Consider the following 144,179-nt stretch of genomic DNA (forward strand, 5'->3'; position numbering starts at 1 on the left):
TAAAAATGGATCATGACCATCTCAAAGCCACAGTGCCCACTCTAAAGGTGCCATCAGCTGGCCTCCAGATTGCAGTTGCATGAATGCCGTCAGCTTCAACTTAAACTCAAGCAGTGCTAGTGGTATAGGAGGCAAGTGAAACTGAAAGCAAAGAACTTAAAGGTCCAGTATACCTTTGGGAGCAATGATTTTAAAACAATTTCAAGATCTCACATTTGATGCATATGTGTAGGTCTGTTGTATCACAAAACATCCTACCATATAAAATTTTTGCAATAAAGCCTAAAATATAAGAAGATATCTGTATTTTTCTTAATAAACCATAACTGTAGACAGTGTGGTCTGGAAACATTTTTATTACAACTATTGTTTACATTTTGTGTATTTAACAATGCTTAACCCTATTTTAACTGGGCTATCTGAGACCAAGTTTTTACTGGGGGGGGGGGGGGGGTCAATTTGACCCCCCCTTCAGATCTCAACCACCGATCGTGCGATCGCCGAAAAATTTTGCCTGAAGAAAGAGCTGGATGTCAACTATACGATTACATGGTCATACTAAAGAAAAATATTGGCTTTCTATTTTTAAATTAATTATGCAAATTTACGCATGAAATCATATTTTCACACAAAACTCCATTAAAATGACTGAAGGATCCGTAAATTTTTGTGTCAGAGTTCCTCAAGAGACAGTTTTTTTTTCTTGTAAAAAAATAGCAAAATCAAAATCAATTTCTTTTTATTCTTATTGTTTTTTTAATTTCTTATGTATTTTGTTGTTTTTTCGACCTTTTGTTTTCTATTGTTTTTTGCCAAAATTTGTTGCAGGCACTTTTTCAAGCTTATCTACATTAGAATTGATTAATTTCAATGGTTAAAAGTGGAAATAATCCAATTTATATCAATGTAACAAAAAAACACAATTTGCATTGGATTTGCACACGATATCATGAATTTGAGCCGTTTTTGGGTTGACATGCATATGCAAAACATAACGTACCTTCAGAACAGTGTACCCGGACGTCGCAAATTTGGTCTCAAAATATGCGGGAGACTTAAACGAAAAAAGTCATGAAACAAAGCGGCAAAATCTTTGCACGTTGCCGAATCGTGGCGCGAAATGTCAAGGGGGGGGGGGTCAATTTGACCCCCCCCCCCCCAAGCTGGAATAGGGTTAACGTCGATAATAAGGATTCAAATTTTTACAGTAGTTGTTTCTATCCCTATTTTAAAGTACTAATGTTCATCTGCAAATGGTAAATTATGCCTTAAAAGGACATGTTCACCTTCAAAAGAGAGTGGAGTCGAGTAAATTCAGAAAGATCAGACATGGACATTGTTAAAACTGCTGTCAGACTATTCTAAATTCTTACAACTTCATTCTGTTATCAAATAGTGCCTAGAATTGCTCGTATTTCATGCAAATGTGTGCAGTGATCATCGACTGAAGGGTTGAAGAGCCAAGTTTTGCCTGTTTTTTCATCAGAATTTATCATTTTAACCCGAAAAGGGCAGCGGATGGAATCTGCTCCCATTTTTGTCCCCGCCGAACGAGTTCGAGCAGGGGACTATGAAACGGGCTCCGTACGTGTGTGTGTCCGTGTGTCCGTCCGTCCGTGTGTCCGTCCGTGTGTCCGTGTGTGCGTCCGTGTGTGATCAAAATCTTCAATTTGCTACTTCTCTGTCATTTATGAGCCAATTTTGATTCTGTTTGCTTTATATGATAGCACTACATGGGAGCTTTGAAACGTCTGCACAGAATTTCAGTCGTGACGTTTGACCTTGACCTTTGACCTATATTGTACATTTTGCTACAAAATGCTACTCCTTCGCCATTTCTAACCCGATTTCGATTCCGTTTGCTTTATGTGATGGCACTAGGTGAGGGCTTCAAAACTTCTACACAGAATTTTGACCTTTGACTTCTTTGACCTTTGACCTTGATTTCTGACCTGTATTGTACATTTTGCTACAAAATGCTACTCCTTCGCCATTTCTAACCCGATTTCGATTCCGTTTGCTTTATGTGATGGCACTAGGTGAGGGCTTCAAAACTTCTACACAGAATTTTGACCTTTGACTTCTTTGACCTTTGACCTTGATTTTTTGACCTATATTGTACATTTTGCTACAAAATGCTACTCCTTCGCCATTTCTAACCCGATTTCGATTCCGTTTGCTTTATGTGATGGCACTAGGTGAGGGCTTCAAAACTTCTACACAGAATTTTGACCTTTGACTTCTTTGACCTTTGACCTTGATTTTTGACCTGTATTGTACATTTTGCTACAAAATGCTACTCCTTCGCCATTTCTAACCCGATTTCGATTCCGTTTGCTTTATGTGATGGCACTAGGTGAGGGCTTCAAAACTTCTACACAGAATTTTGACCTTTGACTTCTTTGACCTTTGACCTTGATTTTTTGACCTATATTGTACATTTTGCTACAAAATGCTACTCCTTCGCCATTTCTAACCCGATTTCGATTCCGTTTGCTTTATGTGATGGCACTAGGTGAGGGCTTCAAAACTTCTACACAGAATTTTGACCTTTGACTTCTTTGACCTTTGACCTTGATTTTTGACCTATATTGTACATTTTGCTACGAAATGCTACTCCTTCGCCATTTTTAACCCGATTTCGATTCCGTTTGCTTTATATGATGGCACTAGTTGAGGGCTTCAAAACTTCTACACAGAATTTTGACCTTTGACTTCTTTGACCTTTGACCTTGATTTTTGACCTATATTGTACATTTTGCTACAGAATGCTACTCCTTCGCCATTTCTAACCCGATTTCGATTCCGTTTGCTTTATGTGATAGCACTAGGTGAGGGCTTCAAAACTTCTACACAGAATTTTGACCTTTGTCTTCTTTGACCTTTGACCTTGATTTTTTACCTATATTGTACATTGGCTACAAAATGCTACTCCTTCGCCATTTCTAACCCAATTTCGATTCCATTTGCTTTATGTGATGGCACTAGGTGAGGGCTTCAAAACTTCTACACAGAATTTTGACCTTTGACTTCTTTGACCTTTGACCTTGATTTTTTACCTATATTGCACATTTTGTTACAAAATGCTACTTCCGGCGGGGACATATGTTACGCACCGCGTAATTTCTACTTTTCCTTGTTTGCACCATAATTCTGCAATGCGAGAAGGCGTCTTCATGAGACTTCTTGACCTTTCTCCCCCGAAGTCTCGCTCAACTTTGAGAACAAACTGAATTTACAACATCCACACATACCGTTGCGAAGCCATACCGAATTTTGTAACTGTATGTCACGCCAAAACGGGCACAATTTTGTGATTTTGTGTACATTCCCTATGACAACAATGCTCTGTTCTGAAACTCGTGAAAACCTGTCTATTCTTATTATTTATCACTTTGATTGATTTCATACTAATTATGGTAGAAAAGTGGTCACTGACAATTTCCATTGAAAAAACAAAAATTGAAAACAAGGAAATAAGTAATAAAATCCAAAATCAGTAAATATAGAAGAGTTGAAATGACTTACGATGTACAATTGTTACACAAACCAAAAAGGTAGACTCTCAATTCTTTTAAGTGTTTCACAGGCTAAAATAAGATCTTAAGGGCTTAATTTGCATAAATAATTAAAATTAGAAATTGATAATTTCAAACAAAAAAATTAAGTCACAATCTTGTAGATTATGATGTGGGTGTCCAGCATGCCAAATTTTGTCATGATCGCACTGCTGATAGCTTAGATCTCGTGGGGGAGGGGGGTGGAATGTGGATTTAGCATAGGCAAAGAAGTCCAGCCTGATTAAGGTTAAGGTAAATATTTCTCCCTTGCAGACTACTCACAACCCTTGAAGGTGGGTCTAATTGTAAGTTTGTTGAGTTCAGAGCCTATGTGAGTTAAAGTCTAGTGTTATTGTGATTATTGGCTTGTTGATAAAATTTGGTTTTCTCCAACCACATTTGTTGCCATGTTCAAACCATTTCATGGGGTTGCACATGTGATGCAACTCTTTATACAAAAATTACATCCAGTGCATGAAAATATTTAAAGTGATGAATTATTCTTCTTACATAGGGTGTATAGTCTAAGTAGATGTTGAAAATCATTTGATGTAACACACACATTTTATGTAGGCACTGTAATTTTGAAACCATTTTAGTTAGTCTTTAAATTTCAAGCAATCATGATATCAGCAATGAACTGGCGGTGACTGAAGATACATCTTCCTCCGTGTAAGGGTGTGTACGTCAACATTCTCATAAGTCAAAATTTTCTCACTTCCTGCATATGTCGACTTGTGCAAGGTCTACTGTATTTAATTTCTGAGTGCCAAGGAAACATAAACTCCGATGACACTGAGAGACTGAGGAAAGACAGTCAGCTAAACATGAATTTCCCATCTGTTATCTCATGCTAACTCTTATCTGTACTCAAGGGAAAGTCTAGGTTATTTGCATAATTCTTGGAAACAAATCAAACTTGTTGAATATTCAATGTATTCAACTTCTCTGAAACTTCTCCAAACTTCTCTCTTATACATTGAACTCTTAAATTTGGCTCATGATCTATTGCAATAAATAACTGCACACATTCATGTAAATGATACCACACATCATCTGCTCTACAACAATGTACGTATAATAAGCTAATTGGACTGACATGTTAAAAAAATGTAACTTGCAGAAAACTTGGTTACTCAAAGTATTGAACTGGTACTCCTGCTAAGTACATAAACACATCATTACGCATGCCATTTTCCCTGTAAACTACACATTAATATGGGGTTAAGTAGGTCTGCACAATAACCCATTTAGACAGGTCAGACAAGTAGGTACCCAGTTTTTCCACTTTTTACTTGTCCATTTCTAACAAAGTTACTGGTCAGGGACCGTCGGACCAGTGCCAGTGTGCAGCATTGAGATACGACAATACCTTCTTAAAAGGCATTTCTTGTTTAGTATCCAACTACATAATCTCATTACTTGGTGGTTCCCTAGTATAACATGACCTTATTGTCAAAAAGGGCGGTTGAAAATAGAACATCTTGGTATTCAGATTTCCAATTTAGGCAGCAATGTTTAAATTGATATAAATTCCCACAGCCTAACCCTGAGTTGACTGTGTTTCCTTTTTGAGGCATTCATGAGCAATGTTCTAATAATGGTGTTCACAGTTCAACGCACACCGACAAACAGTATGTAAGACTAGTGGTTAGTACCACAGAGAGCTGACACTTTGTTTGACATTGTCAGAATTTTCTCTCCTCTTTGCTGTTGTTTGGGCCGCTTCTCCCTTCTTGGCCAGTTTCCGCCTCTCTGCCGACTTCTGCTTCTTCTGCATGTTGCGCTTGACCTTTGCCCTCACCATAGATGGGTCGATTGTGGAGGTGGTTGAGGTGTGTGAGCTTACGCTGTCACTGTTCCGACAGCGGATGTTCCGAGAGTGCGAGTTTACATGAGACATACTTGCCTCACTCCTGTGCGGTCGGTAGTTCCTATTGAATGCAGCAATGTCCTGGAGGTCATCTTCCATCTCACCATCACTGTCATCCACATCACTGTCTACATCACCTGTCAATCTGCCATCTCCTGCTGGATGACCCTCTTCAGTCCCAGACGTGGATTTCCTTGTGGTACCTGCAGCAGAATCTGCCCCACTTTCGGCATCTCCACTTTCTGCAAGTAGCAGAGCACAGTCCTGGGAAGTTTTGGTGCATTCCAATCTCTCCTCCATGTTTTCTGCCTCCTGCTTCCCTGTCTTTAAGTCTTCCTCCTGATCATCTTCTTGTTGATCACTTTCTTCCTCCTCTTCTTCAGCATCTTCATCAGTGGAGTCATCTTTCAGAGCAGCTGTGCCCTTTCAGAATGAAAGACAGGAGTATCAAGCAAATACAGAGTCTCACAGATGATAGTTTTGAGTGGACTTGACCCAAATATAAATGTAAATTCAATGAATACAGAAATGTTGGTAGACCACCTCAATGAAGTTTAAGGAAAATCAGACAATCTGCTGAAAAGGTATGAATTTAAAGTTTTGGCACTGCCATCGCTGGATAAAAAGACCACATTTTGTGATGTCATAGTAGGGCAACAAAATAATGGAAATTTAGAGAATTCCACATTTTTTTTAAATGAAAAGTACACATTCCTTCCACTGTTACTGACATGTGGAGGGCAATATCATTTGCTCTGCATTCTGAAAGAGGTGCTTGTGCATTAAAAGCAAAGTGTTCTGTCATTATGCTAGAAAAATGAAAATATGTTGAAATCTCTTTAAATCATCGTAATGTCACATCATAAATTGCTGCTGCCTTCTTATCCAGCAATAATGGTACCAAAATTTTACAAATTCTACAGTTTTCAAAGGATCCTCAGATGACCTTTAAAGGGTGTGTACAGTTCTGGTCGAGGTGAGGATTTAGCTTTTTACGTTTTGCGAGATATTCAGAAACCACTCTGTGAGATGTCAAAGAGCATGCGATTCTACAGGGTATCAAAAGTTTATTTGATGAAAATCGGTTTTGAAATGGCTGAGATATCCAAAAACAAGGTGAAACAAAGAGATCCTAATAAAGTTGTGGCATGTCGCCTTTTATCATTATCACTTTTTTTGATATCTCAGCCATTTGAAAACCAATTTTCATCAAATAAACATTGAATCCTTCTTAAAATTACATGCTCTTTCATATTTCATATAAAGAGGTTTCTCATTATCTCACTTCAAATCATGAATCGCCACCTCAACCAGTACTGTACAGTCCCTTTAAACTGCACTATGTTCTCTCGATGTCCTTATAGTTCACCATTCACTCAATCCCTACATGTAAACTTTTGATTTCACTCCCCATTAATGGATTTGTGGGTCAATATTACAATTCTCATGCCTACTTGAACAGAAGGTTTAGTTAGTGTGATTTTGCTTGCCAAAACCTTGAAGAAGGAAATTATTTCATGTGAAAGTACATTCTTAAATATGAAGACATGTTGTCTTACTTAAGCACAGCTTTATAAATTCACTGATCCATTTGCAAATGGTGTAAACTTAAAACCAGTTTGTATGTTTGGTGAAGAAAGATAACATGTCTGTTTAGATCATGAGTTACCTCCTGTAGGGAATCCTCCATCTCCTTAGAGAACCCACTGGCAGCCACCTCCACATCAAGTGTTCTCTCACAGCTACAAGACGTGCATGAGTATGACAAAGCAAATCAAAGTGATTAGTACAATAACAATAATTGAAAAATTGCCAAGATCCTGCACAAGAACTGTGATGATGGCACATAGCAATGAGCAAATTAAGTAAATTAATCTCTACTGATATTTGTGGCTGTGTGACTGAAATATTCAAATCTCTAATACCAAACAAGTTTCTTGACCATGCAAAAAAAAAATAACAATAATTAAAAAAAAATTCACAATGCATTAACTCATTTATCATGTTACCATGTATTAGCATTAAAGGGACTGTACAGTACTGGTTGAGGTGGGGATTCATGTTTTGAACATTCCTAAGTGAGATAATGAGAAACCTCTAATGAAATATGAAAGAGCGTGTAATTTTAAGAAATATTCAATGTTTATTTGATGAAAATTGGTTTTCAAATGGCTGAGATATCCAAAAAAAGTGATGATAATAATAAAAGGCGACAGGCCATACCTTTTATTAGGATCTCTTTGTTTCACCTTGTTTTTAGATATCTCGGCCATTTCAAAACCGATTTTCATCAAATAAACTTTCGATACCCCTTAGAATTGCATGCTCTTTGACATCTCATAGAGTGGTTTCTGAATATCTCGTAAAATGTTAAAAGCTAAATCCTCACCTCAACCAGAACTGTAGGGCTACACACCCTTTAACCATCAATGAAATGTTCTTTAGACAATTGTCATAAATTCACTCTGCAACTCACATTAATTCTATTCTCTACAGGTATTTACATAACTATTCATCCTTAGTACATGTTTTTAAGACAAAATATCTGATTTTCAACGATATACAATTGTACTTCAAAAGTTGCAACATTGCACCCTACTCATCTGGGCACGGGTGCGTGTCTCTAACATACCGCATTACAAGGTAAGTGAGGTGCCATGACTTACGTGATATCAGAGAACTTGGGAAAGAGTTCACTCTCATAGTTAAACCTCCGGCTGAAGAAATCCTTTACACATTGCACATCACGGTCAAAGTACCTATGCAATCAAAATATGATAATGGCCAAGTAAGAAAAGTTGTTCAGAAATTTAAACATTACACATCTCACATTTCAGTTACATGTACCTGGTATTCCTCTAAAACATGGTGAACCAACAAAATAGCACATAGCACATAAACAATTACCTTCCTGAGTATGCCTCCACTATTTCAACACGATTGCCCTATAAGAAAGATCATAATGTGGAAACTGCTCTTCTACAGGTCCACAATGAAATTCTTTTAGCCTTGGATTCATAAAGAGAAGCTATGCTTGCCCTCCTTCACTATATACGGTATACATAGTGCTGCCTGTGACACTGTAGACCACAATATTCTCCCACCGTGACTATGACAGAGATTTGGCATTAGTGGCATCGTGTATGATTGGCTCACTTTTTATCTTGTTAACAGGATGCAGATCAAGGGTGCTTCATCAAACATTTACCATGATTACTGAGGTGTACCCCAGGGGATTTAAGAGGAGTGGCAGAAAGAAGATTGACAGCATTATGATCATTATCAAATCAATACTGTCATCATCGACACTGATATTGACATCATCATTATTACATGTCATAGTAGTAGAAGCAGTACTAGTAATGTCACTACTGGTATTAGCTCTAGTATTATCACAATGTACAAACCAGTATGACTACTCACTGGAGAATGAAGCTTACCCCCCCCCCCCCCCCCCCCTTACCATTCTGCATTAGGATGTGACGTGGACACCATCTGGGGAAAGTCAATGAGGGTCACACGATCCTGATCGTCCATCATCAAATTGAATTCATTGAAGTCGCCGTGGATCAGGCCGTGATTGGCCAGTCTGACAATGAGGCTCATAAGGTCATCATAGACGGAGGCGGGGTCTTCCAGGGAGTGCACTTGGTTGCTGTCAAAATGACCACAACATTGTTACAGTCTCCAATCACCTGTTGTTGATTTCAATTCTTTACACATCTGTTTTTCTCTCCCTGCAAAATTTGTCCACCATCTAAGATAAACATTCTAACATTGGTGTGAAAATGTTAAGTATGGTATTAGAAGGATTACAACTCTGTTACCTGTAATTACTAACACCCAGCCGCATGACAGCTGTGCTAAGTGATGAGTGTGAAAAGCAACTGTGATAATTGGTACAGAAAGCACAGTGAGGGTTAAAAGACCATTACAATTCCGGGAGTGGATATTGGATATCTCAATTTTTATATAAATTTGTAGCAAATGATCTCTTTTGCAAATCTTGAGATATCCTACACTGTGTTTGCAAATACAGATTCAATTAACTACCAAGAATTTTAAAAGTCAATGTTAAACCTAGTCAACTTTCAAGTTTTCCTCTCTGGCTTTGAAAATCCAGCTTCAGTTCTAATACAGCCATAGAAATTCATCTAATTTTCTCAAGAGCAAAGCTCATAAGTATGACTTATTTGGAACAATTTGCCAGTGAGACTGCACTCAAGACAAAAATGAATGAAACCATCCTGCCTCTTGAGGATATATATGCAGGTCTGCCGACATTCCCTCATCCAAATCAGGGAGATTCCACACAGCAATCAGGGAGATATCTGTGTGTTACATGCATTTCAATGAACAGCTGAATTATTCCCAAATCAGGGAGATAAAATTCTCTTATTCAGACATGAACAGATTTTGACATTTTCAGGGAGACTCCTGCAGAATCAGGGAGACTTGGCAGCTCTGTATATATGTACATAATGTTGGTGATCACACTCCAACACACACAGACATTCAGAGATAAAGTAACAGGATATACAATCAGATGAGTGTTGAATCACATGGTTATGAAAACAAGAAGTCTCAGCTTACAGAGGGTAGGCATTTATCAGCTCCATGACCACACAGTGCCTGTTGAAGTCCACAGGTTTTGGTACAGGGAAGCCATGGTCAAATAGTGCCTGAAAATTATGATCAACAGTGCTTTACAGTGTGAGAGTAGGGACATGTTTAGTTACAATGTACTCAATTTAATAGTACAAGTATATCTGACCTGAAGCAATGACTACAAAATCACAGTAAAACATCACAGCATGGTAATAATAATTTCTGCATAAACAGCTAATTTGAAAACAAATTTTTTAATTGACTTATCTATAAACATTAGGGTTGGGAAGTATATCAATGTGAAGTTTAGTACAATATGTGATTGAAATCTAAAATATTTTTATCACAGAAGAGAAACTATTATTGTTTTTTTTTTTATTACAGCAAAAATAAAATGAGCATATGAAGTTAAAATATTGCCCAATAGAGTACAGGCAACTCCTATTATAACGACGTCCTCAGGACTGGCAGTTTTTGTTTGATATATTGAAATGTTGTTGTAGCCAAACAGTAAAGTACATAGAGATACAATATATGTTATACATGATAATTCTTGGACTTGAATTTTACTTCATTGTTAACAAAAACTTCCTTATAACAGTGTTCATTTGAACAGGAGTGCAATGTAGTGCTGAGTACAGTGTACTATTGTTTAACTTCAATAGCTGATTCAAGAAGATCAAGAAATTGCTTCAGACCACTTTCTTTCCATCAGCTTGTCCTTTGTTTTCCTTCCTCTACAGATGTTCTACAGCACAATTCATTATCAATCAAAATCCATTTCTTTGACATTTTTGAAGTACTCATTTATGGGTGTAATTATGACTTCAGAGGACAACTGAATAAATATGTTAAAACAGCTTCAACAAATATTTGATCAACATTCTACAGGAGACTGAATTACCAGAAAATGTGTCTTTGTGGCTTTATTGCCTTCTAGATTTACCTTCATGAAAGCAAACTCTTTCATAGCAGCAAGGCGAGACAGGTACAGCCATGATGCACTTCTCCGCTTGCCCAGATAATCCCGCTTTTCTTTCAACTTCCTGAAAGAAGTCCTTCCCAATCTTGGAATAACAAGGAAAAGTAGAAATTACGCGGTGCGTAACATATGTCCCCGCCGGAAGTAGCATTTTGTAACAAAATGTGCAATATAGGTAAAAAATCAAGGTCAAAGGTCAAAGAAGTCAAAGGTCAAAATTCTGTGTAGAAGTTTTGAAGCCCTCACCTAGTGCCATCACATAAAGCAAATGGAATCGAAATTGGGTTAGAAATGGCGAAGGAGTAGCATTTTGTAGCCAATGTACAATATAGGTCAAAAATCAAGGTCAAAGGTCAAAGAAGACAAAGGTCAAAATTCTGTGCAGAAGTTTTGAAGCCCTCACCTAGTGCTATCACATAAAGCAAACGGAATCGAAATCGGGTTAGAAATGGCGAAGGAGTAGCATTCTGTAGCAAAATGCACAATATAGGTCGAAAATCAAGGTCAAAGGTCAAAGAGGTCAAAGGTCAAAGAGGTCAAAGGTCAAAATTCTGTGTAGAAGTTTTGAAGCCCTCAACTAGTGCCATCATATAAAGCAAACGGAATCGAAATCGGGTTAGAAATGGCGAAGAAGTAGCATTTCGTAGCAAAATGTACAATATGGGTCAAAAATCAAGGTCAAAGGTCAAAGAAGTCAAAGGTCAAAATTCTGTGTAGAAGTTTTGAAGCCCTCACATAGTGCCATCACATAAAGCAAACGGAATCGAAATCGGGTTAGAAATGGCGAAGGAGTAGCATTTTGTAGCAAAATGTACAATATAGGTCAAAAAATCAAGGTCAAAGGTCAAAGAAGTCAAAGGTCAAAATTCTGTGTAGAAGTTTTGAAGCCCTCACCTAGTGCCATCACATAAAGCAAATGGAATCGAAATCGGGTTAGAAATGGCGAAGGAGTAGCATTTTGTAGCAAAATGTACAATATAGGTCAAAGGTCAAGGTCAAAGGTCACGACTGAAATTCTGTGTAGAAGTTTCAAAGCTCCCATGTAGTGCTATCATATAAAGCAAACAGAATCAAAATTGGCTCATAAATGACAGAGAAGTAGCAAATTGAAGATTTTGATCACACACGGACGCACACACGGACACACGGACGGACGGACGGACGGACGGACGGACGGACACACGGACGGACGGACGGACACACGGACGGACGGACGGACACACGGACACACACACGTACGGAGCCCGTTTCATAGTCCCCTGCTCGAACTCGTTCGGCGGGGACAATAAATGTGCAAGGAACAGTATAGACTAGCTCATTACCATAACATTGTAGACACGTGATTTATTAATCTCACTGAGGATACACTGGAATAAGTCCATGTCTTTTTATAAATAATTCTTCAGGTTTTTCAGGACATGATGTAAAATACTGTCTGGTCACAATCAAGACACAACATAGAAAGACATATCAAATGCAACTCTTGGTACACCACTGACTGTTTCTACAGGAGGTTATCACAGCTATTAAAATCTGTTGGCTTCAATGACAGAGACAGAGACAAGTCTACTAGATACAAAATTGTAAACCTAGAAATATGGCTATGGCGACTTGTATGCCTCAGCTATTTCACACTATTCTTCCAATAGGTCTACGATATACAGAATATATTGCCATTGTGAGACAGTGGTTTTATATGATTGGCAAATAACCATTACAGAGAACACCACATATTCAGATAAAAAATGGACACGGAGGAATGGTCAGCATGCAAAGAGATGTAGTTTCATGGTAGAAGTCTGTGTCAAGACACTTCCATTCACTTAAAATGTTCACATCAAATAACTGACAATTTATTGGAATGGGAAAACTGAGCAAAGAAAATGGGATTCCACCAGGATTTGAACCCAAGACCTCCGACTGAGCTATAAAAAAGCCCCAGTACAGTGCTCGTCCAAGAAACCCTTAATTCTCATTGCTTGTGTGGTCAGAAGCTATTGCTGTGTGTGTGTGACACACACGCACACACTTAAATCTGACATATACCCGAAGGATAATTCAACTTGGGGATAAATGCGAGGGATCACCGAAGTGATGCAGCTCTTTGAGTATGTAACAAATGCAAACAGAGGGAAACTGACCACTGTTACATTTTCTCACCTGTGTAGCTTTAGTGCAAGCTGCTCATCCTCTTCATTTGCCACTATGTAGATATCTGTTAAGTACAGAAGCACATCATAACATTACTAGTCAATTGTTAAATTGACCATCTCTTCAGCATGAATTGTGTAGTTACATGTAGTCGCAGCATGTACTCAACTTCAGTTAACCCGTTGAGGACGGTTTGATTTTGCTACATTTCCCGACGCTTGCCTGAGTATACTCCGGACTCGTCCTCAACGGGTTAAGAGGTTTTATTTTTGTCGAAGTTGGTTTGAACTGTTCTGTCATGAACTATGATATATCTAAGCAATCCCACAGGGCCACATTGATATGAGACTGCAATGCTAGACTTATGAATTGAAAGAAACAAATTTCTGCTGCATATGAACTTCTTTTTATGTATTAAAATCTCACTCTGCAAGGCAAGCCCTCAACTACCAAAGTATTAGCATACATACAGCTACAAGTTCTTGCTTTTTCATTGTTGTTGTGTTTACATACATTCACAACAGTGTCTGTCCACTGCTAGTAGCTCCAGCTTAACAAGCTGCAGCACCTGTTATGCCAGCCTTGCGTGCGGGGTACCTAACAGATTGGTTTCCTCACCTGATTCTTTGCCCACTCCTATCTGATTTCCAACAGATGTGACCGAGTTTCGAGCTGCCAAAGCCTTCAGTGCCAGGTAGTCATATCCTGGGTATGTCAGTCTGTAACCAGACACTGAACAAACGTGAAATGAGGTGAGAGATTTGGACAAGGATGGGGAAATGGGGACAAAATGTGTGGGAATGGTAGTGGCAGCTATGAGCAAGAAACAAACATGTACATTGAAGTTACACATACAGTACATATTCAAGAGGCAAAAAAGTAGGTGAGAGAGGAAAAGAGAGATGGAAGAGGAGTAGAGACATATAGACATGATGTACATGCACTACTGTTCCAATTCCACTCAATGTTTACACATATTCAGCAACAAAGGACAAAATGTTATAACAAACACACTTGCCTGCATGCCCCTGACATTAAGACAACTAAAATTCTGCCATGCTAGTGTAATGAATGGGCACTAGAATGCTTAAATTGTGAGGATCTTTGCATGGATGCCCAATTGGACAAGATGGTCCAAACATGAATGCCCTGACTACAGTCTTATACATATCTACATTGAGAACCAACATAATTTTCATACATGATTGTAAGTAATAAAGTACCGGTATTATGCAAGTTAACAAATTAGTCCATTAAAGTTAAAAAAAAAAAAACCATTGAAGACACTGGTCATTTTGACATATCACATGGTTTTTGTGGGAACACAAGTGCATCCCCGGCAACATATTTTTTCCTCGACTATGGCAGCATCAATTTGCCATTAATAATAATAATGCTGCGTCACAAAGTTCACAGAAGGACAATTGTGTCCATAGGTGCCATCTGGCTGCGATAGTAGCTGAAGGGAACCTTCCTTAAGCTGACGTATCTTCTTCTACTGGTACTTCACATTTTTTTCCCATCAAAATGACAATATTTACTCACTGTGGGATTTTTAAGAAACATGCATTAATATTCCTCATAAATGTTCCATTCCATTTATCATGGACACCATGTATAATCTTAGTCCTTTATACTTCAATGTGAAACCAGAGTACCAAGTATTGATCAAAAGAATCTAATGCTAGAGATGGACACAGTGTACATGTTCAGTGCAACTCCTGAATACTGGTACCTTTCCCATGCTCCCATGCAATGAGCTTGTTCCGCACCAGTTCCTTCAAAACCTTGTGGCATCCTCCATGACGCAGGTTAGCAATCACTGCTACCAGATTTGGTGGCACAATTTCATGGTTCTTCATCCCCATTTCAAGCTATGACATGTACATAAATGATAAAAATTTGAAGACAAAATTATTATACTGATTTTAGTGATAACATTGTATTCAATTAAAATACAGTTTTAACAAGAACATGAACATAAACATTAGTTAAATAGCTGAGTTGTCCATTCTACCTCAAATATTCAACACAAGAATACTCTGTTCTAATCAGTAATCCATCAATGGGAAGGAGGATCATCAACGGCTGTGCAAGGGCTTAGGACTTTGTAACTTTTGTCTTCACCCCTAGCCTGACCAGACCGCTGTACAAAGCACAGCAGTCTGACATATACTAGTGTTTAAACGTTTTAAACGACCGTCGCTATTGACGGCAAAATCACATAAAATGTCTTTTATTTTGTTTGATTTTAACATACAGATAATTTTTACCACTCACCTACATCGCATTTTGCTGATGGTGGAGTTGAATTTGGTGTTTCGTTGGTATCCAGACCTTATTGTTGAATTTTTCGGAGTAGATTGTGCGGTGGCATCTTTTTCTTCGAGAGCTTCACAAAATCAATGAAAAACCACGCATGAGCAACCGAAGTGGTAGCGTTTTACGTACGCCCGTGCACCCGTGCGTCTTGTGTGTTACGCAAAGCACTCGTATCTGCGCGTGCTGCTCTGGCAATGGTTTGACGTTTGCATGTGTCACTTCTGCTCTCCGACTAGCTCATGAATATTTTCGACTCGCTGCATTGTAGTCTACGAGAGTGACTGTAGCTCATGAATATTTCTGACTCGCTATGTTGTAGTATACAACTCATTACGAGAGTGACTGCCATTCAAATAACACGCAGAAGATGAGGAGTGAGCAATACGGACACTTACAGACCTGATTTTAGTCACGGATTTCGGTGAGTTTTTGACGTAATTGAAAAAAAAATTGCATACCGATTATTGAATGAATATCATAGATTATGGGGATTCCTTATATTTTAGTTTTCTAAAATTAATAAAGATATTCATGAAGGAAATGTACACCCACCACTGAAAATGACAACGTCTACTAGAGAGTTAACTACAAGCTGCACGTCTACTCCTTCGCGGACGGTGTTATTTTTCAGCGGTGGTTGCACATTTCCTTCATGAATATCTTTCATAATCGTGGAAAACTAAAATATAAGGAATCCCCGTAATCTATGATAATCATTCAATAATCGGTATGCGTTTTTTTTTAAATTATGTCAAAAACCAACCGAAATCCGTCCTTAAAATCAGGGCTGTAAGCATCCGTATTGCTTCACTCCTCATCTTCTGCGTGATATTGAATGGCAATCACTCTCCTATACTAAAACGTAGCTAGTCGGAGCGGAAGTGGATGAGCTAGTCGGAGCGGAAGTGACGTCAAATCATGAGAGCAGCACGCGCGGAAATACAGATGTACGTAGAAGACGACAAGCTTTACATAACACATGAAATGCACGGGCATACGTAAAATGCTACCGTGGTACCTCAGGTTGAGCGTTCGTGGTAGTTCGTTGATTTTGTGAATCATCGCACAATCTACTCCGAAAAATTCAACAATAGATAAGGTTTGGATACCAACAAAACACCAAATTCAACTCAACCATCAGCAAAATACAATATAGGTGGGTGGTATTACTGTTAAAATCAAACAAAATAAATGACATTTTTTGTGGTCTTGCCGTCAAAAGCAACGGTCATTTACAACGTTTAAACACTAGTACTGTACATGTCAGACTGCTGTGCTTTGCACAGCGGTCTGGCCTTGGTCAGGCTACTAGAGAGTAAACGTGCAGCCGCTGTCACTTCGCGACAGCAGCTGCATGTAGAATCTAGTTATCTTTACCCCTAAAACTCAGTGGGGATCCAGGGAGGAGCGCATCGGGTGCACGCCCGCCCCCCCCCCCTTTATTTTTTGTTGAAACAAAAGAAATCAAAAGAAAAAATGGGGGAGGGGTACGTGCGCCCCCCCCCCTTTAATTTTGTAAACGTGCCCCCTCTTTACGGAATTCCTGGATCCACCCCTAAAACTATACATTTTTAAATCCTGTCTGAAATCTATCTAGTTTTTCACTTTGTATGACATGATAATTCGGCACTAGTGTAGTTTCGCACCATACGTGTAGAACAGATTGAAAAGGAAAGGACGAGAGAAAGATGATCGTGAGCCGACAGATGACATGAACAACGATGATCAGCTGATGATGAAGTCTGCCTTTAATGACACACCCGGCATGCCCACACACAAATGGACATATGGGACTAGCGTCTAGACCTCTGTGCCGTAATCTAAACGTGCAATATTACCGTACTGAAGTACCGAAAACACTTAACAGCCAATCACTCACCGCGGTGAGGACACGGAAATCCTCCTTGGAGAGATACCGGAGCATAGTGACATTCAGCTTCCCCATTACGAAACAATTGATGATTTGCAGTTCGGAAAAAATAAGGTTGATTCACTGCCTTCTTCTAGCTTTGAGTAGGCGCTCGCGCTCCAGATTCCACCACATGTGCTCATGTGACGAACAGCGCCGAACAGCATGCTCTGATTGCGATCGCGAAAAAGGCCGAAGAGGCCGACGAGCTAGGTAGGAGAGCACTGCATTCAGTAATGCCGTGGTGGGTGGCGCGAGGCTAGCGCGAGCGCAGCGGTAGCGCGGTGCATGCAATACGTGCAACGTGTAAAGTGCAGTGATCAAGAGAACGGGAAGAAAAATAAAGTGTGCCAGATGCAATCAAGTTTCCACTTTCCCTCAGCTGCTAACTGCTTGATCTGTTGATACTTTATAGGTAAGATAACTAATAACACACCGTGATCTTAATTTCTAATTGGCGGTATTTTTATACACACGTGTGACAGACAATGCAATGCGGACTGAATCTTAGATTCTTAGCAATAATGCAAGGGCGCTCTTCGTTGTCCCAAATATTCAGATTGATGTTAGTTCAGAGAAACGCTCCAGATCCTTTGATAAACTTTACTAAAGTAATACTAACGTTAGTTATAGCCTAGCCTGACCTTGATGAGATAGTTTTAATCCTCGAAGCAGCTCTTTCCGAACTAACCTGATGTGCTGTGACAGTATAGGTGATGTTATGACCGATGCGGATGGTCAGTTCGGGAAACCCACTCACAAGGGGGGCCCCTCCTTGTTATAAGGTGGCTTATTCAGGTGGCTTTGGAAAGCCTTGTTATAAGGTGGCTTATTCAGGTGGCTTTGGAAAGCCACCTGAATGAACGAAAGTCTCCGTACTCAGTCGGCACATCTGCATTCAAGCATTGCCGCACCGCCGCGCCTGGCGACACTCACGCCAGTAGTAATCGCTCGCATTTCAGCATTCGCATGGGTCGTTTGACATCGCATTTAAATCCATGATTTTAGATATGATGCCTCGAACCGATTTTGCTCAAAATTTCGTGAGTAACTAGGAAACTTGTGAAGCTTTATGGACATAATCAAGCGAATTGCCGCAGTCCTTTCATTTTCGCGTTGCATTGCAAAAAAGCGTGGAGACTCCTTATAAGGGGTGCCCCGGGGGTTACTTATAAGGGGGACGGGGTTACTTATAAGGGGGACGGGTTACTTATAAGGAGGGGCCCCCCTTGTGAGTGGGTTTCCCGAACTGTGGTGTAGGTCTACTTTACTTACTTTTACTTTTCCGGAACGATGTTGTAGGACAGAGCCTGTTCATCGATCAGGTAGAGTTATCTCTTGATGCTCTCTTTCCAGTCAAGCAATTGTCCAGCGCTGTTACCCTTCTAATACAATTAACAGCTCAACTTCTATTGCGTATTTGTGTTATTACCAAAAATGGCCTATGGCAGGAGTTGACAGCTACTGGAGACCAAGAGCATGTATTATGTACATACCAATACACATACATGTAATGACTATAATCAGTCATAATCAAACACAACACCTTTCCAGTGCTTGTCTAGCCTATTCTTAAAGGCATTTATGGAACAAGCAGAGACCACTTCTTCTGGGAGAGAGTTCCACATATCAACAACTCTGTTAGCGAAGAAATACTTTCTGACATCTAACCTTGCAAACCGTTTTCCCAGTTTCATGGAATGACCACGTGTTCGTCCATTACTATTATGACAGAACATGTCAAACTTTGTGTGATATTGTCCATGTAGATACTTGTACACATCAATCATGTCCCCTCTTTTTCGCCTGTAACTGAGAGATGGCAGTGAAAGGTGGCGTAGACGTTCAGAGTAGGACAAATGCCTAATCCCCGGAATCATTTTAGTCGCCCTTCTCTGAACACTTTCAAGTCTTCTTTGTTCACCTAGCTTGAAAGGTGACCACACAGCTTGACCATATTCCAAGATGGGTCTCACAATGCCTTTAAACAAGAGCCTAACAGTATCCTCATCCAAATCATTACAGCAGTTCAGAAACAATTTTAGACGCACTTTCCGTATGTAATAGCAACATGGTTTTGTATATTCTGCCAGTATTTTACTCTCTTCTTTTTCCTTCTTCATCCTGCTTTGATTGTGCACCATTTGTGTTCTATATATTTTGTATCTATATATTGTAAGTTGAGAAAGTCTTGTATTTACTTTGGGGCCTATTCCCAACAAGCCTGAAAGGCTTTAATTGGTCTCCCACAATGACTATGTTTATACTATGACTTGAAATGTAATGATTGTTGTTTTTAATGTGGAAATAAATGAAATGAAATGAAAACACACAAAGGATCTCCTAATAATTCCTAACAGCTTATTTGACTTTGCAACAGCTTGGGAAATATGGTCCTTGAATGTCAATTGTGAGTCCACTAAAACACCCAAATCCTTCCCAGCTTTTGTTTGAGCCAAGACAATTGTGTCAGACCCTTTCTTCATGACATATTGGGAGTCTGAACATGACCGACCAATTTTCATTACAACACATTTGTCAGGGTGGAAACGAAGCTGCCATCTATCTGCCCATGGCTCAAGTGCCTCTAAGTCCTCTTGCAGCTGCTCAGTAGCTCCTGGCTTATCTGAGCGCACATACAACTTTGTGTCATCTGCAAAGAGTTTTGAGCTAGACCGAACACATGTTGGGAGGTCATTTATGTACACTACAAACAGAATCGGGCCAAGTACACTCCCTTGTGGTACTCCACTTGAGACAGCTGACCAACCTGATTTCTGACCACTGACCACGACCCTTTGGCGTCTGCCAAGTAAAAAAGATCTAATCCAAGCAAGGACTTTGCCCTGAATGCCATATGCCTCCAATTTACAGAGCAAGCGCTGGTGGGCAAGTCCAAGATAATGCGCGCGTTACGTATGGGACATTCAGAGACTTTTATGACCTGAAAAATAGTGTTAATGGCCTTTGATCATATTGAACTTCATCATGGTGATTGATATCTAGGAGAAGTATAAACATGTAAAAAATTGAGAAAAATGACCTTGACATTTATATTCTAGAAGAGAAAATATGTGCCGTTACGTATGGGACCAGAAAACTTTTGTTTTTTTGAACATTTTTTTCAACCTCAAAACTCTCTGAAAGTATTTCATTCTATAACTTGTAACTCACTGTGATGAAAGTCACAACACTCAAGATTATCACAGGTAAGTTTCATGTCATTAAGCAAAAAGCTCTAATTACAGGTTCTAATTAAAGACAGACGTGACGTGTTACGTATGGGACAGTTACGTATGGGACAGTTTGTCCCCCATTCATTTAGTGTGTGAAGAACCATATTTATCGGTATTTTGCATAATTATTGTAGTAAAATCAGTTGAAACTACTCAAATACTGATCCAGATTGTCAAGGAAACATTATTCCCCAAATATTCACCATCACAATCATATTCAATCATATTTTTATATTTTTATGACCAACCTGAGTATGCATGCCCTTTGTCCCCCATTCGTTTAGTGTGTGGAGAACCAAGTTTATATAGGTATTTTGCAAAATAATTTTGCAAAATACCCATTAACAAATTTTTGCATAATTATTGAGGTAGAATCAGTTGAAATTACTCAAATGCTGTTCCAGATTGACAAGGGAACAATATTCCCCATATATTTACCATCATAATCATATTTAATCATATTCTATATTTTTCATGACCAACCTGAGTATGTACGCCCTATTTTTATCAGGATAGTTACTACTGAAAAATTGAATAGTTTAAAGTGTTTACTTCCATTGATGAAGGGCAGTTTGCCATTTAGTTTCAACAAAAAATGACTTGACACAAGAAATATTAATTTTAATAAATAAGCAATACCTGCTGCATGGAACCCCAGTGATCGAGTAGATATATGATGTCTGTCTAGCAGTCAGGTCATTGATTCGTGTCACACCTCGGTATGTATACCCATGAATTTTGTCGTGGCTACTATTGAAACTGAATAAGGACAATTTGTGTATCACTTGCAATAAAAAGGAATCATTTTACTTTATATATTTTTTTGTATATATCACAACCATTTCAAATTGGATCTCCATCACATAAACTTTGAATTCCTCTAGTCTTAGGATTGTATGCTCTTTAGTAATTCATATAATTGGTTTCCAATCATCTCATTAAATGTTGAAAACTGAATCCCCATTTCTACAAAAACTACACCATCCCTTTAACGCTGATTTTTCATTGTGTATTTTGCCATTTTCCCCTCCCCCTTTCTGAAAATTGTTCAGTCAAGTACATGCATTGTTTCAAGTGTCTAAAACTCAAAAAGTAGCTACAATGTTGGGATGCTTTCTTCAGGATGATTGACCATTTGTGTACTGAGAGACCTTCCCAGCTAGCTACATGCATTTACATGCAATATGTATGAGGCTGTCCCATACGTAACGCATTTGTCCCATACGTAACATTATTTTAATGCCTAATAGAATATATTTCTTTTACTGTTTTTTCTTTTTTCTATGGTATTTAGTTTCTCTAAACAATAAATTAGAACTTTCCAAAAGGACATTAAAATATCCATAGCAATTTCAGAAAAAACCTAAAAAAATGACCTCAATTTGTTACGTATGGGACATCTCATGATAAGACACGAGCTAATTTGCATAATCATTTGCATAATCCCTAAATTTTTATACCAAGTTAAACTATTCGATGAACTTCTTATGTCCACATATTAATCAAATATCATTTGCTTTCCTTTGAATTAATATGAATTTTTATAAATGTCCCATACGTAACGCTGTGTTTCACATTTATGCAAATGAAGCCCTTGAAATTTGCATAAACTTACATAATATCATTTTTTCCTCCATGGAAATCAAAACTTCAACTCATAAGCTTCAAAATGATACCAAACACGTCAATATTGAGCAAAGATGAAATTTTGCCTTCTGAGGGGACCTTATCTTGGACTTGCCCTGGTGGGGAACGGTATCAAAAGCTTTCATTAGATCCATATACACAACATCAACAGTACCACCCTCTTCTAGTACTTGTGTCCATTCATCCAACACTTCCAACAAGTTTGTCATGCATGACCGGCCAGCAATGAAACCATGCTGATGATCAGAAAGAAGATCATTCCTTTGGAGATGATTAACAACTTGCTTTCTCAGCAGGCTTTCACACAACTTACACACCACACTGGTTAAGCTTACTGGCCTATAGTTTTTTCCATCTGTCTTACTACCCCTCTTGAAAATCGGAGTCACGTTAGCACTCTTCCAATCCTTTGGTAAATTACCTGTTTCAAGACTCTCCTTAAAAAGGATGGCAAGAGGTTCAGAGATGACATCTGCTAATTCTTTGAGTATGCGAGGGTGAAGATTATCAGGTCCCGGGGATTTACTCGGAGATTGTGGAGCAGGTCAAACACATCCTTAGTCGATATGGCAAAATCTGAGAGTGGATGATCAAACTCAACTACCGGTGGGTCCGGCATATCCTCCAGATCCTCTTGTGTAAATACTGATGTGAATACACCTTGCAATACCTCTGCTTTCTCTTTGCTTGAAGAGGTGATGCTCCCATCACTTTTCTTAAGATTGGCAACAGACTCACGAACAGTAGTCTTTGATTTCACATACGACCAAAAAGCTTTAGGGCACTGTTTTGATCCAGATGCTATACGACTCTCAAAGTTACGAACTGCTTTTCTACACGCCCATCTGGCTTGATTCCGTGCACGAGTGTAGCTCAGTCTTTGCATATCGATATTGTGACTATTGTACTGTGAGTTAGTCTGCACTCTTAACATATCTTGCAGCTTTCTAAATTGTCTATGTTTTTCCCTTACTAGATTGAGAGTGCTAGCATCCATCCATGATTTCTTCTTCTTGCCTTTCTTAAGATCCTTCTTTGGTGTGTATCTATCTAGTACAGAATTTACTTTTTCTTTGAAAAACAGCCAGGAATCATCCACAGATCCTGAACCGAGTTCCGCCTCCCAGTCAACGGCACCAAGGGTATCCTGCATTGCGTCATAATCTGCCTTGTTGTACAGGTATTTTACTTCCCTTCCAGTTCCATCATTTCCACATAACTTCATCTCAAAGATAAGGGTATAATGATCACTTTTTCCAATGGGCGCTGAGGTTGTGATGCCAGATATTGACTCTTCCATACTAGTAAATACCAGGTCCAGAATATTGGCACGTTGCCCCGACCGGTACCTGGTCGGTTCAGATTGATGTTGAACAAGGAAACTGTCTCTAGTGCTTTCTAGGAACTTAAAGGCACTATGGTCTGCACTTACATTGCATGACTCCGTACTCCAATCAATTTCAGGGAAATTGAAGTCCCCTAAAATCAAAATCTCGTGAAAGTTATATGATCCAATATTACTCATTGTTGAAAACAAACATTCATTCTCTGTTTCACTGCTATTTGGACTGCGGTAAAACAGCCCAATAAGAAGATTCTTCTCGTCACTAAAGCTTATTTCTGCAAATACAGCATCCCTATAATTATGTGAAGACAAACCCGAAAACACCTCAGGTTTCAAATAACAAGAAATATACAAACACACACCTCTACCATCTTCTTGCAGATTGTGAAATACCTCATACCCATCAAGCTGAATTTCAGCCAAAGACAAACTGTAACGTGAATTTTTAGGTTTAACTTCTGTAACACCAATAACATGTGGACAATGAACAGATATAAGAGCTTGTAACTCATGCCTCTTATTTAACAACGTATCTACATTAGTATATATACACTTGAGATTATCTGCGTGCCCTCTGTACTTGCCGATCTCTGGGAAGTCTTGACGACTGGCCAGATCCGGCATCTCTGGAACCTGCCTCTCCCGAGGCGGGGTTTGACTTTGAGGCACCTGTGCTGTGCTCTGAGGCGACTGACTGGGAACAGCTGGATACTTCCCGATGTTTACAACTTTGCCGTTCCTCCGAATCCACTTGGCTGACAGGTCGCCTTTCCGGACAGACTCCTCCTTTTTTTGCCACTCCGCCATTAAGTTTTTTTCCTGTTCCCTCTGAAGTGGAGTCAAGTCCTTCCTAATTACAATGTTTTTTGTGCCATCTAGCTCCTTCAAGCGATGGGCTGACTTGAGGATAGCATCCTTCTGGGCAATTGACTCAGTACTGATGCGCAAGGGACGGGGTTTCCTCCCAGCAAAATCTCGTCTGTATGGTCCTAGGCGTCTGCAGTCTGTGATAGTAACTGATGCTACCTCAATTTGAGCCAGAACAGCCTGGACTGTTTCGGTGTCCTCCTCCTGTCTAATTTTGCCATCAGCACTGTCACTCTCCCTCACATTGAAAATGACAAGATTGAGTTTCCTCTCTTCCCTTGCTTCCAGTTCACTGATACATGAATCAACACCTTCATTTGCAGCAGGGGCTACATTCTGCGTTGCTTTCAACTTATCCACGTCACACCGAACAGCTGTTAGCTGTGTCTGAAGCTGCTCAACCTCAACTCGATCAACCTTCCTATCCAGCTTGTCAGCCAGAACCTGAAAGCTATTTTGAAACATGAGGATTGCCTTATCAAGTTTGCTTTCAATGCTATCAAGTCTAGCCTGTGAAACCTCTGGCTTGCCTTGCCCTTGTGCGTGGGCCTGGCCCTGCACAGGCAACTTCACACATGAAGGACACTTCCACTGAATTTCAGGCTTGCAAAGCATCTTCTTCTCAGTTTTATTGTATGTCAGACACTTGAAACACATCCAACCACAACACGCACTACATTCTAACATATCAACCTCTCGAACTGAGTCATTGTACTTAGTCTGACATGGACCAATGCATTTTGTGTGACCGAGTGTGCGAGACCGAGATTGATTGGTAGTGGACCCATGTGAAACTAGGCTAGTATCTTCACTAAAATTTGTGGCCATAATGAAAAAAGGAAAATTAACTTACAGTGACTGATGCAAACAGAAATGCCCAAGGCCAAGTTAGAGATGAAAACCGTGACAAAGCTTTACACTGATCATGACTGATGACTTGCAGTTGCACAGCAGCTGATCCACAGGCACAACAAATTTGAGAGTATGTGGGGCTACACAATACACAAACACAACTCGCTCATGCCCGAAGGCGAAACTAGAGCCTCCAATGACCATGAAACAACAAGAAAGAGCATTAAAATGCAATTTCATGAGCATCTATGTAAATAGAGAAAACATTTGAAAAATATTGTGTCACAAGAAAATAACTAAAAATGCAAACGTCAATCCTATCTGTTTTGCCCTTGGCTCGCCAAGCTGTCTCCCGCTATCTGTCTCTAGCGTTAGTACTCTATAGATTGAGATATAATATTATAGGTCTAGTCAATAAGACAATATCTTTTTACTCAATTCTATAGGTCTAGCATAACGTAGCATAAAATCTTTACAGCATACTTACTGTATAGAAGCACTAGATCTAGGCCTATTTACAATAAAAATAGTGATGTGTACCGACTACCGGTCTAATTTACACTTGACTTAATTATACACATGATACACAGCCCAGTCAGTCGCTGTATAAATAGCGACAGGGCTGTACCGGAACAGCCCACAACACAAAGAGAGCTCAGCGATCGCTTTACGATCGCTTTGAGTTTTGATACTTGAAATCATTTTTTGTCACCTCAAAGTCAAACTCATTAAATTTAAATGTTATCTTCATTAATGACACTACATAGCTACATTTATGTTATCAATATTGATTGAGTGACATACAATTTGTACACATCTCACAACTTACTGGAAATGAAGATTATTTGCAGCATCAGTATCAGCAAACGGTACATCTGATAATCGGAAGTTCACACGAGCAGACTGTGCGTGCTGCTACCAAAGAGCACACGCACGCAGTAGATCGCTGCACTTCCAGCCTCGCACGCGCACTCATAATTTGCATTTTTTTCATTTTGCTAAGTGGTCAACACGCCATTTTGAATTCTGCAACGATGAACCCTGATGGTCGGGGATTGCGCTTGAAAGACAAACAAAGTGCCATTTTTTTTTGTAATATTGTGAAGGCTCTCTATGGACTTATGTACATGTACACTGTACCTTGCAAACAGCTCATTGACATGCTAATTATGCGCGAACACACGGTGATAACCAAAGAGTAGATTAGATTAGTGTGCGCTTCATTAACATCTTTTAAATACAGTGCCCTCACCAGCTGTTTGAAATATCTAAAAGTGTCGCGACGCTGCACTTCGCACTGCGTCTGGTTGGGCTAGAATAAGTGTAGGAAATTGTAATTTTTTAGACTCTTTCATCTAATGTTCTTGACCGTTGTGAATTTTTATTGCCATGTTTGACACATTGTGTTGCACAGTAACTTTTGTAGTTGGAACATACATGTACCATTTGTTTTACAGTGGACTCCTGTTACTTTGTATAGCAAAGTCCTCAGGACCGGCAGTTTTCTTTCGTTACAATGTATATCAAAATTTCACTATAACTGAACAAATAAACAATTTTAAAAAATAGCATAATGTTGTGGTCTGAATTCTTATTTCATTGTAAGCGGAACTTTGTTATAACCGTGTTCGTTATGACGGGACTGCTCTGTACTGATATTTAGACTAGACAAGATACATGTCGTTTATCAAATATCCTCCATTGCAAACTGGACATCCCCTAATTCACTTGCATGTGAATAATCCACAGATGGAATCTCTGACAAGTCTTTTTTGGTAGAAATGCTCTTCATTAGTGTGATTTCTTTTCTGTTTTTTGTTTTTGTCTTTGTCTTTTCATATACAGTATCTGTTGTTCTGCAGCATCCAGGCTGTAAAGCTCAATATTGCAAGTGGTTTAAAGGAACAAATAACCAGCCAGCAGTTCATAAGACGTAGTTAAGTGTTCACTACCACCAAGGATTTAGTCAACATGAGTACCAAGAAGCAGACCCCAAGTGACTTTCTGAAGCTCATCATTGGCAGACCAGTTGTCGTCAAACTCAACTCTGGTGTTGATTACCGAGGTTAGTGCATATATGATTGTTATTGTACACTGTACTAGGCAATGCGTGTAGTGCTTTTTTACGTGTGCATTCCAATTTTGATTTATTTATGTTTTTCGTTTGTTTGTTGTTTTTTTTACATTTGAATTCATGCTTTGATATCCATCAATAAAGCTGACATGATTTGCCAGGATGATGAGTTGTTTTTGAGTATTTTGACATTAATGTGTAGGATAATTTTGATCTTAGTACATGACTTCTGTTCCAGAAGAGACTGCCCTGTTCAGCATTGTGGGGAGGTAGAATGCTACAGTTGTACATCGTACCTGATGATCAATCACGCCCTTGTAGTCATATTTTCCAACAAGCTGTATGTGATTCACTCTAGCGCAGAAGATCAATAGATGTTGCTTTGACCCAATTTGTAAATTGATGATAAATGAATATGAAAAATTATGTAGTAACCATGATCGGGTAAACTCTGAGATTGTGGACTTCCAGCAAATGCTAATAATGTATTTTGCGTTTTTGTCATTGCCCAACTGAAATTGTATTTCACACATTTCTTATGTATTATATGTATAAATTTTTTTTGCAATAGTCAACAGTTGTGCAGGCATATTAGTCCATGGGCCAGGCCAGATATTGGTACCATCTGAGGTGGCAATACCTTTTTGGTGTCATTTTGTTTGTCGGGCATAGATATGCTTATCAAGCTATGATAGCATTTCCAAATGAGTAACTTAGTCATAGTAAAAGAATTTTAAACCAATTTGGTTTCGTTGTTATATCCCTGTACTTCTGAATGGAGACCAACCGCTATACAAAGAAGAGCACTGTCTTCTGTATGTTCACAGGTGTTCTGTTGTAAACGCGGTGCGCTTAGTCTTTATTCAAGGTAACGAAGGGAATATCCAAGGGTTATGATGTCCACAGCACTTAGTCTAATATTCAAGACGGCGAAGGGAATATCCAAAACTTATGATACAGTGTATATCCCTTTATCTAAAAACAACAACAACAAAAAAGCAATTTCTCGTGAATTTTAGCGTCTTTTTCAATTATTTATCATTTTCCGGTGAAAACGCTACGTTGAAAACGCTAATACCACGCCAATGTTGCTTTATTTCCATCCAACAAAGAAAGATTATGCAAAAACAATGTACCGGTACACTACAATACATTATAATTAATAATGTTGTAAATGAACAGAGTGATTTTTGTTTAAAACTGATGTATTTGTTGAGAGGGTGGTATCAAAACAGTATAGACAATCCCTTTTATTAGGAACTTTAGATATGATAACGGTACATTGTTCTAGAAAAAGACTAAGCGCACCGCGTGACAGTTGTTGACATCATAACCCTTTGGATATTCCCTTCGCTGCCTTGAATAAAGACTAAGCGCACCGCGTTTACAACAGAACACCTGTGGACATACAGAAGGCAGTGCTCGTATTTGTATAGCGGTTAGTTTCGATTCAGAAGTATAGGGATATAAAAACGAGACTAAATTGGTTAAAAATTCATTTATTATGACTAAGCTACTCATTTGGAAATGCTATCATAGCTTGATAAGCGTATCTATGTCCGACAAACAAAATGACACCAAAAAGGTTTTGCCACCTCGGGTGGTACCAACAACCCATTTTTCGGCTCTTGGCCCATGGACTATATGGTATATGAGAACTATGTTTTGGCTTTAGTGTTCACTGGACATCTTTGTGGGTTTGACTTATGGGAAGTTTAATGTATTGTTTATACCATCATAGTCTCCCTGCAGAATCAAAATGACTTTTGTGAATGAGTTCTGTGTATCCTTCCATTGCAGGAGTATTAGCCTGTCTGGACGGCTACATGAACATTGCTCTTGAGCAGACAGAGGAGTATGTCAACGGACAGCTGAAGAATAAATATGGAGATGCCTTTATCAGGGGAAACAATGGTAAAGCGATTCTTGATATTACATTGCTATGAAGTTTTCTGTCTTTCAATCCTCTTGTGTGCCACATCAAGAAAAGTATATTTTCAAGGCATTTTCCTTTTCAGTTATGTTACATCAGAGACTGCTTGATGTTTGTTGTTCATTACAAAGAGTTTACCATTTCCCTTCCCTCTCTCCTTTTTATTTGCTTTCTGAGCAAAAATGTTTCAATGATCAGTGCTGTGTGTTCTTCACTGCTGTCTTTATGGTCTTCAACTGTCCAAATGTCTACAGTGCTGTCAATATACATGTAGTCAATGTATGTGTAAGGTGTACAAATGTGTAATACATAAGTTATGCAAGATGTTAGTGGCTTTATATCTGCTTTCAGCAGCTGTTGGGTTTTGGTAGTAATTCTTTGTGAATTTCACAGTGTTGGTGAAACTTGCCCTTGATCAACAACCTTTTCAGTTTTATTTATAGGAAATTACAAGAGAAAACTCTTGAACAAATACTTGGAAGTCAGGGCTCTTTATCAAAGCAAAAGCAGAGAAATTACATTTGTTCTGAGAGAGTTGAAAATTTCTTACTTTACTCTTTGTGGATGGAGACTTGATATTGACAATACTGTGTTTCAGAGACTTCAGTTTTTGTCGAGCCCACCGGAGGTGTGGGGAGACTAAGGGATCGCCTGCGGCGTCTGTCCGTCTGTCTGTCCGTCCGTCCGTCGTCTGTCCGTAATGCTACAAAAACTTGAATAACTCTCTACTGAGGATTTCAGTTTCGATCAAACTTGGAGGGAAGAGTGGTTATACAAAGGATACACATTTTATAAAACATGAAGGGCACCTCAAGGTGAAAGGTCACAGGCAGAGGTCAATGAACTTTAGGGCCCAATGTTAAGTTTTTAGGGCGCGTTTCGATTATGGGCCATAACTTTTGATCCGTCAGTGTATTTGTGACCAAACTTGGATGGTAGATGTACCTTGAGGAGTTGATGGTCACCACAAGGTCAAAGGTCACAGGCAGGGGTCAATGAACTTTTAGGGCCCAATGTTAGGTTTTTAGGGCGCATTTCGATTATGGGTCATAACTTTTGATCCATAAGTCCGTTTGTGACTAAACTTGGGTGGTAGATGTCCCTTGGGGAGTTGATGGTCACCAAAAGGTCAAAGGCCTCAGGCAGGGGTCAATGAACTTTTAGGGCCCAATGTTAAGTTTTAAGGGCGCGTTTTGATTACGGGTCATAACTTTTGATCCATAAGTCTATTTGTGACTAAACTTGGATGGTAGATGTCCCTTGGGGAGGTGAAGGTCACCACAAGGTCAAAGGTCACATACAGGGGTCAATGAACTTTTAGGGCCCAATGTTAAGTTTTTATGGTGCGTTTTGATTATTGCTCATAACTTTTGATCCCTTTGTCCGTTTGTGACCAAACTTGGATGGTAGATGTCCCTTGGGGAGGTGAAGGTCATCACAAGGTCAAAGGTCACAGACAGGGGTCAACAAACTTTTAGGGCCCAATGTTAAGTTTTTAGGGCGCGTTTCGATTGTGGCTTAGAACTTTTTTTGATCCCTGTGTCCGTTTGTGACCAAACTTGGATGGTAGATGTCCCTTGGGGGATTAAAGGTCATCACATGGTCAAAGGTCACAGAAAGGGGTCAACAAAGTTTTAGGGCCCATTAAGTTTTTATGGCGCGTTTTGATTATGGCTCATAACTTTTGATCCCTTTTTCCATTTGTGACCAAACTTGGATGGTAAATGTCCCTTGGGGAGTTGAAGGTCACCACAAGGTCAAGGGTCATAGGCAGGTCAATGAACTTCTGGGCGTTAGAAAAATATTAATTTCTTGTACGCGAATGGGTGAGACACAATTTGGCACTTGCCTTGTGTTAACATGGAATTCACACCCAGCAGTCATGTGAAACCAACTTAAGATATATACATGTAGAGCCAAGTTTTCTCGTGAACCAGAATATTTATATGTTTACCTTTAAAGGACATTATGGATAATGGCAGCCAACCTGAAGACTGGAGGGAAAAAAATATTTTAGTCTTATATTAGCAATGAGTCTTATCTGTGCTTTTGAAGACAAAATGTATATTTTCTTAGCCTCTCTTCAGTTTCAGTAGAACAGACTCAGAGTGCAGAAAAACAGCTTTTCAGCCACCACCATAGGGAAGTATGAAAATGTATACATGTACTCTATGTTCACGTATCTGAATGTTTGTTATGAGTTCACTATATTTTAGCCTTCACCATTGTGTAGTGACTGGATTTCTGTGTGCTTATGTGTCTTTTTTGTCTCATTTCAGTATTATACATCAGCACCCAGAAGAGATACTGACAGAGCACCCATCTCACTGTAGTTTGCTGCAGTGCCAGGAATGTTCAATCAAGAATATGCATACCGAGGAGGACACCTGCAAAGTGATGCTGATGTAGACAGTGAGACTGGCAGCCCATGGATGAGTGAGGCAGCATTCATACCTGTAGAAAAGCTTTCATTCTATTAAAAGGAGAGAAAAGGAAGACGTTTAAACTTTTGCTGCAGAGAATGACGTAAAAGAATGACCAGAAAAAAGGAGACCAGGTCTATGAATTGTTGGACAGGCCACCAGTGACCTGCCAGTAATAAATTGTGCACCATTTGCTACATGTGGAAGCTCAGGTGGCATTTTTGATGGTCATCAGATGACTGGATCTTCATTTGGATGTTAAACTTTTTTATTTTACTCCTTAATCTGACCCAGTATTTGGTATCAAAGAATTCCTTGAGTATACAGCCAACCAGAAGAGTCAAATCATTGCTTGACTGTTGTATGCTGTGTACTGTAAAATCCAGTAGGTAACATGTTCCATGGTTTTAAGATTTGACACTTGTATCTCTGGCCATATGGATAAAAAACAGAACAGAGCAAGAGAGAGAGAGAGAGAGGGGGGGGGGGGGGTATTAGAGGAGAAAGACGACTTGTAACGGGAGGAGAGACCACTCTTCCTAAGTCAGAGCCTTGGGATCATATAAAATCTTTCCCATATACATTGACAGTTTTTTTAAAGCATTTAATGTGTTTTTGTAATTGGTCTGCAAATATGCTTTGCAGATCCATTTCACTGTTTGTAATCAGTAGTTAATTCATTTTATAACTATTTCTATTTATTTATTTTTTTGTAGTCTAAATTGTGCTGCAATAAGCAGAGCGCTGGGTTTACATTCATCAGTTGTTTCTGTATCAGCAGACATTAGCAAGCTCTCTCATGAACAACTGTTTATTTAAGTTTATCAGGAGCTCTTGCAGGGCAGAAGAATATGTTCTAGGCTTTCTAAATTGATGTAGTTATTATTCTTAATAACACTATTTTTTTTTATTATGAGTATAGAAAGAGATATGCGAATGCATATAAGATTTTAACATGCTGGTCAACTGTTCTATTTCCAGGGCATACATGAGGCAATTGAATGTCAGTAAAATTCAGTTTTAAGCATCCATTTGAAGAGCCCATGTGTGCGAGTTGAACGTTGCAGGCAAATCATGTCATGCAATGACTCTTTGACTCTTTAGATGAATGAGTACTGCTCTTTCCGTCAGCTGAAGGTACAGGTTGGTATAAAACTTATAAGAATAAAGCAATTTAGTAGTTCTGCGTCGTGTAGGTTTTTTGTTTGTTTGTTTTGCTTCTTTTTTTCTTCTTTTTTTTTGTGTTGTTTATTAGTTCCGATAGGAACTCCAGGCCAGGTAGCCATCCAGATCAGATGACAATGAAGTTGTGTAACTCGTATTTGTTCTGTGCAGTAAATGTTAATAATTTCACATGTTATTGAAATAAACTAAGTTAAAGACTTGAGTTTGTCATCAATTTATTAGTTTCTTATATTTTTCTAACCTGCAAATCGCAGGGAATGATACTGATCATAAATTTTGGGTTTTTTTTAAAGACCTAAGAAACCATAAATCATTTACATTGATATTTTAGTACAGTATGAGATGTGAGAAGTTTAGTAGTATTCAAAGATATGCAGGGTAGATGCCTTGGTGTGGAAAGTGAAAGGAAATATGAGCCAAGATGCGTTATGTTCCAACTTGAAGTTTTGCTTAGGAATTACAGTGTACTCTAATAGTGCACTCCCATTATAACGCACATGGTTATAAGCAAATTCCAGTTACAACAAAGTAAAAATTCAGGCCTCAACATTATCAGCTCTATGTTTTTATAGTTTGTTTGCTCTTTTATTATGAAATTTTGATGTAATGATAGAAAACTGCAGGTCCCGAAGACTTCATTATAACAAGAGTTGACTGTACATGCTGTAGTTATAACGCGATGGTGAATCTCTGTTAGTCAAATGAGCTTTGTTCAACTCTCAAGTCGTCCCATTTGGCTGATTTATGGAAGCTTTCCTGCCAAGCTGCTGGTGTAGCACTCTTCATCTTATACATATAACATTAGGTACTGAAAAAAAAAAAATCGACTGAGATACTAATGTTAGATATCTTTAAAAGGAAGCGCATTGAAGAAAAGTTTCATTGACTATGTTTATTTCCATTCACTAAAATAAAAAGGTAACTCAAGTTGAAATGTGATACAAACGGAGTTATGTTGTAGGTGATATACCTGGTTCTTTACCTGGTGATATAGGTTCTTTTGGCAGCCCTATCACCAATATAAACCTCCAAACGTAAAAATGAATTAGTATAACAAGACAGAAGGAAACAAAATGATGCCGAGTTCCACAGCTTGTCAGTCTGTGAAGTATGTGGTACAAGATGGAACCAAGTGTTTGGTTTGGGTCGTAGAGATAGAGAACACCTCTTCAATCTCTGATGGTTTGGGTACACTTACTATACTTGGATGACAAAGTAGTCTGTGTTTTACATGTGCAAAATATTTAAGCAAGGCTGGCTCTTTGAAGATGAAGGACAAAAAAAAAAAGTATTCAAACCTTGCAAATTACATAGGCCGTTAGTAATATATCCACCCAATTGTAACTTTGGAACATTTGGAAGCTTGCTTGTATAAGAGGAAGTGATATCCTGATGTAAATTTTAGGCCGGGTGACAGCATTGACTGAACATAATGTCCATTTTATGTCCATGTAAAATGTCAAAGTGACAAAGTGATTTTGTACCTCTGTATCAAGTTGATGGAGTCCATACATGTATATTATGTTTAAATAAACCTTTTTTTTTCTTTTTTTTTTCTTTTTACACAGACAGCTTGTACAGGTTTTCTATTTTATATTTGTCCGAGGAGAAATTCGCAGCATATGTGTACATGGAACAATGTACCATTATGTGTATTTCAAAATACACTGCACATGATTTTAGGCACGGAATGAGACTTCCTGCCACAAATGAAAGCCATGATTGCAAACACAAGGAGACCATCAACTGTAAGCATAATGGTATTGTGGGATGGTTCTTAACAATCTCCTGTGTGTATTAGGGTTCTATGACTTTTAGAGATTGTATCGCCGCTGGGGTGATAAAACCTTGTATCTCAAAGTCTGTTAAAAATTACATATTTTATTGAATTGTCAGATAATCAGTTAAATGATGACCTGTCCAATTCCTAGCTGTCTCAGCCAAATATGAAGCCACCATGGCAAGACAAAGGAAAGACAATCCCATTTGTTGAAGTGCTTTTGTTGCCATTTCTTTTTCTATTGTCTTCAACATTTGACACTTTTGCAATACAAGGATTTGTCGCTCCAAAATGGTATGTCTTTGTAGATGAATATCATATATATGAAGAGTTTGTTCGCAAAAACCGATAAGTCCATTTTGTTCAGTTCCTTTAAGTGACAATTTTTGTTAAACTGTGTTGGTGTAGAATGCCAATGATGTAGAGATCGTATATGAATGTCGGTTACCTTTAGTAATAGAAGGTTTAATTTTTAGAAATCGACACAAAGAGGAAAATTTAAAATTTTGTACTTTTCAATGTGTTTGCGTCAAAAAAGTGATAAGTCATCCTCTCGTTTTGTTTGCAAAAGCTGATAAGTCCGCCGCTCACGTTACAAAATTAAAGCGTTGCAAGTCTTCTCAAGTTTTTTAACAATGCTTATGAAGTTTAGCACACACATATTGGTTTGGGGATGGAGATGTGCAAAACATTTTATTTTTTTTTTAAGGTATCGGAATCTGCATTGCCATGGTGATGGCATATTATGGCCATAAATCACAGGAATAGCTTTTGGAAATTGAGGTACTTCCGCATTTTTTGAGTAATGATCATGAAATTTGAACGCACATTGGCCTTTGGTACATGTGCAAGTCACATTCTTTCACGGCTCAAAAACTGCGTTGCCATGGTAACAGCACCTTGCAGCGATTGATCAGGAAAATATTTGGGATTGAAAAAAATCCTCAGTTTCAAGCAAAATGCTTACGAAGTTTGGCACACAAATATTAGTGTCGGGATGAAGATGTGCAAGAATTTTTTTCTAATGTGTTGGAAACTACATTGCCATGGTAACAACACATGGTAATGTCAGCATACTATGGCAATAAATTGGGAAAATATTGTGGATCGCAGAATTCCCTCATTTTTTCAAGCAAAATGCTCTCATAACTTTGGTACAAACACATTGGTGTGGTGGTGAAGACAATTTTTTTAATGTGTTGGAAACTGCATTGCTGTGGTAACCAAATATCATGAAAATAAATCAGGACAAAATATTTGGATCAAACTACACTTTACTTCCTCATGTTTTGTAGCAATGCTCATGCAATTCGACACACATGCTGTTCTTTGGAACAAGGGAAGCAGAACACCATGTTTCAAATGTGTGAAAACTGCGCTGTTATGTAGTAACGGTATATTCTATTTCTTGCGCTCCTATTTTCATCCCGGGTTGGATGAAAGCTGGGCAGCCTCTAGAAGCTTACTGTCATACATGATTATTTAGATCAGCACGCAGTAGCTGCGACGATGGCGCTCCGGCCTGCATGCTTATACAAGTTGTATAGCGAAATCCGTATCTTGTCTGTATGTAGTCCTACATAGTTACTTAACAGCATGCATAACACAGCATAATCAACGAAATCACCTGACACATGTACAACATGCTGATTGGTTAAGTGGACTTATCGGCTTTTGCAACAAAACGAGAAGTGGACTTATCGGTTTTTGCCGCAAAACACTGATTTTAGACTGAAATAATCAGAGTTATATTGCATTTTGTTCTAAACTGATTATATCTTCACATTAGTCCCACAATTCCTCAAATCACAGTAGTGTATATGTTGATTGATTTTCATGAAAAACAGACTTATCGGTTTATGCAATCAAACTCTTCAAATATATATACACGTTTGTACATATAATATATATACATACAACATACATATTTGAACATATATATATATATATATATATATATATATATATGTGTGTGTAGAGAGAGAGAGAGAGAGAGAGATAGAGAGAGAAATATTACATATTATATAGATATAAAGTAGTACAGGTATTATACAATAATATTATATAATAAGATACCCAATTCACCAGATTTTTGTCCCCGCCGAACGAGTTCGAGCAGGGGACTATGAAACGGGCTCCGTACGTGTGTGTGTCCGTGTGTCCGTCCGTGTGTGCGTCTGTGTGTGATCAAAATGTTCAATTTGCTACTTCTATGTCATTTACGAGCCAATTTTGATTCTGTTTGCTTTATTTGATAGCACTACATAGGAGCTTTGAAACTTCTACACAGAATTTCAGTTGTGACCTTTGACCTTGACCTTTACCTATATTGTACATTTTGCTGCAAAATGCTACTCCTTCGCCATTTCTAACCCGATTTCGATTCCGTTTGCTTTATGTGATGGCACTAGGTTAGGGCTTCAAAACTTCTACACAGAATTTTGACCTTTGACTTCTTTGACCTTTGACCTTGATTTTTGACCTATATTGTACATTTTGCTGCAAAATGCTACTCCTTCGCCATTTCTAACCCGATTTTGATTCCGTTTGCTTCATGTGATGGCACTAGGTGAGGGCTTCAAAACTTTTGCACAGAATTTTGACCTTTGACTTCTTTGACCTTTGACCTTGATTTTTGACCTATATTGTACATTGGCTACAAAATGCTACTCCGCCATTTCTAACCCGATTTTGATTCCGTTTGCTTTATGTGATGGCACTAGGTGAGGGCTTCAAAACTTCTACACAGAATTTTGACCTTTGACTTCTTTGACCTTTGACCTTGATTTTTGACCTATATTGTACATTTTGCTACAAAATGCTACTCCGCCATTTCTAACCCAATTTCGATTCCATTTGCTTTATGTGATGGCACTAGGTGAGGGCTTCAAAACTTCTACACAGAATTTTGACCTTTGACTTCTTTGACCTTTGACCTTGATTTTTGACCTATATTGTACATTGGCTACAAAATGCTACTCCTTCGCCATTTCTAACCCGATTTCGATTCCGTTTGCTTTATGTGATGGCACTAGGTGAGGGCTTCAAAACTTCTACACAGAATTTTGACCTTTGACTTCTTTGACCTTTGACCTTGATTTTTTTACTACATTGTACATTTTGCTACAAAATGCTACTTCCGGCGGGGACATATATTACGCACCGCGTAATTTCTACTTTTCCTTGTTTATTATTGACAAGATTGCCACTTCTCACCAGGCCGGAAAAGGGGGGGGGGGGTCATCTATTCATTGATCAGGGGGTGTTTCATCAATTTAGTCAGCGCTGACAAGTTGTCAGTCTCTGACAATTTCAGCAAAATCCTTGGTTTTGATTGGCTGAGATGCTCTGGTCACTGACTGTTACCATGGGGATTGTCAGAGACTGACAACTTGTCAGCGCTGACGACTTTCATGAAACGGTACCCTGAACGTTATCTTCATTAGGCAACACAAATTTGGTTGACAGACATCACAACTATATTGGAATCTTGCTTCCGTGGGCATTATCGGGCTTCCGGGGAAAAACAGGTTCAGAAACGTTTATGTATTGTAAAATTGCTTGCTTTCTGAAGAATCAGTTGTAGCGATTGAGAGATCCTCGTAAATTCTGCAAGTCGAAACGAAAAACCAAACGCAAATAACGGGTCAAAATACAAGATAAGTTTTCTTTACTCATCCAAAGAAACTACTGGAAATCGTAGTGAAATCGTAATTAAGGAAAACGGCACTCCGAGTTGATGGTGTAAACGAACACAGAACTCATCCTTTGATAATAATAATAATAGTCAGTTCTTAGAAACGCATAATACCATAAGATAGTCTCTATGCGTGTGTACAAAATTAATGGAACAAAATCTATCACATAGTTCTCTATTTAAAAATGTAATCAACAATTATCAAAAAGGTGAGTTTTTAACACAGATTTGAATTTATCAAAATCTGTAATGCATCTAACACTGAGAGGGAGATTATTCCATAATGAGGGTGCCATTTTTCCAAAAGACCTATCACCATATGTCTTAGATTTGACACTTATTTCAGAGAGATTTTTTTATTTTACGCGCAGATTACGACCAGGATGATATGGCTTGATGAGTTCACTGAGATATGCAGGGGCATTTCCGTGAAAACATTAGGCACTTTAGGCACTATGTATAGATGGCGTGTAAGCGAAGCCAACGTTTGACTTAAGAACGCATTGATATAGGACATAGTGTAATTCTGATTCGACTGCCCTAAAGACTACACTCCACCCAGCACCCCTATAATTATAAACAGGAGGGGTTTTGTTTATTTATTTATCTATCTATCTTTTTTTGCGCAGCAGACTTTTCCCTTTAAATTTTGCCGGAAGACAGATTGAAATCATATAATTATGATTTTTTTTTTCTTCAATGGATCCAGTGGAAGGCGGAACCTACCATGCTTAAAGGGGTATCAAAGTGTCGAAACGGTACTTTGACATACTCAAGAAGATTTTGTATCTAAGGTTGCTAGGAAAGCAATCACTATAGATAGGATAAAGTTACAGAGGTACCACGGCCATGTGACAGAAACTGCTTTTTTGAGTGGCAGTTGGATGGCCATGTGAGTCTAGATTCCAATTTTTCTCAGTTCTATTGATTTGTTTTTTATTTTCTTTATTTTTTTACCAAAAAGCCGTCTGCTTTTGGCAAGTGCCCCTTTTAGCTGTACAGACAGGATAGATAAAACTGGTGAAATCCAAAGGCACAACTGGTTATGTTCAAAGGCAGAGGTATGTTTATTTTATTTTACATTTGCACAATGTATTACATGTACCACACAATCCAACAATTACATTTACGCATCCCCTATTGTTAAACTTAAGGCACTAATGTATACAAACACTACAGACAACATTTCTCACATCTATTGCTAAATAACTTTTATGGGAACAAGAGGGAAACTATGGTCGCAAAATATATACTCTGTAACAAAGTAGTAATATGATTTGCATGTCTACTTGTGTTCTAATCCGGATATGATATATCATGACTTTGTATATTTTGGTCAATTTCACTTTTTTTTTTATTCGTTGACTAGTACATGTATTTAAGACTTCAAAGTGGTTATCATCCTAACTTACGGTAGAGACATTGACTTAGAATGGAAGTAATAACCATGCAATACATCGGAAAGGAACTTTATATATTTTACATAACCTGGCAGTTTTACAGTAGGAACGTAAGCCCTGCACTCTCTTAAATGCATTACATTCGTGTTTACTCAGCTGGTTGTACCGGTATCAACTAGCAAAACGTTTGAAGTTGCTTCCAGTGTCATATATTTTCAAGAATTATTACCTTGAAGTATTCTTTCTTATTATTTGCAAATATAATGCCCTTTTATAAACAAGTTCGCACTTTTTTTTTTACACAGTTGCATCTTTTTAAGGAAGACAAGAACTTTCAAGCATTCGATATCCCTTTAGGATTTGGTTACAAGAGCACCATTCATTCGGTTGAGATCCAAATGAGCATTAGTATCGCCACATTTCTAAACGACTAAATGACATGAATTATGATTTCAATGAGTAAAATGGGTAAATATAACAATTTCAATATCATACGATATCTTATTGTTACTATTCTCAATATCACTCTTTTTTTAAGGGGGAGGGTTACAAAAGGAATCCTCCACCGTTTACAAAACACAAAATACAATATTGATAAAATTGTAAAACAATTTTATAGAATGAGATCGAATACTTTGATATGACATTTTGCTCGTAGTGTCAGTCCTCTGCTTGAAGTATTCACATGAGACTGTGTATGTCAATAGCTGCGCAGATTAACACAAAACAAGTTGACGGAGAATTACCAACATCTACAAACAATTTAGAACAGCTCTTACCATAGAGAGTCAAATGACTACACCAATAAATTGAAAACGAAGAATAAGTCGACTAATTATCATGCAAATATTGCATTCATTTTGGTGCATACATGAATGAACGTATCCCTGTAATATGACCAGTGATTTCACAACATTTTTGTATAATACACTGCAGCATAATGTAACAATTTATCATCAATCTGATGGAACAAGACTAATTTGATGGGTTTTTCTTCTAGTTGATGTTAACGTTGGTTCCCTGGAAAACATAGAAATAATTAACAGATAACTTGTAGGAAATGATCACAGTTTTCGATGTAATAGTCCGGAGTAGATTTGTCGTGAATTTGCAAGTATAAATGCTTTCACCGGTGAAACCGAATATGTCATCAAAATATAATTAACTTTGCAAGCTTCGCCCGTCATTATCGTCGACATCTAACACCCATTCCTCCAACTGTCCACTTCATCAACGATGTCACTTGTGAATGGCAAGACCATAGATCTGTTGTCAATGACGAGAGGTACGCTATTGTCTTCCCCGGCATCAGTGAAAATAAAGAAACGTTCTGAAATACACACACAAACAAACAAATCGAAATTAATTATATATCACCGTGTCATGTCAGACCACAGAACATGTACTGATTTGTCAACATCTTAAATCTTCCTTGCGATCGGAGATTTGGGGAAAATGTGAAAAAATGGGTTTCGTACAGGTATTATCGCTGAATAATAGGTCCAATTTTCTGTATAATGGTACAGCTGTACACGCGGACAACAAGACACTCTCAAGCAGCAGTGATTCTACTTTCATTCTCTCTCTCCAGGAAACCATTAAGATAAAACACTTTTAATTTGTCTCCTCATCATGACTTGCCAGTATGATGGTCCCATGCCTTCTGAAGGCTTGAAGATGGTAACCTCGTTAAAAAGAGATACACTTTTTAAACAATTTTCTGCTACAGTAAAAAAAGAATTAAAAAAATTAAAATAATTTCGATCTAATATTGAAGAACGATAGCTTCTCACAGATCTCCACCACATGTACAAGATAATTATTTATTTATCATTATTGTTACTAATATTCTTCTTATTATTATTATCATTAATATTATTATCATTGTTAGTATTATAATTATTATTATCATTGTTTTTACTATTACTCTTTTTCAACTATAATGGATCGGGAAAGATGTCTTCCAGGAATAAGGGATATTGACGTACCTCCGCCATGCTGTAGAAGAAGATCGCATTGACAATAGCTGTCGGCCACGTTGAAATTTCTGTAGACACGACCGTTCGGAGCAACATTGGAATAACGTTTCTCCTTCAGCAGACGCAGGTCCTTCTTTCGTCTCTTCACAACGTAACCTGTACACATAAGTAGAATAAAATACTTGCTCATATACTGCTGGGGCGAAGAAGGGAGGACAACTCCACCAGCTTGTAAGCAAGATACAGTAAAGCTTAAAGGAAAGGGACGATATCTATCATGAACACTAATTTAGCAGTGGAAAATTGAGCAAAGAAAATGGGATTCCATCGGGGTTCGAACCCGAGACCTCCGGATTACTATAGCCCGGTGCTCTACCGACTGAGCTATAGAAAACCCTAATTCAGATTTCGTCCCAGAAACCCTAAATTCTCAATGCTCGAATGGTCAGAAGCTATAGCAGTGTGTTAGTGTGTGACACACACGTACACACTTAGACCTGTTTGCGTTTGTTATGAACACTAATTTGTTAGCATACATTATCATAACTTTATCAAACCATCAGATATTTTGATGGAATTTCCCGTAGGTCGGAGACATAATTAATAATTTCAGGTTTACCATGGTGTGTTTTTCACAGTAAGTCGGGGTTGTTGGGTTTTTTTTCACTCAGTGTGTTCTCAACTGATGTTGATAAGGATAACTTGTCGGTCCCGCAGAGCGCTAGCCACACTAGGCGAGTACATTTTTGTAATGCTTGAAAACTTACCCCACGTCGATGAACAGAAACGATCCAAGCCATCTTCCGGTAACTGGTCACTGCAGTACGCACATCCTGGTGTAGGAAGAAAGACATTAAGAGTCAGGAGGCAGGAGTCACAATGCTCTCATACACTGGTACCAATTTCAATATCATCACAATAAATGGAAAGAGCAGCATTTGTGGGAGGATTGTATAGATATAGGAGGTATGGACATCAGCACCAATGGAACGGACATTTTTTTTTCTTTCAGTATGTACTGTGCAAAGAAAGATGCCTGAATTTTACTTTGCTATGTAAATAAGAAAAGCTGAAATTCTTGAAGAAAAAATCCAAACTTTTGTAGCACTACATCATGGACCGCACCGGTAACAACCATTATTTTGATAAAGCTCACTCATTGTCGGATCACTGTATGCGATTATCCAACAAGGCGGTAAGCACCTTTGCATCGGCCAACTTCGAGTATGCCCTACTTACGACATTGCACAGCAAAGATTGAATGTAGACAGAGTCCGGGACAAAGTCTTACCATGACACGATCCATTCTCGTCCATGACATAACCATCAGCGCACTGACACTCATATGTCCCTGGGAAATTGACACACTTGTACTCGGGTCCGCCACAGATGTTTTCCACTGTACATTCGTCAAAATCGGCTTCAGTGGTGCTCTGTGCTTCTGCATCGAATGCTGTGGTTGCGGCATCTACTGCTTCGGTTGTCATCGCTTGAGCTTGAGTTACCTCCACAGCTTGAGCTTGAGTTACCTCCACAACTTCAATCTCTTCCGTAACAACTGTTGCCTGGATGATTTCATGTGGAGCAGCCTCTGGGCTCATCATCATTGTCATTGTGCCTCTGAGCTCTGCCATTTCAGTGCCGGCTTCCTCTTCTTCGACATCCAGTTCGGGTGTCGTTTCTCGTTGTCCTTGCTCTTCCTCCTCTGTTACAAACACGGTTGCCTGTTCCGTTACTATTTCTGTTGCAATTTCCATTTCCTCTGTCATTTCGCTATCATCTTCCTCTTCCTCTTCGGTAGGGGAAACTGGTGAAGGTTTATCACCATCTTTTTCTTCTTGTGCAGAAGGCTCTTCTTCCTTCTGCTCTACCGTGACAGCCGGCTTTGTCGGCTTTCCTGCTGGTCCCTCGCTGTCAGAATCTCCATCCTTTCTAGCCTCATCGTCAGAGTCTTGGTCTGGGGACGGCTGTCCATCCTCTTTGTCGTCTGATGTGTCCTTGTCCACTTGGGTTCCTGGCTTGTCTTCAGTTGCTTCGACTGGTTTGACAGGTTCCCGATCTTCCTCCTTGACAGACTGCTGGTTTCCAAACCCATCGAAGTCCGTGGGCTCTGGGGCTGGAGGAGCAGGATCCTCTTCCCGATCAGGTTGTGCACCAGGATCCCTTTCATTGACTTGGGGAGGTAACTCGATGTCGGTACGTTCGACAAATATACTGATCTGGGGTCTGGGTGGAGGTGGGGGCGGTATCATGTCGGGTGGTAGTAAGAGCTCAGAAGAAGGATCGCAGGTTAGATTCAGAGGTACAGACTCTGAGAGACCTAGATACAAGCAACAAACAGAACAGAAGGACATGTTGAGGGGATCAGAAAATTGATGTCAGTACGGTAATACTTCCAATGACTGATCGAAGGAGTAACATTTAGGAGTAATCATATTCACAAATTTCTATTTATGAATGGTCCCAAATATAACCAGAGAGTGCCTCCAGTACTCTTCTGGTAGAAGCTTTAAAAGCCTCGAAAGAGAATATTCAAATAAAGACCTGTTTGAGGATAATTTGGTGATATTGTTGACTTGGAGATGGATGAATACAATTAAGTTATTTCACTTTCTGTACTGGATTTTCCTTTTTGCTTCTGTCGATTGCCTTCCTGAACGTCTGGACATTTAAAGAGCTAAAACACACACACATACACACACCCAGAACCCCCCCCCCCCCCCACCACACACACACACACACACACACACACACACACATACACAAACAGTCGCTATGAATTACAAAACAGAGTCAACCCAATGGTAGAAAGCAAAGTACTCTTACAGTAGTCTTGGAGTAATAAATAACCAAAAGGCATACTGTACATACTTTTTTCGTAGTAATCTGTCACTGTGACGTAGCCAGGCTTGGCTTGCTGAACGTCGAATTCCTTGCTCACGTCAAATTCAAAACTCGCGCCATCAGCGTTTAACTGCATATGGGAAAATCAGGTATAATGCGAGTGAATCAAAGCTAATGTCATGCTTGTTTGGGTCTTTTCCCACAAGATACCAAACAAACAACAAATGCAAGGATAGTCATATAAATACGTGTATAGATAAATCTCTGTGCTAAACCCACAAGAAGAGTATGAGCTGAATAATACACAATTCAGATAAAATCAGTCTGTTAAAGAAAATGAAGGGGCATTTTAAACAAAATAACTGAATAGCTTGATTGCAAAACGAGTTAACTCTATTTTTATTAATGTGAGATATCTGTCATTAAAGCTGCTATAAAAACAAATAGAAAGATAAGAAAAAAGTTTTCAAGAATATTCATTTTACGTTAGCAAGTGAGGTATCAATAGAAAGGTTTTATTTTGCTCTGTCTGATGATCAACTTACTTTGAAATATTTTAACAGGGCGCTTAACCAGTTTTGCTAAGAAACTCTTCAATATAGTGTGCAATGTATTACTCATGACACCTTATGAATGGAAAAATGCTAGCTAAGGCAGAAGACTGGAGGTGAAAAATACAAGACTGATAACAAACGCATGAACACAAAGGAGTAAAAATGGTGACAAGCGAACTCATTGCGCCATCAGAATGTTTACGGAGAGCAGTTTCTGAGTCTTTGCTACATTTGTAATCATGTTACTATAGATAGATAGGTCGATAGATAGATAGATAGATAGATAGATAGATAGATAGAAATAGATGGCAGAGAGAGAGATAGACAGATGAAGATAGATTTTAATCTATGACAAAGGGATACTCACACTGTCAAAGTAGAAGTTGACCTGCTCCCCGTTGATCTCGTACCTCTTAACGTCACTGTTGCCCATTAGCAAAGATTCGAGGGATGACTTTATGGGATAGAATCCAGATGGTGGAACAACTGTTACCAGTGCCATGTTGGACTCCTCGTCAGATCCGGTGTAACTGGAAAGGCCAGACAGAGAGTAAAAACCAGGGTTTTGACACACGGAAATGTTTGATTTGCAGAAAGTGATTTTCATTTGGAAATGCAATTTCCTTTTTAATAATTTAAAAAAAAATTAAAAACATTGACTACATTTAGATGACTCACAATGCACACTCCTTAATAAGGTGAAATTAACCTAAAACATACGTATATTCAGTGACTGCCGAAATACAAGTATATCAGTGAGTTTGATTGGAAAAATATCACGGCTATCTATATTTGTTGCTGCCATCGAAGGCTAAGGTATGCATAACAGTGGAGCGGTGTGAAGACAATATATTTAAACAAATCATGGAAGTTCATTTTTAAGGCATGTAATGTATACTCATTCCCTCGACTTGTTAAAGGGAGCCCAGCATTTTCCCCGGCCTCCTGACGGAGTATATCAAGTACTTTTTCTTTATGCTAGATAAGTGAAAAATGATATACATGTACCACTCTCTATATTGTCCCATTACAGTGCTATCACGATCTTTTCGAGCCAATTCTTATCCGCGGATATGATTAACTTATCCAAAGCTGCAAATTTTCAAACGCAATTTTCTTCAAGTTATACATATTGATGTGTTCTGCAGTCACGAAATCCTCATACATAATTATTTTTTGATAATAATAGTAGACATTTAAAGAAAAATTCCCAATTAGGTCCACCACCATCTTTGATAACTACAACATCATTCTTTATCAACATCATCAATTGTCTGAAGCAATATGATACCCATCAAACATTACACGTATCATCTATTACCTGACTCTGGTAAAAATTCTATAGTTGTGGCAATTTCCTTTCTTGCTTTCAAGCGGGACTGCTGATGACTTGAGGGCAAACGAGCTTTGTGATTCGTCTGGGTAGACATTGTAGTTGACCACAACCTGTAAGGAAAGAGGTCTAAGCAAGTGATTAATGAGAAATTTCAATGTTTATTTTTAGGGCAATGCTGATATGAGGAAAAGTTCATACATAACAACACAACACACAAAAAAGAGTCATTATATTTAGACATAAGAAAATATTTGAGTTTCAAAATTGTACGTTTTTACTATAATCATAAGAAGTTCTATCAGTCACAAACATGTAAGCAAATCAAATTAAATCAAGTCAGCGCTAAACATTTTTGACATCGGTTGATTGAAATACAAAAACATAAAGAAGTCGGAATCTCGATCCATACATGATTTCACAATTACATTCCCCTCCCCCACAAAAGTCACCACTAATCCATCATTGCTATATTCACGATATTTTTCGACCATTTGACATTAATACAATTATTCTTTCCGATTTCATGTAAAAAAAGATTGGATTAAATTGGGAGATTTTTTATGCACTATCACCAGAACCTTTTCCACTATATATGAAATGATATGACTGTAAAACCAGTGAAACTTCAAACGTTAAAACTTTGTATGTCCGACTAAAAATAGAAATTCCTGCCGGAAAACGTATTAGACTGTAAAACATCGGTAAAGTGAGTTGGAATATGGCAGGTTACGTCTGAGGGAGATTGCCAACTGAATGGAGCCTTTTAGAGTGAATGCTTAAACGAATAACTGCTAGAATATACCCTACACTTATTTCCAAGACCTGTGATAACCATATGCCATTTTCTATCATTGTTCTTCATTCTAACTTCCTGTGTGAATAAATGTAAGTGTGTACGAGTGTGGTTGTTTGCTCGTTTGCTTTATTTGTTTTCATCTATTTCTGCTTTCATTTTTTGGGGGTAAATAAATGACCAATAAACAAAGTGATTGAGTAGTATTTGATTCCAGCAGAGGATATACTAGTACTTACAGAATACTTAAATACGTAAATGTTGGACTTAAATACTGTTTCATTTCAAAGTACTGTTTCATTCCGTTTGTGTGTGTGTGTGTGTGTGTGTGTGTGTGTGTGTGTGAGTGTCTACGAAAGGATCGTGTTTGTAGAGGTACCTCACCTGCACCAAAGCGCAGCCGTGGCCCCTGGAACGAATTCTGGTCTCAACAGGAAACTTCTTGAACGGTTGCTCCTGCTGCACACGAAGGTTTCCTTGAGTTACGGTAAACCTGTGTTGAAATTTGTGTCTTGGTGCGAGCAGCGCAACCTCCACTCCCATTGCTGTCTGGGTGCTACTTCCAGCGGCATATTTGGCCAAGGCTGTCAGCCCCATGATAGTGTCCTGCACATGGAACAATAAATGATTATTATGTTGAAACATTATTGGTTAAGCTTCGTTACGAACAACCATGGCTATCAAGCTTCAAGTCACGACTTTCTGTGCTAACAAAAAATATGAAATATAGCATGTATTATGCAACACATGTCATGTATAGATCCTTGCCACTTGATTGGATGAATGCGGGTCACATGACATTCAGAAGAATATCGTGAGTAGTATATAACAAATATTCAATGTTTTATTACTCATGCGACGGAATTTGCTGCAAATTTAACCAGAAACAAAAGTCAACGTTGGGCCTTGGGTAATATAATATGTGTGATTTGGCACATGTTACCGCTGTAGCGGGCTGATGTGAGTGTATACATGTATTCATATTTCCGTATTCCAAATCAGTCGATTTAGTTTTCCATTATACTTATTTATGTGCGATTAGTTTTTTGATATGATTTTATTTTGAAATAGAATTGCATTTTTTTTGTAAAAGTAATTTAATAAGGCCCATATACAGTATTGTTTTTGTTAATTTGTTTAATGAGAAGAATTGTATTGTGCTGTTTTTACATTGTAAGCAATGGCACGCAGTAAAATTTAGCCTCAACATTCTTGTCTTGATGAAATAAACTAATCTCTCTCTCTCTCTTTCTCGCTATATATATATATATATATATATATATATATATATATACCAGCTGAGTGTAAGCGGGAAAAAAAAACAAGATTGGATTACTAACTTATATAGTTATAATCACTGCACAAAATACGTAATAGTGAGACGGGCGTTTTAAGGCAGCGCGCTACAATGACAAGATTGATTAAAAAGTCATACAGTAGCCTACAGTACATTTTTTTTACAGAGTCATTGTCATGGTATATTGTGAAGAATTCACCAAAGAAATTTACAAGAAAATCCACTTGGGCTAAGAAAATAGTAAACCTTATTCATTTTCTGTTCAGTTCTAGTTTACTTTCATGAAAATTATTTTGTAATTGTTTATCGACTAAGGTAGTGTTATGATGGCTATCGGTGTCAGTGTTATAACGTCGTTGATATTGGGCGTTATGAAATTGTCCGAATCAGTGCTACGAGACATAATACAGCATAGCTCTCACTCACTTGGGTAGAGACGAAGCCACCTTGTCCTCCCTGCTTCGATATAAGCCACCTGACTGTGCTAGCCATTGCAGACCTTGCTGTAGCGCTGTCGAAGCGAAGGAACTCGGTGAGTATGATGTAGGAATTGATCTCGATGGTGATAGAGTCTGCCGGGGCTCTGTAGTAGCTGCCTAGCGATAGACTGGACGGACGGTTGTTGGTCCAGTACGTTATTCCACCTAACAAGAAACCAACACCAATTCATAACTTATATTTCTTAATTCTAAATCTTGGGATCTATCATCAGGAGAAAATGATATTTACTGTTCACTTAAATGGATTATCACTTGAACTGCTTCTGAACTAATGTAACAGTTATTACAAAGTTCTATGATGATTGACCGCTTTGACTCTCATTCTGTTTTGGCCTGTGTTTCTTTTATCGTTTGCTGGCGTGTGCATGGATAATAATGATATTCGTCATTTGTCGAGAGTTCTGTGTTGACCTATATCATTGGCACCGTATAGTGTAAGGGTTCACTTTCATAGCTGTGTAGAATGGGTGTTACACGTTCATACAAGTCATATATTCAAAACCACATTCCAACAAGATGACTTGAATATAACACTCCTTGAGAGGAAACGATCGACAAAGACTGTCATAATAACTATGGCTCTTCGTTTGTGTCTTACCTTGTTTGACAGACCTCCCTTCTAGCTTCTCCATAATCTTTGTCGCCTCTTCAGTTCGGCTAGCCATCGCTAGAGCATACGCTATCTGACTGAGGGCATAGTTGTCCTCCACAGAACCTAGATCAGCCATCGCACATTGTAGACCTTTCACGACATACGCATCCTACGATACATGATAACACAGATGAAGACAGAAGAAATTGTATTTGAAGCGTAGGACAAAATAAATATTGATATTGATAGTGATAATGATGATGCTAATAATGTTTGTTACCATTATTATAACACATAATATACAGGTACCTCTCTCATGCCCCCCCCCCTCTCTCTCTCTCTCTCTCTCTCTCCATGTATAGTGATTACAAATGCATTTTTAGCATCCAACATCTTCTAATGGTTGTACCAATTTTTCAACACATCATTGTGTCTTTGGGGTTTCGGGGATGTGTATATACAGCCCTACACACACACACACACACACACACACACACAGATATATATATATATATATATATATATATATATATATACATATATATATATAATTGGCAAATTTATCGTATCATTAAAAACAAAATTCTGTTTTTATATTCCTCATGATTGTTCTTGTCATCATCATCATCATCATCTTCATCTTCATCGTCATTATCACATTTAGCACCTCCTAAATTCGATGGAAACTTTCAGTGTCAATATGAAGTATGTGTCTGTATGCATTAAAAAAAAAAACTCACTACATGATGTATCGGGTAATTTTGCTCAAGGAGGGAAAGGGGAATTATCTTCCAAAACCATACCCCTAAATTATCTGAGATATTTCACAACATTTATAAGTATATGATGTATGAGTATACTGCATAAATAAAGAGAAAAACCTACCGTAGGGGGAAGTCCAGCTTCGAGATAGGTGACCACAACATAGGCAGTCAGCATGGACTGTCCAGTCACACCACCCTGCATGGAAAGAGACAAAGTGAACATTCTCGGTTTTCATGCACAGTGAATCCAAATGCAGACATGCCGACTTGAATTAAGAAAAGAAGATTGGATTCACAGTTATATACGATGGAAATACACACGTAATCTCCTCAGATAATCACAGCAAACAATAGAAAAGAGAAAATGACTTTTGCATTATCCATTTAGGGGATATGCTCCTTCTGTCGATGTTATTATATTTATGACATAATGTTATTCAAATGTAAGTTTGATGCAAACATTTGTGGAAACCACTTTTCCATCTCGTATAGACCAACGTAAATGATTCTAAATCTTAATCCCATTTAAATAATGAAACTTTACTTGTCCTGTATTAGCGATTAGGATAAGCATTTACGCTACTAATTAAACAATGATAATTTTCACAGAAAAAATATTTTCAAAGAGGCTGTCAACCTACCATCATAGCCTTGTATCCTAGGTAACCAACAGACTCAATGCAGCCAGTCTCCTCATCCTGATGATCTTTGAGCCATTCAATGCTCACGTTTAGATCCTTCTCATCAACAAATATGAACTTTGATGCCTGGGCCAGGGAGCGTACTACAAAGGCGGTCAGCCAGGTATTGCCTGAAGGTATACGATATGGGCATAAAATACATTATAATCTTTTATGTATATCATTACATTTTCTGAAGGAAAAGTAGCAGAACTCATCACAATGCTGGGGTCTATCAATATCTGTATCTGTATGGCTAAAAAAAAGTTCAGGGATAATCATTTCAGTGTGAACTTCTATAAAAGAAATCCTTGTCAACATTACATTTTACAGAGTAGTGTTGCACTCTGTTATTGTATCTTGGGCCGAATCCAGGTGCAAGCACGGTTAGCATCAATGCTGGGTATTTATAGGGCCAAGTGAAGTTGTGTGTTCCATGGCAATGAATTATGGTTTTGACATCACAATTTGGTATATTGGGAGGCTATCATTGCGAAAGGGATGATCGGAATATAAACATAACAGTCCCTTCCTTTTAAACGTGATTGAGATCATATATCATGAATGCAATCGACCTCCTTTTTAATGGATTCTACATGTTGTTGTGTGAAAGGGAGATTTAAATAACATGATAACCAATAAAAAGAGTAAAACGAATCTCTTGTAAACCTTTGAATGCAGACATCAGGAAAAAGGACACTAATTTTTGGAGCAAAATTCTTAAACAGGTGGTTTAAAATCAAACACAGCTACACCTTCATGTTATCACTCTCAGTATACAAGTTCAATTCCCTTTGAGTGGATATCGGGACAAATACCACTTTGTGTATAGGCCTAAAAGCACCTTGGTTTACTTACCAGATCCATCCCTGCCGCCAAACGCCGAGTAGGAGCCGTCAGGATGGCGGTAGTTCAACTCGCGTTGGTACCCAACTTGCATGTTAGACTTGAGCTTCTTTTCCACATCTGGCTCTAGCTGGTTGGTGGCCGTCAGGTACTCAAGTGTCACGATGTTGGGCACGAAACCGAGCATGTTCTGCTCCCCACAACCTGTGGGAAGACGAATCAGGTGCTCCAAGTTGTCCACAGTGGGTCCCAGCATGTCGCCTGAAAAATAACAAACCAGAGGTTTGGGTGACCGTGTATAGTGGAAAAATCTTAGCATGAATCTTACAACTTGTATAGGAGACTATCTGCTATAATAAAAGACTTACATATCGGTTTGTGATTCAGGAAGATAGAGCTGCAAGAGCGATGTAATCAAACTACACATCTGCTATAGTTGCTTCAGAAAAACCAAGTCCCAGAAACTACATGTCCAATGTTTGATGCTATTGGTTTTTGTAATGACAACAACTTTGAAAAGCATCTTGTTAAATCTATATAGCTAATTCTTAAATTGGCAGAACATAATAATTTTATAAGATTAAGGTTTCTGCTTCTCTCTCTCTGAAATTTGCAACTTTTTGTAACTTTTTTTTAATTTTGTGCAGATTTCATTAATTTAACCAGTTCCATGAAATATCTTTTCAATACAAGATATGCAATTAAACTGAATGTTACCAACTTAATTACGAAGAGACGATCATTTGCGCAGCCAATTTCTTCCTGGACTATAGATATTAATCACATACTTTTCATTATATCTAACCACAGATAGGGGCTTACAGTATCAACATTGATATCAGACGGAGAATTGCACTGTGTATTCCCATCATTTTGGTTATTCCGAGCCCTCTGTTATATCGATAGTCGAAAAGCATCTCCTACAAAATAACTTTAATTTCATTAATCTCTTATTTAAGACAAGATAAAGACTCTTTTGCCTGATACGGCAGGATTATCAGAGAGAAAGACAGGGTGACCACAGATTCTGAGTAGGCCAAACGTCGACTATAAAAGATCACAAAACAGAATTTCCACTTACTCACATCCTTAAGTGTCACGATTTCTTTGTATTCCAGTGTCAAAGCCTTACCTGTGACGACAATTTTACCGGACACAGAATCATCCACGTAACTTGTGGGCTTCCTGTTCCTGTAATTCTCGTCGAAAACGCGATGGCGGTGATCTGCGAAATACAATCAGATTTTATATACTTGTTTGATTCCTGTATTCCAAAGCAGTATTCATACACATAGTACATAATCTGCTCTCATACGTAATCAAAGATACGAATAAAAACACTGACAATATGCATAACAGTCTAACCAATGGGTCATGATTTTAGCTTTCAAAGAAACTATTCAAATTGTAAATTATTAAGTGACGGAGACCACCATCCTGCCATAGAATAAAGTTTTTGTTCTTGCTGGTGGTCTCTGACAGACGTTTTTTTCAGTTTAGATCTACACAAATTTGGGAGACAACATCACTGCAATGATCATAACCCCCATTAAAATGAAATTCAAAAATGAACAAGGAAAATGCTCTACTATTGCTTTGAACATGTAATCAGCTTCTGCACAGCCGTGTTTTAAACAATTCAACACAAGCTGCTTTAGTTCTGATTACAATTTTCAGAGTTTCTAAATCAAGCAAGTGGGCAGGTTTAACATTCTAAGGAATGTTTTTTTTAACAACATCAAGAAAATTGTTACTTCGCAATTCTGAATGAGTGTAGGTATACATCTCATTATTTTATCGGTATGATGATCAGTTATCAAATAATGTTAGATATGGGTGTTATGTTATGGTAAGTTCTCTGGAACTGTCCGTATTCAACGGTTTGTGCTGGAAAATAAATAACATTGGCGCTCATAATCATGATAATGATTATGCTAATAACACACATGCAAACCTAACACAATGTCATATTCGTTTGAAAGGAGCTCAAAGGTAGTAAGCATTTGTTTTGCCACCGATAGTAGAGTATGGGACGGGACTTTTTATTTTATACATTTGTTTTTACCAAGCTTATCAGGCACGGAAAAACCAATTTTAATAAACGCGGCCTAATTCATCCATACAGAAATTGGTGATATTACGCATATTCAGAATTTATCTGCCATTAACCAGCGTGGGTTTCAGAACATGTCCTTGTTTGAAGGCATCTAGTAGTGAATACATACATATCACATACAGTACACGATTTCAATCTCTCAGGCGCAATACTCACCTTGGAGACAGATGTATTCACTGATAGTAAACCCATCTGGGACTCCCTCGGCCTAGCAATGACACGAAGAGAAAACGACAAGAACCAGAGGAATGAATAACAATCTCAACACAATATGAAAGAAATTGGAGTTTTTGAACACAGGAGTTTGATGGAAAGTATGAAAAAATGGGTTCATTGGATTGAGATGATGCATTCTCTACACAGACGATATGAATCAACAGGAAAACAAGCCCTGATAGGCAATTCTGACAATGAAAGACAATGGAAGACAGTGAAAGAGTCTGCATCATCTGTGCTACTCGAGTCTAGTTGTACTGTAAATTTCTGACCCATCGTGAATTAAGCTATTTACAGTAGCACCGGGTAGACATAAGTTACCACCTCCTGGTAGTGTTAATGAAGAGAGGTAAAAAACAACTGTAAGCAACTTTCATTAGCTAAGTATGTATTCATAAATGGTGATTGAAACATATGTATTATGTTAAAAAAAACACGCAACGGGAGTGATTGGGTTATACAATGGAAATTGTTTAGAAATGAATTTCTGCAGAAAAGCTATAAACTTCCTCTTTAAACAACCAACTCCAAGAAAGTTTTAACACAAGGCCGGCGCAGCCGTGGGGGCCGTGGGGGGTCGGGCCCCACACTTTTTGTGCACCATACAAAGGAATACATCAGGTGTCATCACTTTGGGCCCCCACACTTTTTTCAACCCGGAAGTACGTAAGTGGCACTAAAATAGAAATAGATAGAGATCTTGAAGTATGGCGGCGGTAAGTTTTTTTTTTCTCTGAAGACCTTTTTTTTTTTTTTTTTTTTTTTTTTGCTTGTCGGGTGAAAACACCATGGGACGGGAGAGAAGGAGCTGAGGAACTTTTTTTTTTTAATTTGCTTGTCAGCTGAAGAAACCCGGAAGTGGACGGGCAGAGATGAGAACCCGGAAGTGGGCCCCCACACTTTTGAAAACACTGCACCGGCCCTGTAACCATTCTGCCGTCTTTTTCGCTGTGCCAGTCAAACTTGATTTTTCTCTCAAAAGAATCTTTAAGCTCCCAAATAAAAGAGGAAAAGCGCCAGAGCAAAAACACAAAAAGAAAGGAAGGAAAAAAAATTGTCGCGGTAAGGAGATGAAAACCACACTTGTAAAGAAGTAAATGAAATCACAAACAGAGAATAAAAAATGATCTCACGCAGGTGCTTTACTAGCATTGAACGAACACCGAAACATACTCCGAGTCAGATTATTGGTGTGACTGCTTTCGTTTCTTTTACTTCATTCCGCCTGGAGTTATACAGGTACGTCGTATGATATACATTGTATGTCGTATGATTCACTCCAACCGGGTGTGCCCGAATGCTCATATATTTTCTTTTTACATTCTGTAGCATGAGTGACTGAGCATACATCGCACATTCAACTTTGGTTCGCGTGTCATTTTAACAAATCGTTCCTAAAAATCGATGGTGCGAATGAGGGGAACAACTTGCTTGGGCTTTCACAGCTCCCTGCTTATCGCACAGTCTTATCAGTGCGTGGCCGTGATTCCATAATACTCCGTGTTTTACAATACTCTTTATATAAATCGTAGTTTTAACGATGCGTCCTACATGTATATGTTTTATTATACGAAATTCTTCGTGTCTCATAGGGCTGCTTTTCACCTTGACAAGAAGTTGTCGTCGGATGGCGTCCTGAGCACCAGTTTGCTCACTGACAGTCTTGTTTCCGCACATCGTGTCAGAGTCTTGTACAGATTCACCGTGCACTGTAATTAATTAGATTGACGTAAAATTAAATTCATGCTGAAATTTGTATCTTAAATGGGAAAATCCATACAATTTAACAATGTAAATGGATTCAAATGAAAGACACAGGCTGAGAGCGTCCAATATTTTGTTTAAAATATCTCAGTCTATAGATTAATTACATAAATGACTGAACAGAAGCCATACGCTCATGCTACAAAAACAAACACGTATTATTTTTTCTCCTAATCTGATATTCTTTCCCGTCTAAAGATTTTAGAATATCATCTTTGGACTATGGGAAGGATGAAAGTTTGCAACAGTTTAGCATTGTTTATACAAGTCTTTCACTTGGTCTCGGATTTTGGTGTACAGTTCAATAAACGCTGGGCCATCACGTACTACTACTTATCACGTTTGATACACCTGCTACTCCGAGACCTTTTAGATCAAGTCAACACATGCCACATACAAAAACAGAACCTGTCATGCAAAGAAAATTGATGCCGTCTAAGAGACGAGATCAAGTCACGGCAGCTGTAAAGAGCAATTTTATTCAATCCGTACAAATTATTCTGCACTACTTACTTGCTCCTATTTTAATGATAACAAAGCTGAATAATGATAACACACACACGCACACACACAAAAGAGACTTATACTGACAATAAAATTGTCACTCTCTCACTCAAACTGCAACGACAACCAAACTTCAGCAAGGGCTCTACAAGTGTAAATCCAAATATCTATCAAGGGAACTATGACAAAGATACCTTCGAGTGCCATCTGGCCGACAATATCTGGACGGATTCTGAACTCCACCGACGCCCCATCTCCACCACAAACGCAAATGTCTCGACTCCTTGAGCCACTGAGTAGTTCGAACTCACTCGACTCTTGAAGAGTTAATCTCACCTGAGAGTACGAAAAGGATTGCGTCATATTTACATATATTTATTTAGTTTTACAATGTGTGTCAAGTAGGTATGAAAGCGGTGTTTATCATTTCCCCTAAGAATGTTGTAAATCCCCATTTCGTTGCCATTTGCCATGAGCTGTTCCTGGAGGCAGCTGATTTATCAGTATTTCAGTTCCATGACATTAGTGGTTTATTTTTCCCCCATTTTGTGTATGTGTGTGTGTAAAAGATTTTAAAAAATCACTTGGCAAGATTGATCCAACAAAACCACATTTAAAGACCTGAATCCTAAAAATGAGCGAAGATACATCAGTCATATTCTAAACAAAGACACGAATTTGTTTAACTGAAATGCTGGAACTGACTTGATAACTAGGATGATGTCAAACACATAGACTAGCAGGCCCTCTATAGGGTATATGCGAATCCGACATAGGGTAGGAAAGTTGTTTTTTTTTCTTTGTGAAACAGTGCTATCGGTCGCAACCATTTAAATGTAATATGAAGATGATGAACGAATGAGATGAAGCGATGTTGTTATCACCTCAGAATTTTCCCAGTTACGTTATGTTGCTAGCGGAAAGGAGCTATCTTGAATTTCATCTTGGTGAAAGAACTCCTTATGAGCCAATGTCCTTTTGGATAAGCTGACTGCCCACAATATGTTATACTGTTCCATTGTGACTATGATGCTCATAGGACATGTAGGAGCTTGAATTGAAATTTAAATGAAGACGGTCAAAATATAAGGAAGCAGCATCTTCAGCTTTTCCAAGCAGCAAGAAATCGAATTGAAAGATGGTTTATATTTCAGGTGCTTACCACCAAACATTCCTCCAAATAGTTGAAAACACTGACTGTGATGGGGACGTTTTCGCCCCTTATCACGGAGTAGGGGAGGGAGAATGTAAGGAAGAAGGGCTGGAAGGTTCGGAACGAGGCGGACGGCGCCACGCCCAAACCATTCTCCGGTGAGATGCAGAAACCGTTGGCCACCCATTCGGTAATGGTATGAGGAGTTTGAAGAGAAATCATCTCTAAGCCAGAGGTACTGTCGAACAAAGGGATGTTGAGACAAAGAAGTGGTGGATATTTAGGTAATTTTACATCCTAGATTTTGACATGCATTCAATATCATCATAAACATGCATTAATATTTGAAGGTGGAAATAACATCGGTATCATAATGTCATGCAATGAGGACCATCTTAAGAAAGTATAAATCGTGGTTTGTTTGTTAGTTTGTCTGCGGATGGCCTTCCATAAAATATTTCCTGAAGTCGTAAACAAACATGCCAAACACGACTCGATGGTGGTATTAATAGGTCTTATCGTGACATCATTATGTTACTTGTTTGCGAAATAGAATCTGATTGCTTGTCTGATTATTTGTAAATTTCGAGCAATATATTTCTAAATAAGGTTTGTCCATTTTGCGGGAAGTAACGAAGAGCCCAGGTGACTTGTTCCAACCCGTCCAAGCGACTTTTTTAAGGACAAGAAGTGGAGAAAACGATTTCTCCAAACTCGACGATGGAGGCACTTTGTCTAGGGAAACAAGGCGAGGAAGCAACATTCCTGGGAAAACTGTGCCCAGGCATTGTTGCCATCTCGCCTTTTCTTGATGATCAAGGTGCCTTGTCTTAGCGAGTACATGTCAACAAGTCGCCTTCTCATATCTTACAAAAGACTCCTCGGTAAATTTAACCAATTGTCTTCTCGCTGAACGTATATCACAATAGTCAAGGATGAGTCTGCAGGAGCAAACCCAGCTTTAAACAGCACTCACTTAGTTTTCACCAAGTCCCATAAGAATGTCTCTGGGAAGTAACTGCGAACTTGAACAGCAGGTGCCTCCTGTGGACCAACGCTAATACTGTCTTGAACAATATTTTCTTGAGCAATCGGCGCGGCCAGTGGTCCATCAAAACCAGTTCGATAGTAAACCTGTGGAAAAGCTGATACAAAGAGATACAAATGGACAGCATTTAAGAAGAAAAAAAGACTTCAAATAAGTCTGCTTCTTCACCATTACCGGTAGGCATACTCTGTTAATTTCTCCGTAAATTTAGACGGAATCATACAATATTTCTCTCAGTCTCTCTTTCTCTCCCTCTCTCTTCTCTTTCTCAGTTTCCCGGTTTACATGCGTTCATACCATTTTTGTAAAATTTTCTTTCATTTCGTCCATCATCACATCATATTAGCGTGCTCTTCGAGTCTGTGGTTCCTTGTCTTTACTCTTTTACTTTTCTGTTACAGTCCCTTGTACAATAGGTATTTACAAAGTTGTTTATCCTTGGAAAACAAAATAATATGGACACTATGCCAAACAGTCTACATCCAGTCAAATAGCGCATACTTAAAGGACTTACTTCTGCACGGCTTGGTCTCAACATCCATGTTTGTCAGGTAGAGCATGCCAATATCCTGAAAGAATAACGAATACAACAAAATGATATGCAGTCTTCCATCTATATAATACCCTATTTATGACAGTATTGCAGCAGATGCCTGTTAACATAATGATATTATGAAGACGTGCAGGCAAGATTATTATGCTGCATTCTTTGAATGCGATCTTACTCGTACAAAGTTAAAATGTGGAAACTCGAATTACTAGCATTTGTATCATAGAATGACGCGGACAAAATGACAATGTCTGTTGTGTTCACACATGTCATTTAATATTTAGCAGGCAAAATGTTTCACTGAGCAGCGGCTGCAATTTCTTTCGTTCTGAAGCGATCGCCAATTGGATCAAAAGGCGCCAACGGTTTCGAACATACGGGGGGGGGGGGGGGGCGCAACAAAAACCCCAAATCAAACAAGATAAGAACAAAACGCAATGATGACGCGGAAATATACAAATTTCGGCTCACTCGCTCGTACTAATTTAGAGTATTTTTCTAGTCCTCAGTTTGGTGGTATAAATCGTATTCTATAAGGCCGTCACTATATCTTGATTAGAATTGTAAGATCTAATAAGCAAAAAATGATAAAAATTCCATGTTTTGTAAGCTGAAATACAGAAATTTTCGGCTCGCTCGCTGCGCTCGCTCGCCAAAATTTATATATATTATTATAAAAAAGAGAGATAAGAACAAAACGTGATGATGACGAAGAAATATACAAATTTCGGCTCACTCGCGCGCACTAATTTAGAGTATTTTTTTAAAGTCCTCAGTTTGTTGGTATAAATTGTTATCTATATGGCCGTCACTATATCTTGATTAGAATTGTAAGATTTAATAAGCAAAAAATGACAAGAATTCCATGTTTTGTAAGCTGAAATACAAAAATTTTCGGCTCGCTCGCTGCGCTCGCTCGCCAAAATTTATATATATATATATAAAAGAGAGATAAGAACAAAACGTGATGATGACGCAGAAATATACAAATTTCGGCTCACTCGCGCGCACTATTTTAGAGTATTCTTTTAAAGTCCTCAGTTTGTTGGTATAAATCGTTATCTATAAGGCCGTCACTATATCTTGATTAGAATTGTAAGATTTGATAAGCAAAAAATGGCAAGAATTCCATGTTTTGTAAGCTGAAATACAAAAATTTTCGGCTCGCTCGCTGCGCTCGCTCGCCAAAATTTATCAAAATTCGCTACATTTAAATCACCCTCAAAAGAGTAGAAGGTAGCTTTTTAGAATGCTCAAAATTGCCTGAAAATAATATATATCTGACAGCAGAATGAGTTTTAAGTTGGAGGAGATTTAAGAGAAAATGGGCAATAAAAGAGTATTCTGTGCGAAGGATACTACATAAAATTATGTTGGTGAAACTCGCCAAATATATATATTTTTTCTTTTTGACTTAATTGATCGTACCTTGAATGCCTTTGAGGAGTCTTCGAATGATGATCCACCACCGTAGAAGTAAGGAACGGAAGTCCTCTTCCTCCTCCTCCTCCTTCTCCTCCTGTCTAGGTACCAGGGATAAGACGAGTCTTGACAACTGGAGCTGGAGTCGTAAAACATTCCATAGCGTTCCAACTGATACCGTCTGACAGCCTCGATAAGCTGTACGAAAAGTGGAGACACATTGTCTACAGTCAAAGTGTGTTCACCATTCATCCGATCGAAGATCTACTATGCATATTTTCAAGTAGAATCAATTCGCGTGCCCGCATTTATGATACAACCTCTACTAGTACAAATACATTTTCCGAAGCTTTAATTGTGTAACCTGGGCCTAACCTCATATTGTGGGTGGAGAAACATTCTCCACCCATATGGTGTATGATATTCGATTTCTATTTCGTTCAAAGGGTCTGGAGTATGGTGGAAGATTTGATGTAAACGCAGTACTTTTAATAGTCATGCACAAAGTAAATACAGGTACTACAACCCTCTTCCTTGGTGACATTGAGACCCCGCCAAAAAAAAAGAAATTAAAAAAAATAACTCCCACCACACACAAATTTGCTTCACTCTTTTTGAACGTGTGCACAGATTTACCTAGCGTATTAACTGCAGCAGTGCTATAACGTGTTTCATGGCATGTAAATGCATAAAAATATAACTTGGAATCACACGCCATCCAAAATAGTAAATCCTTCTTACACGATAAGTGCACACAAATATGATTCCAGTAATCAGGGTACTACAGAAAATGTCTGACATTTAGCCCATTAGAACGTTTAAGAACGTGACTGAATCGGAACAGATTTTAAGCAATTATTGTACGATGATACTAAAAGTACCTTTGGAATCATCTATAGGCTCATATTAAACATAATGACGAGAATGGCGTACGCCGAAGCGCTAGTTAAGTATAGAGTCACTGACGACCAGTAAATCAAATTCTTTCATTTACACTGGGGATCGATGATCCTGCGCATTAAGAGTTGTAAGATTCGGACCTTCACTGAAAAAGTGCGTTCATGTGAAAACCTTCACGCAACGTGACAGATAAAGGGGAAATGCACATTTGGATTCAAATCATCGGGAAATTAAGACAGTGAATAACTGCCGTGTATGCCGTTGGGGAGAAACGAACCTTGTTTGAAGTTATCGAATTGTCTCCACCTAGTATGTGGACACTCTTGTCAACGATTCCTAAGCCACACAGTGAGTTGGCCTGGGATGTCACCTTCATGGTAGTAGATTCACCAGGTTTTACTTCGTCATCAGCGAAATCCAAGGCCACCTGATTCAAGAGATACAGAAGCTTATATTTTCAAATACATATTTCAATGGATACGACTATAAACCAGGAATATCACTAGATGTGATTGATACCCAACAAATAAGCGCTCACTATGCTGTAAATATATGGAAAATAATAGGCCCTAATCACGTTCGCATGCATTTTCTCACTTAAAATTGATATCCACGAGTACGGTAGGGCCAACTTCAACAAACCAAAATCCTGTCAATGACATCATTGCTAGAGTACGAAGTACTCAAAAAAAAAAAAAGAAGAAAAAAAAAAAACCACACACACATTGGAGTGCACATTTCCCTAGCCGGAGCATAACTCAAATGTTTCCATGTTACTAATATGGTTAACATTAATAACACTGCAGGGAAACATTAATAAGTTACGCTCAGTCAAGGGGAAGGTGCTTTCCATACTGGGTCTTGTTAAATGGTAATCTTATCGTTGATTGAAGGATATCATTACCAGAATCTTGGTTTGGAAGTTTGTTTGTTTTGTTGTTGTTATTTTTTGGGGGACATATCCATGTAATCTGAAGAAAAATGGAAGAAAAATATTACAAATATATGGCTCATAAAGTCATATTATGATATTCTCTAGTCCACATATAGGTATGATAAGAGTATTACTAGTATGAGACACTGCATGTCAATATGCATAGCATTGCATGGTCCCCTTAACGTAGAATGACGTTGGGCTCAGCAAGCACGTAAAACAAACAAACAAACAAACAAACAAACAAACAAACAAACAAACAAACAAATAAAGTGTTCTACAAAATCTGCCAAGAAATATTCAAAGAAATACATGGGGTAGTTTGAGTGATAGCTTTTACCGAGGCATTAAAATTTCAGAAAGCGTATACAGTAAGCTGTATTCAGTATTATGCTACAGTGCATTATGCAGATGCAATGTATGTAAATACCTAACAACAACAGTCACATATTAAGTAGTTGACTAGAGGTTTATCAGTGTTTATGTGAGTGTGTGTATGCGTGCGTGTGTATGTGTGTATGTGTGTGTGTGTGTGCGAGCGGGCACGTGCGTGCGTGCGTAAGGAAATTACTATTCCGTATGCAAACGCTATGAAGATGGATCAAGTTTAATTGTGAAAAGAGGACGGTCCTTCCTAATCTAACTATAAGCTTTGTAGTTATATCACGACACATGTTTAGATTACTAGTACACGTAATATTTCGTCCTTTTCATAGGTACTATATAAACCTCTCTATAAACTGTGCCTTTCTCTACAATTAATATTTGTAACTTGTTTGTCTTCTCACTTTCCCCTCTTTCTCTCCATTTCTCCTCCTCTCGCTCTCGTATCCATATTTCCTTCATACTGTCTTCATTTCTCGTTTGAATACATTTCCGTACATCTTTGCGTGTTTTTTTCATTTTCCTTTATTATTGTTTCCTCAATTATATGTCACTCGAATATCTTTTATTGTTAATTTGTATGAGTACTTTATCATCTGTTTTGTGTCCTTTTTCATTCTTCCTCCTTTCCTTCCATTTCTCCTCTCTCTCGTCATATTTTCTTTCCTTTTTTGTTTACTATATTGTGTATATTATATCATATATTTTTGTAAATTTTTAATTTTTTCTTTGCATCAATAGTATTTCACCCTTATTTACTTTATTATAGTTATTTTGTATATTTTCAAAGTTATTTACAACTCTGTGTGTATTATTGAATTGATAATGTGAAATATGTTTTACATTGTACTTCGATACCCACAACACGGGTTGTGGAGTAAAATAAACTGTCAACTTTTCAACTTTTCAACTTTGTAACGCATAGTAAATAAATAATTGACCATGTAGAATGTTGTTACAGTGGTTCTCACCTCATTCGCTAACCTTCCCTCGACCTCAAACTTGAGGCTGTCAGCCACCACCTCACCGTTGGGTCTGATGAAATAGACCAACATGCTGGTCACTGGGCTCATAGCAGCAGTGACCGTGAATGACCTTTGGGCGGAAAAGAGTTGACCAGGCTCTGTGATGTTGACGTCCACCTCCTCGGGAAAGATGATAGGAAACGAGTAGTCGATTCCACTCTCATCGATGATGACCAAGTCGATATCTAGCGAGAGAAAAAACAACAACAAAACTAGTAACCACTTACTCCATTCATGGCTGTTTGTCACATGGTTTTAGAAATTGTTATGGAAGTTCGTCTTTGAATGAATGGCATTTAAAAAAATGTAACACATTGAATACTCTAAATAGTATCTATTTTAAATTACAAGGAAATACAAATTTAGACTTAGCTAACGGTGTTACAACGGACAGACACTACCTTTTATCAATTATCATCACCAATACCCACCAGTACCCTGGATAAAGAAGACCTTGTATTCCATTCATGCTATCATGTTTGTTATGATAAATAGAATATTTGCTTCAGCTTAGATTGCGAGGGTAACATGAAACCTCTTCCACACGACTTAGATATTATCCATCGTAATATTTTGTCGTCATTTTGAACGAACAGAGGACACAAGAGTTTGACGTATACAGCAGAAGCAGACAAGCGTTGCTATGCACGTAGCAAAGTTGTATGTCTAGAAAACATAGCTTTATATCAGGACTAATTGCAAAATATTCATGCTATCATGTTTGTTATGATAAATAGAATATTTGCTTCAGCTTAGATTGCGAGGGTAACATGAAACCTCTTCCACACGACTTAGATATTATCCATCGTAATATTTTGTCGTCATTTTGAACGAACAGAGGACACAAGAGTTTGACGTATACAGCAGAAGCAGACAAGCGTTGCTATGCACGTAGCAAAGTTGTATGTCTAGAAAACATAGCTTTATATCAGGACTAATTGCAAAATAAAAATAGAAACTTACAGAAGAAAGTTATGTGATTTCTCTCGGAAAGATGTCATTAGTGTATAATTTTTGTACGAGTTTGTTCAGTGGGAGCAGGACTACATTGCGGGAGGTATACCTGACGTGGTGCAGTTTTCAGCAGCAAGGCACCGTGTCCCATTGGACGAATCTCTGTACAGACCGGCGGGACAGGCACAGCCACTGACGCACTGCAACGTACAGATCTCGGGTTCCGGTTCGCCACAGATAAGCGGACAAGCCGTCCCGCAACTGTTCAAGACGAGATCACCCTCGCACTCTGGTGCTGCAAAGGAAGACGAAAGTTGGGCAAAGTTTAGAGAATTTTGTGGAAGAAGACTGAGCTTGGAGGACGGGTTACAGCTCGTTATTCCGAAGGTTCGTTATTCCGAAGGCTCTTTATTCCTAAGATTCGTTATTCCGAAGGTTCATTATTCCGAATTTCATTTTCGGATTAACCAATTTTCGGAATAACGAACCTTCGGAATAATGCCACAAATTTTCGGATCAACGAACCCTTTTTCATTTTCGGATTAACGAACCTCTGGGTATAGGGAATTTGCATGTTTCGGATTAACGACCCTTCGGAATAACGAACAACACACGGAGGGCGAGGGGGGGTGAGATGGAACGAGGAGAGTAGAGAATAGTGTAAAAGAATTTACATGGCTGGAAAGCTGGGAGAAATCACTACTATAGACTAATGTGTGGCATTAGTTCTTCATTACAACATGACCCAAAGCGGCATACGCAAACATGTCACGGCATACCCCCTCCCCGTACACACACACATCATTATTTAAACAGTTGTATATCTGGGAAAGCAATTGCATGGGAACATAGTGCCAAAAAACATTATGAAACGCCTGGGGCATGTGGGGAGTGGCACAAAGAGCTTACTTCCGACAGATCTCTCCTCTTCGTCCACCTGCCTCCTTCGTCTCATCGCTGCTGGCATTGACACTGGGACATCTAGGACATCACCTAGTGACATGAACTAGAGGAGAAAGAGCAAAATATGGTAATGACGATGAAAATGATGACCAGGACAATCATAGAAAAAAAAACACGGCTGTAATGAAGATGATATCAACAATTCATGACATGAAAATTGTAAGAGTTTTGGCATTTTATGTAAAATTTATTTCTTATTTCAATTAACTATCTATAATCTCTATCTCTTCCTTTCATTACATTTTGTACATACCTTTCCAGACATTTGTTTTATGCTAGAAGTGCTATACGATGCATTCTCTATCCCAATCATCAGAATCAAACTCGCCCATGACACCGCTTGTTCAATATCACGCAAACATTCCAACCAACAATCACTTGCTGGCTCACACATGATAAATCATGCAGCAATGGCATTTCTCTTTTTTATGTTAACCTATATGTTACGAAGATATTGCGGAGACAGTGCTGCACCCTGGCATTTGAATGTGTCTGTACTAATCCTTTACGGAGGTGTTGTAGTGCACTATATATTATTTTTTCTTCAGCGAGAGGCAGTGTCACAATATAATCATTTCTTGCATGGTAGCTCCACACCTTGTTACCAGGTTGATTTCCAGTAACAGGAGTAAGAGCAAGCACACAACAGTAAGCGTTTTATCTACATCCGATATAACGGAACTTTAGAGGTCTGCAGTTTCACGAAGTATTGACATTTTGAATTTCATTGTGCAGACATAGTTTACATAATACTAAAAAAAAAGGGTGCATAGTATAAAACTATTCCGTGAAAATCATTAATAATTTTTCAAACTTAAACTGATTTAGTGCAAGGGATGGAATTTCATTCTGTGGAGACGGTAAGGAAATTAAAGAAAAAAAAATGGAGAGCTCTATGAGACACTTATGACATTGCCTCAACTGATTGGAATGATTATCGTTTGTGACCTATCTCCCTGATTATGGTAAAACATTTGAATCTCTAAAATTTCGGACTTTCTTTGATTTATAACGAAGAAATTACGTTTATCTGTTTTCACCAGGATATTGACTTACTGCAAAGAAGAACTGTGTATTTTTATCTGCGTCTGGGTCGTCACTGGTAAATTTCAGGTCCACTGTCTTGGTAGAACCAATGGCCAGGGTATCTTGGATTGGTTCGATTTGGAGAAAGCTGCCGCTCGGCGAAAACTGAGCGCTGATTTGCGACGAAGCGTAGGGGTTGTATACGTGATATTGCTCGTAGTCGGACCGGTTGCCCTTCTCGTAACCAGGAGCCTCAACCTGGAATGGTAAAAAAGCCATCACCAAAAGCGATTGTCACATGACGTGTACCTTACATTATTTCCAACACAAATTGAATCCTACATGCAATTGAAAATCAAACCTTCCTTCGTTTTCTCAGTGAGGAGCGTCCCACTCTTAGACAAAGTCTGCGTCTTGAGCATTATGCAGAGTGAGATTGACGCATTTCAAGTCAAATGGATTATCATTATTATAAAAGGGCAGGGATATTTCACATTCACCTATCCACAATTTTACAGTCATTCATCTCTTGTCGATATATTACAACTGGACAATCCTAGTTAAGATTTAAGCTGGAAAATTACATTTGAGGCATTCTCAAGATCATCAGGGCATCTTATACACCTCATGTACATTTACCTGTCACAAAATCCACCAAAAAGTCTTTCATTAAACGGGATCGTGGGCCTACGAATGAAAGAACGGGCAGCCCTTTCATGAGTATTCTAAACAACCACAAGTCTTTCCGTAAACATATTTTCCCCTCCTTGTCTAGGCATTTTCTTCATGTCATTATTTCTTGCTCGAGAAAACATTACGTTTCTGTACCTGCTTGTTAAGTTTTGCTTTTTTCTGGTTTGTTGTCAATCTCTAAACGTTTCTTAAGAAGTTAACATTGCCGATACTGTCAATCGTTTCGCTTTCATCGGTTTCCGTTTAATCTTTGTTTGTTTGTTTTTTTAAAGCAATTGCCCAGACACACTTGTCAGCTCTCGATTTGCATTTAAATGTCTGCATTGTGACTACAATTTGTGGTAAATCAAAAACAAAACAACAACCAAAACACAATACCAATTATCACCTCAAAGAAGTTACAAAGACAGAGGATTCCGTTTGGGAGAAGCGTTGCACAAAGCCATTAATACTCACAAAAAAGTCAAGAGAAGTTGTCTCTATGTCAACGTCATCAATGCTGAAGGCAACATTGCCAGACTCAGGCGTGGTGTAATTTTTTCTCAGGAGTTCACCGTAGTTCCTGGGCGCATCCTTAGTTGCCGATTGCACTACCAGGGTGATGAATTTGTTAGCGGCAGGTGTGTCATCCGGATTTGTCACAGAAATCTGAGGAAAATAGCGAGAGGTCAAATGTTCAAACTTCGCTATATGTTCTTTTTATCTCGTATCTCTGATCATCGGTTCGAAAGACATGTGCACGCAGCGTTAACACAAATCTACTCAAAAGTCAAGATTTATTGCATGAATTAAAACATGATGATTATAAAAACTACAACGGGCGTCTGCCATCGGAACATTCTGTAATTACTAATGTTAATTTGTTTGTTTTCACGTATTACCACAGTGACCATAATATTTTGACGTGAGTTGCCAAAAATGTCACAGTCTGATCAGATTAAACAACGCTTTATAATTACTGTGCAAATTCAATTGATCATGACGGGAATTGTTAAGAGTGCGTTTGAAAGTGATATCCTTCAGATATCAAGAGCAACGATAGCAAGATTTGACACATGGCTGTAATCTTTTTTTAGTGATAATCGAGAATTATTATTTGTCTGAGCAGAGCTCAAGTGTATTTTGATTGTGCTCATAATTGTTTTCTCCTTCCCTCCCCTTTGGGGGGGGGGGGGGGGCTGTGAGGGCCGGCGGAGGAGGAATATGCCAAACATATACAATCTCATTACATCTCAAATTACTGGTTGGTGAACTTACAGTCCCAAAGAATGGTACTCCAGGTTTGAAGGATGAAGGAACGTTGATTTGGATGCTGAGAGGGTCGAAGCTGATACTGCATATCTCCATAGACTCGGTCAGTTCTTCCCCTAGTCACATGAACAACATTGAGTTCGAAATGAGAGTTAACAAATTCAGGTTTATGGACAACATCTCTCAGTCTGATTGACATAACGCACACTACGATTCCGTGTCAGGTCATGGAAAAAGCACCTTCGACAATACTATACTATACCAGTAGTTGGAGCACGCGGGACTTTTGATACTGCAGCTATTATCTATAATGCGCAGCTTTGAATCCCGCTATCGGCTCTGGCAAGTCGAGCGCTTTTCGTGGTCCGCTGCACAGAGGAAGTCACTTTAGTGTTTAGTAAATGGCAGACAGTAGTACACCGTGTTTACATACATATTGTAACTACCATCTACGATATTTCCTGAGCATATTATGACGAAGTTATCTCGAATGTATATTACGAGGAATACATCTTATCAAAGTGTTTCGAAGATACCTATGTTAAGTGACCATGGAACGGAGAGGGTGAGTGATATATGAATTTACTATTACTCGACTCTTTTTATTGAGGCCATTAATTTCATTTGGCATATACAGTAGTGGCTAACGTTATAGGAATTTATAACCAGGAATAACAATTACTAACGTCAGTCAATTTTTCTCAAGACATCACCGTCTCTCCTCTGGTAGGCTAGATGAAGAAACACAAACCAAATTTCAATTCGTTTACATATAAAATGGTACCTTTGACAAATAATGATAACCACCGAATTTTAAAGAATTTCTATCCTCATGTAAAATTTCAACAGTTTTATCAGTCACCACTACATCATGTCCGCGATCAACATCGAACCACGAAATCAGTCAATCTTTATTGCTAACTGTCTTAAGAGATCAAAAGGGCAATATGTAACTGCACCCACCTGTGACAGAGTCTATGACAGTGGCATCGACAGTGAGCTTCGAGCTCCAGATGGAATATTCTGTCGACATCATCTCAAGATCACTCAGGTCTACCTCAAAGGTGTAGCAACCATCACCGCCCAATTCCTGAGATTGTATAGGATGCAGATCATGCGATCACTTATTGCGAGTTTTGCTACTCTCTCCTATTGAAGCAATACCATTGAGTTTCTCCCTCCAAAAACTCGTGCGATGACCTGTCCTGTCCATTGTTGTTTTTAACTGTATGAGCTACATTAAATTGCTGCTAAATCAACAACTATGATAAACTGGGATACCTTTCATTCCTATTTTTTGTATACACATGGTGTAGGTCTATAACTTAAAAACAAATGTTAGCCAACAGCATGAATTAATCTTAAACACAAAACAACCCACAAATATAAGTACATGGATGATTTTTGCAAATATTATAAGCCTTAGAGCTATCAAAACATCAATACTCAACATGCTATTAGAAACCCTATAAATCCTCAAATCCTTGACTAAGCCATTCTCTGATTAATTCTGACGATACAATCGGAACCTCACTTCATATAATCATTTCAATGGGACCTTGAGTCTTTGGCCCTGAGGGGAATAAACTTTTCTTAGATGAAACCTTTCAAGACAGCAAAACGACGTGTCATCGCAATAGTTTGCAAAATAGACACCGGTGGTTATGAAAAAGTTAAAGATAAGCGTGAATTCCTGCGATTTGGGGCAGGGCGCAAGCTCCGTAAAGTTTGACCACCTCCCTAGTTTGACAGCGGTTTTTTTTTCGCACTCACCCCATCGAAAGGGACTGATGGCCGGCCTGTGTTGTATCGGTAGTACGGCTTGATGTTAACTTCTCCAATAACGGAACCTCGAACGGACTGACCATAGGTGTACCTGTTTGCATATTTTAAGGGAGTAAAAGGAAAAGGATTTGTGCAGGTGACGTCATTATTTTGCCACATCATTCTTTACATAGCAGATCCATGACGACAAGCAGTGACAAGAAAATAAGAAATGGGGTGGGTTATTTTTTTTTTATTTGATTACTAAGATGATTCTGACACCCACGTTGAAAGAAGAATACTGAGAAAACCGGTTCTCACGTAGAAGTTATAGGATGCATTAAGACAGAGAGTGAAGGAAATTGATATCAGTCTTAATTGGTCTTAATCACAAATTATGTGCACTCATCAGAAACCTGCTGTCAAAGAAATTCTGCATGCCTGATCCAACATCCGAGGTTCCCTTCTCTAGATATTCGACTTACTTGGCACAGACGCTGATTTCCGCCGATGTATCGACTAGCGACAGGTAGGATGGACCACTGGCTGTTACTTCATACTTCGGCAGAACTGAAATAAATGCACGCCAGAGAGAAGATCATGACAATTCCGAAATTCCGAAGATTCTTTATAGGTCTGGTTCTATCAGACAGTTCGTAACTAGCTTATGTGCACATTTCCCAATTGATTTTTTTTTCTCAATTGGATAGGTAGGCCTACTTCACTCATTTCAAAGCGACATAATGCATAAGCTTGCCCGACGTAAGAATATATCATGGAATGCATGTTCAAAAAAGAATGAGCTTGCGTAGACATTCAGGTGACCAAAATGGCCAATAAAACTTGTGGAAGAATCCAGTCCATTCTTTTGAATTCAGTGCAATAGCAAACGTATGTATTGGAACGGCAATAGGCTTTATGGTGGGTCTGTTGGCAAATACCATTTGATTAAGGATCACATAAATAATACTTGCACTACAATGAATCTAAAAGCCAACAAGCCTTTCATCACAAATCAGCATTTTTGCTCATGCACAAAGTGGAACTACGAACGGGCTAATTAGTCGGAGACCTACCGTACTCATCTACTGTAAACGAAGTGCGAGCCTCCCTGTCACCCAAGTCTACGATGATACTCCAGTCTCCCAGGAGAGGCTCCGTGGTCATTGGAAACTCGAGATCTACTAGCCCCATTTCTGGTTCCTCGTTGTCCCACTGGGCTAACCGAACGCCAGTTGGGGACTCAATCCAGATCAGGGGTATCTACAGAGAGACACAAGATATTGTCACAATATGTTTCGCACATTTACTTTATGTTCCTGTATGTTCTTCCCGAGGTTTCTAATTCATCGTCGAGCAAATACAACAATTATTTTTTTGTGCTATTTTTTTATATTACACTGGAAATTCGAAATCAACGTTCGAAATAGTTTGTTAGGAAAAGCGAGAAGACAAAGCGTGTCAGATAGACATCCAAGAGTTACAACTCACTCCCCCCCCCCCCCCGAAAATGTAAAAACCAGTATCTGATCTCATTGTTATCATAGCGGAATACAAACTAAAATTCTTGAAGCATGCAAAGTTCATGTTGCTAATCTTGTTTGTATTAATGACGTTATTATATAATTGAACTCACCGTTGAATTATCAGTCTTGAAGTCTTTGTCAATGGACATTATCCTGAATTTGACTGAAGAAGAGAAGGCAATGTCATAATAAAACTAATAAGTTTAATCTACACCAAGATGGACAATACACAATTCTTTTTTACATCGATGCATAAAAAAAATGTCCCTGTAGTATGAAATTTCAAACTTGGTCTAGGAAAAGATGGTATGTGACATTTCAAGTAAGGCACAGTACGAAAATGTGACGTCTTCTTGATAGAGATTATAAAAATATCCAAACTGTCTATCATTTTCATGCTGGAATTTGACTTTACAGGTCACGCATGTGTGTGAGTGCTTTGCCATAATATTGTTCAAAAACAAAGCGTTGCTACCTGTGTTTCTTCATCTGCAGCTAATCGAGTGCGGATGAATCCAGCGTTGCAAAGAGCAAACCTATCCGATCGTCCAGCTATACAGACCCTGAGATGAACTCGTCGTACACATGGGTCAGAGTGAAATATTTCCGCCTACACAATCAATTACACGGGTCAGTAGCTACCACCATTCCAAAGTCATTCAGATCTGGGTGGCAGTGTACATAAAGTTATGAGATTGCGGCCTTCGGGACTATGAAGAGCACTAGAATTACTGTATGAATATACATTGAGACAAGGACGGTGCGCATTTCTGTACGATGGTTCAAAACACCCAACTGTCTTACATTTGTAAAGAGGCTTGTTTTTCTTCCTTTTTTTTTTTTTGCTTTTTAAATTGCCCTTTGGACATGTAGTTTGCTCATTATCCATATTCTTCCTTGCCCGAAACTATACGAAATTAGAAAAAGAAAACCCACATATTACAAACGATTATTTCTCATTAGACTCAAGCGCTGGGGTCTTTTTTAATAACTTTTGAAGTTTGTTATAGCCAAATCTGGGGTTGCAGGAGCTGTGATTTATTAAGAATTTAGATATTAGGTATGTTTCGCAACAAATGCTTCTATAGCCGTCTCAATGTCTCAGCCTTCTCAATAGTTTCTGTTGATTTTCTTTACATTTTTAAAAGGAAAGGTTGAAGAGGAGGGAGCACTGGTTACTGTGTCTTGATTTTGATGATGAAGTGATCTAATAATCCCTGAGCACCGTGTTCATTTTCTACCAACTGCTTTAAGAAATTCTATGCAGGTAATAAGTGCATAACAAAAACAAAACGCTCTCCCTGCCTCCCTCTTTGTATTTTTATACTTTCTCAAACTAGAATGCATAAAATGTGTATTTATTAATATGCAGAGAAATAAAGAGATAGAAAGATACGGATACAGATACACACAGACATTAGGAGATAGATATACCGCTATGAACATAACGTCTTACCTGTTTGGCCAGGTTTGTAAATGGGTTTGTCAGTCTGAATGAGTGTTTCGCGGGCATATTCTGAGATGAGGATTGACTTCTCGCTGTCACAGACGAAGGCGTCATCAGGTTGATTGCTCTCCCTAGCCCTGAAGATGAGCTTGGCATTCTGCCTCGAATTGTCGATACGAGGGACCTAAGCAGAGAAGAAATTCATAATAGAGAAATGAAAATCGTCAATTGTAACTTAAGTTTTTCTCGCTGCTGGGATGTTTGTCCTCTGGTCCTTTAACTCGCAGCTCTTTGTGGAGCATTGCAAACTACAATGCAGTCAGGTATAATAACACACCAGTAGCTCATCGTAGATAGCATAACATGAATTACATACTGTCTTTTGTACTGTAGACACTATCTCTCAACATTTTACTATGGGCAGTTCTACCGCGATAACCAAGGCCTCATCATAGCCACTCAGCGAGGGATTTTGTTTAAAGAATGAGTACAGTATAGTAAAGATCTAAATTATGTCTGGTATTGTGTTTGTTTTGAACACCAACATCTGAAAATATGTTCGACAGTTTGATCTGAAATGTTTATACTTCTCTAGAAACGAAAATGATGATATAGCCTATAGCAGGTTTTTTTTTTAGGCCTTTTCTAAATCTCCTGCTTCATTGTTCGATTATGAGAACTGTTGCTAAGCGGAAAAAAAGTCAACGTAAAATCATCATAGCCATCCACACCTGTGTGTGTTTATCACACAAACCAATTACCAGTGGCGGATCCAGGGGGAGCGCATCGGATGCGCGCCCCAACCCCTTTTATTATTTTTTTTTGTTAAAACAAAAGGGATAGAAAGAAAAAAGGGGGAGTGCGTGCGCCCCCTTTAATTTTGTAAAGGCATCCCCTCTTTACGGAATTTCCTGGATCCGCAACTGCATTACTATGGACCAGCGATTATTTCACATATCTTGGCAACGTATGCAACTCTTGAAATCTGATTGGTCAGTTCCCTCCGAGCTACTCACATAGTATGCCCATAGTCACGTAGACAGAATGGGGATGAGAGAGAGGCTTAACTATACAGTCTTTCTTGGTAACGTACTATGCGGTATACAAACTATTCCATCCAGGGGATAAGCAAATAAATCTACATTTGTATATATGTCATTGTTTATACCTCCTTGCCTAAAGCATAATTCATGTGCTTAATATAACTATCTGAAATTTGCAATATCTCAAGTAGATGTGAAAAAACTGGTATTTAATGGGAACTGCTTACCCCCCCCCCCCCCAAAAAAAAAAGAAGTTTAAATAAACTGCATACATTGATGCTGGAATTGAAAAAAAAGCCAGGCACACTAGTTTAAAGATATATTTCACCATTAGTAGATACACTATAATCGATTTTCAAAAAAAGAAGAAGATATAAAGCAATTGTAAATCGTAGCGGCGAAAAAGAGGCTCTGTTCACTTGAAGAAAAAAAAAATACAATGGTTTGGAAGTGAAATTCCCCAAACATCGACAGCTTAAAGGGAATGGCTAGTAACCAATCAGTGGGAATCAGTGGAAATGCTGAGGGAGGATTGTTCCAATCCTTTCCTTGTGGGATTCATTTAAGAGTATATCATATATCTACTGTTGTGTGAAAATTATTTGCTTCAGAACGGTCTCATATTCAAGTAATGTGCAGATTAATGCCCCGTCACTGACCAGGCACGCTAACCTGGAAACATTAAACTGCACATTACTTGAATATGAGACCATTCTGAAGCAAATAATTTTCACACAACAATAAATATATAATGTACTCTTAAATGAATCCCACAATGATTGGAACAATCATCCTCCAGCATTCCCACTGATTCCCACTGATCAGTTACTAGCCATCCCCTTTAATGTAAGAGTGACTAAAACCCAAGACAAAAAGGGCTGACCCAATCAGTCGAATGCCATTTAAGAAAATAAAGCAGTCTTAAGAGGAAAAAAGAAATCTATGCAATCAATAACCTTCGGTACTAGGTCTAATCTAAAACGCTCTAGATTTCTCAGAGAACCTTCGGAGTAAAAATATCTCCTGCAATAGAACTTTGTAATTGCTGTTGCACAACGCTGTTCGTAATGAAGGCTTTGAACTCTTTCCGAAATAACAAATCTGCACTCAGCACATTCTGTCCAGCCCACATGCCAAACTCATTAATCCTCCCTCATGCATCCCCTGACAATGCTCACAAGGACGAAATCACGCGTGACATATCATTTTCTTCCATTGGACGGTTGCTGCCCCATGCCTCATCCCACTTCATTAAAGGCTTGTCAATATTATTGAGGTCTGTTTTAGCAATTCTATGGGGCCAACCTTGTTGTGGAGGCTTTTACATCCTGTTTTAGCAACCTGTCAAAACAACACATTTACTTTTCCACGCTTTGAAATTCATCACCCACAGTCTTTCATCTCATTGGCCAGAATACTAGTAGTACGTGCACCAGCAAAGATTATAGACATGTCAAATTTGATTGCCCCTGACAAACCAAAGTGAAACAGCACCAACAGCATTGCATCCTACATTATTGAAAAGTACAGTTGCCCCAAATGCAGATCATGTTCCAAGTCAACGGAAAATCTTTTAAACATTTTCATTTTCTTTTTAAATCCTTGCCACCATTTTCTTTGACCGGTTATCTTCAACTACTGAGAATATTTCGGCCAGTCACTAGACAAATAATAACAATTGCAACCCTTGATTGTAGCTATATAGTGGCAACTGATGGTATCGGTTACCGGTAATTATAGACAGATGCATTACTGTTATGTCCACGGTGCATTAGGAAATTCTTCAGATCTACGATATAGTAGCAAGGCTGTAACAAAAGAGGGCACAGAACCTTGAGTACAGAGATAATCAACAGTAATACACAATTGAATTAATGTGAGTTTCTTTGCCCACTCTCTCCTTTTCAGGTAACTGCAAATTTCGAAGTACAAGTAAAACATAATGTATGCGGCTTACGATGAAATAAGACTTTCATTAAGAAAATTACCTATAACCACTTCTTCAACTATTTTCACAAATAAAACAAATACATGTATGCTATGAATTTGTCCTCAACATTACAATTTTTAACGAGCAAGGACCGAAGTTCGTACGTGCTTTCACAGTATTTATAAAGGTCATTGCAGCTTGGCGGTGGAATTATTTATTTATTATTGTCATTATTTTTTTAAAAAGATATTCAACATGTTCAAGTTGGGGACCAGCAGTCAGCCTTACTACGGTTCTCCACCAGTCTACACCTCAGGAAGTATATACCGTCCATCGCACGTTAACTGGAATGAAATCTGCCAATCAGTACACGTATCTGGGAAGCATAATATCCTCTTATTCAAAAGATCTACGAGGAGATTGACAACCATTTTGGTCACGGCAGACATCGCTTTTGACAGACTGTACCACGGTGTCTGGAACAAATAAAGTTGAATCTTGAATCTTGAAAAGACAATATCATAGAAACATGTGAAGTGGGAAGAAAAGTTCAGTATCTTTAGAGTCGTCATATCGCCCACTTTCCTGTATGGATCCGAATCTTGTTTAACCTACAGACACAAACTCTGACCCCTGAAAAGACTTCATCACACACATTGAAGTGCTTGGCACATCTCCGTGACGGAGGCATCATTGTCTGCCCACCCTTTACGGTGAACTCTCCACTGGTCACCGTAACTTAGGGATACCCAAGAAGAGATTCAAGGTTTCCATCCGTTAGCATGATTAAATCGTTGAATAGTGATCGTCACCAGTAATCTGACCGAGCCAACACGCTTGGTGAGCGCTGTCCACGGGTCACTGCAGTCTCCTTATTTGAGACCGTTCAAACACCCATGAGGACAAGCGTATCGGGAGAAACAACAACAACAACAACAACAACAACAACAACAACAACAACAACAACAACAACAACAACAACAACAACAAAATGAATGAATAAATAAAGCAAATATTAGTTTGGCCACAACACCAAACCCGAAATCGATTTTTTTTTTCTACAGCCGCTGCTACAGCTGATTGTTCATTCAAAGATTTGCCTCATCAGCCATCAGCTAGATATCCATATTTTGGATAAGTGAACATCACCGTACAATGTACCAGGTACCTAGATTTCCTTTTTTATTTTGTTAATCAAAAGTAAAAAGAAAATACGCTAGGGTACATGTTCCATATTTGGGATGTTGGGAAGAATTCAATGAGAAGGCAGTCTAAAGTCGAGTTTTTCTTTCCATTAATGTTTTTATTAGGAGCCTTTTATTCTGAAAAAGGGACAGGAGAAAAATCGCTTTAATTATTTCTTTTACATATCTTAACTAGGGAACAGAGAGGTATTATGCACTTTTTCTCATTTAACATAGCATCTTTGGCTCCTTCAGAGAAGGAGTTTACTTTTGCTCAAAATATCCCAAGTGCGAACAACTTGGGCCTCGGATCCTCTTGAATTAAAATCGATCCAATAAGTTCTGCTTATACCTCAAAGTCGAAGCACTCCCTCTTAGAGCTCATGCTGTAGTCAGACACAGTCAGGTTTTGCGGTTCTCCGGCAGTATCTCTCCTCCACCACGAAAACTCTTCCCGTAGGGACAGGGAGAAGTCGATGTCGACTTCATCGAGGAGGTTGACACAGATTCTCTCCGTAGTACCCGCCAAGAGAATCTTTGGCGACGTCACCAGGTATTTGAAGCCACTGCGGAAAGAAATTGGTGAGACAATCATGATAGTAATCGTAGCCATCTGCTTGTTACTTGAAATGATATGACTTATGAAAACTTAGTTCATGGCATGTGTTGACGGGTTAAGCTCATGATTATATAATTTCTTTGTAAAAAATATTCGAGAATTACCTTAGTCATATGCAAAATAATCTTTATCAATACTGACTGCAACACCTTGTCAAATCTCAAACAAGGCGAAACTGGAAAAACGATAAACTTTCACGTGGGACATGAGTTTGTATGATTACTTGACGAAGAACGAATGGTGCGTTGATATAGCTCTGTCTCATACCTCCTTGGTGTGGCTAATCCGCAAATACATAACATATGTGTTAAGAGACAGCAGGACAAGCGTATAAATGCGGCTTTTTTCTTCTTTTTTTTCTAAGTGTAAGTAAGTAATATGGTTGGACTATTTTGAATACGTTATAATTCTGCCTTCACATTCTAACTTGTATAGGCCCTTATACTGCTTCGATATTCCAGGTAGGCGAACGCGTGATTTTAAACAAGGTAATTGTTCTTGAAGCTTCAAGTGATAAAAAATCCCTTTTATGCTCCCTCGATACTAATCTCCCTATTATCTCCCCCTTCTACTTTTAATTTCGATCCCCTCCACTCTCTCTCTTTCTCTCTCTCTCTCTCTCTCTCTCCCTTGACATTTTCTCCCTTTAACATGTTGATTCAGGTAATGTCTGTTCAAAAAGAATTGTTAAGAGGGCATAGTTTTTGCCTATGCCACAGAGGGGCAAGACATTGCACCTGATACACCTCGCGAGCAGTCTTCATTATTATCTGAAATCGAAATCAGTGCGGTTTCATTAGTCTGTATGGATAATTCATTTGTTTTGGTTTTTCCTTGGCGTGACATTGGCCGCGGCTGTTTCCTCCGGACACGGTAATGAACAGTAACATCGGACTTGACGGCAATGAAATATGGTTCAAGGACATCTCATGGCAAATATCATTCCATTAATATCGTTTGCCGGTGAACGTTTACAATTCTTTTTTTTTTCTTTTGCTGTACTGTCCCCTCTCCCCCTCACTTCTCTTTCTCTTTCTCCCATGTGCGTCGGTGTATTCAAAAAATCTGATATGATAGAAACTCATTATAAACAGAAGGTGAATGCACATGGGCTGTTTTTACTATCAATAATTGAACGTTCTTCGAACTTTTCAGAAAGTGGTCACAACGAAGATTTGTCGTCATGAAATCATCTGTCTCCTATCGTTCTGACAGCATAGTTTACTTTCATTAATCCACTTCCACTAACACATACCATTACGTCCTCCAAAGCAACCATTATTGTGAGCAAAGCTCTCCTACACGGTGAACTTCTGCAAGTAATGGCTCACCCGTTCAATCACACAATCATTAAACAAAAACACAGAAGAAAAAAAGTGACGTCTCATCCCGATTTATGGTTATGACACCGCAACACAAATTATAGTTCAGTAAATGTGATAGGTTGATGGTTTTGTCCTTTATTTACAACAGAATGGCAAATTATTACGATGGCGAACATGTTTTTTTTTAACATATTGATATTGGTCACAGCAGCATACCGTTAGGCCTCCATACTTAAGTCCTAAAGTCTCGGTTCCACATAACAAAGACCCCTTCGGGACCACTGAGATACCAAAAACTGGCAAGATCCATCAGCAGTCGCCAAGGCAAGATGAAAATAATCTCTATGCGGAATTGCTCTACAAACCCTTGAAAGTCATTAAAAGTACAAACAGCAATTTCCCACCAAATTTCTCAGAGATCTCTTTGGGACCTACGTTCACGGAAAGACCAATAAGACTATTGAGAGATCACTGAGAGATTATCTGAAATACTCCCTGAGATCTTCGAGAGATCGATCAAGATCTTTGAAAAACTAATCTTTCAAGGCTCCCACAAAGATCTCTCAATAATCTTTCAGTGAGCCTCTCCAAAAATATGGCAATTCTTGAGAGACTGTCGAAAGATATTTGAAAAACTATATAGTATGGCCCTCTTTAGCGCTCATATAGAGATCGATGAAAGACTGCCGAAAGACCACTGAAAGACCATTTTCATGAAAGACTACGGAAAGACCATTTTGAACCTTTTCAATTTTTTTTTGGAAATCATGGAAACCATGAAATTCACTGAAAGATCAATTAGGAATTGTGAAAGACCTTGGAGATCATATCAAAAGTTCACTGACAGATTACTGAAAGATCTGTCAATTTGTACGGTCTTTAACTGGTCTTTCAGAGGGTTCGTCCTGTGTGAAAAGTCCAAAAATGAAGAAAGGAAGATTTCATCCCCCACAAGTCTCTCAATGATTTACACAAACACAAACACACACAGACAGACACAAATTCAAAACATACATACACAAATACACACACAGGCACAAACGCATCCACATTATACACACTCATCCCTACAATAGGTACTTGTAGGAGTACCCCGTTATTTTCTCGCAAAGACAAACATTCCGACAACGCCATTTTTTAGAACCCCACAGTGCCTGACTAAATAAAGCAAAAGATTAAGATGAACCCCTCCCCACAATGCACTTTTGCTCGACAACATATAAGCACACACACATATGCACACACACAGATCACTAAATTTCCCATTTGTTTAGGAGTTCAACGCCGAGTAATGCTTTCACAGACATAGAATTATGATGACTTAGCACTTACCGGTAGAAAAATAGAGAGGCAGAATTTAATCAGTTATTGACAATTAAGAGAGAACATGTAAATAATTTGTATGTGCAATTATATCCACGATACTTGTCAGGGAACGACAATCTTCGCCTTACCTGACTTTAAGTAATATCATTGTAACCGATATTGTTGCTTGAGATATGGATAAGAGTTGGTCAACCTTCTTATTTTCTTTAATTAATTATTTTATTGCATTTTTCTAATCTTTTGTAAGGGCAGCAGGGTACCTAAATCATAAAGTTCCTTCTGAACACATTAATAACCCCATCCCACATAGAGCAAGACCTCTGAAAGAACACTGACAGACTGACTCAATCAGTCAGATTATCACATTCAATAATTTTCAACCTAAATCGCACATTTCTTTTACATGAAAAATTCTTCCCTTAGCCTTCGTTCATGCATAATCAGACGGTGACTTTCACCTTTCAGGAGATTAAGATTGTTTATCCCTACATCTATGTCGGGTGTAAGCAATAATAGATGAATACCTTTCCGGCACCATTCCAATATGATCTGCCCTCCATAACCTGTGATCCTTCTACAAACCGCGTACATCCGGCACATCCGCCAAACCTATCCAGGTCAGAGCTATGCCTCGCTAAAATATCTCTTTCCTATCTCCATAAGTCGGTTGCTGAATCTCTCCCCTACGTCTGTCTCTTTACTTGCCTACGAAACGACCAGCAACTATTTTTTTTTTTTGGTTTTTATTTTTTGTCTGTAGGCATCAGTCACCTGCTTCTGTATGTTAGCGGTCTTTATTACCCCTTTGTTATTTGTAAGTTTTGAAGAATATTAAGTTGATCAACTTGATTCGGGGTTCACAGACAGGCTAAGACATACAATGCTATGATATGAAATAATAGAAATGCCAGTCAGACTCGGCGATGGGAAACCCATTTGATCACGTAACAGGAGAAAACGAGGTTCCATATCCTGTTACGTACAGTCATGGCTGGCGGAGGGTGACGGTCAGTTTCATATTGAAAACTCTTCCATAAGTTCATTACAAGTACATTCCACTCTCGTTAAAGATATGTCCTCGAATAAACAATGCATAACTTTAAGCAAAACCAAGAGATGATAAAAGAGGAAAATGTTTATGGGTTGGATTATCGATTTGACTCATCATTCTCAATGTCGACTCGATCGCGCTAAATTGCATTTAAAACCCCCAGTTATTAGCTTAATTAGTTGTTATGATGGCAATATAACAATGGTGCCACTGTCCACGATGCGAAAGCATTATGTAGCAGTGATCTGTGAACTGAGAGTGTATGCCAACACTGGAAGAAAGAGCTGAGCTCTTGTCCCAAGGTGGAGTACACACTTAGGTCGGTTTCTCAAACCTGGCATTATAGTTTCAGCCATAATTCTACACAAATTAAAAAAGGATCATAAAAGTATTTGTGTTTATCATATCTAATCTATGAGATACTTATCTTAACGTAGTCTGAAGAAAACATCATGTATTATTGTCAAAATTCATGATAAACCCAAACTCGCGTTTAATTGTGAAAAGGGGCGATATGTCAAGATTTCGTCTTCTCGACTTTTGTGGCTCGACGAGAGAGAAATCTTAAATTCTCAGCATCCTTCTCACTGGTTATACTGAGGGATAGGACTTAAAGCTTTGTTTTCATGATAGATCGTTTGTAAGAGTGGAAGTATTTTTATAGTGACCATGTTAGATGAATCCAAACAAATAAAGAAATATATATAAACAAACAAACAAACGAACAAGCAAACAAACAAACAAACAACGACGAGTCTACAGTCTACAAACACAATCATTAAATGTACGTTTTACGTTATTTGAAAGCACTGGAATCACTCATAACCGCCCCTACCATTTTCTCCCATCACCATCATGGGTGATTTTAGGCGAAGACCACCCCCTGGCAGGAATTCGAACTACTACTAGCTTCAGTTTCATTACAAGCGATGGTATCCAAGTCAAGTTCACCAGCTAACGATTCTAGTTGTCCAACTTAAGATGCCACACAGCAGTTGTTTTTGTCCACGTTTCAGTACATGTAACATTTAGTTCTGTCTCTGTTTTTACTATCGTGCATCATAAATGTTGTAAAACGAAATAATATTCAAACTGTGAATCATCCTCGTACTCATGTCGACAAAATAATGATAGATGATTTTTTTTCAAATCATTTTGGATACATGAAATAAATGAACTTTCTTGTCAAAACAAAATGAAGTGTTATTTCCCATATTCAAAAGTTATTATTGATGCATCATTGCAACTACCAGTGATTTAATTCAAAGGATTTTCAATTTTCACGCATTCCAAATCAGTCAAATGGGTGTGAATATATCTGTCAGTGAAACACTTGATGTGAGGCAATTGTATCATGATTTCATAGATCTTGCATGAGTGTGAGATCGATAGTAACGTTTCATGAGAACGTGTAAGTCTTGAGAATTTCAAAACATTATTATCTTTGAGGCGATAATACGATTAATAATGAATGAGAAAAACAACAACAGCAACAACAACGTACCAAATATTGGTTCTGGAAAATGGGGGGGGGGGGCAAGCTGCAGCCTCCCACACTTTTGGCAGATAAAAAAAAAAGTATTGAAATGCGAGAATTGCTATGATTTTCCAAAGTTCCTATAGGGAGCATTGACCCTTGACCAACCACTACAACCCCCAAGAGCCAACCCCACACATGGTACCTGCCCACTGACCGACTACCATCCTGACATGTGATACCCACATGTTGGACCCTCATACTTTGCGATATATGATATAGTTGCATATTCTGATACCTGGAGCTTACTATCGTATTTCCGGTTTGACTCCACCGGCACCTCGACCTGTAAACTTATCGGCCCAAGTTGAGGGTAGACAATTGGTTTTCAGAGTTATGCCCTGGGCCAGTGTTCAAGGCCTGGATGAACATTTACATATATGGAGCTACCGTGGTGTAACTTCGTGTTTACCAAAGTCATATTTAATTTCTGCCGATTAATTCACACAATTTCACATTCTTAGTCATTTATAGCTCTTACCTAGCTTGCTCATCGTGTTCCACATGCAAACTAGATGACTTTATTTGTATTGAAGGCAAAATGATTGCCAGTGACGGAAAAAGCTAGAACTGAAATGTATTATTGCAATATTCAGTACATCACCTTGCTCACAGAACATGATAATATATCGCTGAATATGAGGAAATCTGCCGGGTGCATGTCACGAGTTCGACACTTACGAATCATACAGCCCACGAGTCATACAGCTCATGAGTATATAATACCCTCCAGCCCACGAGCTATACAGCCCATGACTTTATCACTAAGCAAAAAAGGCCCGATGAGTCCCACACTATAGGCAAACAAGGCCCACAAGTTCGACACTAAGCAAATAAGGCACATGTAACCGACGCATTCAGCCTCGTGATGTAATGTCGGTCTCGTGGACCGTTTTTGCTCAGTGTCGAACTCGTGGGACTTGTTTGCGTAGAGTCGAACTCGTGGGCCTGTAATATTGTTTGCCTACAGTGTCGGACTTATGGGCCTTACTTGTCTAGTGTCAAACTCATGGGCTGTATGTTTAATGGGTGTCGGTCTCTGACAGCTAAAGATCAGGTATGTCACTGCACAAGCTGTTTTGATGACAGCATTCTATGGGTGACCTTTTCCAGAGATGTGTGAATTACAATATTTTATGATATTCTTCTCTCAATGCATGCGTATCCAGATTTCGCGTAACCTACATGAATGGGCGATTTATTGATGTTGTATGTTCATTAAAATCACTAAGAAAATTACTTTATCTCTTAAATTCTAAAGATAAGTTATATGTTTCATATAAATCAACAATTAATAAATTCATGAAATTTTATATTTCTGATGCATACTCACGATTAGTTTCTTTGACGCAAATCGGTAAAATATTGGCTATATAGCTTCTTTACTGCCCTATCTTGGCTGATATTTTCATTCATCACAAAGAGAGAGAGAGAGAGAGAGAAAGAAATATACTCGCATTCAATCGTTACATGAATATATCCACAAAACGGAGTTGCTTGTCACATTATAATAACCAATGCCACGTGAGAATATAAAATGGCGCCAAGTTCTTTAACTAGATAGGGCACTAAAGAAATTTACAAAAGTTCCACTTACCATTGGTCATCAGGCGCATCACACCAAACCCCACCAGTAAAAGCAAGACACAGTACAGCCGAAATGAGCAGTGTTCTCATCTTGAATCTATGGCGAAGGCATTACACTGAGTAAAAAAAGGTTTAGATTTGTTTTAGATCCAGCCTGGTTCCTTGTCGACGTGTTCAACGCCCTGCCTTTAAGGAATGGGGAACCAACTGTAGAAGACCTGGTCCAGAGGACTGGTTTAGCTATGCGAGCGCTATGAGTGTTGTCAAAGCCACTGAACACCACCGTCTCCTTGCACGCTGTTATAAGTCACAACTGAACTCCTTCGTCAACTTCCGGAATACTTTCGGCCAATACGCGATGAGAGCTATCACGCTGTAGCATACACGTAATAGCACAGTAGCCTAAATTCAGACCATTGGGTATTTTAAATTCTTTTCTTTTATCTTCCAAACACTTGTAAATTAAAACCCTGTCAAACATTCATCGTCATAGAAAAGGTGAAAGAACATTGCCCCGCAAATACAGGCTACTTCCCTATATAATGTTTAGTTGTCGACTTCGTACTTTGTAAAAAGAAAAAGAAACTTTCCCACCTGGGAGTAGACTAACAAATATCATGTTCTTTCCGTAACCACAGAGCTGACGTAGATAATCTCACATGACAGACATTCTCTGACAGATTCGTGCTCAAGTAAACACGTTAACATGACTTGAGATTCTCATCCACAATCGAAGGCGCTCAGGCGATGGAAAGTAAGAACGAGCAGTCGTGGTCTGCCTGTCCTTTCTACACTATAGATAACATGTCATTGATATATCTATCGACCTGACCTGGGTGGGAGTAAGTTAATTGGATTCTGGAATGGGATTTATCGGTCTGTCCCCAAGAGATAAGTTTGGACTGTGTGGGATCTCTGGAAGAAAAGAAAATAGTCTTTGGACAAAATTCGAAAAACAGTTTGTTCTTTGGCAAGATATGACTTGAGATTAGACTGAAGGGACCAGCGGAGGAAAGGACAAAAAGGTTGCAATGTTGAGTGAAACCACAAGAAAAGGAGATAGTATATCTATAAACTGATCATTTTTGACATATTCTATCTGATAAATATTTTTGATTTTTATCTGTCGGATATACGTCTACATATCCGATATTGATTATACTGTGTATCGGATGCAAAGCTCCGAAGTTTTCTTGACAATGTTTTAAATTAGTGTGTAAAGTGTACCATCTGCCACGACCGCTAGTCAAAATTCTCAACCAGCAGTGTTATTATTGAGAGTATACAAGAAAGACACAGAGCCTCAGTCGATGATGTAGGTGAGATAAGCTCCTTCCCTTTATCCTCTTCCGTGTTCAAACGAAATCAGCGTTTCCTCTTCCTGCTTCCCTTCCTCCAATTCACTTCAAACGTGTAAACTCAGACTTATTGTCGTATCTATGAGCTGCTAGCTCGTAAAAACTTGCATAAGCCTTAGCCTTTCCATGTGTTATTTTGATATAGTTCTTTGGGACTTTGTATATGCCTTGTTCTATTATTTGTAATCAAACAGCAATTTTTACATCATTTTATGTCATTACATCATTTTATATCATGACGATTGTATAGACATACAGATGGTACATAAACCATGAAATCAAACCAAACCAAATCAAACTTCTTCATGATCATTATGAAACAGGACTTCACAGATGTGCGGTGTGTATAAAGCTAATTATCATATACTGTTTATATAAGACAGTGACATCGCACAAACTCAGCATTTGGAAGATGCATGCAATTGATAACTGATATTTCTAAAAGAAGCAAACACATGCACACACATACACATCCCCCAGACACACATACGCGCGCTTTATTATAGGCTTACTCTGTAACAGATTGTGTTCAAGAAATAAACGGATTGTCCGATTTTCCCCAAACTTTCACTGATCTGTTCTACTAATATTGCTGCATTCTCTCATGTTTGTGAAGGTGAACTTGTCCTTTAAATCATACCCACTGTCACTACTGTAATTACATACTTGATTGATGTAGTCATTTTTTTTCATTCTGTTAAATGCCTTACGTGCTGCATTTTACTCATCCGGAAATTATCGGACACTTAAGTGACTTTACTTGACGGCATTGAATTAAAGGTACCATGAAGAACCCGCGTGCAGACTTGTCAACAAATTGTCTTTATGTGTTTGTTTAATCACCTCAATTAGTACCCACACCTGGGAAATATATTAAATTACCCATTTACTTTACACGCGCATACACTTTTCCATAAGCGGGTACCAGCATGCGATTGATTACAAAGTTTACGTAAACAAAATCAATAAGCCAACCAGTACCTTAGTTCATAAGCGCTGTTCATTAATCCGTACCTGCATAGTTTCTTTCTTGATTGTGTCTTTAGAGATTGGCAAGAAGAGCCTCTCAGCTCATTCTCTGCAGTGGTGTGAGGAGAACTGTGCATGAACATACAATCACAAGATCATGAACTCAAATCACACGCGGTTGGATATGCTTGTATAAGATGTGATTATTGACTTGAGAAAACCTGAGAACCTGGCAATTCTGGGGCAATGATGATGACAAGGCTCCGAGCAAAACCGCGCCTTAATTTCGGAGGCTTCCAGTAATGTGATTAAAAAACCAAACAAATACCCTCAACCAGAATTTTTGCAATTCATGCGAAAAAGCAAAAATACCTCTTTATTGTGACGTATAATACGCTGTCATGTAGTAAGGTTTTAGCCGGGGTTTTAGGAATACCTTTAAAAAAAATTGTTCCTAACAATGCGTTAAGTTACCAGAGGACTATAGGACCAAAAGTGTGGTTCAATGCAGCAGCAACAAGGGCATGCAAACGAGATTCCTAATTTTAAATGTATTGTTTTGGTAATAGTATATTCTTTTGAAGATCATCCCCCCCCCCCAAAAAAAATGCATTTTTTCCGAGCTCCCTTATCTTTTGAACGTTTGACCTGAAGTTACACACATGTGATTACTATGGTATGTGGGAGTGCAGACCCTCTTTTTGTAGTTGTCGGATGATATGAATTGTCGTGGTGACAGGTTTTTTTTTTTCTTTTTCTTTTTTCTTTCTTTTTTTGAAGGTCATTCAAATTGCCAGTGGATGTGATAGGCTTTTTGGTTAATTGTTGAACAATGCGTTGACACGGTAACAGCATATTTTGAATGAAAAATTATATAGCAAATATTGTGGAATTAGCTAACTCACCAAATGAGTTTCGAGCATTTGGTTTAAAATTTAGCATATTATGTGACCATTATACGACTTAGATGCATAAAGGTTTTTTTTTTTGTTATTTTTTGTTTTTTTTTTTCATTTTCATGAAATACTGTACTGTTCTATTTGACGTAGGACCTGTTAAGTTATGTAAATGCCATTTGTTGTTATCGTTACCTTGCATGTATGTGTTTACAGGGCCCCCTGGAAAACAGTACTTAATTACTGATGGGGCCACCCTGTATAAATACAACGAAATAATAATAACAATAAAAATGATAATATCTGAATCTGATAGGCCATTCATAGATCTCTTATGAGAAAGAAAAACCACAATCACACAAATGTAGTTTTTAATACATTGTTAAACTCACATCTTTCAATGGGCAAATAATTTTGTACTGGTGACAGGGGATGTAATTCAAATATCTCCAGACAGAGAACAAAACACTAAGACCTATTGCACACCACCAAGATTCACTGTGAATGAAAACTTGTTGATTCAAATTTGTGGTTGAGATGAAAAATTTGCATCATCGGCATACACAAATCACTACGACCGCTCATGTCCTCCATTAGTCATTAGTGTGACAAAAAATTATCTTGTACACGTGTTGAGACTGGTGGAAAGAAACAGGTAGATTATGCGACTGCGTTGTGGTCTGCGGTATATCGAGCATTGTTGATTTCGTCATACTTACAGCAAAACATGTAAATACTACTTATTGTGGACACGCAACTTAATCGACTTCCCTTATTGCTATCTGAGGTGAGCGTGTATTCGATGACCAATTTCAGTACGATGAAATCATAGAAAGCAGATGGATAAATAACACAGAGGCGCCATCCAGATTTTGAGATCAGAGCCTTGCATACAATGAATTGGTTTCACGTATTGGAGATGCTGTAATTCGAGGACGTGCATGTTTTGTTTTACGCCACTCTCCCGTATCAAAAGGCGATCAAACTTTCGGCCTAAACCCTCTTCCAACGACAATAAAGTCTGGTTGTCATTTCAGGATTAATCTTCTCACGACTATCATCCTTATGTATGATTTGCAATTAGTTCATAATGGTCGCCAATGGTCATGTCTATGTAAATCCACACTCGTGACTCATTGCTCGACTCGTGAGCTGTTTCTGATGCAGGTCCTAAACCAGTGGCACTTTTCTACATCTAACGCGCCTAATATGGCATATGCAAACATGTAATAGAGCAATAAATCAAAATTTTACATTGGAGTATAGGGGACACGCTTGACAATGTAAATGTCAGAAGCCTATTTCCACATTACTTTTTTTCCATCTTCTATTTACTTCAGTCCGTGCAGACCTGTTTGCTCAGATGACTTTGAGTGGATATGCCCTAGTACACATCCACACACGGACACGCTCATGACACTTTGCTTAGATTCGACGGATTATTAAAAAAAAAAAACAGATTAAAAAAAAGATTTTAAAAAAATCCTTAAGACAGTCAATCGCACAAGCATATCAAGATTCAATATCACATAATAACGCTCACACACGCATACACATCACATGCACCGGCTGTTTAATCGTTCATCCGTCGACACACACTCACACCATACATATATAAATGGTATAGCAATACATGCATAGAGTTGAGACGAGAGCAATATATGCTCTTAATTGTACTCAAGTAGTACTCAAGTACTCAACTCACATTACCTCGACCTCATTAAAGTATGGATAATCTCCTTATACGGGAACCAAAATGACAAGCTGTGTGCAAGACGCCATATGAAATGCTCAACAAAGATTCCCGCACGATCTTCTAGGGACTCCATTTCTTGCCAATGTTTTTTCCGTATACAGAAAGTGGGAATGTATAGCCAAACGAACATCGATAACAGCAAATGACGTCAGGGGATCTATATAATTTTGCACATCAAATACATTCAAAGAACGTTGACTTTTCTGTCAAAAATGTTTTTTCATTACTACGTACGTGCTGTTGATGGTATCATTAATGTTATTGTAATCATTATCACTCCATCATGGCTATTATCGTTTTCCTCGTCAACGGTATCTATATCATTACATTTTCCCCTCTGATATTTATCATGACTTTTTAACCCACATACAATAGTGAAAATTTTCATTTACAAAAGAAAAAGAAAACTTGCCGTAAAGATTAACAAGAATAATAAGCCATTACAATATGCGATTTTATGCATTTCTCTGCAGTCACATTCTGTAGCATCGGGATTGTTAACCGAACGAAAACACACAAGTTTATGCTAACATAAACTCAACGGAAAATGCATTTTCAGCCAGACAGGACATGTAGAGAGAGAGAGAGAGAGAGAGAGCGAGAGAAGGGGGGGGGGGGAGAACGTCAATTATTATCATGAGAAGCATTGGGGGGGGGGGGGAAGGTAAGAATGACGTTGCATTCTATGAGAATGGTTACCATCATACAAGGTTAATGGCCACAGGTGGGTCATCACATCTTACCTAAAATGGGTGTAGTATAATGTAAGAGTCTGGCAATGGATAATTAGACCAGTGAGTTTAATGTTTGTTAATGATAAGGATAAGACTTGTCCAACCGCCGTCTGATAATCCGGAAAATGCGCCACTTGTTGTAAATCCACTGTAACTTCCGGCAGCGCCAAGGAGCTTAAAGGGCGACTTCGAGCCTGATAGCAAATTTATGAGTATGCTTGTTACATGAAGATAACAGCATCTTTAATAGCTACATGAAGCGGAGAAAGGGTGAATGATAGGATCAAGATAACCAAATTCTTTCTCGATTTTCTTTTATGTTTTGAAAATGGGTAAAATATACGAATTTTATCATTTATGATGATAATGATTAACTAATAAGTTATTTCATTTCTTATCATACACTTTGAAAATCCGGGAGTAAAATTTCTGATCTAAGTACTTTGTAGGTTCTTATTGTTCAAATGTTGCGTAGAGGTTTACAACTCTCATCAGTCAAATACAAAGATGTAATCATTGCAACTATATTCATCGGTGTTTTGTTCTTTTTTAAATATGTGTGTGTGTAAATTCTCGTCAGTTTGGGTCAGCAATCTGCTTAACTAACATATCATTAATTACAGAGTTCTGGTTGGAAAAGATTGGTGTCATACTACATGGTCGGCTTTTCTAAATGGATTTAAGATTCGTTACATAAGTCCCCCATAAACCTCTCTTACAGAAAAATCACCTACACGAGAAAACAACAAGCAAACCTATACTATATATCGTCAGCACCTCATCACATACACTTAGCACTCTGGAGCTCAATATTCACCAAGACGAGACTGTGCTAGAAATGATTCCTAGCTACTTAATTCGTCTCTTCAATTTCTTCCTCGTTTCAGTCATACACAGCTATTAAAACAAATCAAATGATAGGCCAAACATCCGAGCACACACTGTCGATACAAACTTTAAGGCTTTTTATAAATCATGTATGGAGTATTGCACAGGAAATATTGTACTTCGGAGTGAATGCAGAACTGACATTCGCTAATAGAAAACTGATAATGGAATGTTGTCTCACGATACATACCTTCCTATACTCAATTCATACTGTGTGAAAAGGTGGAACACAACCAACACCACATTAAAGGCCTCATTAATTTCTCTCTACATATCTGCTATGAATAACCTAAGTTCTTTTTCTTTTGCATTTCAATTTTTAAATTACAATCATAAAATGCAAATGCAAATGCAAAACTTTTAGCTTATGAAGTTTCGGAGCGGGGTTGGAAAGGGAAGAAGAAATAACACAGACAAATTGAGAAAGATGCTGGAGCTGGTAAACTCTCCACTAAACCTTTAAACCTTTAAACGGATACACTTAAGCGCCCGTCTGGATTCAGAACCACTGCTATCCATCACATCCGATCACACCGCCTACGCGCGTATACGGTGCACTTCGACCTTCTATAGTCTGATTCCGGGGGAACTAATGGTAACTGCGGCAGCTGACGGTCTATTTGGTCTGCTCGTCATCGGCGCCTTATACCAATGTCATCATCATTACTCTGTAATCAGTACACTGTAATCAGTACAAAATGTCAAGTTCGTTTCCCCTCGTGACTTTTCCGTAATGTCTTTTAACCGACAGCTGGAGAAATTGTTTGCATGACTTAAATAAAAACAAACAGCTGAGATAAAGATCATCGGAACAGTACTCTGATAAACCAGATTGCCAATGAGGCAAAGAAAAAAAACCAATTATTTGAATATATTAATGACAAAACAAAATAACGACCAACTACACGAAAAGTAAACCAAAATCAGTGGGGATTGTAGACATTGTGGGCAATTTGACTTTGTGTCTTCTATTCTGTTATGTTATCACAGTTCAGCTGTTGTCCCCCCCCCCCCCCCCACTTTTTTTTTTATATAAAGGCTCGGAAGGATCAAATATCAATTGATTGTTACATTTGAAGTTATGGAACAAGTAAGAATATCGCTTTTTTATTAGTGTTTGCCAATACATTTCTCTCGATAATATCATGAGAATACACAAGCCATTATTTTGCTATCTGGATGTAACCACTCGATTCACTGCCGAAAATTTTGTCATCGCCCGTAAGCGCTATCCACCTTCACTTTACTACACACGCGGAACAAGCGGTGACAAATACGATGATTTAGGCATTCACATTAAAATGTTCCTGGATATCTATTTTTTGTTTTTTTTTTTTGCTTTTATGACACAAAATTGTCCAAATATCCAACCAAAAAATGCGCCCGATCGTTAAATCGACATTCTAAAAAGGTGAAAGCATACTATATAGTGTACCAGAAAAAGGGATACATTTGTGGCGATAATGATTACTGGCCATTTCATATATTTCCAGTTCCTTTTGATTTTCCTTTGTTTTCAGAGGCATACCGTTAATCTACCGACAATCTCTAATGACAAGTCATTGCACTAAGCAACCAAGTGAATGACCCTCAATGACAAATGGACAAAAAGAAGAACTAGTAGATACATCCATGCAAAGTCATGCACTGGGACATCAAGGCGCCTTTGATAAACCCAAATAAGACGACTTACATGTTGACCTAATTATTGTCTTTCGTGGCACAAGTTCCGTGGTAGATAAAGAACATCTCAACTTCAAGTATTAACGATATCGTGAAACATGATTAATCATTTTGTCTAAATGATATTATATTTCCTCCGTCAGCTGTGAAGCGCATTGATGTTAATATGTAGGCACCTATACATCTTTGTTGATATCTTTATCTCAGCCTTAATGTTGTCCTTCACGAAGAGAGAGAAACAAATTGCACGCAAAAGGTGCATAGAGAATTGGTATATACATGTACAAAGCATACTCTTCGGAGTTAATCAAATTCCGGGTATGTCACCACCCCCCCCCCCCCCCCCCGTCAAGCGGGAATATAGCAAAGACTTGAGACCTTATTACTAATTGTGATCACAATGATCATATAATTACGGCAAACATCGTTTATTAGTGGTTACAACCGAAAGATAACCATGGGAAGCTCTGAGCGTAATTATGCTATAACCTCACCGCCACACTAAGGGAAAATCTGTGTTGAAGGAGAAAGAAACATCGCTCTTATCGTTAGATAGGATATAAAACCGCGAGACAAGGAAATGACTACAGAATTGATGATCAAATTCCTTTTCCGTTCATACAATCAATAAAATTATACAGAACACAGGGGGAGGGTGGGAACTGCCAGATTTTACGCAAAATGATAGATACAGATGTGATGAACACATGTACTTCATGGTCAACTATAGTGTCACACATGCACACGCAAACTTCAGAGATGCGTTCAAATATTTCACAGTGGTACCACGCGTCCCTATACTCAAAAGCCTAGGGTGCTGCAGCACCTCTCCATTTCCGGCTCCCAGGGCCTGAATATAGACGTCGTAACACACGATCTGTTTCCCGCATGTGGTGAATAGCTCAAAGGAAGTATTTCCTGCTAGGTGTGGTACATGCTGCACCATTACCAAGTTTTGTAATCCACTAATTAGCATCTGTTTTCTGTTCTCTGCAATGCGCATTTATGTTAAGCTTTCGTCTCTCCCACATTTCATTCTGATTGGTCATTACTTTCATCTTTCTCACTAAACGGGGTCTAAAGATATGATTTGATATCAACTATTAAACAAGACAGTAAAAAAAAAAATAGATATGTCACGACGGCGTGTAGTATGCCTCCGCCATAATGCATGGTTCTCCAAATAGGTCTACAGTATGTCTTCACATAATATAATTGGCAACAATGAAAATGACACGTTTTTTCTGAAATGTGCTGCGTGTTATTCTCCTTGAACAAGGTTTCATTAATACAGATGTAAGATTAAATTGTTTAAGAGAGCTGGTATTCCGGGAGTTGAGCATTTTCACTTGAATTGACCTCTGAACCTTGCCCCTTGACCCCACGACGACCCACAATTCTTCGAACAATCACTCATTGGTTAACACCTATTTCATGGCAATACTTTGAGATAATGTTAAAATAGGCCTACGGGGAAAATTCTGACATTTTGAACATTTGCGCTTGACCTCAACCCCACGGCCAAAAATCAAAGATCTTTCCCTACAGAATCACTGTGCAGCAATACATGGTCTGCCATCTGTCCTCTGCAGCGGGACCTTCGGGTGGTAAAAAAGTCCCCCCCCCCCCCCCACTCGTCCAACTCGTTGTAACACATTACAATCTTGAGCTTGCCACACTGAAAATTATGGCGGAACTTTTAATCAAATAACTCCATAAAAACCATTTGTTTGGCAATATACCGAGATGATTCAGATGATTCCTACAATTATATTCCTATTGCACATCCCTAGGTCAGGTTATGGCTAGAAATCACATTATTTCGTCTACCCGAGATTTTGCCCCCCCCCCCGAAAAAAAATACATATGTATTTATATCCAGCTTATCTTCTTCTCCTATGTATAGCCTATATACAAGATCCAGATACCAGAGATCTATAGCAAATGAATTAAAAACAAGATCGGGTGGACAGACAAATGGATAGAAACTCAACCCTAAAACATTCGTAAAGGAAACTTCTTGCACACCTTTTTATCTTTTTTCTTTTTTAAATGCTTTCGCCATGAAATGCTGCCGGAGGCATTATGTGAGTGTTTTCGGGTTGTCCGTCCGTCCGTAATCAATTTTTTGGGATAGCGTAACTAGAAGACCGTTTGACGATCCAAATGAAACCTGGGCCCCGTCTTATAAAGCCTTCAAATCAATCACAAGTCCCCAAATCAATCGCAACTTGCATTGCAGCTCTCACAAAACTTGTGATTGATTTCTATCACAAGTCTTTATAAGACAGGCCCCTGGTATAAATATGTTTGAGTGGACAAATTTGTGTCTACCACATTTTGTGTGCACACGCTCAAGGTCAAAGGTCAAAAGACAAAGTCAAATTCTCAAAATTTCACTATTTCCCCATATCTATGCAATGCCTGAAGATATTTCCTTGACACTTGGTGTATACATGTAGGCCTACATTGTATTACCTGATAAAGATTCTCTATCATCGGGAAAGGTTTGTGCTATGGGTCAAATGTCAAATGAAAATGCTAAATTTCACTCACTGTTTCGTCATGAAACTTTAGCACATAATATACCTGTACTGCCTGGCAGTGATTTCCCTGGGACCATTTGGAGTCATGGGGTCAACGGTCAGGGGATTAAAGGGATGGTAAATGGTAATGACAGAGGTGAGGATTTAGCTTATAACAATTTGCAAGATATTTAGAAACTACTCTCTACAATTCTTACAGGGAATTGAAAGTTTATTTGATGAAAATCGGTTTTGAAATGACTGAGATATCCAAAAATGAAGGAAGACAAATTAGATCCGAATAGAAGTCGTAGCCTGTCGCATTTTGTTAGGATCTTTTTCTTATTTTGTGGATATCTCAGCCATTTCAAGATCAATTTTCATTAAAACTGCGAATTCCTCAAGTTCTTTCGCACTTTGTAAGAGGTAGACCCCTATCTCATTATCTCACAAACACACACACACAAACACACACACACACACACACACACACACACACACAGTTGGAACTGCAGCCCTGTCTAAACCAAAATTGTACCACCCCTTTAAATGCTTAACTTCTGAAATTACACTTTTCCACACCTGGGAGATAACTCATTGCTTTACGTTAAGCTAAATAAAAAGGGTCAAAGGCCAAGTCAAAATCTTCAAATCCTCGAATAATTGCTCCCTTTAAACAATATCGCCATATAGTAAACACTCGACACATTTATGACAAACATGTCATTTAATTTTTTTTTCACCACTCGTGTGAAACTATAGTCACATATTGTCAAGACGTACTACAGACCTATTGGGAGCGCCATGCATTACGGTGGAGGCATAACAGTTGCAATAGCGACATTTCGAGTTTTTCTTAAATTGTATGAACAATAGGCCTACATGTATTTGCATAAAGGCACAATTGGACATGCGACCAAGCTTTATACACGTCCTGCACCACGTCTCTATCATGCGGATCAGGGAGACGTTTCATGGCGTATCTAAAGGGCTCTGTTCGGCAGAAATGCATCCATGAATTTTCTCTAGACCATTAATGCGTAGGGGAGAGCGGGGCGAGTTGGGACGCGGGTCAAGTGGAACACGTTTCTGAATCAAAAACTATTCAACCAATCAGCGATTGGCTTATATCTACAATAAGCCCCTAGCAACCATACATCACACTAAGAAAGCCATGCAGTTCCGCAAATTCTAAGTATGTATAAATTGCTATTGAAAATTTTCCCCAAAATATGATATATATTTTTGAAATCAGGTTGATTAACCTGTTGTCTTTGTACATGTATTCATGATTTCAATGATACAATTGAAGCTGGTGGTGAGCCTTTAAATGATATGCAACTAATATAACTTGTTTTTGACAAATGCCTGCATGGTTACTGAGCAGTCGTACATATTTATGTATATGCCATGTGAGGGACAGTTGGGACGTGTCCCATTTGTCCCTCATAATAGCATTACATGTAAAAAAGTTGAGATTTTCAAACATGTTGTTCAAACTTGTTTTGTTGAAATAAAGATCATTTTAAAGTATGTTTGACTGTTTTCATTACCAATGTTTCATTACGCCTTCCAACTTTGACATTTCCGACATTTCTATAGGATGTCACACTTTACCAACACCGTCCCATTTCTCCCTTGCCGTTGTCCCACTTTACCCACGGGTGGGTCAACTTCACCCCCAAAATAAGTTTTTTTTTTCTTTTCATTAACTGCAGAAAATTGAGAACAGTGCCACCCCCCAGTTTATAGCTCTTTATGTAACCTACCATATGAACCTTCATGCAAGCCCGAAAGGAAATGTAATCCCCTCTTCTATAAAAAGATATAAGAAGAAAATCGGCGAACTTTAAATAATGTCCCACTTCTCCCCGCTCCCCCCTAAATGCTTATATGTGGATACTGTACACTCTAAATCAAGATCCCTATACATGAAGTGTTCCTTTCCAAAAAAAGGTACAAATTTCATTTTCGATGGTAAGGAGAACTAGAAATGTTGCTATGGCGACTGGTATGCATCCGCCATAATGGTTCTCCTATAGTACAATATAATGTCTTAACACTGTGTGATGCCAGTTTCACATAAATGGCAAAATATTTAAAATTACATGTTTGTCACAAATGTGTTGAATGTGTACTTTCCTTGAACTAGGTTTAATCGGATTAATAACAATATTGTCTATGAGTGCATGCATTTGAGGATGTTTACTTGATTTTTTAATCGTTTATAAGTCTATGCATTGAGAGATTTTCAAGTTATGGAAAAAAGTGTAATTTCAGTATCAAATAGTAAAACATTAGCATTTCAATCTGGCCTTTGACCGTATAACCCTAAAATTCCCAAGAGAATCACTGTCGGGTAGAAGAAGCATAAATATGTACTACGTTTCATGATGATACCTTGAGTCACTGTTGAGATATAGAGGAAGAACTGACATTTAGCACTTTCACTTGACCTTTGACCATTTGGCAAGAAACTTACAAGAAAATCTCTGTTGGGTAATACATGTATACACTAAGTTTCAAGAAAAACCCGACAGGCATTGCATATATATGAGGGGAAAAGTGACATTTTGAGGAGTTGACCTTGACCTTTGATCCATGACCCCAAAATTCCCTAGATAATAACTGCCAGTCAGTACATGCATATGTATTAAGTTCCATAAAGATACCTTGAACCATTTGTGAGATATAAAGAAAAAAGTGAAATTTAAACATTTTCACTAGACCTTTGACCTTTGACCACATGACCCGAAACTCTATTTGGAGATTTGACCTTGACCTTTGTCCTTGAGCACGTGCACCCAAAAGTTGATAGGCCAAACTTCACCCACTCAGACATATGCATGCCAAGTTTCATTAGTTTTTTTTTTTGGTTTTTTAGTAACGCTTTTCACAAAATTGATTACGGACCGAGGGATGGACGGACGGACAACCTGAAAACATAATGCCTCCGGCGACACTTCGTGGCGGAGGCGAAGGCATTAAACATGGATTTTAATTTCACATCTGTCTGCGCCTCCTCATGTAATAAATTCATGTCCCATAATAGCATCCCAAAAAAGGAACAGAGAGAGGGTGACTCGGTTTGATTGATTTTTTTAAATCTTTTTTTTTTTCGTAGATTTAGCACCTTGTGGAACAAAAATTTTTGCAAAGTGATGTACAACATGTAAATGCTGGTTTAGTGACTAGTTTCTGTGATTTAGTGCACTTTTCTTGAATGATTTGATAATGATATTACACGTATGAATTTACACATTTCTTCCAATTCTCCAAAGAATTTGTGTGCTAAGCAATGAAACATTTCAGTCAATAGTCAAGTACTAGTAATATGTGTATGTGGGTCATCTGAAAAGTTAAACAAGCAGGAAAGCAAGTCAGTTCGGCCTTACTCTGGGGTCAAAGTCAGGTTAACCACACAAGCTTCTGATTGCATCCTTCTTGATTTAGCAACTTTTGGAACAAAACTCAATTTTCATAGCCTGATATTCATATGTGTATATATATATATATATATATATATATATATTATAGAGAGAGAGAGAGAGAGAGAGAGAGAGAGAGTGAGTGCGAGAAGGGGTCCCGACCGTGTACAGCACCAGTGTAGCTCCTTCATTATTTATTCAGTGTGAGAAGAAGAGCATTCATGGACGTAGCTAGTGATCAACGTGTGTGTTTATTGCCGAGCTTTCGGTCTTGTTACAAACTTCACCAGGGCTGGACATGAAATAATACATTTTTTTTTGTTCACAAATGGACCTATGGATCAAAAGTTAGAAGTCATAATTATATGCACAGTACATTGGGCCCTAAAAGTTCATTGACCCCTGCCCGTGACCTTTGACCTTGCGGTGACCATCAACTCCCCAAGGTACATCTACCATCCAAGTTTGGTCACAAATAGACTTACGGATCAAAAGTTGTGGTCCATAATCAAAACGCGCCCTACAAACTTAACATTGGGCCCTAAAAGTTCATTGACCCCGGTCTGTGACCTTTTACCTTGTGGTGACCATTAACTCCCCAAGGTACATCTACCATCCAAGTTTGGTCACAAATAGACTTACGGATCAAAAGTTATGGTCCATAATCAAAATGCGCCCTAAAAACTTACCATTGTGCCCTAAAAGTGGGACCCCTGCCTGTGACCTTTGACCTTGTGGTGACCATCAACTCCCCGAGGGACATCTACCACCCAAGTTTAGTCACAAACGGACTTATGGATCAAAAGTTATGACCCATAATCGAAATGTGCCCTAAAAACTTAACATTGGGTCCTAAAAGTTCATTGACCCCAGTCTGTGACCTTTTACCTTGTGGTGACCATTAACTCCCCAAGGTACATCTACCATCCAAGTTTTGTCACAAGTAGACTTATGGATCAAAAGTTATGACCCATAATTGGAATGTGCCCTAAAAACTTATCATTGGGCTCTAAAAGTTCATTGACCCTGCCCGTGACCTTTGACCTTGAGGTGATCTTCATACTCGGTAAAAGGTAAAACTTTGTATGACCACTCTTCCCTCCAAGTTTGATTCAAATTGAAGCCCAGAGTACAGAGTTATTCAAGTTTTTAAAGCGTTACGGACAGACGACGGACGGACGTTGCAGGTGATCCCTTAACCCCAACTAGGCCGGGGGAGGGGGGCCTCCAAGGCCCCCCCCCCTCGACGTTCCGCGCGATGTATCGCTAATGCGAAAAGCTATCGCGGCGACGTTTCACGACTTTTTTCTTTCGAGTCTCCCGCATCTTTTGACACCAAATTTGCGATGCCCAGGCGCGCGGTTCCGAAGTTGCGCATAAATATGTACTTGCATGTCAGACCAAAAATTGCTCAAAAACATGAATTTGTGTACAATTTCAATGCAAACTGTGCTTACAGGCAAATTTCATAAAAGTATGATTATTTTGGGGTTTTATTGATTAAAATCCGTCAATAACATATTTTCTTGATCAGAACAATGTCCCGAACAAGTTTCATTGAAAAAACAATGAAAAACATAAAAGTCGAAAAACAAGGCAATACATAAGAAATTTAAAAAACAATTAAATACTTAAGAAAATTTTCTGATGGCACAATTTTTTTTCTTCACTTATACGTGTATTTGCTCAGGACACTAAAAAGAACATTTAAACAAAAAATGGGCCCATTTTGAGCTTTATTTAGTGATTTATACCAAATTGTCTGATTTCAAGCATGACTATGCATAAATTAGCATAATTTAGCATAAATGATATCTAACTTTAAATCTAACTTCGTGGTACTTTAGATTACATCATAGGCAATGTGTGTGCCAATTTTTGTCGCGATCACGCGGTCGATCGCGCGGAAGATTGGCATTTAATGCATTCCTCTGTTGTGACATTATATATACAATGTATAGTGCGAGAGAGTAACGTTCGCCTCAGTCTAATTTCTTTCAGTATATTATATACTTTCATAAAGTACATATATATATATATATATATATATATATATATATAAAGGCATGTAACATTCCATGCCCAAGACCTGGGTTTGATTCCTGGTGAAGACCAATTTTTCAACCTGTGTTTTTTCAAAAAAAAAAGAAAAAAAGGAGGAACATAAAAAGGGATAACAATTCTAAGCTATGCACCATCTTCTCCTTTATCATATCTCATTAGAGAGAGAGAGAGAGAGAGAGAGAGAGAGAGAGAGATCTGGGGTTGACAAGACCTTGTATTTCAATACACAAAAGACACCTCCTTACTCAGTTTGGAATACTAAGAATACCGATTGAAATTTCACAACAGAACAATTGTCAATGCAATCCAAATTGCTTCCGACGCACTTGACAATGTAGCAAAATTGAAAGTTTTTTCACTCTTCTAATAATTTGTTGTTGTTGTTGGTTTTTTTTTTTGGGGGGGTGGTGGGGGAGGGAATGAGGTCTTATCACTAGAAGTACAACATAAAATCTATTTCAAGTTACTAGTATCCTTTAATTCTATAATCGTCATTGGTATATGTGACAATAACTGTATTTTATGGTCGCAGGGCTAATACAAATAACAAACACACAGATGGAAAAAAACAGACACGAATCACACTGACCATTTTCTTTTTTGGCTTTTTTTTTTTCAATTTATTCTAAGCCCATGAAAGCCATCTGAGAAGTGAATAGTACATTTTTGTATGTTAACACCAAAAAAGTAGAAAACACCCACACATTGTCTACAGTCACTGCCAAAATAACCTTTTTTTTTTTTGCAGTCACATTTTAACAATTCATACATCCTCACTGAATACTGCTGTTTTACTTTTCACAGGAACTTCTTGGTATTAAAAAAAAATACAAATGTATCAACAGAAAGAACTGAGCTAATTCCTTGCACTTAATCGCAGCATTAATTTTCATTATGAAATCATTTTCTGACCAAATTGATGTCATCTTCTCTTAATACTTTCAAGAGCTACAAACCTTGAACTTCACATGCTACAGATACAGTGATGTGTGTTAATCATAGTACACATAACTCCAAGATACACATTAAAAAAAAACATGTATGTCATGAATGAGAGAAAATTTACAAGATCCAACTTAATGGATCTAAAATAACGGGTATCTGAACTACATGGATGCCCTAAAATTAAATGTTCTTTTTTTTTGTTTTTCAGTGACACACTCTCACACACACATACAAGATTAAATTACATATCCTGTTAAAAAAGAGAAAAAGTTAAAAGCTTGGAAGTTTGTGCAAGTCTCCTATGCAAAGCACAGCCTAAAAACTGAGACATCATATCACTGCAATGGTTCACTGATATCTGAACCTTTCCCTCTTTGTGGCATGTAAATACATGAGTGTCTATGTCACCAAGGTACACAGGCACCTGAACACACTCTGGAAAGTGCCACATCATGTAACAGCAGCAAATTAAAACCACACTCTTCACCAAGACATGCTCATCTGCTTTTCTATATCACAAGACCTTCTGTCAATTCCTTTTACACATGTAAAACTTGAAATAAAATTATGCAGTGTTTTCACAGAACAAGTACAAAAAGTTGGTAAAGACACAAATTGTGCAAATGACATTTTTTTTTCTTTTGTGTGTGTGTGAAGATAACTAAAATTTAAACACTGGGACAGGGCTGTATTCATAACCATCCCCAGAATCACGGAGGGTGCTGGGAGCATAGGGAGATATTTATATGTTACATGTACCTCAGAAAGTGACAGATAATAATTATGAAATAAGAAAAACTCTGATATTCACTCATGATAATGTGTGGAGACATCAAAGACACAAACATTTCATCCTATCATACATTTTAAAAAGGATTACGAAACAACCAACTATTTTACAACCTTAACCAATCATATTTGCTCTTCAGAATTTGATTCTACTTGGATTTGAATTAACATAAATAATGTTAGAATTCCTGAGAAATTACTGTTAATACCTCAACAAACGATCCTCTAAAATATGTGCCTTTGGAGAAAGGGTGAGGACAAGAGTTTTGAAGTATTTTTTTTAAACATACATCCCTCCATTTTCAACAGGTCAGCAGACAGACTTGACTAAAAGAGAGCAGATTCACAGAAATATTGATGGTGGTATGCTTTATGCCAACCTTGCAAATGAGTTTTGTGAGAGAATATCATATTTAATGAGAGTAAAAAACTTCTGCTCAGTTTTGAACTTTTTTTCCAGTTTTTTTTTTTCTTATTTTTTTTATCCCGTCGACAACTTCATCTTTGATGTCCGATTGTACTAGTTTGCATCTGCCTTTCATGCAATTGGACATCTGAAGCTGGCATCTGAAATGGCCAACTTGACGAAAGCACTGAGTTTGACCACCAGGACATTCTGGTCAAGGATGATTTTCTTCCTCCGAGGATCTACGTCCAGGAACGTATTGGGGCCATTCGCAAAGATGACGTAGCGTTGCTCTGTACCAGATAAATAGTGTAAGAGATTTATTTATCACCTGTTTAAAACCATACCCAAATCTGGGTATCAAAAAAGTGGACTTGCAATGAATGCTTACAACTTACAGTCTGCAGTAATGAAGTATGTAATAAGCATTGAGATAACGCAGGATAAAGATAATGCCATAAATAGGTCGTCATAAGATTCACTGAGTCTATTTAAAAATAGTATATATTTAGAAAACTCCGGGCGCAAAAGAAAGTGGTATAGTTTGCTCACCTTCATCTACAGAATTAAAATACAGTATAGACATAATACCTCAGCGTCATCCCAAAATACAAAAATCAAAACAGAACTAAATGAAACATAATCTGTTTCCATTCACCTATGTGACTGACTTTCAGTATGTGTGTATCTAAAAAAAAAACATTATCTTTGTTTGAATCATAATATGCCATCCATTAAAGAAAGACAGATAGAAAAAAAAAAGAGTTTGAAATGTTGACAAATAGTTCGGACTCACCCGTTTCAAAGAAAGGGGTACATTGGTCCGCCATCTCAAATTTGGTGATGTCTCTGGATTGAGCGTGTGGATTTTCATTGTACTTGAGGTCATTCAAAACTCTTGCTCGTCCATCAGGTCTTACCTTCACAAGGAAGACTGCAATGTAAATGAGAGAGATGATGGGAAAAATATAGTAGGTTGACATATATCAATTAAAACTGGTGACTGAAACGAAAGAATAATGAAAAATGACAGCTGGTCCTGAGGACTTTGTTATAACAGAAGTTGACAGTATGGTAACTGTTTCTAGTTGATAACATTTGCATCATACATTGTACATTGTACAGTATATAGCACCGTCATATGTTGTATCTAGATGGAAAAAGAGGCATCACAATTGTTAGGAAAACATTTTAAATGCAATACAAAAAATATCACTGAAGGTGATTAATACCCCCGCCCCGTGACGACAGTCTTACCCAAGGAATGATCTTTCCTTGATCTTCTGCCATTTAAATGCCGTTACCATGGCAACGCAGCTTCCGACACGTCCGAAAAATATGTCTTGCACATCTTCCCACCAAGACTATTGTGTGTGCCACATTTCATAAGCTTTTGTCAAAAACTGAGGAAGTAGTTCAATCCACAAGATCTTTTCTTGATCTTCCGCCATTAATATGCCGTTACCATGGCAACGCAGCTTCCGACATGTCCAAAAAATATGTCTTGCACATCTTCCCACCAAGACCAATGTGTGTGCCACATTTCATGAGCTTCAGTCGAATACAGAGGAAGTAGTTCAATCCGCAAGATCTTTCCTTGATCTTCTGCCATTTATATGCCGTTACCATGGCAACGCAGCTTCCGACACGTCCGAAAAATATGTCTTCCACATCTTCCCACCAAGATCAAGGTGTGTGCCACATTTCATAAGCTTTGGTCAAAAAACTGAGGAAGTAGTTAAATCCGCAAGATCTTTCCTTGATCTTCTGCCATTAATATGCCGTTACCATGGCAGCGTACTTTCGGGTACTGTTAAAAAATGCGTCTTGCACATCTACAACCAAAGGCACACATCTGTACCAAGTTTCATGGAAATTGGGCAAAAACTGAGGAAGTAGTTTGCAACACAAAATGTTCCATCATTTTGGCTCATAATATGTGAGCTGTTACCATGGCAACATACTTTTTGTCACTGTCAAGAAATGTGTCATGCTGACCTATATCCTAAGACAAACATTCAATATGAATTCCATGAGAATTGGAAGAACACTGATGAAGCAGTTTTGCCATGAAGCATTTTGCCCTATATTTTACCAATAACATGCCGTTACCATGGCAACGCACTTTTTGCCACTGCGGAAATATGTGTCTTGCACATTAACATATTCAGATGAACATCTGTACCTAATTTCATAAAAATTGATCAAAAACTGTGGGAGGAGTTCGCGACGCAAGATTTGTACCCATTTTTGCCCATAATATGCCGTTACCATGGCAACGTACTTTTGGGTACTGTCAAAAAATATGTCTTGCACATCTACAACCCAAGGCACACATCTGTGCCAAGTTTTATGGGAATCGGTTGAAAACTGAGGAAGTAGTTCGCGACGCAAGATTTGCAACGGACCGACCGCCCGACCGCCCGCCCGACCGCCCGCCCGCCCGACCGCCCGCCCGACCGACCGGCCGACCGTCCGCTGATTCCTATATACCCCCTTCAAACTTCGTTTGGCGGGGGTATAATTAAGAAAGAACGGATCCACTAGTGCCCTCTTTGGTAGAATGTGGGCACTCATTCATGACCACCCATACACTCAAGCACTCAAAGACACCAAGTTGAGCATTGCATGCTGAACTCACTGTGATCTGATCCGCACACTTTCTTCTCCATGTCCCCTGGTATAGCCTCAGAATAGATTGGGCATGCTGTGGTCATGGGGAAACAGAAGAAAAACACATAAACACGAAGACTTGTCATATGTTTTAAACAACAACAAAAGCAATCAACACCTATATACAGTAAGACAGTTACACCTGAACAAATACTTATATGGGATCTATTGCCCTATGGCAAAAAAAAAAAAATAGTGATTATATTAGCTGAAGGCTACATGAGATTTCTACCTCAGAAAATACAACATAACATACTTCCAGTGACTAGGCAACATCTCTCACTGATTTGAGAAGTCTGACCGCCATTTTGAACTACGTGTATTCTAATCTATGGGCAGTTTGCAACTTTTAATAATATTCACGCTACATCTTCTTGCCTGCACATTCACATTCATTGATGTCTTTTCACTTACTGATCCATATTTTTGTTACTTCACACCCTGCATGACTATGATAATGAGTTGATGAACCCACAACCATGTATTTCTATTGACTGCTACATGTCAGTGTAATCGAGAATAACCAAGAACTCACAACCATATATTTCCAATGACTGTTACATGTTAATAATAACCCTCCCCTTCAAAAAATAAAAGCAAAGCAAAGCAAAAGAAAAGAAAACAAACAGAGGATTTAAAGTTAGATGCAGGATATATGTCTGTCCCTGTATTGGGATTGTGAGATTTGACTTACGACTGAGAGTGCACATCTGCTCCATGACTGAGGGGAGGCAGACAGATCCCCCACAGCCAGAGTTTTCACAGCACATCTCCCCTGAAGCACAGTCCTCATTGGTAGAGCAAGCTGCCCCACAGGTCTCTGCTGCTTCAGTAGCAGCAGGGCACACGGGTACAGAGACACCGCTTGCCGGCAGGGGAGTTGGCTTGGGTGGGAAGAGGTCAGGATAAGGCTGGGCTAAAGCATTGGAAAGAAAATGAAAAGCAATAACAGCAAAAGCAACAAAACAAGGCAAGTGCCAAATTGTGTTTCGCCCATTCGCGTATAAGAAATTAATGTTAATCTAATTCCCGGAAATTCATTGACCCACCTATGACCTTTGACCTGGTGGTGACCTTCAACTCCCCAAGGGACATTTACCATCCAAGTTTGGTCCCAAATGGACAAAGGGATAAAAAGTTAAGAGCCATAATCGAAATGCGCCGTAAAAACATTGGGCCCTAAAATTTTGTTGACCCCTGTCTGTGACCTTTGAACTTGTGGTGATCACCCATTCCCCAAGGGAAATCTACCATCCAAGTTTAGTCACAAACGGACCTATGGATCAAAAGTTATGACCCATAACAGAAAAGTGCCATAAAAACTTAACATTGGGTTCTAAAAGTTCGTTGACCCCTGCTTGTGACTTTTGACCTTGTGGTGACCATCTACTCCCCAAGGAACATCAACCATCCAAGTTTAGTCACAAATGGAGTTATGGATCAAAAGTTATGACCCATAATAGAAACGCACCATAAAAACTTAACATTGGGCCCTAAAGTTCATTGACCCCTGCCTGTGAGCTTTGACCTTGAGGTGACCTTCATATATGGTAAAATGTGAAACTTTGTATGACCCCTCTTCCCTCGAAGTTTGATTGCAATTGAAGCCCAGAGTAAAGAGTTATTGAAGTTTTTGTAGCGTTACGGACAGAGGACGGACGGACGGATGGACGACAGACGGACAGACGCCGCAGGAGATCCCTTTAATCTCCCCTCACCTCCGGTGGGCTCGACACAAAATAAGGATAAAAATGACAATATATTTTTGATTGCTGAAGGTCAATTAAAACTATTTTTTGGCAAAATAAAACCCAAAAGCATCCCATGTTTGTATTAGGATGCTTATACATGAAAATACTGCACTTTACAATTAAACTTTACATTACAAATATAATAATGAAACAAAAGATAATGATTTTGCAGTACATATTACTTATGTTAAGCAAAGACTGCAGTGTGGCCTATTGCATCTCAACACCTCATTTTCCATAGAATTTATTCAACATAGTGAAATACCTTTATCAGGAAACTTTGAAAATAGATCAGGATTTTGGGAGATGAACTAAAGAGTTTAGGGCTTCAGCTTGAACTTTTTAAAAAAACAAATATACTACTAGTGATGTACATACTTAAAATGGATGAAGTGAGGATGACATACCCTGACACAGCTCCCATTCACATGTATATAACTCTCAACTTCCTTTTCCTCTTTTGACATGATGTCAAGAGTAGGTCATACCCTTTGCAGCACATTATCACAGTTATGAAAGGAAAAAGGGGTTACACTTGTTAAATCACTGACCAAAATTCTACTTAACTAATAAACAAGAGATTCAGGTCATATCTCATCCCTGCAGTGTGATAAGATACTTACGAACTGGGAAATCTGGGTAGTGGCAAACATGGCCGCATGAATTAGGGCAGCACTTGCGCTCTCCTGGACAGTCGTAATCACTGCTGCACTCTTCGACACAGGTCGAAGCTGAATCCTCCAATTGGAATGGACACCTGCCAATCTTTGGAGGACACTGGAACACTGTCATGTGGGAGGTAAGACAAAGGAGAAATAGAACCATAAGATTTTTTTTTTTTTGTAGGTCATGTACAGAACTTCATTGAAAAACAGAATTGAGAAATATACTGCTATGTAAATTAAAGTACAAGCTGTTTCTTTTCTAACCATAGACAACATTTTAAAAGAGTGAGGTAATATGCATAGCTGGACATAGTCATTCTAGGATTAGTACGTAAATGATCAACATGAAATTGATTAGGTAAATACAATCATATTCATGCTACTAACAAAGCTGCTGAAAATGACACAAAAGATATCATACTGAAAGAAACAACGGAACAGTCACAGGCAAATCCCTGGACAACACAAAGCAATGTGCTTTGATACCATGGCAAAGTCACTGTGAGTGACAAGATACGGGCTCGTTTCATTGAGACATGCAATTTTCCCTACTACACAGATAGATAGCAACTGTGCTTCATGTGATGCATTTGGTTTGGGTTTTGCCTTGGGTTCTATATTTCGGTGCTGTGGCTTTTTCATCAGCAATCTTCAATTATTAACTACAGCATGTGGCAATGTGAAGAAATAAGAAAAAAAAAGAAGAAGATTTCTCTGAGCTGAAAAGTATTCTTGCAGATAAAATTCTATACAATGGAAATATAATTTGTACTGCCGCAAAAACAAACAAACAAACAAACAAACAAACAAAACCCAAGGAAAATTCTCAGAAATAAATTCATCAAAAGATCAGGATCTTTCATGAGAAAATGGTACAAAATGTACAGTATTTTATGTACCATTGTGAACTGAAAGTGATAGTGACTAGGTTTAAAGGAAATATTGTGTAACAGTGCAGTATGGTCTTCTGACGTAAGTGATTTATGCTACATCTGTATGTGTGTTAGCAAGGATTGCAGCAAACCTTCAGAACATGGATGCATACACATTTTGTAGTATTGTTCCACAAAATCAGGGCAATTTTAAGGCTTTTTAACTGCAAGGAATGCATGAGGCAACGGGTAAGCTAAGTCACAAATTCAAAAGATCGGGATGGTGTACATGTGTATGAAACCTGATAGTGTTCATGAACCATTGCCATCAGTAAACGCTCAAAATACAATGGGTAAACAAAGGATGAAATTCATAACTTTTCTTTTCAATTCTATCATAGGTTTACAGCTTTTTTCCCTGGTACATATTTTATCGTAATACATGTATAACCAGAGACTCACAGGATGGGTCATTATGTACAACCAGAGACTCACAAGGGTAATCAAAGTGGATCAAAATGACAACTTTTCCCTTTAACACAATTCTATCACAGGTTTGTACCTTTTCCCCTTGCACATATTTTATCGCACTACATGTACAACCAGTGACCCACATCTAACACATTTCCCTGAATGCCTCATTACAAAAGTTTCCTTTTGACTATACCATCTCAGCATATCAACCTCACGGATGGTTGCACAGTCATGCTGTAAAACAGATTAAGACTTCATAGCAAGAGTGAGACTAGGATTTGACTTTCTTGTACACTGCATTCCCAGGGGTGACACAATTGTATGCCAACTCTCAAAAGGAAAACACCTTGCACTATCCAGAAAATTTGGGCTTTCTTAATATCAGATCAGCAAAAATTTTGCCCTTAAAGGTTTAGTCTATATTAGAAGTTCACCCAGTTCAACTGTGTTACTACTACTAGATTAAATATCACACTATCCTCATGAATTTGCCACTCAGTCCTTTTACCAGTTTGGAGCTGGTGCTGTTTGGAAAAATAACAGTTATCCCTTTAATAGTAAATTTTTACCACTGATAATGATTAGTTTGATAAGAGTCTGCTAGTGCGAGAGTTTAATCACAGACATCATGTTTCCATAACTGATAAGTGTCACCACAACCGTGTCATCTGGAGATGGCTAATATCAACCTTTAATGGGTCAATAGGAAGTCCACCTGCGAGGGCAGCATTCAAAGTCTTATTTATCAACGGATGTGGCCCACCTTCTCACTGCAGCCACCCGCTTCCCACTCCAATCCCAGTTTCTATTCCCACCCACACTTCTTTCAAGAGTTCAGAAATGAGGGCCAGCACACAAACACACACACACATTACTCTAAAGCAAGTGAAAAGAGGTAGAATCATTATGAAACACAGGTGTCACTAAAAGGTCGAGCCTTTGCCTGTTTTCTGGCCCACTGATGAGAGTACATTGAAGAGATGTTACAAAGTGTGCAAACACTTCACATTACTGAATGTGGAGGTGATTTCAGATATCACAAGTTAAGACTCAATGGTGCAAACTCCAGTTGGGGTGGCATTAATAACGTCTTGGTTCTTTGCTTTGAGAACAATGGACAGTTGAAAGCTGATAACTTTGTCACACTTTAAATCGGTCAGATGTACAAGTACAATACACAAGAAAGGAGTGAGATCTAAATTGTAGTATTATGCACACAGTACATAACTTGTAGACATGGCTAACACATGAAGCAGTACTAATGAAATAGTAAGACACACAGCATCATTAATAATGTTAGTCTTACATCATCAGCCCAAGAAAAAATATACAAGAAACAAAACTGGGACAAGAACAACTATAAGTTGACCTAATCAAAATACCAGCTGTGCGCGCTCCCTGGTCCAGGCACGTGCCCTGCCAGATTCACCTTTATCTTTCCTTTGTCTATTTCTGAGAGCACCGGTACATGTATCTACTACAGGTTTGGCTTTGCTGATCACTTTGCTCGTCAATAATAATAATAATAATAATAACAATAATAATAATAATAAAAATCAGTAAGCATACAATATTCGCTCTTGTTTGACGTGGGATTTGCTGTGGTATGTTGGATAAGACTCCGGACTCCTAAACAAGAGGTCTTAGGTTTACATCCAGATGAAACAATTAATTTTTTCTTCTTCTTTTTTTACCACAAGTGTATCTCAGCAAATTCTGTCTCACACCATAAAACATATTTATAACAAGCCCTGGGTCTGGGATTTTCTTTCAATGCTCTCATCAAGTTTTTTAACCCTATCCCCCCCAAAAAAAAAAAAAAAAAAAACAAAACAAACAAAACAAAAAACACCAACAACACCAAAACACATGCGCACACACACACACACACACACATTCATTAACCTATTGAGGACAGACTGATTTTGCGATAACACACATTTTAAATAGACCTTTCCCGAGTATTCTTGGGACTCGTCTTCAGCAGGTTAAATGACATTAAATGTGCATTTTTGCATTTCCACTCCTCCCTGAACAAAGGAAAAGGGATTCTAAAACTGGTGAAATTACGCATAATTCCACAACCAAAAGCAATAAACAAGGTACATTCTTCAGTCTACATCATGTACCAATTACCAACATGTGTACTTAATTTTTTCCTCCTTTTTTTGCCTCTGGAATCACAAACTCCTCTTCTGCAAAATGTACTGACTGATGTTTACGTTCTTATTTCTCCATCACCAACAGACATTAAAACACACAAAAGTAAAGATCTGGGATATAACTTAGGATGAGAGAGGAGCTGTAAAAGAGAATCTCTCCAAGGGGAAAATGAAACACACATATACATGAATACATGGGAAAAAATGGGATGTCCTCTACAGACTGCTAGCTTCAATAGGGCACAACTCTAAACAGTGGAAGTTGGAATGTTGGCAGATAATCTACTATTTTTTTCCTGAAAGCTCTATTTATTTGATTTGTCATTGTCTTGGTCTGTTTCCTTCCCCTCTCGTGGCTGAGCAGTTGAGTTCTTTCAGCCCTCTTTGCAACCATGTTACGTTTCCTTTTCTGCCAAATACTTTAGGGGAGGGTCTCTTGTGCGGGGGGAGTGCCACTACAGATGCTACTAATATTTGACTGGCCTAGTTCTATCTAGCAAAAAGTACATATGAGTACAATGTACATTGCAAATAGCTGCTCCTGTGCTCTAGTCTCATCTCAACACCCAACATACACAGTAAAGTGAAATGGATGCAAGCATTATTTTTACCATATTGCCAAATAAAGCTCCTGTCTGGTATGCCCAACAACCCTTCACAGAAAAATATTAGTTGATTGACGACAGAAATTTCTGACTGCCAATTCCTTTCTGTCACGACATAAATTTTCATGAGGCAGTGGGGAACAGAAGAGAACATAAGGTAGTTTCAGAAGTGTTGTAAAGTTTTAAAAAAATACATCAAAGTCTGAGTAAAGGATAAACAACAACAACAACAAAAATGCCTCTAGCAACTTTAGGATGTACCCACAAAACTAGAGCACTTGCATGGGGGACCTGTTCGAGCACATGTATCCTTGAACCCATCCCCCATATCCCATCTGGATGACTTTTGGTTTTTTTTTGGTCAAAATGTTGCACAATATGGCAACTATCACAGGTTACAATAAAATCTGATGAGAAATGAGGCTGGTATAGCACATACAAAAAATATGGCATGTCACCCTATAAAAGTAAGAACAATGAGAACGCTGTCAATAAAAACCTTTGCTGTACAAACAATGACTCCCATTAAACCTCCATAGCAAGTTTGACTAAAATCTGACAATACATGTGGTTGATAGAGCACAAACAGTTGTACAAGAAATGTGACATGGCATCCAAGTCAGTGTGGGCACCATCACCACAAGCTGTAGTGTCCTACAGGTACAGGCATTTGTACGAATAACCACCTGTACACCGCCTTAGAAAGTCTGATAAAATCCGACGAGATAAGAAGCTGGAATAGCACATACAAGAAATATGATGTGGCATCCTTTAAATACATGCATCAACACCTAGCTTGCTGTCCTGAAGCCTTTGTAACACATGTGTGACCACTGAAATGGATTAGTGGTGTAACTCCAGACTGACATAATTTGTGAGAAGGAATATAACCAGATTGTCACTAAACCCAAATGAGACAGCTTTACATAACCCTTATCAAATATCTCTGTCACTTTCCTTCTGTCAAAGCAAATGTTTCCCTGTCATTAATTATTCAATGAGGTTTAAGAGTGCAAGGAGCAAGGTCATGCTTTGAATAATAGCAGTTAAGGTGAGTTAGTAAACTCTTCACACAATGTAGTGTGACCATGGAACAGTTCTTATAATAGCTTAGCTTATCTCACAAGGACTTCAGTGCCTGGACCGAAGACAATTACATCAAAGCACAATAATCCCCCCCCCCCCCCCCATCAGAGTCTTCAACAAATATGAGCAGTGGAGTAGGAATGTAACGAACTGCGGCCAGTAGCCACACTTGTCTGGATACTATCATCTTCCTTAGGTGATTGACCACTACATTCTGACAAAAGTATTTATACTTCTATGAAGTTAACTGTATTTCTGTCCTAATAAAAATAAAAATTACTTTTAGACTGGATTTTCAAAGTAAAGGTACAGCTGAAAATGACTTGTAATAAAAAAAAAAGAAAAATGAATAAATTATTAAATTTTTAGTCTGGGTGCCAAGTAAGATTCTGGGCCTAACCTTGTTTTACAGTCCATCTGATGTTTTTTAAATGGTTTTGTCCTATTTTCAGGATGCTGAATCCAAATAAAGATGATACAACACTTGCATGTTTGAGGGTTTTGAGATATTCACAATGGCCGCCATAATGACTGCCAATTCCTATATATTTCCTCATAAATGGTGTAAACTTAGACACAATAATAAATTTTCACCGCATTTCAAGTGTGCTGAATCCGAATGAGGATGATGTAACTTTTGCATTCGTCAGCATTCTAGATATTACAGATGGCTGCCAAAAATTTACATTTTTGTGTATTTCCTTTTAGATGATGAAAAGTTGTAAAGATTTGAAGGTCAAGGGTGCTGAATCAGAATATGGATATGGCAACTCTTGTATCCCTGAGGGTTTTGAGATATCCAAAATGGCTACCAAAAATTGAAAAGTACCAAAAGTTGAAAAAAATGTATTTCTGTATAAATTGTACAAAGTTCAGGAAAACTTGATGGGCTTACCCTATTTCGAGGGTGTTGAATCCAAATCTGGTTGATGCAGCTCTTACTGTATATCAGTCAGGATATTGTCATATCCAAGATGGTTGCCAAAAATTGATATTCCAATTTAAGCATTTTCTTACACAAAATGTAAATGGTAAAACAATCAATACAAAAATGATGGTGTTAGCTTTCCTTTGAGGGTGCTAAATCCAAATCTGGTTGATGCAACTCTTGAATCCTTGAGGTTTCTGAGATATTCAAGGTTTATTTACATTCATTTTGGCTGCCATCTTGAATACATGTATCTCAATGATGAAAGACTTGCATCAACCAGATTGGGATTCAGCACCCTTGAAATACAGTGGAGGGTAAAATCATCAAATTATTTCCAATTCATTCACATTTTACAAGGAAATACCTATTTCAAAATTCAAATTTTTGGTGGCCATTTTGAATATCTCAAAAACTTTTAAAGATGAAAGAGTTGCTTCCTCCAGATTTGGATTCAGCACCCCAAAATAGGTTAGAACATCAATTTTTTCAAAGTTTTTACCATTGCAAAGGAAATATACAGAATGTAAATTTCTGGTAACAATCTTGAATATATGTATCTTACTATCCTCAAGAATGCAAAAGTTGCATCCTCCAGATTTTTATTCAGCACACTCAAAATACAGTGAAACTTCATTTTTGTGTCCAATTTTCAACCATTTTATGAGGAAATAAAGGAATTTCAGATTTGGGCGACCACTTTGGTAATATCTTGTGATCCTAGAAAAAAAAAATGGCTCATTGTTCTGTCTACAGATAAACAAATAATGGCACAGGGCAAACCAGTCTTATCATTGAGCTTCTGTCACCTTGAGGTGCCATTTGGTTGAAATTCAGTGTGTACAGGTACAATTGTAGGTGGAGACTCCCCTAGACCACTTTGAGGACTGTGGGAGGAAAAATGGATCACTTACCATTTGCAGGGGCAAAAAAAGTTTGTTTTGTCTTGTTTTTTATTTTTTTTTAGATTGATGTTGGAAGTATGGTATTACGATACAATATTTATGGAAATGAAGAGGGTTTGTAGGAAGTTATTTTTTTCTTTTCTTTTTTCCTTCAGGCTGACTGAAAAAGGGAAATCCAAAATCATGTAAAAGTTATGCATGTAATATATTCAGAGGGATACCTTTATCTGGAGTAAGAGACAGACCTTTTCAGCTGCCTTTTAATAACTAGATCTAGACAAGATTTGAAGGGTTTGCAAGATTGGGGTTCTGCATTGATACAAACATTAAATATTCCTGTTGTCAGTTCAGAGGTTTCACAAAACTGAACTATTCTTTGATCAATATAGCCATATAAGCAACAGATCAGTTTATTCACATACCGGTACCTCTACTAGTAATGGGGTAATATACACCAGGGCTTTTAAGAATGGCCACTATCACTTATTTGGCCTGGCAATGAGCATGATGAGCGTATTCGTGTAAAATGTTTGCAGCAATGTCATGTAAAAATACAGCCTATTTTGACAACAATTTGACTTCAAGCATGTCTCCTTCCCTCACCTCAAATTCCATTCTAATGAGCAAAAATCACACCCCCGCCCCCAAAATATATATGATTATATAAACTATATATATATGATTCGGCACGCCGTACACCAGGGTACCGTTGTAACCCGGGGTACCGCGTTGTATAGCGCCATCTCATGCCCATTATTTATAATGCGTATCCGAATTCAGATACGCCGATTCTGAATTCGGATACGGCAAAGTCGTCGCAATGATCTAGCACCATAGGTGTTTTTCGAAGTACACTTGCATGCATTAATTGATGCATAATCACAAATAAGAAAACATTTTTGTGCATGATAATACTAAAAATATTTTGACACATTTTTTGGTAAGCCAGGGTACAGCGCTGAAAAAAAAAAAAAATTAATTCAACAAAATGGTGAATTTCATTTGGTACCCCAGGGTACCAAATATTGCATCATATATATGAATTAGCATATCCATCATGGAACCCTGTCAAATTTTGGCAAAACTTTCAACTCTCTGATATTCATAAGCTCTAACAGCATCATTTGCTATACACAAACACACAACAAAAAATCCATCATAATGTTTATTCCACAGCACAATTCAGGTTTATAGAGAGAGAGAATTCATAAGTCAACAGATACTCTCACCTGCCTTACACATACACTGTGAAACACCTTAATCATTCTAGTCATTCTGGGAGGAAGTAGTCTTCACTATCAAACCTGATGTTGAATGTTTCTTGAAATAACACAAAAATGTCCTCACAAAAATACCCAAAGTAAAGAAAATTACTGTGAAATAAGCAGAATACATTCTTTCTCTTTCAAAACAAACACCCTCTCTCAGACTGCACTGATAGTGACATAGTTGCAAAATGCTCCATGATAAATTAATTCAAAAAATGACAAGAAAAAAATTTATAGCACCCATCAAAAATGTTTCTAAGCACTTGACAATAAAGCAATGATCATTGAAAAATAACAAAAGAAATACAACATAAAAATTAATCACAAGTTGAAAGTACCCATGAAATTACATAACCAGTGGTATCATTCTTCAAATACAGCTGTAGGTGTCTTGGAGGCTTTTTGAAAGCCTATGGGGGTGGATTCTTGAATATGAGTAGGGAGATTGTTCCAGAGAAGGGGGCATTAACAAGAAGAGTATGATCATCACATGGGTTGAGGGTACAGGGACCACTTGAAAGCTGTGCTCCATGATGATGATTTGAGATTCAAGCATAAATTAAGATAAACATAGCGAACAACAAAGAAAGGCCAAAACAAGCAAACAAGAACTAACCTTCTGCTGCAAGTACTGCATTGGTCACTTGGGTGGCACTGATTTCTACTGCATTTTGACAAAACAAAAAGAAGTGGGATGACTCATCTTTCAGAAAATCAGGCAGTGTTAATCATTTTGTTTGATAGACTTAAACAAATTGTTACAACTTTCTGATTCAAAGTGACAAAAAATTATAAGTAAATTTATGATAAAGTACAATGTATATTAGAAGACATCCATAATTTGTCCACAAAGATTACTTAGAAACCACATATTACTACAAATTGTACATGTAATATTTTGTGGAGAGTTATAAAGATAAATAAATAAAGCCCTCAACTCGCTACCAACAAATTTACTCCAATGGTTGTACACAGACAAGACATCTTTATGGCACCAGCTCAAATGAGAAAAACTTTCTGTTTTCAAACAAAGAAATACAAAACTTCTTTATTAAACCATGTGTTTAATCTACTCTATGATGTTTCCTTTCTGTTTAGTACAACAGCAATTTGCCAATATTGCTCTTAGCAGTATTCAAAAACATGACTGATTTTAGAATGATGTGTGCCATTATGCTATCATCTCAATATTACATTCAACATCCCCCCAAGTAATTCTTATAAAGGATAGATATTTCATACCAACATGTTAAGAAAGAAAAATTGAAAGATAGACAGACTAAGATGGATAGGAGAGATAAGAAAAAAGAAGATTGAAGAAGAAGAGATAATGGGAGAGAGTATCTGACACAGAAAGAACAGGGCATGGAATACGAGAGAGAAGGAAGAACTCACGGTTTGGACAATCCTCAACGGAGACACAGACATCAGAGTCTTGGTCAAGGAGGATAGTGCCCTCTGGACAGAAGCAGCCTGGCTGACACATGGCAATGCACAAGAGATCAGGTGGCGAGTTGCACGTCAGTTCGCATGATGGACCACAAGCCTGGAACTCTTTGCCTCCTGTGCAGTCTCCTGAGTGGTGTAAACAAACAGAAAAAAGGGTACTGGTTACAAATCTGCACACGTCTTGCGTGGTTCTCATCTCAATAAGACTCAGGTTTTTGTCTAGTTGTGAGGCTATCAAATAATCAAATCTGTCACAACAAAAATATATACGGTGATAGTTGCTACTTGACACACGTCTGTCAAGAATAACTCTGGATAGGTAAGAGATACTCTGGGTAGAAGATACACTACAGGAAATTTTGGGAAAATTTTCATTGCATCTACCAAAAAACAAAAATAAAAACAAAACTACATTCGTGTAGAAGTATCACTGAAGGTGATTAATACCTCCGCTCCCGCAGCTCACATTCCTATGAAAAACAATTGAACCTGGGTTTGATAAAAGGTCACATACATGTACATTGTATGTGAGTGTGTGTGTCTGTCTGTGTGCATATAATGTGTAGTACCTTGTGAGTACCTGGTGGGTTTGACTGCTTCACAATTGTGGAAGTAGTTCACTCCATTAGATTTAAAGAAAATACACAGTTACCACATCAGTTAAAAACACAGAGTGTCTTGCATATCTGTTAGTTATGGATAGAATGTGTTGGCAGAACATCCAATTTCAGCTAACTTTGACAATCCTTTATTGTTGTTGCTATGGTGATCTATATCCTTTTTTTTTTGTCCAATTCATTGTAGAGCTAGCATGGTTTGGCAAGCTTAAGTACTTTGGAGCCTCTTTTATTAGTAAAACATTTCCAGAGTGTGTCAATTTCCCCTAATTTTCATGTAGGTTTATTTTTGAGAGTCCATTTCATTTGCTTTATACAGCTGTACATCATTTTAAAGCTTACAGTCTTATATTCCAGAATCTGCCTTTCACTAAAAATTTGTGTCTGGTGACTTTTTGTTCATTTGTGATAAAGGGCCACATTCTATTCAAATGGTACCCTCCAAATGAAAGGAAATTGCTGCAGTATCATACAAAAAGAAGACATAACTGTCACAGCATTTACAAAAAGAAGACCAAAACGTCAAAACAGACTCTACATGGTCCAAACCCCACGGAGATCTACTAATAAACAAACTTGGAAGCACACTCACTAATGTACATATATTGTATTTACTCTGAGCACTTCTGATTCTACATAAGATTTATTCTTTTTTAACCAAAATTCATTATTTTGGGGCTCTTATATCCATTTCTGCAAATACGTATTCTGTCATCATGTTTGGAGACAAAAGTGATCATGAGCTTTCAAAAACAAGATGACAATAAAAACATCAATCAACCTACTCACAGCACTATTCTACTTAAATCACTTCTGGTCCATGGGTTGAAGATTTGTAAAGATTCCTTAAAAACTGTGGGAGAGGGCATAGAACCCATTACAGCAAATTTGAGCCAAATTTGATGAAAATCTGTCATGGACTTTCAAAAAGAAGCAGAAAATGTAGAAGTTCAGGACAACAAAATAATACATTTTGCACAACGGATGCAGAACATTGAACTATATCAACAGCTCACTTCAGTGTTTAGCTCAGGTGAACTAAATTGGTGCATATACCAGTGGACAAAATAAATCGACACCTACACATGTGTACAGCAAAAACAAGACAAGCAAAAAAATGAGATATTATTTTGTTGATGCTGTTACTTTCATCAAAACATCAGTAAGCTAACTATGAACAAAACAGAAGAAACAAGGAAAGAAGATGAAGTGTTCTTGAATGATACCTTCGATGTTTGGACAGTCCTGCAACATGACGCACTCATCTCCATTCTTCACCAGGCCTGGAGGACAGAAGCATCCTGACACACACTGTGATGTACAAATCTGTGGGTCTGGGTCCTCACAGGTGGCTTCACACGATGTCCCACAAAGATGGAACTCCTGGCCCGCTGGACACTCCGCTGTTGGAAGAGAAATAGAACAGACAAAATTTTCCTAATTCTTTCTGCCCAAAAGAAGGTGTTCAAACTTATCATGACATAGTGATATGGATCTTAAAAGGACTGTACAGTATTGGTTGAGGTGAGGATTCAGCTTGTTACGTTTTGTGAGATATCTAGTTTCTGCTAAGGCAAGGTGCACAGCGCAGCTGGAAGTTTATGACAGAACAAAAGGCTTCTACAATGTATATTGGGAAATCAGGCGACTTTCAGCACGCAAACATATGGGTGGAAACCACTGATCGCTGTGGTAGAATAAGATCAGTGATGGAAATAAGCTGCATGCTTGGCGGAGGTCTGCACTCTTACAGCGCTTCTCTGGTTTGATCAAGCATTAGTAGAATTATCCCTCGGTAGAATTATCTTTCTTGTGTAAGTTTTGAGCAGTCCAAAACATACTTGGCTTCACCTGATGTGTTTCCAACTATGCTATAGTTACTATCAGAAAGTAAATATGTTACAAATTCCTTTTTCATTTGAAGCAGAAAAAAAAAGTATCAAGATTTGTTAGTCATTTCCAGAAATGAACAACTGATGAAACTTTTGAATAACTTTTAAAAATCAAAATGAGCTACAGTGAAAGAAAGTCAATTTTTTCCTTGATTGTGAAAGACTCCTCATCTGGTTCCCATTATAATATATTCCCTGTTAAAACATATGTTCAACCACATCTCTCATATCTATTTTCCTTTTTGTACAACAATTTGGCAATATTCTTAATAGTTTTCAATAATCATGAATGGTTCTGAAATTAAAACACTTCCATCAAGTAATGCTGTCAAACTCAAGTCTGACATCCTCCCACACAAAAAAGAAACTGGAGAAAAACTTTTGCTTTCATCAGTATCATCATAATCACTCTCCTCATTACTGTCAAACATAAGTACAGTAGGTCTGTATGCAGTTACCCAGTCTGTACTAAAGCATGCAAAAGAAAAAAACTTACGAGTGGAGCATTCATCCTGCGGGACACATTTATCCCCATCGAGATAAAGGTCGTCTGGGCAGCCACACCCTTCCTCACATCCACCACAGGTCTGGGAGATCTGGTTACACACCCGACAGACTGGTCGGCAGTTGTAAGGGACTAGTGGGCTGTTGCTTCCACAGGCTGCATCCAATATGAACCATACACAAGGCAGTCTGAATGACACTTACTCCAAGTTGCTACTTCTTCAAATTCATTACCTCTTGATTGGGGGTGTCATAACAGATCACATATCAGATATATCAAAACAATATTTGATTAAATATGACAAAAGTAACTTGCAATGAGACCACAGAGATACATGGCCATTTAATCCACCATATGACACAACATAGAAGACAGGGTCCTATGGATCATTTGATGTCAAGTCAGCTTAGTCAATCAAATGAATGCAAATTTCAAAAGATCTCTGTCATGATGGACATGTGATGAGCAAAGTTGGAGAGAAAGTGCCATGTTTTCCTATGATGGAAATTTAGGACAAATCTTTGATAATTTTCTGTCAAATTACCAATACCATATAATAATAATAATAATAACAATAATTGACAGTGCTTATATAGCGCATAACACATAGTGATAATGTCCCTATGCGCTCAAAAAAATGAAAAGATTGTAACAAGAACATATAATTCCAATTACAGTGATGGTACCGAGCTTCATTTTGCTTACACTGTAAACAAATGCGTTTTCAAGGCAGACTTGAATCTATTTATATCAGTGATTTGTCTCAATTTCTGAGGTAAATTATTCCATAAGACAGGGGCATTACATGCAAATGTTCGTTTTCCGCAAAATTAGGTTCTTCTGTTTGGAATAACAAACAAATCTTTACTTTTTGATCGTAGATTTCTTTCTGGTGTGTAGAATTGAAGTAGCTCCCTTAGATAATGTGGAGCAAACATATAGAAACATTCAAATGCTAATAACAGTATCTTATACTGAATCCGATTTTTCACTGGAAGCCAGTGTAAGCTTCTTAAAACTGGTGAAATTTGTTCATGTTTCTTGATTTTGGATACCACTCGTGCAGCAGAGTTTTGTATTGATTGTAATCTGCGTATATGTTTGCCCGGTAATCCATAAAGTAAACCATTAGAAAAGTCAAGGTGGCACATGACAAAAGCATGAACTAGTTGTTCTGCGATGTGTTTGTCAATGAACTCGCGAATTTTTCCAATTTTATAAAGTGCGAATGAAGCAGAGCGACATTTTTGCGACACAAAATTTTCCATGAGTAATTTATCATCCAATATCACACCCAAATTTCTGCAAGTGTGTGCTGCATGGATTGTAGTACCGTCAAAATCAAGAGACTGTATATATTATTGTTCTGGCATGATTTCACACAAGTAGTTACAGAAACTTAAACTTAATTGAAAAACTAGAAGGGAACCACACTTAATATTCAATCATCATGAAATGCAAGTTAAATACTTGAGAGAAAGGAACTGCTAGTGACGTTTTCACTGTACTACGGCATTTGGTGATTTATTGATTGGTTTGGGCATATGAGTGCGTTTGAGCAAAATGTGCGAAATTGGCAAGCCGTCAAATGAGACGGATGTGAAAACGTGTCACATAGAGAGTTAAAAAACTGACTATATATCTTCCTAAATTATCAAGAAAATTAGAAATGTCGCTATGGCAACTGGTATGCCTCCGCCATAATGCATGATACTCCTAATAGGTCTAGATAGTACATGTGGACAATGTGTGATTACATTTTAACAAAATTGGCAAAATATTAAAATGACAAGTTTGTCACAAATGCGTTGAATGTTCACCTTCCTTGACCTGTAGGTTTAATTGGATGAATAGGAGAGCATGTATTTGGGATTTAAAAACTTTAACTTGACTTTGACCCATTCATACGTTTATGCATTGAGTAATTTTCAAGGTATGGAGAAAAAGTGCAATTTCTGTATTGAATAGTAAATTGTTACCATTTTCATCTGGCCTTTCATCTTAAAATTCATAAGATAATCACTGTCAGGCAGAACATGCATAAATATGTAGTACGTTTCAAGATAACTTGAGCCATTTCCGAGATATGGAGGAAAAACTTAGTTCCGCACTTTCACTTGATCTTTGACCTTTTGACCTTTGAGGCAAAAACAAAAGAGAAAAAAAATTCCAGAAAATCTCTATTATGTTATACATGCATACACCAAGTGCAAAAAAAAAAATCCTGCTGGCATTGCATAAACGTGACGAAAATAGTAAAATTTTGAAGTGTTGCCCTTGACCTTTGACCCCATGAACCCTACATTCTCTACATAATCACTGCCTGTCAGTACATGTATATATACTATGTTCCATGAAGATACCTCGAACAATTTCCAAGGTACAGAGAAAAAAGGTGAAGTTTTAATATTTTCACTTGACCTTTTGACCTTTGACCTCATGACCCAAACTTTCACCAGAGAATCTCAATTGGGTAATACATGTATACACTAAGTTTCAAGAAAATATCTTCAGGCATTGCATAGATATGGTGGAAATAGTGGAATTTTATGTATTCGACCTTGACCTTTGACCTTGAGCATGTGCACCCAAAAGTTGATAGGCACAACTTCACCCCCTAATACACATACATGCCAAGTTTCATTAGGATACCTCAAAAGGTTTTGATAGTTACCATGTGCACAAAACTCATTACAGACGGACGGAAGGACGGACGGACGGACAACCCGAAAACATAATGCCCCGGCACCACTTCGTGGCGGAGGCATAATAAAACAAGAAAGACAGATAATGAGATAGACAGACAAAAATATATGTAAACTAGAGAGGGGCCGTCAAAGGCGGCAGACCCACACCTTGTACAAAGTCGGGGTAAACATACTGTGCATTCGGTCATCTACCAGAATTCGGTCACTTATAATTGCCAGTGTCCTTTATCACCAGCCAGTGCGTTCTACCAAAGATCGTACACTGAAGTGTACGATCTTTGGTTCTACAGTCACATCACACGCAAATCACATCATTTCACATACGGTAACACTCATTCACCACAGGAAAGTCCTTTAGTCTCCTCCAAAAATCCATCGAAAATCCCAAATTCCACCGTCAAAAGTGCAGATTCGGAACTTTTCCAAGCGCGCGCGAATTAAGTCCAGTTTTAAGAGTATTGTCTACGCGACGGGTCGCCGAAAAAACGCTAAAAATCGAGAAATACGCCGTTTTCTTGCGGGATATTTTGCTTATAGCAAGCCGAGAGTGTGTTGATATCAAAGGTCGTATATGAGTGTACGATCTTTGATGGTATCCACAAAAGCGCAAAAGAAAAACAAAATTTACGTACCCCCTAGGCAATTACCCCTATGATTAGTGTCTACGGGAATTATTCAATGCAAGGGTTAAATGCAAATGTCTACTGCACCAGTATTCGGCCACCAACGAGCGCCGCAACGTCCCCGATGTTATTTTGCACCAACAGGGTAGAGCGCGATGCATTTTCAGTGGCCTTGCACACGCATTGACATTGAGCGCGCATATTGTGCAGTGTGACTGCGACCAAGCAAATGCTCCTCCAACGAAAAAAACAATCAATTTTAATTTAAAAAATCATCAAAATACGGGCCAGTTTGTGACGACGGAGAACGAACTTTCATAAATCCAGAAGGACATAGTCCTTCAAATAGGCCTAAACGTAAATTTCGGAATTCTTACGAACATTTGAGCAGCGAAGTCCGATCGTTTGGGAGTTTATGTTTTCGTATGGTAGCGGAAAATCGCAAAGTGAGAAACGGGAAATTTTCGGAGTGGTCACTATACCATGGGGTCAAAACTTAAAGGTCGCACAGAATTTGCAATGGTCAACCGATCTAATCGATTCTTTCCTGTCATTATCCAGACATCCCCTGAACATTTCGTGCAAATCCGTTTACCCGTTCTCTTGTTATCTTGTACACAAACAAACAAACAAACAAACAAACAAACACACAAACAAACAAACAAAAACAAACAAACAAACAAACAAACAAACAAACAAACAAACAAACATACGGAACCCTTTACATAACCCCCTGCCGATTTTCATCGGCGTGGGTAATAAATAAATAGATAGATAGACAGACAGAACGACAGGTATGAAAAGAAAGCTGTGGTGGAAGAGAGAAAGTTTGACAAAGATAGCACAAGAGAAAGAAAGAAAGAAAGAAAGAAAGAAAGAAAGAAAAAGAGATGGAGGAACTCACGGTTTGGACAATCCTCAACGGGGACACAGACATCAGAGTCTTGGTCAAGGAGGATAGTGCCCTCTGGACAGAAGCAGCCTGGCTGACACATTGCAATACACAAGAGATCAACTGGCGAGCTGCACGTCTGTTCACATGCTGGACCACAAGCCTGGAACTCTTTGCCTCCTGTGCAGTTTGCTGGAGTGACATGGACCAAAAAAAAAAGCATTTGTAACAAATCTGCACAAGTCTTGTGCAGTTCTCATGATTCTGATATGACTTGCGTTCTAAACCTGCAAAAAGAAATAAATTGGTATGAGTGAATAAGGACAGGTGGTGGATGCATCACAGCAAATTGTTGGAAAATGTTCATCAAATCAATGTCCAAACTTACATTAAAGTAAACCAAAACCCAAAGAGGAATGTGGATTGAGTGAATGTAGCAACATTAATAGAAAACATCAGTGAAAGTTTGAGAAAAATCGTACAATGGATGCAAAAGTTATGCATTTCTAAAGTTTCAGTGTTGGAACCAATGGATGAGGAGACTACTAGAGGTTATAGTGTCATGTGTGGACAAAAATATGAAGAAGATAGAAAGGCGGTTCCACAAAAATTCACTTTTTCATAAAAATTATATATTCCATCAATTTGATACTGACATATGTTGAAAGTGACATATATTGAGGGTAGAAATTATGCCTCCTGCTTTCTGTACGCAGTTCTTCCAAGTGCTCTATCAAGATGCTACAAAAGTTATTTTTTAGTGGAATTTCCTTTGTAATTCCTTTATATTGTTGTCCACACAAGACATTATAACCTCTAGTAGTCTCCTCATCCAGCAGTTCCAACACCAAACCTTCAAAAATTCGTTACTTTTGCATCGATTCTCCAATTTTCCTCAAACTTTTGCTGATGTGTTCTATTAATGTTGTTGCTTTCACTCAATCCACAATTCTCTTTGGGTTTGGTTTCCTGCAAGGGATCACATTCAAGTTTTACAAGGATGAGATGTATATGTAATTGATTAAAAAGTTTGTTTGTTTATGACATGAAGTAATGGACTATAATCTGACATCCTCAAACTAAAGAAATGAAAAAGCAAGAAGTCAGCTTTTAGTTTGCTGTTGCTTTTATTTTCACAAAAAACATCTGTAACGTAAATACATTTGTATGAAGAAGACAGAAAAAAGAATCAACGGCAATAGAGACAAGAGTTCTTGAATGATACCTTCTTGGACGTTTGGACAGTCCTCCAACATGATGCATTCATCTCCATTCTTGACCTGGCCTTCTTCACAGAAGCATCCTGATATACACTGGAATGTACAAAACTGGGGATCTGGGTTCTCACATGAAGGTTCACAAGCAGTACCACACTCCATGTACCTCTGGCCTGCTGGGCAGTCAACTGTCGGGAGAGAGAAGTACACTCAAAATATGACAATTGACCCTGAACTAATGGTAAATTTTTCAACGTAGGAAAACTGTCCACTGATTCCACAATTTACTTCTGAGATGTGGGGGAGGCTTGGTGCAGGCATTATTTTCTGCTACAGGGAGCCTCTACGGAAACTCTTGCAGATATGGCCACATATCTTGCTGAATGGGTTGTTGCTTCAGATTTGATTTTTACAATCAAATCTCTAAAAAAAAAAAATTTCTATAACCCTAACTTACCGGGGGGGGGGGGGGCATAATGGCCCCCCCTCGACAAATTCCGCGACCATTCCGCCGCGCACATTTTTTTGACCGCGCCACTCGCTGACTTTTTACTTTCAAGTCTCGCGCAACTTTTGAGACCAAATTTGTCGCGAACGGGCATACCGTTCTGAAGCCACGCCCCTTCAAAAAATTTTCGTCCACCCCAAAATTGCTCAAAAACGTGATTTTGTGTACAAAGTCAATACAAATTGTATATTTTCAATTAATTCATATAAAGATTCATATTTTTAATTTTAATGGCTGAAATAAATTTATTTTAGTATAATCATGCTTCTAAAGATGTGTATGACAACTTCTGCTAAAAAAAACAACAAAAACAAATGTTCGAAAAAACAAAGAAATACATTTTAAAAATGATAAAACAATAAAAAACACAAGAAATTAATTTTGATACTGAATCTTTTTCTTACGTACAAATGTTCGGAATGTCACTAGGAATATTTACAACAAAAATCAGCATTCCATAAGCTTTAATAAGCCAATCACAGACGAAAATGAGGTTTTTTGCATATATTTGCATAATGAATTAATATAAAATAAAAAATGGAAATTTTTTGAAAATCTAATGCAAAATTTTGCGGCGATCGCGCGATCAACGGCCGAGATCTGAAGGGGGGCCATAATGCCCCCCCCCCCCCCCCCAGGAATTCAAGCTTGCTAAATAGCGCAGGTAAGTTAGGTTTAAGTAGGCCCTTACAAACTCTTGGCATCCTGTTCACTGATCTTGACCACTGGCATTACTAACTGACTTTTAAAAAACTTTTTCCGTACACAGGAAACATGGCATATAGTATGCTATTTCTCTCTCGTATATGTACATGTACCACACAAAAGAATAAAGAGATTTAACCCTAAAAAGACGAGGGGGTGGGGGGGGGGGGCTTTTTGGGCCTCCTCAACATTTTTCACGATAAATCTGTAACATAAAAATCTTGCGCTGCGATGTTTCATGACTTTTTCCTCTGAAGTCTTGCGCAACTTTTGAGACAAAATTTGTGACGCCCGGGTACGCAGATTTGAAGTTATGCGATACTTCGTAAGTGCATGTCAGACCCGAAATTGCTAAAAAATGTGATTTCTAGTACAAATCCAAGAATGTAAATTTTGTTTCTAGCAAAAATACATAAATGTATCATTATTTTTACTTACTGATTAAAATCAATTACTTTCATGTTGTTTATGGTCAGAATATTGCCATGGATGATTTCAATAAAAAATCAATAAAAAATGCAAAAACAAAGAAATATATAAGACGTTTTTAAAACAATAAAATACATAAGGAAAAATTTTGATCCCCTTTTTTTTTATGTACATGGTGTACATTCAATAAGAATCCTAAAAAAAGTACCTAGCCCCCCAAATTAGCAGTTTTAGACCTTTATTTACAGATTTACAGCCATTTTTTATCTTATGCATAATTAGCATAATCAATTTATTAGAAATAAATTTTAATAATTGTCGAAGCATGCCAATTTTCCTTGCAATCATGCAGTCAACGGCCAAGATGTTGGGGGGGGGGGGGGACCGAATTAGCCCCTCCTGTCTCCCTAGGTATCAAAATAGCCCATAAACAAACATAAACAAAGTGCACTGATTTCTTACGAGGGCAAATTGGACGTCCCCTCCTAGACGTCCCTTCAATTTCGATTCCAGTCTCAATGTCCACACACCAACAGTATCCTGTACTCCCATGGCACTGGATCGGGGCATACTTGCCCTCCTCTGTACACTCGGGCACAAACTCTCCAATCAGAATACCATCTGCTTTCACTTCTTCCAGCAGGACTGGACAAGGCTTGATGGCTACAGGTGTAGCTGAAATTGATCCAATTAAAAATCAAATATCATAAACTATCAAGAAAGAACAGACAGATTGAAAAACACATACATGTACAAGCTGTAGATGGATACAAAGTGATGAGTACATGAATAAATGAGAAAATAAATACACAAAAGAAGAAACAATGCAACAGTGAGAATTCTGCATGTGACAGATTTGTCACAAATGTGCTGAATGTTCACTTTCCTTGAACTAGGTTTAATTGGATGAATGGCTAAATGGTCTAGGAGTGCATGTATTTGGGGATTCAAGGATTTTTACTTGACTTTTGACCCTTTCATAAGTTTATGCATTGAGTAATTCTTAAGAAATGGAGAAAAGTGTAATTTCAGTATTCAATGGTAAAACATCAGCATTTAAACCTGGTCTTTGACCCTTGACCTTATGACCCTAAAGTTCCCAAGAGAATCACTGTCAGGTAGAACATGCATGTTGTATGTACCTAGTTTCATGATGATACCTTGAATCATTTCGAGATGTGGAGGAAGAAGTGAAATTTAGCACTTTCACTTGACCTCTGACCTTTTGAACTTTAACCAATTGGCAAGAAACTTCCCACAGAATCTCTATTGGGTAATATATGCACATATTATATATATCAAGTTTAGAGAAAAATACTGCAGGCATTGACTAGATGTAAGGGAAGTTGTGACATTTAGAGGAGTTGACCTTGACTTTCGACCCCTGACCTTTTACCCGTGGCCCCAAATTCCCTAGGTAATCACTGCCAGTCAGAACATGCATACATACTAAGTTTCGTGAAGAAATTGTGAAATGTAAATATTTTCACTTGACCTTTGATTTCATGACCCGAAACTCTCTCTGGAGAATCTTTACTTGGGCATACATGTGTTTCAAGAAATTACTATCGGGCACTGCATGGATATGGGGGAAATAGTGAAATTTTGAGCTTTTGACCTTGACCTTTGACCTTGACATGTGCATCTGACAGTCCATTGGCACAACTTTGCCCACTCATACATATACATGCCAAGTTTCATTAGGATACAGTACCTCAAACAATTTTGTAGTTATGCTGTCCACAAAATTGATTACAGATTGAAGGACATACGGATGTACGGACGGACAACCCCAAAATATAACGCCTCTGGCACTACTTTGTGGTAGAGGCATAAAAAACATTTGTAAACTAAATACATTTAGATGAAGAAGACAGAATAAACAATCCACGGCAATAGCGAACATGAAGAGTTCTTGAATGATACCTTCTTGGACGTTTGGACAGTCCTCAAACATGATGCATTCATCTCCATTCTTAACCATGCCTTCTTCACAGAAGCATCCTGATATACACTGGAATGTACAAAACTGGGGATCTGGGTTCTCACACGAAGGTTCACAAGCAGTACCACACTCCATGTACCTCTGGCCTGCCGGGCAGTCGACTGTCGGGAGAGAGAAGTACACTCAAAATATGACAATTGACCCTGAAGCTAATGGTGGATTTCTCTCATGCATCGCAAGTCAAGATAAGACTGGAAATGTCACTATGGCGACTGGTATGCCTCCGCCATAATGCATGGTTCTCATTACACATTGTAGGTCGATGTGTGGTCAATGGGTGGTGAGTTTCACATAATCGGTAAAATAGTAAAATGACAGGTTTGTCACAAATGTGTTGAATATTCACTTTCCTTGAACTAGGTTTAATTGGATGAATGGCTATATTGTTTAAGAGTGCAGGTATTTGGGGATTTGAGGATTTATACTTGACTTTTGAACCTTTTATAAGTTTGTGCATTGAGTAGTTTTCAAGGTATGGAGGAAAAGTATAATTTCAGTTTTAAATAGTATTTTTTTTTTTTGTATTTTAACCTAGCCTTTGACCCTTGAAGTCTGACCCCATGACCCTGAAATGCCCAAGAGGATCACTGTCAGGTAGAACATACATAAATATGTACTAAGTTTCATGATGATGCCTTGAGCCACTTTCGAGATATGGAGGAAGAAGTCAAAGTTAGCACTTTCTCTTGACCTTCGACATTTTGGCTAGAAACTTCTCAGAGAATTTCTACTGAGTAATACATGTATATAGGTATAAAGTTTCAAGAAAAATTTGGCAGGTCTTGCATAAATATGAGGGAAATAGTGAAAATTTGAGGAGTTGACTTTGACCCCTGACCCTTGACCTATAACCCCCAAATTCCCTAGACAATCACTGCCAGTCAGGACATGCATATGAACTACGTTCCCTGAATATACCTTGAACCATTTGCAAAATATGGAGGAAAAGGTGAAATTTTAACATTTTCACTTGAACTTTGACCTCATGACCTGAGACTTTCTCTGGATAATCTTTATTTGGTAGTACAGGCAGGGTGATACGGTGCAATTAACTCACCATAAGCATTACACCTTGAAGCCTCATATGCATAAAGTAGACAGCTTGTGTACGCAAACCACACAGGGAAGTGTTGCTGGACAATCGCAATATTTTACCTCAAAAGCCATCAAATGATTAAATCTATACAGCAAATTGAAGAAGAAACTATTCTCTAACTTGCAATGTTACTTATTTTGGGTTTCGTTGAGGATAAACCTATGCAAATAATGTCAAAACTTAGCTTCCAAAACAGAAAATTTAGTCACAAAACAAGTGTTATTTCTTCACATTTTCTTTCATTGCTCCAAAATAAAACTTTGGTATATGACTTATGGTAGTATATCAATACTGTCTTTCAAATATCTTTTCGGTATCATTTGGCGCACGGATATGTCCACAAAAAAATTGAGATCACTGTCACTTGTGACCCACATAAAATCCATAGCGTAAGCAGTACGCAGTCCGATGTATCGGTTTTCGTGCTGCATGAAACAGTAGAAGCACATTGCAGGGTTCCTCTCTTGCCCACTCACCACCCTGTGAACCGAAAACCGAAACCTGTCGCATTGCGCCGAACCTGACACTGCTGATTGGCTAAGCATGCACTGACCCAATAGAGAACGCATATGCAGGAGGATGATCTAGTTGTGCATGTGCAGTATTTTCTCTTAAATTTGGTTGTCTTTTTGCTCTTATTTTCACCTAACTACTAATTGCTCCAACATGAAACTTCGCAGGTAGTGAGTCTCAGGTATACAGACTAGCAATATGTTAATCAAATGCATATTCATGCAGGAACAGACTTATGTTCAGAAAATCTCATAACCCTTTCCCACGGTCGACTCAAACAGAAAAACACACATACGGTATCTTGAAAGATACATCAGCACTTTCGCCCAAAAATCCTATGAAGGATGATGTATCCATGTGTGTGAAGTTTCAAGGAATTTGGTGGTAAAATAAGGGAGACACTAGGAGGTGAACTTTCAAGATTTTTTTTGTCCTTCCCTCCGCACAATACTTAATGACAGTTACGAATTCAAAAGCTTTGGCCTCTTATCAGTGAGTTAATTGCACCATATCGCCGGGGCTGTATACACTAAGTTTCACAAAAATACCTGCAGGCATTGCATAGGAAAGAGGGATAGAGTAAAATATTGTGCATTTGACCTTGACCTTTGACCTTGAGTTTGTGCGCCCAAAAAATGATAGGTACAACTTTGCCCACTCATACATATACATGCCAGGTTTCATTAGGATGCTCAAACAGTATTTTAGTTAAGCTGTCCACGAAAGTGATTACAGATGGAAAGACGGATGGACGGACAGACAACTTGAAAACAAAATGCCTCCAGCGATACTTCGTGGCAGAGGTATAAAAACTGTCAACTGATTTAACAATTTACTTCTGAGATGTGAGGAAGGATTGGTGCAAGCATTATTTTCTGCTACAGAAAGGCTCTACACAAACTCTTGCAGATGTGGTCACATATCTTGCTGAATGGGTTGTTGCTTCAGATTTTTACACCAACTCAGTTTTTGTTATTATTTCCTTTAGGTAGGCCCTTATACTTTCTTGGCAACCTGTTCACTGATCTTGACCACTGGCATTACTGACTGACTGACCTTTTTAAAAAAAATACTTTTTCTGTACACAGGAAACATTGCATACAATACGTGTATGCCATTTCTCTCTTGTATATGTACGTGTATCACACGAAAGCATACAGAGATTTACCACAAAGTTCAATAAATTGAATATTTCTTGAGGGAAAAGGTCAACATGAAATGATTCCTTACGAGGGCAGATTGGTCGTCCCCTACTAGACGTCCCTTCAATCTCGATTCCAGTCTCAATGTCCACACACCAACAGTATCCTGTACTCCCATGGCACTGGATCGGGGCATACTTGCCCTCCTCTGTACACTCGGGCACAAACTCTCCAATCAGAATACCATCTGCTTTCACTTCTTCCAGCAGGACTGGACAAGGCTTGATGGCTACAGGTGTAGCTGAAATTGATCAATTAACAATCAAATATCATAAGTGATCAAGAAAAAACAGATAGATTAAGAAAAAAAAACACATACATGTAGATGGATAGACAAAGAGTTGAATAAATGAATAAATGAGAAAATAAGTACACCAATGAAGAAAACAAGAGACCCGCGGGTCACGCGCTCACCCGAGTATCGCAATTTCCTCTTCCATGCATTCTTGCACACTTTTACCTGAGAACAGGTCTGCATATGGATCCCCCCCCCCCCCCTCTCAACTCGGGGGGGGGGGGGGGGGGGGGGCAGCCCTGGATCTGCAATTAACAAACTTGGAACTAAAGTCATCAATGTACAAACTCATGATATTAACTTTGCTTTATCATTTCTGGTTCTAGAGCAGAAGATTTTAAATATTCCTTAATGTGGGGGGAGGGGTGGGCCCCCTAGGGGCCCCCCAAGAGGGACATGGTGCCCATTTGAAGGAATTGAGATTCTATCCCGCTAGGGATGCTACCTGCTAAGTTTGGTCAAAATTCATCATGAGGTTTTCAAGAAGAAGATGAACATGTACAATTCAGGCTCCATTACAACTGTAGGACTTCTTCCCATCCCTCTCCTGGATCCCCAAGGGGGGGGGGGGGGGGGGGGGCACCCCTGATTCCGCCATGAACAAACTTGAAACTATGTGTGTCATCAATGTACTAACTCATAGTATCATCCAAGCCCTATCACTTCTGGTTCTAGAGAAGATTTTTAAAGGTTCCTTAATTTTAGGGGGTTTGGGCCCCCTGGGGACGCCCCAGGTAGGCCATGGTGCCCATTTGAACAAATTGAGATCCTGTCCCCCTAGGGATGCTAACTACCAAGTTTGGTGAAAATCAGACATGGCGATCTCAAAGTGAAGATGAAAATGTACAATTTAGGCCCCATTAGAACCCCTCCCCACCCCCCTCCCCTGGGTCCCAAGGGGGGCACCCCTGATTCCCCCATGAACAAACTTGAAACTACAGTCTTCAATGTACTTACTCATAGTATCATTTAAGCCCTATCACTTCTGGTTCTAGAGAAGAAGATTTTTAAAGATTCCTTAATTTTAGGGTGTTTGGGTCCCCCTGGGCCCCCCCCCCCCCCCCCCCCCCAGGTGGGCCATGGTGCCCATTTGAACAAATTGAGATCCTATCCCCCTAGGGATGCTACCTGCCAAGTTTGGTGAAAATCGGTTATGGGGTTCTCAAGAAGAAGATGAAAATGTAAAAAGTTTACGCACGACGGACAACGCACGACGGACGACGCACGACGGACGCCGGACGAAGAGCGATCGCAATAGCTCACTTGAGCCCTTGGCTCAGGTGAGCTAAAAAGCAACTTAAATAGCGAGAATTCATTCAAGACAACAATGACAAATTACACCTTTACCAAATTTGAGTGTCACACGTTGGAACAATGAATATCACATGTAGGAACAATGAATGTCTCACTGAATGGATATCAACTGTCAATAAAAACGCTCAAATAAATAGGCTAGCCTGTACGAATGCATGTTTGTGCTTATGGTTTCTTCTGACATTTTATAGTCCATAACCTGCAACATGGCCACCTCTCTGATAACTTGCACACTTCTACAAAGGCCAACCCACACAGTCCATTTATTCTCTATTCATATTGAGCACATACAGTAGCTGGCTGCAACAAACCATGTCTTGAATACAAAGAGAGAAAAATGAACTGTGTGGGTTGTTCTTGTGGGAGTGACCAAGTTTTCTCAAACAGTTTTCTACAAGGGTAGAAGAAACCCTAAACACAAACTTGCAGTCATGCAGGGTGGCCTGTTAAGTTTACCACAAATTTTGACAGATCTCATCCATTCAGTGAGACATTCATTGTTTCTTCACAATAACACTTAAACTTGGAAAAAGTACAATTTGTCATTGTTATCTTTAAGGTTCATGTGCTCAGTCGTGCATGACATATGTCAACATAATCAGGAATCAATGGAACGAGGAAGAGTTCCCTTCCCTTACCACCAACATTGGGCTCTCCATAGCTGACAATTATGAAATAGTACAACATTGTAGCTCTCCAAAGTTGGACTATCCTTTTTTTTTTCTTGTCTTTTTCTTTTTGATATGCACTGTTTTTGCATATGCTGTAATGGTGAAATGATCCATTCACACATCTACTGAGGATCACAAAGATAACATTGATAAAAATACAAAGAAGGATGATAGAAGAGGTCATAGCTCACGTGGAGGGGGAGGACATTCATCCAAGCTGGCCACACAGTCTCCTGAGCCAGGTAATCTAACCATACCATCGGGACAGAAGCATCCTTGAACACACATGGCAACACAGGCCTCAGGCTTTGGTTCCCAGCAGGTTGGCTCACAATTAGTCCCACAGGTTTTGTAGACCAGATCACCCAGACATTCAGCCGGCAGTGTATAGGTCGGTGGGTCAATTAGCACTATTCCTGGATCTTCAATAGCTAGGATCAGGTTTAGATGAAGAACAGATAACATAGATTAGTGAACCTCATTTCACAGTTTAGTTCTCATCTTGAAGTAAAATAAAACAAGCAAAACAAACCGAGTGCTTGGGCAATCTGAAAATGTCTTTGTGTGATCTGAGCCAACTTGAGTAATGTTCAGTTTTCAGGGACAAAAACAGGCAAAATACTTCATGATTAGTCATCCATACAGGTAGTTCCACCTATAGCACTGTACTCTGTATTTTGTTAGGTCAAAACATCTTGATATGCTAAGATCTCATGTATCTACTTGTATACAAAACTAAAAAATGCATGAAGACAGGCTTGGTATTGATACTTAATCCCCCCCCCCCCCCAAACAACAAAGACAAAATGAATATCATAAAAAAAAACTTACGAATGCATTTCTTCACACCATCAGCAAACTTCTTTCCCTCTGGACACTGGTTGAGAACTACAGCATGGATAGATAGCATTACAACAATTATACATAACACTTTCATCACGGTGCACGATTAACTAGAAATGTCGCTATGGCGACTGGCATGCCTCCGCCATAATGCATGATTCTCCTAATAGGTCTATAGTACAAGTGGACAATGTGTGATTACATTTTCACAAAATTGGCAAAATATTAAAATGACAAGTTTGTCACAGATGTGTTGAATGTTGACCTTCCTTGACCTAGTTTTGATTGGATGAATAGGAGAGCATGTATATGCGGATTTAAGGACTTTAACTTGACTTCGACCAATTCATTTAAAGTTTATGCATTAAGTAATTTTCAAGGTAGGGAGAAAGAGTGCAATTTCTGTATTGAATACTAAATTGTTATCATTTTCATCTGGCCTTTGACCCTAAGATTCATAAGATAATCACTGTCAGGCAGAACATGCATAACAGTAGTAAGTTTCAAGATAACTTGAGCCACTTCCGAGATATGGAGGAAAAAGCTAGTTCAGCACTTTCACTTGATCTTTGACCTTTTGATCTTTGAGGAAAAAAAAAGAAAAAAAAAAACCTTTCCAGAGAATCTCTATTAGGATATACTGTACATGCATACACCAAGTGTGAAAAAAAAAAATCCTGCTGGCATTGCATAAATATGAGGGAAATAATTAAATTTTGAAGTGTTGCCTTTGATCTTTGACCCCTGACCTTTGACCCTATCAACCCTAAATTCTCTAGATAATCACTGCCAGTCAGTACATGTACACTGTATATATACTATGTTCCATGAAGATACCTTGAACAATTTCCAAGGTACGGAGAAAAAAGTGAAGTTTTCATATCTTTACTTGACCTTTTGACCTTTGACCTCATGACCCCAAATTTTCACTAGAGAATCTAAGTTGGGTAATACATGTATACACTAAGTTTCAAGAAAATATCTTCAGGCATTGCATAGATATGGTGGAAATATTGACATTTTACATATTTGACCTTGACCTTTTGACCTTTGACCTTGAACATGTGCACCCAAAAGTTGATAGGCACAACTTCACTCCCTAATACACATACATGCCAAGTTTCATGAGGATACCTCTTAAGGTATTTCAGTTATGCTGTCCACAAAATTTATTACAGACGGACGGAAGAACGGACGGACAACCTGAAAACATAATGGCTCCGGCACCACTTCGTGGGGGAGGCATAAAAAACAAGAGACCTGCGGGTCTAGCGCTCGCCTGAGTATCGCAAGTTCACCTTTCACGCAGTCACTAATCTAAATTATTCACAGCTCTACCAAAATTTGACCAGGCATTCTCAAGTAGAAGATGAAAATGTACAATAGGGGCCCAATTTTTTTAAGATTCCTCATTTGGGGGGATTGGGGCCCCCTGGGGCCCTCTGATTGGGGCATGGTGCCCATTTCTATAAATCGAGATCCTGACCCCTAGGGATGCTACCTGCCAAGTTTGACGAAAATACACCATGAGGTTTTCGGGAAGAAGATGAAAATGTACAATTCAGGCCCCCATTTGGACCTTCCCAACCAACCAACCCCCCCCCCCCCCCCCCCCGCCCCAAGAGGGGCACCCCTGGATCTCCTATGAACAAACTTGAAACTAGGTACTCACTCATAGTATTATCTTAGCTCTATAACTTTTGATTCGAGTGAAGATTTTTAAAGATTCCTTCAGTTTGGGGGTTTGGGCCCCCCTGGGGGCCCCTGGGTGGGGCATGGTGCCCATTTTAAGAAATTGAGATTATAACCCCCTAGGGATGCTACCTGCCAAGTTTGATGAAAATGGGTCAAGGGGTTCTCAAGAAGAAGATGAAAATGTACAATTTAGGCCCAATTAGAACCCCTCCCCACCCCCCTCCCCTGGGTCCCAAGGGGGGCACCCCTGATTCTGCCATGAACAAACTTGAAACTACAGTCATCAATGTACTAACTCATAGTATTAACTTAGCTCTATCACTTCTGGTTCTAGAGAAGAAGATTTTTACAGATTCCTTAATTTTTGGGGGTTTGGGCCCCCTGGGTGGGGCATGGTGCCCATTTTAAGAAATTGAGTTCCTAACCCCCTAGGGATGCTACCTGCCAAGTTTGATGAAAATCGGTCATGGAGTTCTCAAGAAGAAGATGAAAATGTACAATTTAGGCCCAATTAGAACCCCTCCCCACCCCCCTCCCCTGGGTCCCAAGGGGGGCACCCCTGATTCTGCCATGAACAAACTTGAAACTACAGTCATCAATGTACTAACTCATAGTATTAACTTAGCTCTATCACTTCTGGTTCTAGAGAAGAAGATTTTTACAGATTCCTTAATTTTTGGGGGTTTGGGCCCCCTGGGTGGGGCATGGTGCCCATTTTAAGAAATTGAGTTCCTAACCCCCTAGGGATGCTACCTGCCAAGTTTGATGAAAATCGGTCATGGAGTTCTCAAGAAGAAGATGAAAATGTACAATTTAGGCCCAATTAGAACCCCTCCCCACCCCCCTCCCCTGGGTCCCAAGGGGGGCACCCCTGATTCTGCCATGAACAAACTTGAAACTACAGTCATCAATGTACTAACTCATAGTATTAACTTAGCTCTATCACTTCTGGTTCTAGAGAAGAAGATTTTTCACAGATTCCTTAATTTTGGGGCATTTGGCCCCCCTGGGGGCCCCCTGGGTGGGACATGGTGCCCATTTTAACAAATTGAATTTCTAACCCCCTAGGGATGTGTACCTGCCAAGTTTGGTGAAAATGGGTCAAGGAGTTCTCAAGAAGAAGATGAAAATGTACAATTTAGGCCCAATTAGAACCCCTCCCCACCCCCCTCCCCTGGGTCCCAAGGGGGGCACCCCTGATTCTGCCATGAACAAACTTGAAACTACAGTCATCAATGTACTAACTCATAGTATTAACTTAGCTCTATCACTTCTGGTTCTAGAGAAGAAGATTTTTACAGATTCCTTAATTTTGGGGGGTTTGGGCCCCCTGGGGGCCCCCTGGGTGGGGCATGGTGCCCATTTTAAGAAATTGAGTTCCTAACCCCCTAGGGATGCTACCTGCCAAGTTTGATGAAAATCGGTCATGGAGTTCTCAAGAAGAAGATGAAAATGTACAATTTAGGCCCCATTAGAACCCCTCCCCATCCCCCTCCCCTGGGTCCCAAGGGGGGCACCCCTGATTCTGCCATGAACAAACTTGAAACTACAGTCATCAATGTACTAGCTCATAGTATTAACTTAGCTCTATCACTTCTGGTTCTAGAGAAGAAGATTTTTTACAGATTCCTTAATTTTGGGGGGTTTGGGCCCCCCTGGGGGCCCCCTGGGTGGTGCATGATGCCCATTTTAACAAATTGAGTTCCTAACCCCCTAGGGATGTTACCTGCCAAGTTTGATGAAAAACGGTCTTGGGGTTTTCAAGAAGAAGATGAAAATGTAAAAAGTTACGCATGACGCACGACGGACGAGGGACGACGCACAACGGACGCCGCACGAAGGGCGATTGCAATAGCTCACTTGAGCCTTTGGCTCAGGTGAGCTAAAAATAGGAATCTGGCATTTCTGGAATTTTACAAATTTATATGTATGTCATATGTAGGGCCCTATGTCACTAAAGCCCCCATTTCACTGACATCTGAGGCTCATCTGATCCACAAAATGCGACACTTTTGCCTTTCCCGTGAGTTTTGATGAAATCTTTATCGGACAAGCTCCAGAAACTTGCAAAAAGACTCACCAAGGGTAATACCAATACCAATACCAGAAGAGCACCATTACCAAGGTTCAAGGTTAACTAGTTCAATGACTTTTAATTTTGGAAACTAAACACGCTGTCATAGGATGTAGGCTGGACACGCCCGACAGATGCACAATGCAAGTCTAAAACACAATGGTTTGATCCCACACATATCCAACACTAACTGGCATGCGCTGGCGAACTAAGCTCTGAGTGTACAACTCTAGGACCTTCATCATACGATCTTACCTCACTGAATCATGCCTGATATGTTTCACACTGACCTGACAGTCAACCAGTGCAAGTTGTATCATCAGACTGGTATTCTATACGCCCTAGCAAGTGGCCAGAAGCAAAAGCTGTGTTTCCAACGATTGACAGATGAGTAAAAAATTTTCAGGGGTATAGGCTACAATCAATGTGCCTAAATGACAATTATCTCAGCCCCCAATTATACCGTAACAGACTGAAGGTACATGTACGATAGATGATAATGACAGAAAGCCATCACATTGAAAGTTTATCAAGTCATTCCCTCTTGCCATATGAAAACTCTTGAATACATTCTATACTATGATCCAAGTATATATCCCTAAACAATTTGTATGTCTGTGAGCAATGAACTTGCCTCTATGCTGCACATTGTAATGATATTGACAAACATTGTTCTTTATACCTTGTTTTCTTTGCTCTCTTCTGACAAACTTTAAAAAAATTGCCTTCAACACCTTTTACAGGCATGGAGACATGACAGACTGGGTAACATACACTATGACAACAAACACAAACTTAGACAAATTCAAAAATGTGCTGTGTGGAAAGCTGTTTGCTGATCAAAAACAATGATCCTCATGGACAAGGTGATACTAAGGGTTGCCAAGCATGTAGCATTACAACAGCAGCTGGCACTCTTGAGTGATTGCTTTCTTTTGTGGTGATCTTCTCTGGTTGTCTTGGTGGTTGAGGGGTCATGGGTAAACCTATGAACCCCCTCCCTCCCGTTGACATTTCCCGCCATGATTCCGTAATGCGCAAAGATTTTGCCGCGCCATTTCATGCCTGTTTTCATTGTAAGTCTCCTGCATATTTTGAGACCAAATTTGTGACATTCAGGAACACCATTTTAAAGTTATGTAATGTTCTACATGTATGCATGTCAACCCAAAACAGCTCAACAACTTTCGCAAAAGCAATAACAAATTTAAGGTTAAAAAAAAGAATCAAATACACCGTGTACATAAGAAATTATCAAAACAATAAAAAACAACAACAAATTTATTTTGAATGTGCTATTTTTATGCCAAAAATATTTTGATCCGTCTTGAGGAATTCTGACACAAATATTTAGCAATCCTTCAGTCTTTTGAATGGAGTCAGGAGGCAAACATCTGATTTCATGCATAAATTTCCATAATTAATTTACTAAAACTAGAAAATCAATACTTCTCTATTGTATGACCACATACATGTAATCTTGTAGTTGACATTGGGCTCTATGTTCTGGTAAAATTTTGCAGTGATGACACCATCAGTGGCCAAGATCTGAAGGGGGGGAGGGGAGGGGGTCAAAATGACATCCCCATATTTACCACCTTTGGTGAATGACTCATCTTCAACTTTACATGATTCAATGTAGCATACTCACGTGAGGGGTCCACAGGGATTGGAGGACCAGTCTTAAAGGCTGTGACCAATGGGAAAACAATAAAAACATGGACAGTTTAAAAACAATTTTTGTCGTGTTAAGTATCTGACACTAAATGATATCAATGACATTTTTTTTTTCTCCAAAATGAGGATATGTTTGACAGTAAAAACGGCGTGTTGGAAAGAACATCAGAATGGATGCACATCACACAAATTCCAGAAGCTTATACCAAGGTTAATATCAGTTCATTTTCATTTCAACAAATGAAATATAAGTACATGATTTTGCACTTCACAGAACCTGCCAACACAGTACATGTATCTATCATTCAATTGCAATTTCGCACAAGCATCAGGGATGAATGTTTCTGCCTCATGGCTTGAATCTGTCACGTCTGCTTGTGTAATTTTGGAAGATAACAAAATCATCAAGAAAAATTGATCAGATTGTAAATCTTGTTTTTTCCAAAGTAACATGAAGTAGGCAAAAACAAGCTATAGAACACACATACACAGTTACATAAATGAAAGATATTACTCATGATTACCGCTAGGTTTGAATTTTCTTAACCTAACAGTACAGAGTAAGAAGAACTGAATATTCAAAATCAAGTGATCAAATCCATATTGGTCACAGAAGAATTCATATTTACAAATTCAGCGACGGCAAAATTTTGAAAAGAATTATCAACATATATCTGTGGCTGCACACAGTTATACCTCCTCTCTGTTGGGGGATACTACCTGGTGTAAATTGCAAAGGCAGTCCACAAGGGAAGCACTGCTTACTGTATCTCAGAAAAAAAATCAGTTGAATTCCAGGGGGTTACACTTACATGTACAGTCTGGCTCCTCTCCTTGCACCTCTGTGCCCTGGATGACGATACCAGTACGGGGATCGGCACACCAGCATTGGTTGACACTGGTGTGGCATTGTACAACAGAATACAATCCGTCTGGGGTACACTGGGGCACAAATTGGTTATCGTTCCCTTCTGACAATTTCTTCTCCCGTTCGTGCTGACATGGTCTTGCATCTGAGTCATTAGGGAGAATAGTGTGTGAAAGCAAGAAAAAAACTTGATGGGCATTTCCACTTGAGATGAATACATCTATGGTTGTACTGGTTGCAACTTACGCAATAAAACATCAATACATACCATACTGACATATTCTACTTGTGAAATTAAACATTTACAGTAGTACATTTCTTCCAAGCAATACTTAATTTTTGAAACTATTGGAACATTGCAGAGATTCACCCACACTTTTTCCCATACAGATTCAAGTCCAAGTCCAATGATTCACTTGTGTGTGGTATAAATCAGACATCATAACATTGAGAATGAAAGGAAAGCACAGCCTAAGAAGTCTAAAGGGCCAAATAACTAAAATTGTGCAAAATATCACATGTTACAAAAGAAGCAAGGACAAGTTGCATGGGGCTGTCTCATAAGCTTGCCTCCTTTTTACTCAGCCTTGCCTGGGCCAATCAACATTGCGTGTCAATAGAGCCATCAAGTCCCTCAAAACTCAATGCTGTCATTTGGTGCTGCCTCTTAAAAGTCTTATGAATATAGGCCTACAATTATTTATCATTTGTAGATGAAACAAAAACCTAACTTTAGTGCTTCACAATAGCTGTAAGATGGGAGTGAAGGACAGAAGCAACCAATGTAAAAATGTTAATATTCAAATCAATGTTGAGTGTTTTAAATATACAAAATGTGAAGAATAATTATAACAAAATTGTTTGTAGAATAAACTGGCTACAGTTATGGCTAAATATCTAATATTTCTTCAATACAGGAAATACATTTAAGTTCACATTTGTCAAGTGAACAGCACAGGGATGAGATGACAATTTCTGCAGCCAAATTGCCCCAGGACTTGCCGAGGTCAAGGAAAAACTTGTTCTCACAGTCAAGAATTTGAAGGTGTTCCCCTTATCACTTACCGTTACCACACTCGTTGGGTTGCACACATGTGTCGCTACCCTCTGCAGATAGAATGGTGTCCCCATCACACACACACTGTGGGACACACATCTTGATACATGGCCGTTGCTCAGGGTAGTCACAGCTGAGTGGGCAGGCCGTCCCGCACGGCTCAGGGTGCTGACCCGGTGGGCATAATAGCCCTGTGCATTGGGGTTGCAACAGATCAAGTCAC

General features: G+C 38.5%; 4 protein-coding genes and 1 non-coding gene across 6 annotated transcripts in view; 1 reads left to right on the forward strand and 4 right to left on the reverse strand.

Moving 5' to 3' along the window:
- Nucleotides 1-4,406: 4,406 nt before the first annotated feature.
- LOC139732896 (uncharacterized) lies at nucleotides 4,407-17,473 on the reverse strand. Its single transcript, XM_071643732.1, has 10 exons — nucleotides 17,376-17,473; nucleotides 14,910-15,048; nucleotides 13,793-13,906; nucleotides 13,184-13,238; nucleotides 10,988-11,108; nucleotides 10,027-10,115; nucleotides 8,897-9,088; nucleotides 8,100-8,192; nucleotides 7,103-7,175; nucleotides 4,407-5,856 (listed from the first exon to the last, which is right to left on the reverse strand). The coding sequence occupies exons 1-10, from the start codon at nucleotides 17,439-17,441 to the stop codon at nucleotides 5,212-5,214; spliced, it is 1,587 nt and encodes a 528-aa protein (XP_071499833.1). The 5' UTR covers nucleotides 17,442-17,473; the 3' UTR covers nucleotides 4,407-5,211.
- Nucleotides 17,474-17,715: 242 nt separating this feature from the next.
- On the forward strand, nucleotides 17,716-32,162 carry LOC139732897 (U6 snRNA-associated Sm-like protein LSm6). 2 transcript variants are annotated; one of them, XM_071643733.1, is made up of 5 exons: nucleotides 17,720-17,820; nucleotides 23,373-23,468; nucleotides 27,198-27,417; nucleotides 29,227-29,340; nucleotides 31,639-32,162. In XM_071643733.1, the coding sequence occupies exons 3-5, from the start codon at nucleotides 27,324-27,326 to the stop codon at nucleotides 31,668-31,670; spliced, it is 240 nt and encodes a 79-aa protein (XP_071499834.1). In that variant the 5' UTR covers nucleotides 17,720-17,820; nucleotides 23,373-23,468; nucleotides 27,198-27,323; the 3' UTR covers nucleotides 31,671-32,162. The 2 variants fall into 2 exon arrangements, with proteins under 2 accessions (XP_071499835.1, XP_071499834.1); XM_071643734.1 differs by lacking the exon at nucleotides 23,373-23,468 and having other exon boundaries at nucleotides 17,716-17,820.
- A 7,357-nt stretch (nucleotides 32,163-39,519) lies between these two features.
- LOC139732904 (pregnancy zone protein-like) lies at nucleotides 39,520-85,528 on the reverse strand. The gene is made up of 37 exons (XM_071643741.1): nucleotides 85,282-85,528; nucleotides 78,179-78,392; nucleotides 73,679-73,853; nucleotides 72,333-72,385; nucleotides 71,773-71,959; nucleotides 71,182-71,266; nucleotides 70,706-70,808; nucleotides 69,896-70,022; nucleotides 68,939-69,048; nucleotides 68,138-68,329; nucleotides 67,019-67,246; nucleotides 65,909-66,005; nucleotides 65,109-65,294; nucleotides 63,992-64,230; nucleotides 61,980-62,129; nucleotides 60,924-61,000; nucleotides 60,809-60,893; nucleotides 59,345-59,399; nucleotides 58,759-58,927; nucleotides 57,792-58,020; nucleotides 56,824-56,965; nucleotides 55,967-56,070; nucleotides 54,302-54,353; nucleotides 53,162-53,254; nucleotides 52,042-52,290; nucleotides 51,145-51,314; nucleotides 50,625-50,699; nucleotides 49,746-49,908; nucleotides 49,074-49,291; nucleotides 47,735-47,956; nucleotides 46,543-46,667; nucleotides 45,589-45,751; nucleotides 44,695-44,797; nucleotides 43,115-44,143; nucleotides 42,591-42,656; nucleotides 41,833-41,979; nucleotides 39,520-41,174 (listed from the first exon to the last, which is right to left on the reverse strand). The coding sequence occupies exons 1-37, from the start codon at nucleotides 85,359-85,361 to the stop codon at nucleotides 41,044-41,046; spliced, it is 6,093 nt and encodes a 2,030-aa protein (XP_071499842.1). The 5' UTR covers nucleotides 85,362-85,528; the 3' UTR covers nucleotides 39,520-41,043.
- Nucleotides 42,143-42,219, reverse strand: Trnay-aua (transfer RNA tyrosine (anticodon AUA)). The gene has a single exon. It is a non-coding gene; the product is annotated as a tRNA-Tyr (tRNA).
- A 16,652-nt stretch (nucleotides 85,529-102,180) lies between the features above and the next one.
- LOC139732909 (zonadhesin-like) overlaps nucleotides 102,181-144,179 on the reverse strand; it is a 49,005-nt gene continuing 7,006 nt past the window's right edge. The window contains exons 6-24 of the mRNA XM_071643747.1: nucleotides 143,965-144,147; nucleotides 142,844-143,044; nucleotides 142,006-142,044; nucleotides 136,574-136,630; nucleotides 135,934-136,173; nucleotides 133,491-133,703; nucleotides 130,573-130,752; nucleotides 129,109-129,321; nucleotides 127,013-127,192; nucleotides 125,800-125,979; nucleotides 121,556-121,720; nucleotides 120,394-120,570; nucleotides 118,497-118,676; nucleotides 117,718-117,765; nucleotides 108,760-108,921; nucleotides 107,080-107,301; nucleotides 106,354-106,419; nucleotides 104,509-104,646; nucleotides 102,181-104,005 (exon numbers count right to left, since the gene is read on the reverse strand). Coding sequence (XP_071499848.1) covers nucleotides 103,845-104,005; nucleotides 104,509-104,646; nucleotides 106,354-106,419; nucleotides 107,080-107,301; nucleotides 108,760-108,921; nucleotides 117,718-117,765; nucleotides 118,497-118,676; nucleotides 120,394-120,570; nucleotides 121,556-121,720; nucleotides 125,800-125,979; nucleotides 127,013-127,192; nucleotides 129,109-129,321; nucleotides 130,573-130,752; nucleotides 133,491-133,703; nucleotides 135,934-136,173; nucleotides 136,574-136,630; nucleotides 142,006-142,044; nucleotides 142,844-143,044; nucleotides 143,965-144,147 — 3,005 coding nt within the window. The 3' untranslated portion in view covers nucleotides 102,181-103,844. The remainder of the gene's footprint in view (nucleotides 104,006-104,508; nucleotides 104,647-106,353; nucleotides 106,420-107,079; nucleotides 107,302-108,759; nucleotides 108,922-117,717; nucleotides 117,766-118,496; nucleotides 118,677-120,393; nucleotides 120,571-121,555; nucleotides 121,721-125,799; nucleotides 125,980-127,012; nucleotides 127,193-129,108; nucleotides 129,322-130,572; nucleotides 130,753-133,490; nucleotides 133,704-135,933; nucleotides 136,174-136,573; nucleotides 136,631-142,005; nucleotides 142,045-142,843; nucleotides 143,045-143,964; nucleotides 144,148-144,179) is intronic.

Source organism: Diadema antillarum, unplaced genomic scaffold, assembly GCF_040938485.1.
Source record: "Diadema antillarum isolate AM-2024a unplaced genomic scaffold, OU_Dant_1.0 seq00000455_RagTag, whole genome shotgun sequence".
NCBI lineage: Eukaryota > Metazoa > Echinodermata > Echinoidea > Diadematoida > Diadematidae > Diadema > Diadema antillarum.

Excerpts from the sequence above, each read along its gene's own strand:
- LOC139732896 (XM_071643732.1), bottom strand. The coding sequence starts at position 17,441 with ATGGGGAAGCTGAATGTCACTATGCTCCGGTATCTCTCCAAGGAGGAT. Across the intron at positions 10,116-10,987 it reads AAGAGTTTGCTTTCATGAAG|GCACTATTTGACCATGGCTT; the intron begins GTAAATCTAGAA and ends CATAATTTTCAG. Across the intron at positions 9,089-10,026 it reads CTGATAAATGCCTACCCTCT|CAACCAAGTGCACTCCCTGG; the intron begins GTAAGCTGAGAC and ends TCATTTTGACAG.
- LOC139732897 (XM_071643734.1), top strand. The coding sequence starts at position 27,324 with ATGAGTACCAAGAAGCAGACCCCAAGTGACTTTCTGAAGCTCATCATT. Across the intron at positions 27,418-29,226 it reads CTCTGGTGTTGATTACCGAG|GAGTATTAGCCTGTCTGGAC; the intron begins GTTAGTGCATAT and ends CTTCCATTGCAG. Across the intron at positions 29,341-31,638 it reads CTTTATCAGGGGAAACAATG|TATTATACATCAGCACCCAG; the intron begins GTAAAGCGATTC and ends GTCTCATTTCAG.
- LOC139732904 (XM_071643741.1), bottom strand. The coding sequence starts at position 85,361 with ATGAGAACACTGCTCATTTCGGCTGTACTGTGTCTTGCTTTTACTGGT. Across the intron at positions 70,023-70,705 it reads CATCAGTCCCTTTCGATGGG|GAATTGGGCGGTGATGGTTG; the intron begins GTGAGTGCGAAA and ends ATACAATCTCAG. Across the intron at positions 56,071-56,823 it reads CGGCCAGATGGCACTCGAAG|TGCACGGTGAATCTGTACAA; the intron begins GTATCTTTGTCA and ends AATTAATTACAG.